The 113,501-nt window shown below is 45.0% G+C and overlaps 2 protein-coding genes across 17 annotated transcripts; both read left to right on the top strand.

Moving 5' to 3' along the window:
- The first annotated feature begins 15,320 nt into the window (after nucleotides 1-15,320).
- LOC100557981 (uncharacterized) lies at nucleotides 15,321-46,809 on the top strand. Of its 3 annotated transcripts, none has more exons than XM_062981491.1 (9): nucleotides 15,321-15,448; nucleotides 21,541-21,613; nucleotides 22,198-22,341; nucleotides 25,214-25,327; nucleotides 25,794-25,892; nucleotides 32,078-32,164; nucleotides 43,495-43,660; nucleotides 45,289-45,407; nucleotides 46,521-46,809. In XM_062981491.1, exons 2-9 carry the CDS (start codon nucleotides 21,580-21,582, stop codon nucleotides 46,577-46,579), a joined length of 822 nt encoding a protein of 273 aa, XP_062837561.1. In that variant the 5' UTR covers nucleotides 15,321-15,448; nucleotides 21,541-21,579; the 3' UTR covers nucleotides 46,580-46,809. The 3 variants fall into 3 exon arrangements, with proteins under 3 accessions (XP_062837561.1, XP_062837559.1, XP_062837560.1); XM_062981489.1 differs by having other exon boundaries at nucleotides 15,322-15,448; nucleotides 43,495-43,646; XM_062981490.1 differs by lacking the exon at nucleotides 15,321-15,448 and adding an exon at nucleotides 15,491-15,945 and having other exon boundaries at nucleotides 43,495-43,646.
- A 20,362-nt stretch (nucleotides 46,810-67,171) lies between these two features.
- Nucleotides 67,172-105,710, top strand: LOC134299367 (asialoglycoprotein receptor 1-like). Of its 14 annotated transcripts, none has more exons than XM_062982085.1 (9): nucleotides 67,172-67,253; nucleotides 68,154-68,226; nucleotides 74,480-74,734; nucleotides 76,842-76,955; nucleotides 85,857-85,955; nucleotides 98,261-98,347; nucleotides 100,153-100,304; nucleotides 103,001-103,110; nucleotides 105,393-105,708. In XM_062982085.1, the coding sequence occupies exons 2-9, from the start codon at nucleotides 68,193-68,195 to the stop codon at nucleotides 105,562-105,564; spliced, it is 1,023 nt and encodes a 340-aa protein (XP_062838155.1). In that variant the 5' UTR covers nucleotides 67,172-67,253; nucleotides 68,154-68,192; the 3' UTR covers nucleotides 105,565-105,708. The 14 variants fall into 14 exon arrangements, 12 of the variants coding, with proteins under 12 accessions (XP_062838155.1, XP_062838156.1, XP_062838150.1 ...); XM_062982086.1 differs by having other exon boundaries at nucleotides 74,477-74,734; nucleotides 103,001-103,077; XM_062982080.1 differs by having other exon boundaries at nucleotides 74,477-74,734; nucleotides 105,393-105,707.
- The last annotated feature ends 7,791 nt before the right edge of the window (nucleotides 105,711-113,501 follow it).

The raw sequence follows: 113,501 nt of genomic DNA, 5'->3' as shown, positions 1-113,501 counted from the left end.
TTTTGTTCTCTCTCTTCCTGTCTCATCCTGCCTCTTCCTGCTCTTCATCCTTTTCTTGACCATGCCATGCTGATGTTACTTCTTGTTAAGAGATATGTAGTATCCTGAACTGTATTCTTTTGGAACTAAGATGTTTTTACCTGTATGACCATCATCATACAAGTTTGTAAGTAAACATATTTCACTATTTTACTTTTGATGTCTCTGATGCTTATTTTATGCGCATGACTTTTTAAAGGGAAAGGGAGGCTGGCTATTTTGCTTTTTCTCACCTCTGCTCACATAAACCCCTAGTGTTACGAGTCAGACGCCAGCCAATATAAAAAACTCAGTTTATTGCAAAACAACACAAAAGAGCCAAGAAAGTAACCAAAAAGGGCCCAAACACATTCTCTTCAATGTGAAATAACAATGTCCAAAAAGAACTCAAAAAACCTCAACTCGGGATATAATCTGGATTATCCTGGAAAATAATCTGGATTAAAACAAACTACACCGAAATGGCTGGAAACTCACTCCACCTAGTCGTTGGAGCTTAGCAAACACAGGAAAGCAACCAGCAACAACCCGCAGCAACCAGCGGCCACACTGTGCCCCAAAACGTCCTTGTGAAGCCAATCTGTGTCGTAAAGGAGAAGTCACAGCCGCCACGTCCGGTCCGCATCGTTCGGGAGAAGTCACAGGCATCGAGTCCCAGTCCGCGTCATTAGGAAGAAGTCACAGGCATCGAGTTCCAATCCGCGTCGTTAGGGAGAAGTCCCAATCACCGAATTCCAGTCCACAAAGAGCCAAAGCGGCGGAGGCAAGCCGGCAGGTCCCAAAGCAGTCTTCCAAACACATCTTCTGAAACAGACTTCCCGAAAGCGCCCAACAAACACCTTACTGATTGCAAGGTTACATTAGCAACAAACTTACTTTTATTTACAAGTCCTCCTCTGAGCTTGAGCCAGCTAACGCCCTATCTACAGCTGAACCTTGTTGCTGCGAATCCTCATTGGAGCTGGAGTTGGCCAACGCCACACCAATCCCTCCTCCAGCTGCTACCCTTCTACGATCTCAGCCAGTCCACCTTCTATCCAAACCCATAACTTCCTAGGATCCAGCTGTATCTTCGCTGTGCCATCCCTCAAATGTACCAATGTAACACCTAGACTTCTGCATTTTTGTTACTCTGCACCAATATCTAACCATATTGGTATCATAATCCTAACAGGTTATGAATATATTCCTAATAGGTTATGTTCTCTAATACTTTCGTATAGCAGGCTAAAAGCCTTGCTAAAACTACAACTCCTAGGATTCCATAGCATTGAGCCATGACAGTTCACGCAGTGTCACACGGCATTCCTTCTATAGTGCAGATTCACTCTCAATTGTAGAGAGCAGAATGTGGTTTGGTCCGTTTAAACACACCACTGGCCAACACACATTTGGTGCCTCAAATGATAGACCTGGGTATATCTTTTTTTAAAATATGCTCTTTAAATAAGATTTATTTTATGTTACAATGATAAAATATAGAGTTAAAGAAATTAAGAAAAGAAAAGGATATGGTAAGAAGAAGATAGAAGGAAAAGAAAAAGAAAGAAAGATGTCTAGTCCATCGTGTCTAGCATGATATGAGTATATTAGATATTATTTACAGAATTTGGTTATCTTAAAAGAGATAATTACATGTTTCTAAATAATGTATTATATAGTTAAAAAAACTATAATCTTCAAGATTTTGTATGCACTTAGACTTAAAGAAAGGTACTAAAAATAGATAGTAGTGACAGAAATAATAACTAGTAGAGAAAAAAGAAGAAAAAAGTGGTTTATTTTGACTTCCTGGTATCTTCCTGAGGTCTAATTCTTTTCCATTCTTTCTATAGATCTTATTCTCTCTGGGTATATCTTGACCCACTGATTCCAGAACCCACTGAGATACAGAACAGATGCCATATATCACTCTGGTTTGCCCATAAACAAAATCAGGATATTTGAAGGTAGTTTAAATTAACAACTTTAAAGCATGAAGAAAGCATTAAAATGCAAAGAAAAATGTACAACATGAAATCTATTTATTGTCATACCAAAAAGCACAGATTTGTGATACAAACTTTCCAGCCATTTGACACAAATAATTTCTCTTTGCAAGACTTCCAAGAGTGGAATCTGCCAGGACAATCCTGCACAAGATCCCAACAATAGTAATCTGCCAACCTGTGTACACCCAACTTCCCCGATCTCTGGCTTCCATTGATTTTATGGAAATATTGGTGAAATCTTTCACCAAGGTTCTCTGGAAAGACATCTAAATGACAGTGCAGATATTGGGCTTTAACCTGCCTTTTACCACAAAGCCTGCTGCAATCAAAGGGCACATATATCCTCTACTCATTGTGTATAGTTTTCCTCTACTCATGGTGTGTAGTCTTCTCAGTGGTGGTGGTTCATCTGCGGAACTCTCTCCACAATGAAATCAGGTCACCCCGCTCCCTTCCGACCTTCAGGTAAAAACTTAAGATGTTGTTGTGGGACCAAGCATTTGAGCCGTAAGTAAAGCAGTGCAATAATGAGAATAAATTACTGTGATTGAGAAAAAGACAGGCCTTGGACTATGATTTGAATTTGCATTATTTTAATGGATGTTTTAATAATTGATGTTTTAATTGCCTGGTTTTTAATTGTAATGATTTATTTTTGGAATTGTATGTTGTTGGCATCGAATTGCTCCCTGTTGTAAGGCTGCCCTGAGTGCCCTTCGGGGTGAGAAGGATGGGATATAAATGTGGGAAATAAATAAATAAATAAATAATGAGCCCCTTTCAGGGGCCATGGAGGGCCATGGGGGCCGCAAGAGTCAGGTGGCTCAAAAGGGCATTGGGCCGGCTATGGAGGGCATAAGCAATAGGAAAAGACTCAAAGGGGAGAAAAAGAAATTTGAGGAAGCAAAAGTTGAGGATAAACATGTTTATTTAGGGGTTAGAAATCATGTAACTAACAATAAGGGGAAGACTGTTGCAAAAAGTATAAAAAAGTCTCCCGGATGCTGGTGGCTACTGCTGGAAACCCTTGTTGAAGAGGGAATGATTGTACATAGGTTTGTTTAAATGTAATTGAGTTATAGTGATGCAATGTGAGCTGGCGATTGCATCATGCACTGTCTGCTGTCCACTATGCAAGTGTGTAAAGAGTTAACTGAGTGTTGTATCATACAGCAGAGGTGTTTATATATAGCCTTCTGCTTCCTGTATTCTCTCTCTGGTTATCTGCTCTCTGCACTCTGTCTGTATGTATATCGTCTTGTGAGAGTCTTCCGTTCGTAAGTAAACCTTTTTATAGATAGCTGAAGTCTCCAGCCTCGTTACTGGTACCAGTGCTTCTACGTGGGTCTTCTGCTGTGTGTGTGCTTATCCAAACCGCGCTCTGACAGTGGTTATGGGCCCAGTCTGTCCAGTTTGACCAGTTTGCCCAGAGTCCAGAAGAACCAGGCAGAGTTCTGAAGAATCCAGACGAACCAGAAGGACCAGTGACTCCAGCTGAACCAGCGCCAGAGCCTGCTACTCCAGAACCTGTGACTGTGCCAGATCCAGACCAGTTTCCAGTGTACCCAGTATACTGTCCAGTCTGTGTGGAGCCAGAGGTCCGGGAGCTGAGTGGTGAGCTGAGCTGTGAGCTGTGTGAAGGAAGCCGTTCCGGTGAGCCGTGCTTAAGCTGCTTGAGGGGGAGAGTTTTGTCTTCGAAGGAAGCAAACTTTGTCCGTAGCAGCAGAAAAGCCGTGATTTGCAGCAGAACGTGCTGAGCTTCAGAGAGATTTACGAGGCGAAGGTGCAAAGGAAAAGCCATAAAAAGCCATAAATTCCTGTGAAGGTGAGGACTGCCGGGCTGTGCTGAGCGTGTGTGTCGTCAGCTGCTAAAGGCTTTATCTCGGGGAATCGAGGGTCCTCCAGGAAGGCAGAATGGCAAGTTCAAATCCTTTGACTGTTTTTGATAAGTTAAATGACGGAAATTATAAGGAGTGGAGCATTTATGTGAAGCATCTGTTAGTCAGAGAAGGACTACAAAATACTATTCTCGGAACGGAACAAGACGCAGTTAAAAATGAGAGAGGACTGGTGTGATGAACCATGGGCCTTGTAGTCCTGCTCAGGACATTGTAATTCCTGATGAAGATGAAAACTTGGGTTTTTTACCTTCCCAGTCTGAACTGGATTCCTCTCAGCCAGATCTTTCCCAGGCAGATCTGGGAACCTTGCACCTGCAAGAAAGTTGTGCCCCAGAAGTATGTCAAACAACCCCAGAGCCTACTTCTCCCGTGTTCTTGCGCCGGGAGTTTTGTAAACAACAGAGAAGTTTGGATTCAGCTTCGCGCAGGAGTGCGAGGATAGCAGCTAAGAATGTTGCCAATTAACACTGGTTCTCGTGAGAATCTTTAAGGAGTTTAACATCTGGTCTCAGAGTTTAGCTTTCGTTTCTGATTCCCAGAGAACCGCTTTGGTGAGAAAGTTGGACTCTATATAGGTGTTTTGCCCGCGTAGCAACTTCGCGGAGTCAATTCGTCAGCCTACGGAGCGAGTCGTGTCTGGACAGCGCGTTCCGATTCAAGCCTCGCTCATGCTCAAGCCTTGCCTTGCTATCCAGCCTTCGCCTTGCTTCCCAGCCTTGTTTACCTGCGGACCTTGCCTTGTTTCCCAGGACTAATCCTTGCCTTGTTTCACGGATTTTACCAAGTTATTCCACGGACCTTGTTCTTGTTCTTAGTTACCTTGTTCCACGTTCAAGCCTTGTTTCTAGTATCAAGTTATTTCCTAGCCACGCTCAAGTTTTATGGACTAAAGGACCTTGTCATCTCCCCTCACTTTGCTTGGCAAAGTGAGTGTTTCGGTTATTGGATTACAACTTTGGACCTTAATATTTCATATTGGACATTATTTCCTTGGACTAATTTTGACCTTTCCTGAAAGGTCTGCTTCTGGACTATCTTTTACATTTGCTTTTACTAACTTTATATATTTCCTTAATAAAGATATTAGATAGATTCTGGCTTCTGCGTATGGTTATTGGTGCTCTGTAGCCTGGGTCGTGACAGTTTGACTCCGCCACCCTAAGCACCAATTAACCTTGGCCAGAATGTCTACCGGAACCGTACCCGGTGGGCAGCCACTGAGCTACACCATCAGCAAGGACGAAGTGGATCGCATCCGCGACAGACTCAACGCCCAGGATGGTGAAATAAAGGGCTTGCGGGAGCGCGGAATCCGCCTCCCGGCCATGGCGTTGCCTACCAAGTTTACTGGAGAAGCTTCCAAGGTTCATGTTTTCCGTCGCCAATGTCAAGCTTATCTAGAGGCCCGTGATGCCGAGTTTCCCCAAGAAGACATCAAAGTGGCATGGGTTTACAGTCTTCTAGACGGGCCAGCGGCCAACTGGGCGACGGCACTGTTCGACCAAGCCTCTCCACACCTAAGATCAGCGCAACATTTCTTGGACCACCTCAAGGAGACTTGGGGAATCGAGGACAATTTGGAGGCAGCCGGCCACAAACTCCGTCGCCTTTTCCAAGGAGACAGACCTATGTCTCAGTATATAGCCGAGTTCCGAGTGCTGGCCCACAACACCGGCTGGAACGATGTAGCCCTCAGAGGACAATTCCGGGAGGGTCTCAACATTGAAATGCTGGAAGAAATCTCCAAGGTGGATCCTCCCCAGACCCTCGAGGCACTCATTGATCAATGTTTACGGGCTGAAGTCATGATTGCCAACAGGAAACAGTGGGTTCGAGGCCAGGGCAGTAGAGCCGGGGCAAAACCCCCCGCTCCCGCCAGCGTTCAGCCACGTCCAGTGTGGAGACCCCCACCGCCAACCCCATACCCCAGAGGAGGCGAGGAGGTGCCGATGCAGTTGGGCAATGTGCGTCCCAGACTAGATGCCGCCGAGAAGGCCCGTCGTCAACGCTTAAACCTCTGTTGGTACTGCGGGAACGGGGGCCACTTCGCCAGAGAGTGCCCAGCCAAAGGGAAGCCTGCCGCCCGGCTTGCGGCGGCGTCCTCCACGGAGACGAAGACGTCTGAGCCGACTGGCACACAGCCGGCGGGGGAAGCCAACGACCGGGTGTAGAGAGGCTCGCCAACCCGGTCAAAAAATCCATTCAAGAGCCGCCAACCGGGGTCCTGTTCCTTCTCGTGGTCACATTATGGTCAGCAAAAAGGGGACCCGTCATGATCCACGCCATGATAGACTCTGGAGCTACCAACAACTTCATTGATAGAGAGTATGCCGACTCTCTGGGATTACAATATCATGATTTCAAGAATGCCCGTGTGGTGCAAGCCATAGACGGCCGCCCCCTCAAGACGGGCCCCGTAAGTCAATGGTCGGAACCCACCAGGATGTGGATAAGAGAACATATGGAAGAGATTTCCTTCTTTGTTACCGAGGTTCCCCATTTCCCTGTGATTTTGGGAATTCCATGGCTGACTCTCCACGACCCTAACATCTCCTGGTCCAACAGAGAACTGCAGTTTGCTTCACCGTACTGCCAAAACCATTGCCTCGTAGCCAAGGTATGCCATGCCACAGACACCGAGCCCATCATCACCTTGCCAAAGAAGTACTCCGAGTATTGGGATGTATTCAATGAGAAAGAAGCCGAGAAATTACCCCCACATAGACCTTATGACTGTGCCATTGACTTGGTGGAGGGGGCCCCGATCCCGCGAGGGCATCTCTACTCCCTGACTGAACCAGAGCAAGAAGCTCTCAGGGAATTCCTAGAGACAAACCTTCGCAAGGGATTCATCAGACCCTCTCAATCCCCAGCCGCCTCTCCAGTGATGTTTGTGAAGAAGAAGTCAGGGGAACTACGATTGGTGGTGGACTACAGAGCATTGAACAATATCACCAAGCGGAACAGCTATCCCCTGCCCTTAATCTCGGATCTACTGGATCGGCTTCGAGGAGCCAAGGTTTACACCAAGCTGGATCTTCGGGGGGCTTACAACTTAGTTCGCATCAGGGAAGGGGACGAGTGGAAGACCGCCTTCCAGACCAAATTCGGATTATTCGAGTCCCGAGTTATGAATTTCGGTTTATGCGGAGCCCCCGCAACGTTCCAGCATTTTGTCAATGACATTTTTCAGGACTATCTGGACAGGTTCTTGATAATCTACCTGGACGATTTTTTGGTGTTTTCTAGATCACAATCAGAACATGAGAACCACGTCAAAATGGTGTTACAACGATTGCGGGATCATGGACTTTATGCCAAACTGGAAAAATGCGCCTTTGATCTACAAGAGGTAGATTTCCTTGGTTACCGCATCTCGCCTTTAGGGCTCTCCATGGATCCAGCCAAGGTTTCAGCAGTATTGGAATGGCGGGCGCCAACTAACAAGAAAGAGGTGCAGCGTTTCTTGGGGTTCGCGAATTATTACCGCAAGTTCATTCCAGATTTTGCCCACTGGTCTGACCCAATCACTAGCTGCATCCGTGGAAAACAGCCCTTCCGCTGGACTGATCAAGCAGAGAAAGGGTTCCAGCAACTAAAGAAATTATTCACGTCCCAGCCAATTCTACAGCACCCAGATCCTGGAACCCCTTTTGTTGTGCAAGCGGACGCCTCGGATGTGGCAATTGGGGCTGTACTCTTACAACCGGTGGGAGACCACCTTCATCCCTGTGCCTTTTACTCCCGTCAACTAACCACACCAGAGAAAAATTATACCATTTGGGAAAAAGAACTACTGGCCATAAAGGCAGCTTTTGAAACTTGGAGACATTGGCTAGAAGGGGCCAAATTTCCCATTGAAGTCCACACTGATCATCGTAATCTAGAACACCTAAGAACTGCCCGCAAACTAAACCAGAGGCAGCAACGTTGGGCTTTATTCTTTGAACGTTTCAACTTCCAGATCCATTATGTGACCCCAGCCCAAACCAAGCAAGCAGACGCCCTGTCACGTAAACCGGAATACGCTGCAGGACGCAAGGAGACCTTTGAATCCCAACTGCTACAACCCGAGAACTTTGCCACGCTCACGGTGGGGAACACCAAATCCATTCCCATTGGTTCAACTTCCCCTACTCCAGGACCCATCTGTGCTCAAGAAATCAGGGCTAGTCAGCAAGCAGATGCCTGGGCGCAGGACCAACTTCGCCAAGGTCTGCATTTTCCCTTTTCGCTTAAAGATGGGCTGCTCTGCTATAGAAATCATGTTTATATCCCACCCGGACCGGGCAGGGAAAAAGCGCTTCGCCTGTGTCATGACTGCAAACCAGCAGGACACTTCGGACTATTTAAAACTATGCATTTGATCCTAAGGGATTTTTGGTGGCCCAAGATCCGCAAGGATGTAGAAAAATATGTCAACACCTGCCCAGTATGCCAGCGCTCCAAGATACGAAGGGAAAAGCCCTCAGGGCTTTTACACCCCCTTCCTACCCCATCTCGCCCATGGGAAATAATTTCCGCGGATTTCATCACTGACCTACCACCTTCCTGTGGATTCACCACGATCTTAGTGGTGGTGGACCTTTTCACCAAGTTAGCCCATTTCATTCCCTGCGAAGGCCTCCCCACGGCCAAAGAAACTGCGGATCTATTTCTTCAGCATGTTTTCAGACTACATGGATTGCCCAAGAGTTTAGTCACAGACCGTGGATCTCAATTCACCTCTCGTTTTTGGAAGGCACTACAAAAACTACTGGGCATAGACTCTCGCTTATCTTCAGCTCATCATCCCCAAACAGATGGGCAAACGGAGCGCACCAATGCCACTTTGGAGCAGTATCTTCGCTGTTATGTAAACTACCAACAGGACAATTGGGCTTCTCTGTTACCACTGTCTGAGTTTGCCTACAATAATGGAGTTCAAGCTTCTACAAAAGAAACGCCGTTCTTTGCAAACTACGGCTTCCATCCACGTTTCTTTCCCCCTGTCATTGAAACTTCAGAAGTTCCCGCAGCAGAGGATTGGCTGCAGGAACTCACAGCGGTGCAACAACTTTTGCTCCAGCAACTGGACCAAGCCAAAGAGGACTATAAACGCCACGCTGACAAACACCGCCAGCCGGGCCCTGAAATCAAGGTAGGAGATCGGGTTTTTCTGTCCACTCGCTTTCTGCCCTCCCACCGCCCTTGCCGGAAGTTAGATGCCCGTTTCATCGGCCCCTATCCAGTGGTGGCGCAATTAAACCCCGTGACTTTCAAACTCCAACTTCCGCGTTCAATGCGCATCCACCCAGTGTTTCACCGTTCCCTGCTCCTTCCGGCGGATGGTGTGCGTCCTGATACAGACCAACCGGCCCCCCCTCCTGTTTTGATGAATGGGGAGGAGGAGTTCGAGGTTGAGGACATTTTGGATTCTCGCTTTCATCGCCGCCGCCTACAATATCTCATTGACTGGGTGGGTTTTGGGCCTGAGGAACGCTCTTGGGAAGACGCCTCCACAGTCCATGCTCCTGATCTAACCCGTCGCTTTCATCTGACCTATCCCACCAAACCGCGACCTCGCGCCTCGGGGAGAGGATCCCAGTTTGGGAGGGGCCCTGAGGAGGGGGATAGTGTGATGAACCATGGGCCTTGTAGTCCTGCTCAGGACATTGTAATTCCTGATGAAGATGAAAACTTGGGTTTTTTACCTTCCCAGTCTGAACTGGATTCCTCTCAGCCAGATCTTTCCCAGGCAGATCTGGGAACCTTGCACCTGCAAGAAAGTTGTGCCCCAGAAGTATGTCAAACAACCCCAGAGCCTACTTCTCCCGTGTTCTTGCGCCGGGAGTTTTGTAAACAACAGAGAAGTTTGGATTCAGCTTCGCGCAGGAGTGCGAGGATAGCAGCTAAGAATGTTGCCAATTAACACTGGTTCTCGTGAGAATCTTTAAGGAGTTTAACATCTGGTCTCAGAGTTTAGCTTTCGTTTCTGATTCCCAGAGAACCGCTTTGGTGAGAAAGTTGGACTCTATATAGGTGTTTTGCCCGCGTAGCAACTTCGCGGAGTCAATTCGTCAGCCTACGGAGCGAGTCGTGTCTGGACAGCGCGTTCCGATTCAAGCCTCGCTCATGCTCAAGCCTTGCCTTGCTATCCAGCCTTCGCCTTGCTTCCCAGCCTTGTTTACCTGCGGACCTTGCCTTGTTTCCCAGGACTAATCCTTGCCTTGTTTCACGGATTTTACCAAGTTATTCCACGGACCTTGTTCTTGTTCTTAGTTACCTTGTTCCACGTTCAAGCCTTGTTTCTAGTATCAAGTTATTTCCTAGCCACGCTCAAGTTTTATGGACTAAAGGACCTTGTCATCTCCCCTCACTTTGCTTGGCAAAGTGAGTGTTTCGGTTATTGGATTACAACTTTGGACCTTAATATTTCATATTGGACATTATTTCCTTGGACTAATTTTGACCTTTCCTGAAAGGTCTGCTTCTGGACTATCTTTTACATTTGCTTTTACTAACTTTATATATTTCCTTAATAAAGATATTAGATAGATTCTGGCTTCTGCGTATGGTTATTGGTGCTCTGTAGCCTGGGTCGTGACAACTGGCAACATTGGTTTTGAGTTTAATGCCAAGTCAGTTGGTTCATGTGCAGAATTTGCAAACTGCACAGGAGGTATGGAATGTGTTGAAGCAAGTGCATCAGAGACAGAGCACTCTTGGAAAAATGTTTTGGACTAAATGCCTTTATAGAAATACATTGGAAGAAGGAGCAGATGTGAGGCAACATGTGAAGAGAATGAAAGATTTGTTTATTGAATGCCAAAACAGTGGTGTTCAGATTGCCAAAGAGCAACAGGCTTATATTATGATGTCCAGTTTAACTGCTGATTGGGATCATCTGCTGCATTCCTTGCAAAGTGTGCCAGAAGGAGATCTGAGTCTGGATTTAGTGTGTTCCAGGATTTTGGAAGAAGCTGAGCGTCTGGAGTTTGAGAGAGGAGCCTCGTGTGGGAGAAGATGCCTGAGCGAGGGGGAGTCAACTCCAGAGACGCCGAGCCAGACAGCTTGTGCGAGTGTGAGAGCTGTAAGGAGATGTTTTATTTGCAACAGGCCAGAACATTTAGCAAGAAATTGCCAGAGCTGAGGAAGACATCAAAGAGGAAGTCAATCCAGAGGTGGACACAAGAGGAGTGGACTGAACAACAACCCTGAACCGAGAGTTTTGATGGCTGCAAATGAAGTTGGAGACAGCGAAAGAAGTAACAAATGGGTTTTGGACTCAGGGGCCACTCACCATATAACAAATGATATTTCTATGTTGAGAGATGTACAAGATTTGGAAGGAGCAAATGTAACTTTGGCTGATGGGTCATTTAAATTGTTTTATAAATTCGGAACCTGTTATATTTCATGTTTAAAATTGTATTGGGAGAAAGTATTGTATGTGCCAGAAATGAAGACAAATTTGTTAAGTGTAGCCACATTGACTGATCAACAATTTAAAGTGTTCTTTAAAGGAATTTATTGCTACATTCGTGATAGGGAAGGAAAATTGATTGGCAAAGGAGTAAAAAAAACAGAATGTATGAAATGTTTGAAAAAGTGAACAACATTGATGGAGAAAATGTAGAAGTTATGTGCGTAGGAGGTCAAATTCAACATGATTGTTGTATGCATTTATTCCACCGAGTGATGGGTCATGCTAGCATGGAAATATTAAAGAAGACACTCAATTTGTGCCCTAATTATAAAATGGAGTCATGTAACTATGATTTAGATTGTGCCATATGTAATGAAGTGAAGAAAGAGCCTGTAAAATTTTACAAGAGATCTAAAATAAGTGTGGATGGCATGTTTGAGAAGGCACATGTACATATTGAGGGACCTTTTGACAAAAGTACTGGTGGATCTAAATATATGATGCTTGTTGTTGAAAGAATGAGCAGATTTGGTTATGCATATTTCTTTGCAGACTTATCAGAAGCAACTAGAAAACTGAGTGATTGGCTAAATTTGGTAGAAAATGTGTATGAAAAGAAATTGGACACTTTAATAATTGACAAAGGTGCAGGAGTCTGTGGCAGTGAATTTAAAGCATTGTTAAGGTCAAAGAATATTAATTGGATTGAAATTGAACAAATGAAAGGTGAAGAAGGTGTTGCTGAAAAAAGAGCACAGCTATTAAATGTGATGAAATTGTGTATGTTCAAAGACAGTCGTATAGCTAACAATTATTGGCCAGAAGTGTTACACACGTGTAATTATTTGACAAACAGGCTATGGGATGAGTGTGTACAAGATATTCCTTTTCGTAAAATGTATGGTCATGTACCAAATTACAAGTTTTTGAGAATATTTGGCCAGAGAGCAAATATTGTTATCCCAGCCAGTGAGAGAGCAAATAAGAAACAAAAATACAGAGTAATGACATTCATTGGGTATAGTAAAAAGTCTTACAAATTCTTAGAGGCACCTACAAAAGTGAAATTGTCGAAGCTTGCTTATTTTGAGAGACCTAGTGATTGGAAACAGATTCATTCGAATTCGGAACAGCTACATGGTTTTCAACAGGCTAAAGTAGATGTAGAAAGTGAAGAAACATCTAAGAATGTAATTGAGTCAGAATACACAACACCAAAGAAAGTAAGTCAAGGTACACCTAAGAAACATGGAACAACAAGAAGATCTAGTAACAAAGGTGTAGACACACAGGTGAAACAAGAAGTTAAAGAAGAGGTAAATTTGAGTAGTGTTAGTACCGAGAAGAAAGAGAAGAAGAGATATGCCTTAGTGCCATATGCAAGTGATCCAACGAAGTTTCACAAAACACCTGTGGCAAAAGATTTTGTTAGTAGAGGTAGATTTGTAATTGTTGAAGAATGAGTCTATAGTTGTTGGTGATTGTGTGTAATGAGTTGTAAACTTGTGAAAGTGTTCCCCATACATGTAAGAAGATGATTGAAATGTGTTTGAGCTGTGTATATAACTATGGTGACTAAATTACATTTAAAGAGGGGGAATTGTTGAAGTGGGAATGATTGTACATAGGTTTGTTTAAATGTAATTGAGTTATAGTGATGAAATGTGAGCTGGGGATTGCATCATGCACTGTCTGCTGTCCACTATGCAAGTGTGTAAAGAGTTAACTTAGTGTTGCATCATACAGCAGAGGTGTTTATATATATAGCCTTCTGCTTCCTGTATTCTCTCTCTGGTTATCTGCTCTCTGCACTCTGTCTGTATGTATATCGTCTTGTGAGAGTCTTCCGTTCGTAAGTAAACCTTTTTATAGATAGCTGAAGTCTCCAACCTCGTTACTGGTACCAGTGCTTCTACGTGGGTCTTCTGCTGTGTGTGTGCTTATCCAAACCACGCTCTGACAACCCTTTCATACCTCCGGACGTCCACAAGCCAATCTATGGAGGATCCCCCTACACGTTGAACTCTCTGCTGTAGTACAAAAAGTATCAATTTAATCATTTGACCTGGGGGGTGGGGGGGGCAGTCAGGGCTGGCCCTAGGTAATTTTCAAGTGTAAGCAAACAGAATTTTGGCACCCCCCCCCCCCCCAAACCAATCACTGAAAAATAAAAGTGTTGGATAAGCGAAAATGTTGGATATTAAGGAGGGATTAAGGACAAGCGTAAATAAAGAAAAACACTGAAAACAGGGGGAATCCAGACAAGAAACAATCAGGGCCTCTCGGCTACTCCTTAGCTTTAGGGCACTTGGAGGCGCCTCAAGAGGTGCTTCAACTGCACCCCCCAGACGTTTGCGCCTCAAGCAACTGCTTAAATTGCCTTACGGTTGAACCGCCCCTGGGGGTGGTCCGTGCTCAAAAAGAATCATAGTCTATAAAACCCATGATTTTTACATCTACAAATTTGCATGTACTTATGTAATAAAAGAGAACAAAAGTGATGTATATATTTCAACTTTTTTCTATTTTTATACCACTATGCATTATAGGAAAGGAAGAAGAATAGTTGTGAAATACACAACTACACAAATAGTTATACACAAAAAGTGGTTAATTTTGTTAGGGTATAATGAAGACCAATACTAAGGATTTATGTGTTATAGAAAAAACCATAATGCTCATCAAAACATGACAACACCCCTGTAACCCAAACTAGCATCTGACCAATTTGGTTATTATTTATTAATTAGATTCCTTTTTTATGAATGAAACCCTGGCTACTCAGTGCTCCTAGGGCCTTCTATATACCCCCATGAACTCTTATGGACTCTTATGAACTTTCCACAAACTTTCATGAACTTTATAGGAACTTTTATAAACTCTTGCCAAACTTTATGAACTTTTATGGACTTTGGGGGGCTGACATGACTTCCCCTTAGACCCTACACGATTCTCCCTCTTCCTATGAACTCTGTGCCCCATTCCTTATTCTCTATATGTATGTTTGCCTATATGAAAAATATGAAGGAAAGCAGCCTGATTCATAAAAGCCAGCAACTCATGGCTCTTGGAGTTTCCAAACTTCCTGAGCCAGTAATTCCCTAACAAAGGGTTTTGCCAAGCCCATTTACATGGACAATAAGTAAATGGCTCTTATCATCCAGACCTCGGAGGGCTGATAGCCAGGCTATCTGAAATGATAGAGTTTATTGACATTTTGGAACCAGAGAATTTGCCACCGCCTCCCCGCTGTGTCACATCCTGATCCGAAAACCGAGCTTCATCTGCCATGACTGTAGTCTCACAATAAGGCTGGCCAGTGTGTGTCAGACTACTTGCTAAATCAATCAATGAATCCGTAGCCAGGTCAGGCTTGCAGGGCCCTGGGGCTCTCGCTAGACCATTTGACAATGGGTCAAAATCCAGCCATTAGACAAATGTTTTCTGTTGGAATTATCTGGGAGTTTTTAGTGTTTGGGGACACTAGGCTTCATCAGAGACTGTACATGCAAAGAGTTTCAATAGGGTTGTTGTCCCCACACAGCAGGATACTTAATCCCATCATCAGCCATCGCCTTCTCCATTGTATTGTACAGAGACCTGCCAGCCCCTCTTTCCAAGGCAGGCAGTGCTCTCTCATTGGCCAAGGTGTGTCAAGCTCCCACCTCTCCAGGGAGCCCCTGCCAACCACAGCAAAGCTGGGTCCAGCCAGAGGCAGTGGGAATTTTGAAAACTATATAAAAGTGCATGCTTTGCTATGTTATGGATCTCAGTCTATTTTTGGCAAACTATCGCAGGCTGGCATCACTTTCAGCTGAAATTAAATACATTTCCTCGGTGGCTTTCTGCTTCAACTTGGTGAGTTATATTCTGGAAATTATTAGCTTCTACTCTCACCAGGCCTAACCCACAGCTTGGATCTCACTATCTTATGCTGCTTTAAATTGCTCTATAACAGAGATGCGTCCTGATTGGCTGCCCAGCACAGCCAATCACAGAGAAGGATAAGGTGAATGACAATGGCTCTGGAATACCTCACAAAGAAAGGGGGTTGAAGCTCCTGAAGGAAGAGACACCAGGGGAAGAAACACGACTGTGGAGAAGAAAAGGTGACTGACTGTCTGTGGTTTCTTAATGAAATGTAGTGATGATTGGGGGAATGGCTCTTCTCTGCACCTTCTGAGTTAGCCTTCTGCATCCAAAGCTGTGGTGCCCAACTGTTGGTCTTCCAACTGTTTGAGACTTCAACTCCCCGGTGGGAATGGTGACGGGGATGCCTCGCTGAGAGAGAGCTCTCTCAGGGAGGACCTGTGTTGTAGTGGCAAGGTTGAGCTTTAGTTCCCCACCTTCAGCCGGATTGAAGGCGAAGGTGATCGCAAATCCCCTAGGCACTTTGAAGACCCCAAGAGATTCCCTCCCTCAAAGGGGGAGTCCAAGAGGGTTCAAAGCTGCCAAAAGGGGAGCGGGCTGCTCCACAGGATCGAGCTCGTCTGAGCTCGTCCAACCGCCTCCACCCCATTTTTAATAAGAATTGGAAAGAAGAACTCTCCTTTTTTTTTGGAGATAAGGGGACTGCAATCCGGAAAGAAGAAATTCCATCTTCAAGGTAAAAGAAAGGGGGAGAGGGAACCACCCCGGGACTGTGGAGGAAGGACTTTATTAAACAATCATTTGGAACAGAGAAGAAGATAGTAAAGAAGAGAAATCCAAATAAGAAATTAGAAGCTTATATATGGGGGTTTAGGATTTTACAGACATTAAAGACTAATCTATTGTAAATTATTAAAGTATAAAAAGCGAATATAATTAATTATACTAGACTGGAGCCCTTGCAATTTGCTAAAAATAATAGACCACCCTCCTGCACTATTATTTAAAATCTGAGTTTGCAAAAGAAACTTTAAAAATAACTTACTTGATAAGCAAAAGACGACCTTGGCACCATTTTTGTTTAGTCTACACTGGCCTTCTTTATAAACAATTGAAGTAAAAGACAAGAAAGGAACTGACGAAACAGAAGGCAGCAGTAGACAAACACAGGAAGAAGAGAGCAGTGCATGGTGGGAATGGTAGTTTAAAGAGTGTTAGAGAACAGAGAAGAAGGCAAGGGCGGAAGTGATGTAAAAAGCAGAAACAGTCAGGGCAGAAGGGGAAAACAAGGAAGCAGGAAGAGAATGAATATTAAGAAACTATAGAGAAATAACGGCACAGAAAATATCTACAGGACAAAGATAAGAAATAGACTAAATTGATGTGTGAAGCTGCTGGATTTCAGGAGGAGTAAGGTTGAGGATGAGAAGCAAATGAGTATTGGACAAGGAAGAGAAGCAGACGATTATTGGGCAAGGAGGAGAAGCAGACGGGCAGCAGACAAGGACGAGAAGTAGACGTGCAAAAGGACCAGGACGAGAAGCAGACGAATAAAAAGAAAATGAAAAATATTCAATTTTTATTAAAATTTAGTTGAAGTCTCCTTGGAGACAGAAACAGGAATTAATTATTCAATTAATGATTGAGGGCAACTAAGTAATTTATATTTAAATCAATATTTTTAATAAATTGGGAATAATATTTTTAATAAATTATTTAGCCATTTCAAATTGATTCACCAATAATAATTATAATAATTAATAATAATCATTAAATGAATTGAGATTTATTTAAGCATAAATAATATTATAAAAATATTGGCTGCAATTCATAAAGCATATTACAAGATATAAATTGTGAAGTTAAATTGACTGTTTTTAAATGTCAACAAAGGGGAAAGTAGATAAAGAAAAGGAAAAGGAATTACGCATCCAAGGGAGAAGAGGCTCTTTAGATACAGGAGTGAACATGGAAAATCTTTTGAAAGAAATTAAGAAACTCTCCGAAAAACAAGACACTACTAAGAAAGATATGATGGATAAACAAGAAGAATATTATAAGAAGATTGATAACGATCTTAAAGATATGAAAAAAGAAATGAAGGAAGAGTTCGGAGAGTTGAAAAAAGAAATGAATCACTTGGCAGACGAGGTGGAGGTTTTGAAAGCGGGTAAAATTAAAACAGATGAGATACGGGCGGTAATTTTAAAGAAAATTAAGAGCCTGGAGAAGCAAAACGAAAAAATGGAATTAGAACAAGAAAAACTACTACAGAAACAAATGGACTACCATTTGAGGCTAAGAAATATCCAAGAAGACTCGAAGGAAGATATAAGACCAATAGTTATAACACTCTTAGCTGCAAGTTTAGAAGTGGAAGAGGATGAGCTAGATCAAACATATCGAAATTCCTCATTTTATTCGAGGAAACATAAAACACCAAGAGACGTGATAGTCCAATTTACAAAGAAGAAAATAAGGGATGAGATATTGTGGAAGACCAATAAAGACCCGCTATATTATAAAGGAGTGAAAATTCCAGTACTTAAAGAATATCCACAGATGGCACTTAATAGAAGAAAGTATTATTTCCTTACAGACGAATTGAAAAAGAGAGGGATTAGATACAGGTGGGAAAGACATGAGGGAATAATGTTGACTTTTAATGATGAGCGATATTGGTTAACGACAGAACAGAAAGCTAAAGCCTTTTACGAAGAGTTGATGCGAGAAGTCAAGAAAGGAGAGAAGGGAGAAAAAAGTGAGAAGGGTGAAAAAGGAGAGAAGAAACAATTGACACCTGGAAATGGAAACGTAAATAAGAAGGCAAGATGTATCTCACCAGAAGAATTAGAAAGGAAACTGAAAATTTTAAAACAGGAAAAGAATCATCTTGAATTGGAATTTCAAGCTAACCAAATTAAATTTCTGAAACAACAGACATTTGAAAATGCAAATAAACCTGGAAAATGGTTAGCCAGACAAGTTCGAAAAAAACAACAATCAAGACAAATTACGAAGATTAAAGTGGGAGACAAACTCATCTCAACAGCCAAAGAGATAATGGAGGAATTTAGGAAATATTATAAAAAATTGTATTCAAAAGATAGCCTAAGTAAAGAAGACATAACGACCTATATAAATAAATTTAGATTTCAGAAAGTGGACGATGGAACAAGGGAACAATTAAATAAAGATATATCTGAGGAGGAAATAGAAAAAGCGATTCAAAAAATGGACTCAGGTAAAGCTCCTGGCCCAGATGGATATACGGCTGGGTTTTACAAAATATTTAAACAAGAATTAACACCTTTATTTAAAAAGGTACTAAATGAAGTGATGACAAAACAGAAAATTCCAGAAACATGGACAAAGGCAGAAATAGTTTTGATTCATAAAGATGGAACATGTGAAACGGAGATTAAAAATTATAGACCAATTTCATTCCTTAATACTGATTATAAGATTCTGGCGAATATCCTGGCTGAAAGAGTTAAGAATTTTTTTAAGAAGATGGATTGAAGAAGATCAAACAGGATTTTTACCAAATAGATTTATGAAGGATAACATAAGGCTAGTATTAGATTTAATAGAATATTATGAACTGAACCATCAGAAAGAATTTGCCATACTGGCTTTGGACACGGAAAAGGCATTTGATAATTTAAATTGGGAAATTTTAAAGATATTAATACAAGAATTGGATATGGGAGAAAAATTTACCAATGCAATAAAAGCGATACATGATTTACAAAAGGCTAAACGAAGAATTAATGGACAGATGACAGAGGAGTTTGACATACTTGAGGGAACTAGACAAGGATGTCCCTTGTCACCATTGATATTTATAATGTCATTAGAGCCATTAATGAAAGCAATAAGAGAAGATCAAACGATTAAGGGATCTAAAGTTGGTAAATATGAATATAAGATAAGAGCCTTTGCAGACGATGTACTTGGGATAATGGAAGACCCAAGTAAAAATATAATAAGATGGATGCAGAAAATAAAAATATGGAGCAGTTGCAGGATTTAAAGTTAATAAGTTAAAAACGAAATTACTAATGAAGAATATAGAGAAGAAAAAACAGGACATAATTAAAGAACAAACAGGCCTGGAAATAGTTAAGAAATTTAAGTATTTAGGAGTATGGATAACGACTAAAAATGGACAATTGTTAAAGAATAATTATGAAGAAACCTGGAAAAAAATACAAAAGGATTTACAAAAATTGACTTATTTGAAGTTGTCATTATTAGGCCGCATATCATTAGTTAAGATGAATATACTACCAAAATTGATGTTTCTTTTTCAAAACCTCCCGATAATTAGAAGTCAATCACTTTTTATAAAATGGAGAAAAGAAATTCTAAAATTTATATGGGCCGGAGGAAGACCAAGAATAAAATATGATAATTTGATTGTTAAATAAAATAGAAGGGGTTTGGGCCTCCCAGACTTTAATGCATACCACGATGCATGTGCTATGACATGGATAAAAGATTGGATATTATTGAATAAAGAAGACTTTTTAAATATAGAAGGGAATGACTTAAGAGTAGGATGGCATGCCTATTTATGGTATGAAAGAGAAAAAAAGGGGGGAGGGAAATGGCAATCATTTTGTGAGAGCATCCCTATTAAGAATTTGGCAAAAATATAAAAAACGACTTTATTCTAAAACACCTTTATGGATCTCCCCTATGGAAGCGCACCAAAGAAAACTTTTAGGATGGAGAAAATGGCCAACCTATAGAGATTTGTTAAATAAAAGTACAAATAATATTAAAACATATGAGGAACTAAAACAAAAATTCCCTAATATTACTTGGTTATAATATGCAAATCAAAGATCATTATAATCAAGATAAAAAATTAGGTTTTAGTTGGGAAGAGGTGACTTGGGATAGGATTTTAAAATTAGAAAAGAAAGTAATATCAACTATTTATAATATATTACTTACCTGGTGGACTGAAATGGAACAGGTTAAAAATTGTATGATAAAATGGGCCCAAAATTTAAGAAGACCAGTTCAAATGAAAGAATGGGAACAAATGTGGAACAAAAAATTAAAATATACATATGCAATGGATTTGAAAGAGAATTGGATAAAAATGTTCCACAGATGGTATACTACACCGAAACACTTAGCCAAAATGTATAATACAGTTTCTGATAAGTGCTGGAAATGTAAAGAACAAGTTGGCTCCTTCTATCACATGTGGTGGACTTGCAAAGAAGCAACAAAGTTTTGGATCAAGATTCATGAAGAATCACAAAAGATTTTAAAAAGAACATTTATAAGAAAACCAGAGTATTATCTATTAGGATTTACAGATTTAGACTTACAATTGACGGAACAAGAAGATAAACTTTTTACTTATATTACGACTTCCGCTAGAATTGTTTTCGCTAGAGAATGGAAACAGCAATCAGCCCCACCAATTGAGGAGTGGGTGGAGAAGATCAGAGAAATAAAGGACATGGACAAATTGACCTTTTTGTTGAAGAAAAATACAGGCAAGATAATGAAAAGAACAAATTGGGATGATTTTCAGGACTAGCTGGATAATTTGAGAAAATGAAGATTACGGGAGACAATTTTGCTATTTTTTTTCTTAGCAAGAAAAAATATTATTGGATAATAAGAAAATATTATCCAAGAAGATGGAATGGAAGTCTTTTTTTTGTGTGTATATTTTTGTAGATTGTAGACTTTTACCTTTCTCTCTTTTCCCTACTTTTCTATACCTTGGTTGTTCTCACTCTTTCGGTGTAATATAAAAAAATAATAAAATTCTTTTTTAAAAAAAGAGAGACTTCAACTCCCAGCAGCCTAGACGAAATATACCAAGAGTCAGGAATTCTGGGAGCTGAAGTCCAAGACACCTGGAGAACCAAACATTGGGAACCCCTGGGCGAAGGCAATGGCCATGGTCAAGAATAACATTTAGCAGATGCCCTTTTCACCCGTAGGACACAAATGGTGGGACGGAGTTCTGGTCCTCCAGGGATTTTGAAGGTCAACTTCCAGAAGCTTCCAGAAGTATAGTGTTTTATGAAGCCTTTGAACTCTAAACGATTATTTCTTGACTGATGTGCATATAGAGTCTCCTTATTTGCTACTAATATTTCATGCCTGATAATCCCATATTTCATGCCTGAAAATTTGCAGAGTATCCATGGAAAACAGCACACTCTTTATAACACCACCACTGCTCTTACTTTTGGGTCAAACATTCGACACAGAACATGCTTCACGTTCCATCTTAGCATCTGTCTGGAGATCCCTATTTGACAATATTCTCTCACCTTCACTTTGCAAACAGATCACACCATGAAAGACTAATAACAGCGAGGAGACAAGTATGGCACCCAAAAACGCTCCAGCGGCCAAGAAAGGTAAGTTACTTCTCCCTATGTGATCTCTTTGCAGGAATACAGGCATCTAATGGCCCTTTGCTTGCTGTTTGGATTCCAAAGTAATATTTCTGGATATTCAAGTGAGGTTTTAATTCATTACAATACCAGAAATTTGGGGATGGAAGTACCATTTCACTGAAGGAAAGGTCAAAAAGTGACATCTGGGAATGTTAACCTGAAATTAGAAGGGAAAGGGATAGGATAGGCCTTGAGAGTTAGGGCGGGATCTACCATAAGGGAATGGATTCTCAAGTCAAGAGGAAAAGGATGTGAATGTAGCAGATCTGGATTTCAGGAAGGCCTTGGGTAAGGTCTCCAAAGAAGCTACAACATTGTGGGCTACAGCATGCTATGCTATTGTTTAGAGGTGAATCAGCTGGCTGCTTAAGATCCAGTAATGTGGAGTCTACCGTATATCCCTTTCCTCTCCAGAATATCTTAAATATAAGGTGCCTCTTTTAGTAAAGACTTCACTAGATACGTGCTCTGTATATAAATGCATGTTATTTGTTTATCTTACATCAATTTTAGTACTGATGGGAAACCTATTCTGCTTTTTTTAGAAGCAAAGAAGCCGGACAAAGATGCAAAAGATGACAAAGCAAAAGATGCAAAAGATGACAAAGCAAAAGATGCAAAAGATGACAAAGCAAAAGATGCAAAAGATGACAAAGCAAAAGATGGAAAAGATGTAAAAGAATCAAAATGTATGGAGGAGTTATAGACATTCAAGTGGTCCACTGAACTTCTTGGAATGTACTGGAAAGGGAAATTGTCAAAGGGGCTGAAAACAGATATGGTTGGTGGGGAAGACGGGAGTGAAGGAGAAACTCTCCTTCTAAGACTGTGGTTCTCAACCGGTGGGTCCCCAGGTGTTTTGGCCTACAACTGCCAGAAATCCCAGCCAGTTTACCAGCTGTTAGCGCTTCTGGGAGTTGAAGGCCAAAACATCTGGGGACCCACAGGTTGAGAACCACTGTTCGAAGGCATTAGAACAATCTGGATGCTGGGCCAGGCTTAGGTCTTGATTGGCATCCTGGGCAAATGACAAACATATAGCTGTAACCATTCTTGGAGGGGAAGAGATTCCCAGCATCCACAAGGACAGGGGAGGGATTGCAGCTCAGGCGTTGTGTATTGCTCCTTTTGCTGTACTGAAGTTACCCAGGTCTGTTTCCCATCTGCTGAACAGCCGCCCGATAATAATCTCTAGTATCTAAGTCCCAAAATAGTCACTAGAGACAGGAGATCTCCATGATAGTGAGTTTATAGATCAGGTAAATGCACGGTGAGCTTTACAAACAAAGGCTCCAACTTCTGTTTTTATAGGCGATTTAACTTTCGTTCCCAAAAGATGTTCCCTTTCTGTGCACATGTGCCATAAAGACAGAATGTCATTTTTTATTGCTGTGAGCACGCGCCATAAAGCCATGATTTCAGTACTAACTACCGTATATACTCAAGTATAAGCCGACCCGAATATAAGCCAAGGCACCTAATTTTACCTCAAAAAACTGGGATAACTTATTGACTCAAGTACAGCTATGGGTAAATTTCAAAATAAAAATAGATACGAATAAAATTTCATTAATCGAGGCATCAAATGTTTTTGACTATTTACCGTATTTCAAAGAAAATAAACTAGCTCTATAAGTGGAAACATAGGGGCAACAAAAACAATATGGTATCAACAATAACCTAATAATAATAATAATAATAATAATAATAATAATAATAATAATAATAATAATAATAATAATAATAATGATAATGATAACAACTGCAAAAGGCCACCCTACTGGGATCTGCACGCATCATCCGAAATTACATCACACAGTCCTAGACACTTGGGAAGTGTTCGACTTGTGATTTTGTGATATGAAATCCAGCATATCTATCTTGTTTGCTGTGTCATAATAAAATAATAATAATAAACTTCATTTGGATCACACCCTATCTCCCCATGGGGACTCAGGCCGGCTTCCAACATAGTAACAGGCAAACATTCAATGCTTATATAAACAATGCAGTGCTAGATATCGATCCAGAATTATAGATACTAATTTCACATATGCATTTCCCCCTGAAACTTTTGCAAATTCCCCCCCTCTCTCTGTGCATTTCCCCTACAATATTTGCAAGCCATATATATATATATATATATATAGAGAGAGAGAGAGAGAGAGAGAGAGAGAGAGAGAGAGAGAGATTATATATATTTGTGTGTTCATTTCCCCCTGTAATATTTGCAAGCCCTATATATAGGTAGGTAAGAATATATTCATTTCTATCCAGACATCTCTCTTTATATGGATAATTGCAAACATATGAATCATAGAATCATAGAATCATAGAATAGTAGAGTTGGAAGAGACTTCACGGGCCATCCAGTCCAACCCCCTGCAAGAAGCAGGAAATCGCATTCAAAGCACCCCCGACAGATGGCCATCCAGCCTCTGCTTAAAAGCCTCCAAGGAAGGAGCCTCCGCCACAGTCTGGGGCAGAGAGTTCCACTGTCGAACAGCCCTCACAGTGAGGAAGTTCTTCCTGATGTTCAGGTGGAATCTCCTTTCCTGTATGAGAGTAAATTCATATATACAAATAATGTATATGTATGGCTTCAGATACACAGGTACATGGATCTATATGGATAAAGGATTTGCAAAGACCTGCAAACATATGAGGGGAAAATTCATATATAAAATTATTGTATATAGATAGATACAAATATAAAGGTACATAGAGATTGCAAAAGCTTGCAAGGGGTTAATGCCTATATATATATATCTGCAGGAGAGTTTAACAAATATTTCAGGGGAAAATGCTTTCATAAGATTAATGAATATATATTTTTCTTCTTCCTGACTTGCAAGGGCATCTTTCTCTTTTCAAAACATTCCCTTGATTAAGAGCGAGGGAGGCTTTGCAAAAGAAAACACATTGATAAGGGAGGAGAAGAGAGAACTAGATCACATATTGCAAGCAATAGCCTGCTGGCTCCATTACTGGCCTTGACCTTGACCCGAGAGGAGGCTTTTTCAGCTCATAAAAAGGGCTGAAAAACTTGGCTTATCTTTGAGTATATATGGTAATTAGCTTCCTTGTTTATTCCCATCGTCTATGAGAAGATTTATGGCCTTGCTGTGTCAACCAGTTTTCCCTCCCTACTACATCTCCCTGTGCTTAAGCTTTGAAGTCTTAGGCCCCGTCCACACAGCTGAATAAAATCCCACATTATCTGCTTTGAACTAGATTACATGGCAATGTGGACTCAGATAACCCCGTTCAAAGCAGACATTGTGGGATTTTCTGTCTTTATATTCTGTGTGGAAGGGCCCTTAGCAAACAACGAGTTAAGCCTGTTCTTTTGAAGTTCCTTACTGGGTCAAGCTGCCCTTTCTCAGCAGTTTTGCAATTATTAAGTACACTTGTTAAGCATTTATCATTGGCAAATATCACAGAATTTAATTATTCCAACCTATGTCTCTTCAGTACTGTTCAGACACTTTATTCAGTGTGATGTTCATGAGATTTCTGCTCCTGATTGTTCTTACTGTTTTATTTCTTCTTGTCCTGAAGTTCGACAGAAAATTCAACAAATCAAAGCATTCCTTCATAGACCCGTGGCATACTTGCTGGCTTGCATATTTGTCTTTTTCATCTATATCATCGCAATTATAATGCTTTTTTTGGGTATGTTTATTGATTTTTTGATTTTTACATTTATATACAGATTGAGCATCTCTAATTGGAAATACTTGGGACCAGGAGTGTTTGGGAATTTGAACTGCTTGGAATTTTGGTACATTTTGTAATTACATATATGCACAGATAAAGATATCTTGGAGCTGGAAGAAAGCATATCTGAAATCATGGAACTTCAGTTCCCTAAATCCTTGCCAGCTTGTTCAATGGTCAGGAATTGTGGGAGCTGTAGTCCAAAACATCTGGAAGACCAAAGGTTCATGTATTTATTTCATCTATTTTCATAACCAACCATATATCAGTACTCTCATTTCCCTTCTCTGCATATCTTTGGATTTGCTGGAATACAAGGTTTGGTGAAAGGTCCTGATAGACATTATTTGGGTAAAGTGTATAGGAATACGCAAGCAGAGACAAAGAGCAGACAGTAACAGATATTTACCTTTCCATTTAGCCTTTTATGAATGGAATAAAACAGCCAACTTACGTCGTGCAACGGAGATGGTTAGAGAATTTATGATTGCAAGAAATGCATCCTACCTTGAGATGAGTGGTAAGGAATAAATTATAATCTTCTCCACCATCCTTATGTGTTGCTCTACATAAACAGAATTTATTTCCAGGCATTTGTTTCCAGCCTGTTGGGGGTACTTTGATTGTGCTTTTCCTGCTTGGCAGAAGGGGCTTGAACTGGATATGTCACACTACAAGATCTTGTTAGCAAAAAGAAGACCACTCATAAGCAGGTTTGATTGGAGATGGCTGCAATTGCAATTATCTCTACAGAAGAAAAAGACTCTACTGGTATTTTCCCTGTCCTCCTTTCCTTGTAAAGCCCCTCACCCCCTTCATTGCAAGGTCTCCACTTCCCAAAAGTACCACAACTTGGTCTCCACCGCCATCTGCTGGTCCAGGCTGTCAATGTCAGGGAGAGAGTTTATGAGGTTATCCAGACATCAAAAACTTCAAATCCTGACAGGATACCCCATGTGGTCTCCTCCAATTCTTCTAGGAATCTACAATTTTGTAGCTGAGCTTAGGCCACATCTACACTGACTGCTCAATCTGGGGCCAGTCTAAAGCACTGTGGATCCTTGATACCTCAGAGCTGCACCATTCATTCGAGACAATAAAGGGACAAGTTATGAATAAAGAATTAAGAATTTTTATTTTAAATTGAGAAAATCAGAAATCACAGGGTACTAAGCAGGTCAAGCTAATTAGGATTGTTGTTGTGTGCCTTCATGTTGTTTCATATTTATGGCAACCCTAACTCTAAGGTATAGGGCAGGGGACATGAGGTTTGAGGACCCCTGATATAAACTAAGACTTGTTGAATTGTTACTCACTGTACCCCCTGGGAAGGTCCCAGGGCCTTACATGTCTTTATACTAATGTGCAGAGCATAGGAAATAAACAAGACAAATGCCAACTTTTATCACAAAACCACACTTATGATGTCATAGGCATCACTGAAACCTGGTGGGATGACTCCCATCACTGGAATATAGCCATTGAGGGGAGGTAAAGATGGATGGGAGTTTTTCAAAAATGAAATACTCAATGAGCAAATACAAACAGTGCCAACAACGAAAAAAACAAGACAAGTGCAAAGACGCCAGAATAGATGTCCAAAGAACTTCTAACTGGGCTAAGACTCAAAAGAGACATGCACAAGAAGTGGAAACGAGGAGAAACAACCAAAGAAGAATTCAAACGTATAGCCAACTCCTGTAGGGAAAAGGTTCGCAAGGCTAAAGTGCAAAATGAGCTCAGGCTTGCCAGAGACATGCAAACAATAAAAAAGGCTGTTTTGCTTATGTTGGTTCCAAAAGGAAGAAGGAGGATGCGATAGGGGCTCTGCCTTGAGAAGATGGGGCGATACTGGCAGGGGGTAGAGAAAAGGTAGAACTACTCAATGCCTCCTTTGCCTCAGTCTTTTCAAAAAAAGAAAATCGTCCACAACCTCAGCAACATAGAGTAGATGAAGATTAGGGGAAACCCAATCCCAAATAGGGAAACAAGTCATCCAAGAGGGCTTCTCAGCAGAGGTTGAAGAGTGCCTCGTTGGTAGCCTGCCTCTCTCCCACTTGGCAGCCAGTGGAATGGCAGTTAATGATGACAGAGGGGCTTCTCAGCAGTGGTTGGAGAGTGTCTGGTTGGTAACCTGGCTCAGTCCCACTCGAAAGATGGTGGAATGGCAGTTAATGATGGCAGGAGGGCCTCTCAACAGTGTTTGGAGAGTGCCTGGTTGGACACCTGGCTCCCTCCCACGCGACAGCCGGTGGAATGGCAGTTAATGATGGCAGGAGGGCCTCTCAGCAGTGGTTGGAGAGTACCTGGTTGGACGCCTGGCTCCCTCCCACGCGAAAGCTGGTGGAATGGCCGTTCATGATGGCAAGAGGGCCTCAGAATAGTGGTTGGGGAGTGCCTAGTTGGAAGCCTGGCTCCCTCCCACTCGACGGCCGGTGGAATGGTACTTAATGATGGCAGGAGGGCCTCTCAGCAGTGGTTGGAGAGTGCCTAGTTGGAAGCCTGGCTCCCTCCCACTCGATGGCTGGTGGAATGGCAGTTAATGAAGGCAGAAGGGCCTCTCAGCAGTGGTTAGAGAGTGCCTGGTTGGAAGCCCGACTCCCTCCCACTCGACGGCCGGTGGAATGTCAATTAATGATGGCTGGAGGGCCTCTCATCAGTAGTTGGAGAGTCCCTAGTTGGAATCTGGCTTACTCCCTCTCAACAGCCGGTGGAATGGTAGTTAATGATGGCCGGAGGGCCTCTTAGCAGTGGTTGGAGCGTGCCTGGTGGGAAGCCTGGCTGCCTCCTTCTCGACAGCTGGTGGAATGGTAGTTAATGATGGCAGGAGGAGCTCTCAGCAGTGGTTGAAGAGTGCCTGGTTGGGAGCCTGACTCCCTCCCACTCGATGGCTGATGGAATGGTAGTTAATGATGGCAGGAGGGCCTCTCAGCAGTGGTTGGAGAGTACCTGGTTGGTAGCCCGGCTCCCTCCCACTCGATGGCCGGTGGAATGGCAGTTAGTGATGGCAGGAGGGCCTCTCAGCAGTTGTTGGAGAGTGCCCAGTTGGAAGCCTGGCTCCCTCCCACTCGATGGCTGGTGGAATGGCAGTTAATGAAGGCAGAAGGGCCTCTCAGCAGTGGTTGGAGAGTGCCCAGTTGGGAGCCTGGCTCCCTCCCACTCGACGGCCGGTGGAATGGCAGTTAGTGATGGCAGGAGGGCCTCTCAGCAGTGGTTGGAGAGTGCCCAGTTGGAAGACTGGCTCCCTCCCACTTGATGGTTGGTGGAATGGCAGTTAATGAAGGCAGAAGGGCCTCTCAGCAGTGGTTGGAGAGTGCCCAGTTGAAAGCCTGGCTCCCTCCTACTCGACGGCCGGTGGAATGGCCATTCATGATGGCAGGAGGGCCCCTCAGCAGTGGTTGGAGAGTGCCTGGTTGGACGCCTGGCTCCCTCCCACTCAATGGCCAGTTCAATGGCAGGCAGGGCTGGCCGGAGATAACTTAAAATATTAAGCGGGGGTGGGGAAAAGCGCCCCCCCCCCCCGCCAACGCCGCGGGAGGCATGGCCATGTGCTGCAGGAGGCACATGGCCACGCCTCCCGCGGCGCCGACGGGGCCCGCCTCCCGCGCTGCTCGCCCTGATCCCGCCTCTCACGCAGCGGCCTGGAGGGACCTCCGCTGCAGTCTGGCCAGCTGGAAAAGGCCAGACGAGCGAGGGTGAGTAGCGTGGGAGGCGGGCCCAACGGCCGGTGGAATGGCAGTTAGGAAGGCAGGAGGGCCTCTCAGCAGTGGTTCGAAGCCTGGCTCCCTCCCACTCGATGGCTGGTGGAATGGCAGTTAATGATCGCAGGAGGACCTCTCAGTAGTTTTTGGAGAGTGCCTAGTTGGAAGCCTGGCTCTCTCTCTTTCGACGGCCGGTGCAATGGCAGTTAATGATGGCAGGAGGGCCTCCCAGCAGTGATTGGAAAGTGCCTGGTTGGACGCCTGGCTCCCTCCCACTCGACGGCCGGTGGAATGGAAGTTCATTATGCCAGGAGGACCTCTCAGCAGTGGTTGGAGAGTGCCTGGTTGGTAGCCTGGCTCCCTCCCACTCTACGGCTGGTGGAATGGCAGTTCATGATGGCAGTGGTTGGAGAGTGCCTGGTTGGACACCTGGCTCCCTCCCACTCGACGGCTCCCTCCCACTCGACTACCCGCCTCCCACGCTGCTCGCCCTGACCCCGCCTCTCACGCAGCGGCCTGGAGGGACCTCCGCTGCAGTCTGGCCAGCTGGAAAAGGCCAGACGAGCGAGGGTGAGTAGCGCGGGAGGCGGGCCCAACCCTGGCCCCGCCTCCCGTGCTACTCGCCCTGACCCCTCCTTCCATGCTGCGTGAGAGGTGGGGCCAGGGCACGCTGGGCCGGAGGCGGGCCACCGTCCTGACGGTGCCCCGCCTCCCGCCCAGTGCGCCCGGGCCTCGCTGGCCTTGCCCAGCCGGCAGCGGCCATGTGGAGCTCGCTCATTGCCGAACAGGCCTTCCTGTTCACTGGCGAGCGAGCCCATGGGTCCCCGCTGGGGCGGGGGAAGCCTGACGGCGCCCCCGGGGACCTGCGCCTGAGGCGACCGCCTCACATGGCCTCCATGGTGCGGCCGGCCCTGATGGCAGGTAAAGCAGTGCTTGGAGAGTGCCTGGTTGGAAGCCTGGCTGCCTCCCACTCGACGGCCAGTTTAATAGCAGGTAAAGATGAAAGGCTATCCAGTACTAATCAAGCTTGCTAATTGCAACAGTTACACTTGCTTTAAACAGAAAAGGGTTCTTTATCCCACCCTGGACATTCCACAGATGTATATACACTCCACTTGCCTTATTTCCAACATTCCTCTGAAAAAGCCTCTGAGGATGCTTGCCACAGATGCAGGCTAATAGCAGGAGAGAATGCTACATCGACATGGCCATACCGCCTGAAAGTCTCACAGCAATCCAGTGATTCCAGCCATGAAATCCTTCCACAGCACAGATACCATGTTATCAGCTGTCTGCTCCGCTGTTTAGGACTTTCGATTCTTCTTAGTCTGGTTCCTCCCCTGTGGCCTTGCCTCCCTGGGAACCCCTGACTCCGAGGGCTTCACCCGCAGGTTGACTGGAGCACACAAGCCCCCTCACCACCAAAAAGTGACCATCCATCGTGGGGGTGGGGTAGCAAGATTCCTTTATAGTGGTTTTGGCAAAAGTATGCAAGACATCTTTTGGCAAGTTTTTGACCAACCAAAGTAACTTGCCTTTTGAGCTTTCTCTGATATCTTCATTCTCTTTCTGAATGATGCAGACTGCTTATTTATAGGTTTTAAAAGCTCAATGAAATATTCTAGCTTTTTTTCTGAGCCAAAGGTTTCTTGTTAAGTTCATATGAGACATCTAAACACTGCAGATGACATGCTGATGTCTTACGCCACACAGTTTGGAAACTTCCGCCTTAACCTATCAGCTCTGTGGCTAGCAAGGATCTAGCAAGGAGCTATGGGCACCACCCGGGGACCAGCCATTTCCTTCATTGGAAGTTTATTGTAAACATAGCCATGTCATCAGGTTTCAGCAAACAACAGAAGAGTCAGCCAAAGTCAAGAGTCCAATGTCAGAGAAGCCAAATTCAGGAGTCCTTGGAACTCAAGTGGGAATAATAAGAAATGCAAACCACAAACAGAGAGGTGTGAAGCATATCCAAAGTCCAAATAGATGAAGTCAGAATTCCTTGAAGTTAAGCCAATGAAGCAACAGAGTCAGGTCAGGAAAAAAGGAGTCAGATAACCACGAAAGCTAAGGTCACGGTCCAGGCTCAGAAATACTGTTTGTCTGAGTCCAGAAGTCCAAAAACTAGGAGACCTTCAATATCAAGCCAAGGGCAACAGAACAGATTCCAAGACAAGAACACAGTGATGCCAATGGGGTCACTCTCCAGAAAAAAAATCCATTTATCAAAAAGGTAGCAGAGTCAGTATCAAGACAAGGGTAACAACAAAAAATACCATTTGTTAGAGTCCAGAAATTAAAAGCCAGGAGTCCTTGGAAACAAACCATGGGGCAGCAGAGCCAGATGAAATAATAATCCTTTCTCAGCTAACTTCAAAGATCAATTATACCTTCATTCCAGAGGAGGAGATATGCTTAACCCTTCATTAGCTTGCTCAAAATGCTGGAGAGGGTCTGCTTCTGCTAAAGGCAGTGGCTGAGCTGAGCCAGCCAGACTTCTGGGAGCTGCTGGCCATGACACACTGGTTGGAATGGGTGATGGCAGCAGTACCAGTTTGAACAGAGGATTCGTCTGAAACAAACCTGATCTAGCTTTCCAGGCAGACGTGAAACTCTGGAGTTTCTGGCAAACTTCGAGTTGTCCCCCAATTTTGCTCAGTGTGCAGCAAATTCAGGTTAAGGGTTGCAAACTCTGTATACTTACCCTAAGTCACATTGTATCATGAAATCTGCACGTGCCAGATTTGAGGTGTGTACCCTTGGTTTCTTGGCCTCAGAGAAAAGCTCCCAAAATGGGTGAATTAAAGCAGAACAGAAGTGAAACTATTGAACTCCCATAGTTCCATAGAATTCAGTCGTGGCAGTTAAGGTATCCATTCTATATGATAGATGCACCCAGTGTTTGGGACTAGAGTGGATGAGCTTGTTGATTTATAAAAACAAACAAATGTGTTTATCAGTCCAGGGACCATACCAACTTAAATTATTGCCAATCTTTCAGATGTTGATATACTGATAGAAGCGAATAAGTATGCAGAAATACTGGCTAATTCATCCAAGATGCTTGATGAATTCGATATTGACATAGGTAAGTTACTGAGACTGGGATGCAGGAGAGCCTAAATAGAAGGGGGATCCTTGCTGTGAGGCAATATGTGTTGACAGTCCACAATGTTTGTCCTCATTCCTTGCTGATAGACCAAGAGTTGACATCTGTGAGCCTAGAGAAGTTTTCAAAGCACTCTGCAGTAATAGCTGTTTGTCCAAATGGACCTGCAATCCTGGCTTTTTGATGGAAACATGGGAATTGTAGTCTTTAGCTTTCTCCTATAACACAGTGATAGAAATGGCTTACTTTCTTTCCCACCTAATATTGTTTCCTAATAACACCTTCATGGGTCATGTCTTTGGGCCCCCTCACATCCACTACCCACACATGTGCCCTTTTGTCCCTTCAATGACGTAGCCACAAGGATTCAATTTGTAATTCTTTCGTTCATCACATTACAACCCCTTCAAAAACCATCATTTTTTCACTTATATGGGCACACTGTATGAAAAGTTTCGATTAGCATAGGCACCCTAGTGTCTGCAAAATTTGCCCATTCAGATTCACTGCAGGCGGGGGAAGAGGATGGGGGTGTCACAATGCAGATCCAATGAGGTTGTAAATTAAGTGAGTAGTTTATTGTAGAATATATATAAACAAAGCAATAAAAATAGTAATAAAGTATCAATTCAAAAATCCAAGATAATCCATAGAATTGCAAGAAAAAGTCAAGTTCAATATGCTTCCAGATCTATAGAGCAAGGAACATGAAAAACACAAGCAACTAAAACAGCAAGAATCCTCAGGCATAACTTTAACCTGACAAGAACCAAATTGTTATCTCTTCTCTTCTTTAAACGAGCAGGGCACCTGATTTTTTGAATGTCTTGACTGTGTTTAATGAAACTCTGCTTTCTGCTCAAGGTTTCACTTTTGCCAGCACTTGGCACAGCATTCTCAGAGCAACTGTCAGACTGTTACTCTGAGAAAGGTAGTGAATGGTCTTTACCAGAAATATAACTTTGTTCAGGCCCCTCTTCCTCTGAACTTAATTCCGGCCTGGGCCCATCAATAGGAATATCACCTCCATTCCTTTTATGCACATCAGTATGAACATCATTCCCATCATGAACATCAGGCACAATCACAGGCTGGACAGGCACATCCACAATCACAGGCTGAACAAGCTGACATACAACAGGGGGAAGGTCTACTTTATTAAATATTGTTCAGTTTGGAGCCCAAATTTTCTGCCATCTCATAATGTTGGTTTCCACCTATCGTTATTGGGTGTCATCTGCTATTGTCAGGTGGAGGCTTGAACATAGTAAAATGGGAAATAGGGTGAAACTGTCTCTATGTGTTAGGTAGGTCCAGTTCTGTTGCCATCTCATTTATTAGTCATCTGACCTTGGAGGGTCCAATATTTTTGATGCCAATTTCTTGGCAGACTGTGCTTTTCAGATGTTTCAGATATTTCCTGGCTTGAGTGTAGAGCATTATTGTAGGTCATTTCTGTAAATAACAACAACTCACTTCAGTCATCATAATGAAAATTGACATAGCACCGCAAATATTGTCCCCAAACCTGATTAATTCTCTGTCTGCCCATCAGTCTGAGGGTGATAGGTAGTGCTGAGGGCTTGATTTGCTCCCAACAATCGCTTTCCAAAATCTAGGTTTTCCCTGATGTTAAGTCCAGTCATCTCTGACTCTGGAGGTTGGTGCTCATCTCCAATTCTAAAGCGAAGAGCCGGCGTTGTCTGTAGACACCTTCTTCACTTCACTTCACTTCACTTCACTTTATTTCTGAATTAGTCGCTCTCCACCAGAGTGCTCCAAGCGACTTACAATTTAAAATATCATTCCACAATATAAAAACATTCAACATAAAAACATTCAACATAAAAACATTCAACATAAAAACATTCAACATAAAAACATTCAACAGTGACTATTTGGCAAATTTGATCTGATTTACTTAAATGCACAACCAAACAGCCAAGTCTTGAGCGCTTTTACAAAAGGTTGCAACTCTGACATTGCTCTAATATATGGAGGCAATGAGTTCCACAGAATTGGAGCATAGATCGAAAAGGCTCTATGCCTTGTAGCTTCCAGGTGTACCTCCCTAGGGCCCAGTAGGTATAGGAGATTTTCCTGGGAGGATCGAGGTGACCACTGATGGAAACAAGGAATGAGGCGGTCCCTAAGATATAATGGTCCTTGGCCATTTTGAGCTCTAAATGTCAGGATCAGTATCTTGCAAGAGATCCGATGTTCTGTTGGTAGCCAATGCAGTTGTTTCAGAATCGGTGTAATATGGGATCTTATAGATGATCCCGCTAGCAGCCTGGCCGCCGTATTTTGGACCATTGGGATCTTCTGGGTTTTTGTCTTCGGAAGGCCAGCATATAAGGCATTACAATAATCCAACCTAGTGGTGATTGTTGCATAGATTACCATTGCCAATGCTTCTATCGAAAGGTAGGATGCCAATTTCCTTGCCTGGCAAAGATGAAAAAAGGCCTGCTTACTTATGGCAGTGATCTGGGCCTCCATTGTCAGCGATGAGTCCTACACAACACCAAGGCTTTTAACAGTAGCAGGTGGAACCAGAACTTCCCCATCGAAGTCAGGCAGTGACTGGATTAACTCTGGTGGCTGGCTGGGCCAGAGTATCTCAGTTTTTGCGGGATTCACTTTTAGTCTACTCGCTCGCAGCCAACTCATCACTGCTTCCAAACACAGCTTAAAGTTCTCAGGAATCGTGGTTGTCCCAGGTTCGAGATGCAAGAGTAGCTGGGTATCATCTGCATCCTGGTAGCACTCTATGCCAAAGCTCCGCACTAGTCCAGCAAGTGGTCGGACGTAGATGTTAAATAACGGGCGAAAGGATAGCACCCTGGGGAACTCCACAGCAAAAGCAGGAGCTCTCAGAGCTTTGGCCTGACCACTCCACCCTCTGTCTCCGGTCCCGGAGAAATGAATTGAACCATTGAAGAGCTAAACCTCGTACACCAGACATAGCCAATCGATGGATCAGCAAGTCATGGTCCACGGTGTCGAATGCAGCTGTAAGGTCCAAGAGTACCAATAGCGCTGATCCGCCCCGGTCTAACTGACGACGAATTTCGTCAGTAATAGCTACCAAGACAGTTTCTGTCCCATGGCCTGAACGAAAGCCTGATTGAAAGGGGTCTAAGCCCGCAGTCTCATCTAAGAATTGCTGTAGCTGTCCCGCCACTGTCCGTTCAATCACCTTGCTCAAAAATGGAAGGTTTGAAACTGGGCGGTAGTTACTAGGTATGGTGGCGTCTAGACTTGGTTTTTTCAGAAGAAGGTGAACCACTGCTGCTTTAAGGCACTCTGGGAAAATTCCTTGTTCCAAGAAGCTGTTAATGATGTCCCTTAAGGGATCTCGTAGTCCCTTCCAGCACTCCTTAACCAACTGGGAGGGGCAAGGGTCGAGGGAGCAGGTAGTTGGTCTTGCTGCAGCTAGAGTCTTTTCCAGATCTTCCATTTCTAATGGCACAAAAAGTTCTAGAAGTTTGTCACTAGATGGCCAGAAAGCTTCTAGTTCCCTCAATGTGTCCTCTGTGGGAGGTAGTCCTTCGCGAAGCAGATTGATCTTATTTATGAAGTACCTCTGAAAGGTCTCTGCTGTAATATCTTGACTGGCCATATCTTTGGCTGGATGGGTTGGATTTATGATGTTGCGAACAATTTTAAATATTTGAGCAGGTCGAGATCTGGTGGAAGCTATCAGTGAGGAATTATATTCTTTTTTGGCTTCTCTGGTGGCTGCTTCGTAGATTTTCTGATGTGTTTCAAGAGCCAACTTCGATGTTTCATCAGGTTTCTTGTGCCATCTACGTTCTAATCTCTTCCGCTCAAGTTTCATCTGACTTAATGCATCCGTGAACCATGGAGATCTATTCCAGTGGAGGCGAAAAGCCTGTTTAGGGGCAACTATATCTAAGGCAGTTGATAGATTTTTATTCCAATTTTCCACTCGTTCATGCAGAGAATCGGCTGTGTAATCCAGTTCTTTAAGGACACTCGAAAGTCTAATAGGATCCATCAGCTTCCTCGGCCGCGCGAAAATTTGTTTAATCTCCGGATGCTGTGGTGGTGAACTCTTTATTTGAGTGTTCAGGATGTAATGATCAGACCAAGGAATCTCTAAAACTGAAGATAAAGTCACTTGTATTCCGATACTAAAAATCAAGTCTACGGTGTGTCCAGCTCGATGAGTAGGACCGGTCACCATTAATGAGAAACCTATTGTTTCCATAGATTGTACTAGGTCTCTTGCTATCGAAGAAGACAGCAACCTATCTGCATGTACATTAAAGTCTCCTAATATGATGAGACTTGGGAACTTCAAGGCCCAGTCCGCCACAAGGTCTAATAACGGGGATGTTCTCGTTTGGGGCCCCAGGGGCCCGATAAACTAAGAGGATAGTCACACTTTCCCTAATAGCCAGTGTCAAACCTATACATTCGATATCCATAATATCAGGGGTAGGAATAGTTTTAATGGAGAAATGATCGCGAGCCACTATTCCCACCCACCCCCCTTTCAAGATCTTTGAAACATCTGGAAACCTGATGGTGTTAGTTCATGCAAGGAAATATTATCTCCTTCTCGTAGCCAGGCTTCTGTAATGCATACCACATCTGTCTTCTGACCAAGGTCATGTAGCCAGCATGACTGCATGGAGCGCCAAAATCTAGACACATAAATAGATCTCCGATCTGAGATGACATGGGGGAGATGCCTATAATGATTTTCAATAAATATTTGGGCTAGTTGCTGAGCATTTGGTATGGCCTTACATATAATAAAATCAGCTTGCTTCAAGGTGGAAAGTGTCCAGAGGAGGGCAACTGAAATGATAAGGGGTCTACAGAACAAGCTCTATGTGGAGCGGCTTAAAGAGCTGGGCATGTTTAGCCTGCAGAAGAGAAGGCTGAGAGGAGACATGATGAGGGCCGTGTATAAATATGTGAGGGGAAGTCCTAGGGAGGAGGGAGCAAGTTTGTTTTCTGCTGCCCTGAAGAGAGACTAGGACGCAATGGAGCAATGGCTTCAAACTACAGGAAAGAAAGGAGATTCCAATTGAACATAAGGATGAACTTCTTCACTGTGAGAGCTGTTCAGCATTGGAACTCTCTGCCCTGGAGTGTGGTGGAGGCTACTTCTTTGGAGGCTTTTAAGCAGAGGCTGGATGACCATCTGTCAGGGGTGTTTTGAATGTGATTTTCCTGCTTCTTGGCAGGGGATTGAACTGGATAGCCCATGAGGTCTCTTCCAACTCAATGATTCTATGATTGTATAATTCTAATAAATCTACAGTTATCCTAATAACTGTTTTCCCATTGTTTGGGGGAAGGTCTATGATCATGTCCATGCTTATGTGGTCAAGGGAAGTTTGGGGATCTCTAATGGGAGCAGAAATCTTGGTGGCTGGCCCACCGCCTCCTTGGACAAGGCACACACAGGACATTTTTACAAAGGCAAAATATCCTGCTGCAGGATCCCTGTTTTTCAGGCACATCTATTTTGCCACCTTTTACCAAATGTCGTGTCAGCCTGTGATTGTGTCTGATGCTCATGATGGGAATGATGTTCATGTTGATATGCATAATGGGAATAGGGATGATGTTCCTGATGATGGGCTTGGGCCAGAGTTAAATTCAGAAGAAAGGCCTGAGCATGGTCACATTTCTGGGAAAGACCTTTCACCGATTTTCTCAGAGCAGCAGCCTGAAAATGATGCTGAGTTGCTTTGCCAGGTGCAGAGAGAGAGGATAGTGAAACCTTGGACAGAAAGCAAAGCTTTAGTAAACAAAGGCAGAAGCTTCAGAAGCTCGGGCATTCTGCTTGTTTACAGCAAAGGAAAGATAACAACCCATTATCTGGTAGGAAAGTGAGAAAGAATGCTTTTCTGTCAGTTTCAGCCTTTGGAAAGCGCTTATAATGATTCTTGGGAGACAAGTGTCTCAGTCGAGTCAACGTCTTTAATTCATGCTGGTTTCGTTTTCAAGTGCTCGGTATTCCAAGTATCAAACTGTTGCCAAGTTTAAGCTTTTTGCCTGAGAGTTCCTGCTGTTTTGGTTTCTTGTTTTCATGTGCCTTGCTTCATGGATTTCTATGTACTAATGGACCTGGTCTTCTTCTAAGGTTTATGGATTATCTTGGATTTGAGTTTATGCTGTTTTACTATTTTTTTGCTTTGCTTACATATATTCTACAATAAACTGCTTGCTGATTTTACCAAGTTGTTGTGGTGTTTTAAGTCAGAGGGGTTCCTGCTCTGGAGTACGACATCCACATCCTATCCTGGTAGCTCAGCTCTCCGTTGTCTTCCCTAAACTAGTAATCAGAGACATCTCCTGTATAACAACAACAACAACAACAACAACAACAACAACAACAACAGTTTATTTATATTCTGTCCTATCTCCCATAAATGTTTTGCCTCAAGCCCTCTCCCTTGAGCCAGATCTCACTCTTGTTTCATTCTGTTCCTAATGACTTCTCTGATTCCTTATTGTTTTGAGGTAAATACTGTCCCTATCACTTCCTTCCTAGTGATGTGTTGGAAGAGCTTGGCAGACTATCTGCTAGGAAGTTTTTCCTGTCTGGGAAGGATTTGAATTCAAATTTGAATTTAAAGAAGAATTTGACTCACCTCATTTGTTTTGGGCTCCTCCTATGTGATGTTTTGAGGATTTCCAAATTCTCAGTCTGTGTATACAGTGTTCCCTCACTTATCGCGGGGGCTAGGTTCCAGGACCATTGATTTTTTTTAACTGCTTCCTTTAATGTTACTACATTTAACTCTTCCGTTTCTTTTAAGTCCTTTGTTATAATTACTCCCAAATATTTTAATTTGTTCTTGATTCTAATTCCCATATTGCTCAGTTCTATAAAGTTTTTCTTCTTTTTAGTATAATTAAATTACATCATTTCTGATTTGTTCCAGTTTACTTGTAACCCCATTGTTTTTCGAAATATCTGTAAGTGATCTTTTATCCTGTCCATCTTACCAACCATATTTTTAATAAATAACAATGTGTTGTCTGCAAATAAGCTCACTTTCTGATTTTTCTTTATTCCTACCCCTTCTAAATTCTTCTCTTTCCTCTTCTCTTTCCTAATGGCATTTGCAAATAATTCCATCACCATAGCAAACAAAATTGGCAGCCCTGTCTTGTTCCCCTTGTCACTTTTATTTCCTTTGTCACCCCATCGTTAATTGCTACTACCCCTGAATTTTTAAAATAATGTTGTTCTGTTAAACCTTTTTATTTTACTTCTCATTCCAAATTTATTCATCATCTCCCTTAATGTCAGCCAGGGAAGTTCAAGTGCTGTCGAGCTGCATTACTTCTACAATATGGATGAAACTGGAGTTATTGGAACAAACAGGCAATTCTTCTTTTTTTAAAATTCATTTTTCTTAAAATTTGTGGAGTACAATTTTTTTTAAAAAAACCAGAACAATTTTACATGTATAATTACAAATCTGCACGTGTTGTTCTTTCCATCGAAAGTGGGAGAACATAAGTGGTAAATAAAAGTAGGAAAATAGTAAGAAAATAATATAAAGAGGAGAGAGAAAAAGAAGAAAAAGGGGGGGGATTGTCAACTTCCGATCTTTTACATCGAGGTTTGTAAAAAAAAGGGTGTCCCTATATTTATATAGAAATATACATTTCTTTTCTTAAAAACAAAATACCTCCGCCCAAGTACTCTTGTTATTTTTATTGTTGGGAATCTGGATTTCTTCTTATCTTATTTAAAGTATTCTTTCAAGAAAGACCAGTCAGCTGATTTTTTTTTGGTATACCTTGGTTTTTTTAAGGTATTGTGTTAAATTATCCATATTCATAATGTCTAGTATTTTCAAGAACCAGTACTTCTTTCGATTTCCAGTTTTTAGCATAGACCATTCTAGCTGCTGTCACCAAATAATTAAATAGTATATCTTTTCTTGGGTCCATTTCAAAATCTGGCATTCCTAAAAGGAAATATTCTGGTTTCATTTGGAATTTTATTCCTAATATTTCTTGAATTTTCCCATGAATTTTTGTCCAAAACTTTTTTGCAATTTTACAAGTCCACCACATATGGTAAAAGGATCCCTCCTGAGTTTCGCACTTCCAACAGTTATTTTGTAAATTTTTATAACATCTTGCCAGTTTTTGTGGTGTAAGGTACCAGCGGTACATCATTTTATACCAGTTCTCTTTTCGTTCATATGCATATGTATATTTTAATCTTTTATTCCAGTTTCTTTCCCAGTCTTCCATTTTTATTGGATGGCCTATATTGGAGGCCCATTTAATCATACAGTCTTTTACTGTTTCTGTTACCGTTGACCATTCCAATAATACTTTATATATTTTTGCCCTTTCTTTCTTTTCTAAGTGGATTATCTTGTCCCAAATAGATTCTTTCTCCATAAAGCCTGTTAGTTTATCTTTATTAAAAAGTTCTTTTAGTTGTCTGTATTGGAACCAGGATGCGTTCTTGAATGTTTTATTTATTTCTTCTTGGTTTTTAAAAATATAATTACCGTTTGATTTTTGTAAGACATCTTTGTACGTTGGCCATTTTCCCCAGGATAGCTCTCTTCTTTGTATTGCTTCTAAAGGTGATATCCATAGTGGTGTTTTATGATAAAATCTATTTTTATACTTTTCCCACGTTTTGATGAGGGCTGACCTTATAAAGTGATTGCCAAAGTTCTTTTGAATTCTTTTCCTGTCGTACCACAGATACGAATGCCAACCCCCTCTAAGATCAAATCCCTCTAGTGTCAGAATCTTCGTCTTCTTTAAGTTAGACCAGTCCTTGATCCATAACATAGTAGAGGCTTCATAATATAATTTTAAATCGGGTAAGCCAAAGCCACCTCTTTTCTTCTCGTCTGTTAAATTTGAAAATTTTATTCTTGGCTTTTTGCCTTGCCAGATGAATTTGGCAAGGTCTTTGTTCCAATTCTTAAATATTTGTGTACTTCTTAGTATTGGGATTGTTTGAAAAAGAAATAACATTTTAGGGAGTTCAATGGAGGTCTCCCCTCCATTGGGAGGCAGCTTTGATTTGGAGGGGCTGCAAGCTCCCAATGAAGAGGTCTGGTAATCCCGAGTCATCCGGGTTGACCGAGCTGAGGTCCACCCGTTTAACTCAGACTACCGGGGTTCTACTGTAATTAAATTGCCTTATATTACATTTGTTAAATACAGTGCATCAGTTTTTCCAAATCAATATCCCTTTCTTCTTTACACTTCTGTTCACAAACCTTTCTGGCAAAACCTGTAGTCAGATCGATTTTCTTATCACCTATGTCTCTGGTCCCGGGTTTCACCGCCCATAAACCTCTCCTTCCTCAAAGAAAATAAATATGTATGAATAACTGAAGTCTTGTCTTCTTTCTCTCCTCCAACTCCCTACCCAACTCTCCTCCAGTCGTCTTCTTCAGCGTCTCCGTTCGCTATTTATGTAGATCAATTTTCAGCTTAATTAATTTGAAAATAAACGTTCCTCGCCTTCCAGGGCACTGTTTCCAGAGCTCTTTTCTCTGCGGTTTCCTTAACCCAATCAATTCTTGGTTTTAAAGGGGGGGGCGTAAATTAATGCCTCGATGCTTGAGATCTTCTCGTTAAACTTACGTTTCGTTGAGCTGTATGGCTCTTCCTTTCGTCTATTTAAAATGGGGCGCAGGCAGGCTGTTATCCTGAGATCTCCTGCCGGAGTCTCAGTTCTCGTCTCCGTGATCTGCTTGCCCTGTGGCAGCCTGTACCGGGCTCGGGGGGCTCTTCTCCCTTGGGGGGAAAGAAAAGCCCACTCAGCTGTCGGTTTGGCAGCCTGCGGGTTCTGCAAACCTTCTGGCTTTGATCCACCAACAAGGTCGGAGCTATCGCTCTTCAGGATCGCTGGAAAGGACAGGCACTCCGGGAGAAGTCAGAGTGCCCAGCCAGCCGCCATGGTCGCCACACTGGAAGTTCCACAAACAGGCAATTCTTGAAGTTCAATCAATATGGAAGAAATGCCATCGAACATTAGCATTTAAGAGATTTTCATTATATAGACAGTTCCCAACTTACGAGCAAGCTCAGTTCTGTAGGTTTGTTCTTAAGTTGAATTTAATTGTGAGTCAGAACAGGTACATTTGTTAAGTCTAGCACCAGCCAATCTATATATATAAAAGGGTAATGAAATTTCGGCCTAGGACAAAACAACAAAACTACACATCCCAGAAACACTAAACTTGGCAGCACAACCCCTCATCCATGCCTCTACGTTCATACAACAAAAAGAAAAGAAAAATAAAGTCCTAATTAGAGGGAGAGGAATAATTGTTTTTATCCAACTGCTGTCAGTTAGAAGGCTAAGGTCCGCCCACTTGGCCTCCTAGCAACCCACTCAGCCCAGGGGACAGGCAGAGTTAGGCCTCACTTAGGCCTCTTCCACACTGCCTATAAAATACAGATTATCTGATTTGAACTGGATTATATGGCAGTGTAGACTCAAGGCCCTTCCACATAACTATATTACCCATTTATAATGGACTTAATGTCAGAGGAAAACCTTTACCCTTTACTTTACCTTAACTACCACCAATTCCTCAATACTTTATTTCCCATACCACCATACTTCGCCACAGCAACGCGTGGCCGGGCACAGCTAGTATATATATATATATAAAGTGTTGGATAGTATAGGGAAGGGTGAACACCCCTGTTGTTTTCTCTCTGTGCCCCTGTTCAGAAAATTGGATTTTGGGGGGGAAATGGCTTGTTGTGGAAACAAGGATTGCAGATAAAGCTTCAATTGAGACTCCTTTCCCCATGATAATAACTCTTCCAGAAGTGACTTTCCCTTCCAAGGGGAAGATTTCTGTCACTTCCTAGTCTCACCCCCATTTGTAACTATCTATCTATCTATTTATTTATTTACATCATTTCTATCCGCCTTTCCCACCCAAGGGGACTCACGGTGTCTTACAAATCTGGCAAGATTCAATGCCAATAAACAACAATACAATACAATGAAAAATAGAGCAATTAAAAGCAGCTAGGCAATTAAAACAATATACAAAGCTTAAAATATGTAAAGTGCTTAAATCCATTCATCCAAAGGCCTTGCGCATAATCTTTATTCCAGACCATGTCAAACCATAAAAGCTCATTTGTTAAACGCTTGCACGCATAGCCATGTCTTTAATTTCTTTCTAAAGCCCAAAAGAGATGGAGCCTGCCGATGAGGAATTTGTAAGTCAGATGTTTGTAACTCGAGGACTGAGTGTATATGAAATCTGTACTGGAACCCATCTTATCTTTTGTCACAGAGGACGCCCGTTACCGATTGAACCATGACTGGGTAGCCCATAAACATAAGATGTATGTATTCAGAGATAGGCTAGTAACAATTGACCAAGCGAAAGAAATGTGTAAATTTGAGTGGGCTCCAATGGTAAAGATTGAAAGTGATGAGGAAGAGGTAAGTGGAATAGGGTAAGTTGAACAGGGTGTCCTTTTGGGCTCTGCAAAAGTAGCCATCGTGGCCATTTATCCTATGTGTTGCACCCCTACACTGCAGAGACTAGGCCCCAACCTACTAGGCCCCAACCCAGATTCATCTGATAGGTCAGGTGCAGGGACAATCACAGGCTGAACAGGCCCAACCTCAGGCTCACCCGACAGCTTAGGGGCAGGCTGGGATGCACCACTATCCCCACCCCAATTTATTTATTTATTTATTTACAGTATTTATATTCCGCCCTTCACACCCCGAAGGGAACTCAGGGCGGATTACAATGAACACATATATGGCAAACATTCAATGCCAACAGACAAACAACATTCAGTTTTAGACAGACACAGAGGCATTTTTTTAACATCTTTCCAGCTTCACAATTCCGGCCACAGGGGGAGCTGTTGCTTCACCGTCCATTGGTGGCTGTTCTTCCTCTTCTTTTCCTCGTGAGCAGTTTTTTATGGTGTTGTAGATTAGTTAAATTAGCCTCCCGCATAAAGCGTCCCTAAATTTTCCCTACTTGACAGATGCAACTGTCTTTCGGGGCTGCTAGGTCAACAGCAAGCCGGGGCTATTTTTTTTTTTTATGGTCAGAGGCTTAACCCGACTCAGGCTTCGAACTCATGACCTTTCGGTCAGTAGTGATTTATAGCAGCTGGTTACTAGCCAGCTGCACCACAGCCCGGCCCACCTCAACCCCCCTTGCCCTCCCCCGAGGCCAAGGCTTGGAAGGGTAGTTCTGACCAAATTTGGGGCGTGAACGTCTCGAGCATCCTCCCTGGAACGCTCTTCTAGTCCATACCCAGTCCAGTCAATCAAATACTGTAGACGACAACGGCGATAACGAGAGTCCAGAATGTCTTTTATTTCAACACCCCCCCCCCCCGGGCCATCTTCCAAAATTGGAGGAGGTGTTCACTGTCCCTCATCCAGACGTAAAAATGATTGGTGAAATGTAGGGTGAATCCGCATAGAGCGGGGAAGTTGAAGTTTAAAAGTCACAGGGTTTACTTGAGCCACAACTCAGTAAGGCCCCACAAACCGAGCGTCTAGTTTACGACAAGGTCATTGCGAGGGAGGATCTTTAGTGGATAACCAAACTTGGTCTCCTACCTTGATCTCTGGTCCTTCTTGTCGATGGCGGTCAGCTACCCGTTTGTAATCCATTTTAGCTTGTTCAAGTTGCACTGGAAGAACATCACGAACTGCGGATAACTCTTGGAGCCAGTCTTCCGCTGCAGGAACATCTCCAGACTCCATCACAGCTGGAAAGAACCGAGGGTGATATCCGTAGTTTGCAAAGAAGGGGGTTTCCTTGGTAGACCCCAGCACAGAATTGTTGCACGCAAACCATAGAATCATAGAATAATAGAGCTGGAAGAGACCTCTTATTCTGTGATTCTATGATTCTATGGTTTGTGTGCAACAATTCTCCACCAGCAAAATTAGGGACGCCCAATTATTTTGCAGGCAGTTCACGTAGCCCCGTAGGTATTGTTCTAGGGTGGCATTGGTCCGTTCAGTCTGTCCATCAAGACAGACTCTGAGATCAGATCAGATAACATCTCCTTCCCAGTAAAGAGTTTCCGGTTGTCCTTTTTTAAAGCAATTCATTGAAGATTACATTCGCGAGAGAGACAGCCATTACTGGCTTTCCCTCCGGTGGAAGACAGGTAACGAGTATTACTGGGATTCAGACGGAACGGACCTGCCACCAGGAACCGGGTAAGTGATTAAATATAGATTGATGGCTTGTAGTGCATAAACTTTCTGAGATATGTTCTTTTTGTTCTTTGTTCTGAGGCTTTCTAGAACCCAGCACAAAATCTGACCTTCAAATCTGAAAGAAAAACTGAGGTTTTGGGAAGAGCAGTTGCTGTCTTTCCAGAGAAAATGTGTGGTGTCATGGCCTCATGGTCTCTTCCAGCGAAATCATTCTATGAGTTGGAAGAGAACTCTGGGAGACCAGGGGATTGTCTATACTGGTAAAAAGGCAAAACATGGTCACTGCAGATGTGGCTTGCTACAGTAAACATTTAGAGTTTTTGGCCCTTAACTCATGTATACACTCTAGAAATTTTAGTTAAAAATCAATCCTAAATACTTGGATTGGCTGCTGGTGGATGGTGCTGTTCCACCCGGAGGGATGAAGCCCAAAGGTGGTTCTGGGGACACCTGCCCAAGCCTTAGCCATTGGCCACTGGAGCCCCCCAAGCCTCGATGTTGTTCCCTGTACTATTAAATATATGCACAAAGCCTAGAGCAAACTATCTCTCGAAATTATGAAGAGCGGAGAGTCTGGAGCTGTCTTGAAAGACAAGGTGCCCCAGAACCAGGCCTGGCAGAATGAATTGAGTTTGGCACGTATTTGATTTTCTTTCTCTTGTGTCAGGAGCGACTTGAGAAACTACAAGTCACTCTTGGTGTTAGAGAATTGGCCGTCTGCAAGGATGTTGCCCAGGGAACGCCCAGATGTTTTTGATGTTTTACCATCCTTGTGGGAAGCTTTTCTCATGTCCCTGCATGGGGAGCTGGAGCTGACAGAGGGAGCTCATCCGTGCTCTCCCCAGATTTGAACCTGTCGGCACAAGGGTTTAACCCATTGCACCACTGGGGACTCCACCTATTTAACTGATCTGGTTTGATGATATGTAATCTTGGGAGTTGTGGTATGGCGGAGAAGACCAATGACCTCACCGAATTACAACTACCAGGGTTACATAGCACTGAGGCATGGCAGTTCAAGTGGGGCCAAACTGCATTTATTCCGCAGGGTAGATGCATCTGTAAAAGTAGCTAAGGGTTTGGTGTGACCTATCTGTGGCATCTTCTTTTCAGCTATTGGATGGATGGCAGCACTCCATGGGGAAGCGATAGTGAGGCATGTGTTCATGTGAAAATGAAATGCGATACTCCATTACGATGTTGGGAGAAAGGAGACTGTGGTATAAAAAGAAGAACCTTTTGTAAGGTTAAGGCGAACCCAAGGTGGCTGACTTGACTGCGCATCTGAAGACAAACGTCCCTGTATTCCACGATTGTTGTGAAAGAAACGAGGACACCACTGTATCGGGACACAGAAGCCACAGCCAGCTGACCAGGATATTAAACACAAACATAAAAAAGACTTCTCTGATGTCATTATTGAAAAACACCCTTTCAGTCCAATTTCCTTGAGAATGGCTTTTGCCAGCTGACTGAGGGGCGGGGGTGGTTCCACCATGGCTCAGTACTCATGGGTCCTGGGAGTTGTAGCACCAGCTAAAGGTCTTCTCTGCCTGGCCTCTCTCAGGTGGAGCCAGGGCAGTTAAAGTGGTGCAATGTGCGTGCAGTTGGAGGGTGGTCTCTCAATCCAAGCTCCTTCTCCAGGAGACCGGAGGGGCCATTTTCTCATGCAGAGCCCGACCATTTTCTTTTGCTTGAGGGGTGCCCCCTTGGCCGCGTCTCAGCCAGATGAGATCTTACCCAATGGAATCTCTGGAGGGACGGGACGCTTTCGCTGAGAGTTGTGAGCAGTGCACCCATTTCTTCAGTGGCCTCTGGGTCAGCAGTTAGTGAAGTCAGTCCGCCAACCGAACACAAGCGGCAGCTTCAACAACACCACGAAGAACTAGGTGGCTAAATGTCCAGATGTCCTGTGGGGCGGAGGCCTACACCCAGCCCGCAACCCAGCAGTCTCCTGAACCTGCAATCCTGCAAGACTAGGCTACACCTCTCTAAGAAAAGCTAGATCTTTGTGCCCACTTAGAAATTTGTTACCAGACCCCGAGAGTGTCCTGGGGAACTCCCTGCAGCCTCTCCCACCCAGGAATTTGCTTGGCCTATGCTCATTCATAAAAAGGCAAGTTCATTAATTTCAAAAAACCAATTTAGGTGCAGGGAGGCAAACCAGTGCCATTGAGGTGATTAATGATTTTTGGGGGGGGGGGTTGTTTTGTTTTTTTAAAACTGCCTGCAAAGGACTGCTTCTTGCAGGGAATGGGAGTAAAAGCAACGGCCAATGGAATGGCAGTTCATGACGGCAGGAGGGCTTCTCTGCAGTGGTTGGAGAGCGCCTGGTTGGACGCCTGACTCCCTCCCACTCGACAGCTGGTGGAATGGCCGTTCATGATGGCAGGAGGGCTTCTCTGCAGTGGTTGGAGAGTGCCTGGTTGGACGCCTGACTCCCTCCCACTCGACAGCTGGTGGAATGGCCGTTCATGATGGCAGGAGGGCTTCTCTGCAGTGGTTGGAGAGCGCCTGGTTGGACGCCTGACTCCCTCCCACTCGACAGCTGGTGGAATGGCCGTTCATGATGGCAGGAGGGCTTCTCTGCAGTGGTTGGAGAGCGCCTGGTTGGACGCCTGACTCCCTCCCACTCGTCAGCTGGTGGAATGGCCGTTCATGATGGCAAGAGGGCTTCTCTGCAGTGGTTGGAGAGCGCCTGGTTGGTAGCTTGACTCCCTCCCACTCGATGGCTGGTGGAATGGACGTTCATGATTGCAGGAGGGCTTCTCTGCAGTGGTTGGAGAGTGCCTGGTTCGTAGCTTGACTCCCTCCCACTCGATGGCTGGTGGAATGGCCGTTCATGATGGCAGGAGGGCCTCTCAGCAGTGGTTGGAGAGTGCCTGGTTGGACGCCTGACTCCCTCCCACTCGACAGCTGGTGGAATGGCCGTTCATGATGGCAGGAGGGCCTCTCAGCAGTGGTTGGAGAGTGCCTGGTTGGACGCCTGACTCCCTCCCACTTGACAGCTGGTGGAATGGCCGTTCATGATGGCAGGAGGGCTTCTCTGCAGTGGTTGGAGAGCGCCTGGTTGGTAGTTTGACTCCCTCCCACTCGACGGCTGGTGGAATGGCCGTTCATGATGGCAGGAGGGCTTCTCAGCAGTGGTTGGAGAGCGCCTGGTTGGTAGCTTGACTCCCTCCCACTCGACGGCTGGTGGAATGGCCGTTCATGATGGCAGGAGGACCTCTCAGCAGTGGTTGGAGAGTGCCTGGTTGGACGCCTGACTCCCTCCCAATCGACGGCTGGTGGAATGGCCGTTCATGATGGCAGGAGGGCCTCTCAGCAGTGGTTGGAGAGTGTCTGGTTGGACGCCTGACTCCCTCCCACTCGATGGCTGGTGGAATGGCCGTTCATGATGGCAGGAGGGCTTCTCTGCAGTGGTTGGAGAGCGCCTGGTTGGTAGCTTGACTCCCTCCCACTCGACGGCTGGTGGAATGGCCATTCATGATGGCAGGAGGGCTTCTCTGCAGTGGTTGGAGAGCGCCTGGTTGGTAGCTTGACTCCCTCCCACTCGACGGCTGGTGGAATGGCCGTTCATGATGGCAGGAGGGCCTCTCAGCAGTGGTTGGAGAGCGCCTGGTTGGACGCCTGACTCCCTCCCACTCGACGGCTGGTGGAATGGACGTTCATGATGGCAGGAGGGCTTCTCTGCAGTGGTTGGAGAGCGCCTGGTTGGTAGCTTGACTCCCTCCCACTCGACGGCTGGTGGAATGGCCGTTCATGATGGCAGGAGGGCCTCTCTGCAGTGGTTGGAGAGCGCCTGGTTGGTAGCTTGACTCCCTCCCACTCGACGGCTGGTGGAATGGACGTTCATGATGGCAGGAGGACTTCTCTGCAGTGGTTGGAGAGCGCCTGGTTGGTAGCTTGACTCCTTCCCACTCGACGGCTGGTGGAATGGCCGTTCATGATGGCAGGAGGGCTTCTCTGCAGTGGTTGGAGAGCGCCTGGTTGGACGCCTGACTCCCTCCCACTCGACGGCTGGTGGAATGGCCGTTCATGATGGCAGGAGGGCCTCTCAGCAGTGGTTGGAGAGCGCCTAGTTGGACGCCTGACTCCCTCCCACTCGACGGCTGGTGGAATGGACGTTCATGATGACAAGAGGGCCTCTCAGCAGTGGTTGGAGAGTGCCTGGTTGGTAGCTTGACTCCCTCCCACTCGATGGCTGGTGGAATGGCCGTTCATGATGGCAGGAGGGCTTCTCTGCAGTGGTTGGAGAGCGCCTGGTTGGTAGCTTGACTCCCTCCCACTCGATGGCTGGTGGAATGGCCGTTCATGATGGCAGGAGGGCTTCTCTGCAGTGGTTGGAGAGCGCCTGGTTGGTAGCTTGACTCCCTCCCACTCGACGGCTGGTGGAATGGCCGTTCATGATGGCAGGAGGGCTTCTCTGCAGTGGTTGGAGAGCGCCTGGTTGGTAGCTTGACTCCCTCCCACTCGACGGCTGGTGGAATGGACGTTCATGATGGCAGGAGGGCTTCTCTGCAGTGGTTGGAGAGCGCCTGGTTGGTAGCTTGACTCCCTCCCACTCGACGGCTGGTGGAATGGCCGTTCATGATGGCAGGAGGGCTTCTCTGCAGTGGTTGGAGAGTGCCTGGTTGGACGCCTGACTCCCTCCCACTCGACGGCTGGTGGAATGGCCGTTCATGATGGCAGGAGGGCCTCTCAGCAGTGGTTGGAGAGCGCCTGGTTGGACGCCTGACTCCCTCCCACTCGACGGCTGGTGGAATGGCCGTTCATGATCACAGGAGGGCTTCTCTGCAGTGGTTGGAGAGCGCCTGGTTGGTAGCTTGACTCCCTCCCACTCGACGGCTGGTGGAATGGCCGTTCATGATGGCAGGAGGGCTTCTCTGCAGTGGTTGGAGAGCGCCTGGTTGGTAGCTTGACTCCCTCCCACTCGACGGCTGGTGGAATGGCCGTTCATGATGACAAGAGGGCCTCTCAGCAGTGGTTGGAGAGCGCCTGGTTGGTAGCTTGACTCCCTCCCACTCGACGGCTGGTGGAATGGACGTTCATGATGGCAGGAGGGCTTCTCTGCAGTGGTTGGAGAGCGCCTGGTTGGTAGCTTGACTCCCTCCCACTCGACGGCTGGTGGAATGGACGTTCATGATGACAAGAGGGCCTCTCAGCAGTGGTTGGAGAGCGCCTGGTTGGTAGCTTGACTCCCTCCCACTCGACGGCTGGTGGAATGGCCGTTCATGATGGCAGAAGGGCTTCTCTGCAGTGGTTGGAGAGCGCCTGGTTGGTAGCTTGACTCCCTCCCACTCGACGGCTGGTGGAATGGACGTTCATGATGGCAGGAGGGCTTCTCTGCAGTGGTTGGAGAGCGCCTGGTTGGTAGCTTGACTCCCTCCCACTCGACGGCTGGTGGAATGGCCGTTCATGATGGCAGAAGGGCTTCTCTGCAGGGGTTGGAGAGCGCCTGGTTGGTAGCTTGACTCCCTCCCACTCGACGGCTGGTGGAATGGCCGTTCATGATGGCAGGAGGGCTTCTCTGCAGTGGTTGGAGAGTGCCTGGTTGGACGCCTGACTCCCTCCCACTCGACAGCTGGTGGAATGGCCGTTCATGATGGCAGGAGGGCCTCTCAGCAGTGGTTGGAGAGCGCCTGGTTGGACGCCTGACTCCCTCCCACTCGACGGCTGGTGGAATGGACGTTCATGATGGCAGGAGGGCCTCTCAGCAGTGGTTGGAGAGCGCCTGGTTGGACGCCTGACTCCCACTCGAGGGCTGGTGGAATGGACGTTCATGATGGCAGGAGGGCTTCTCTGCAGTGGTTGGAGAGCGCCTGGTTGGTAGCTTGACTCCCTCCCACTCGACAGCTGGTGGAATGGCCGTTCATGATGGCAGGAGGGCTTCTCTGCAGTGGTTGGAGAGTGCCTGGTTGGACGCCTGACTCCCTCCCACTCGACAGCTGGTGGAATGGCCGTTCATGATGGCAGGAGGGCTTCTCTGCAGTGGTTGGAGAGTGCCTGGTTGGACCCCTGACTCCCTCCCACTCGACGGCTGATGGAATGGCCGTTCATGATGGCAGGAGGGCTTCTCTGCAGTGGTTGGAGAGCGCCTGGTTGGTAGCTTGACTCCCTCCCACTCGACGGCTGATGGAATGGCCGTTCATGATGGCAGGAGGGCTTCTCTGCAGTGGTTGGAGAGTGCCTGGTTGGACGCCTGACTCCCCCCCACTCGACGGCTGGTGGAATGGCCGTTCATGATGGCAGGAGGGCTTCTCTGCAGTGGTTGGAGAGCGCCTGGTTGGTAGCTTGACTCCCTCCCACTCGACGGCTGGTGGAATGGCCGTTCATGATGGCAGGAGGGCTTCTCTGCAGTGGTTGGAGAGTGCCTGGTTGGACGCCTGACTCCCCCCCACTCGACGGCTGGTGGAATGGCCGTTCATGATGGCAGGAGTGCTTCTCTGCAGTGGTTGGAGAGCGCCTGGTTGGTAGCTTGACTCCCTCCCACTTGACGGCTGGTGGAATGGCCGTTCATGATGGCAGGAGGGCCTCTCAGCAGTGGTTGGAGAGTGCCTGGTTGGACGCCTGACTCCCTCCCACTCGACGGCTGGTGGAATGGCCGTTCATGATGGCAGGAGGGCCTCTCAGCAGTGGTTGGAGAGTGCCTGGTTGGACGCCTGACTCCCTCCCACTCGACAGCTGGTGGAATGGCCGTTCATGATGGCAGGAGGGCCTCTCAGCAGTGGTTGGAGAGTGCCTGGTTGGTAGCTTGACTCCCTCCCACTCGACGGCTGGTGGAATGGCCGTTCATGATGGCAGGAGGGCCTCTCAGCAGTGGTTGGAGAGTGGCTGGTTGGACGCCTGACTCCCTCCCACTCGACGGCTGGTGGAATGGCCGTTCATGATGGCAGGAGGGCCTCTCAGCAGTGGTTGTAGAGTGCCTGGTTGGACGCCTGACTCCCTCCCACTCGACAGCTGGTGGAATGGCCGTTCATGATGGCAGGAGGGCCTCTCAGCAGTGGTTGGAGAGCGCCTGGTTGGTAGCTTGACTCCCTCCCACTCGACGGCTGGTGGAATGGCCGTTCATGATGGCAGGAGGGCCTCTCAGCAGTGGTTGGAGAGTGCCTGGTTGGACGCCTGACTCCCTCCCACTCGACGGCTGGTGGAATGGCCGTTCATGATGGCAGGAGGGCCTCTCAGCAGTGGTTGGAGAGTGCCTGGTTGGACGCCTGACTCCCTCCCACTCGACAGCTGGTGGAATGGCCGTTCATGATGGCAGGAGGGCCTCTCAGCAGTGGTTGGAGAGCGCCTGGTTGGTAGCTTGACTCCCTCCCACTCGACGGCTGGTGGAATGGCCGTTCATGATCACAGGAGGGCTTCTCAGCAGTGGTTGGAGAGCGCCTGGTTGGTAGCTTGACTCCCTCCCACTCGACGGCTGGTGGAATGGCAGTTAATGATGGCAGGAGGGCCTCTCAGCAGTGGTTGGAGAGCGCCTGGTTGGTAGCTTGACTCCCTCCCACTCGACGGCTGGTGGAATGGCCGTTCATGATCGCAGGAGGGCTTCTCAGCAGTGGTTGGAGAGCGCCTGGTTGGTAGCTTGACTCCCTCCCACTCGACGGCTGGTGGAATGGCCGTTCATTATGGCAGGAGGGCCTCTCAGCAGTGGTTGGAGAGCGCCTGGTTGGTAGCTTGACTCCCTCCCACTCGACGGCTGGTGGAATGGCCGTTCATGATGGCAGGAGGGCCTCTCAGCAGTGGTTGGAGAGTGCCTGGTTGGACGCCTGACTCCCTCCCACTCGACGGCTGGTGGAATGGCCGTTCATGATGGCAGGAGGGCTTCTCTGCAGTGGTTGGAGTGCGCCTGGTTGGACGCCTGACTCCCTCCCACTCGATAGCTGGTGGAATGGCCGTTCATGATGGCAGGAGGGCTTCTCTGCAGTGGTTGGAGAGCGCCTGGTTGGTAGCTTGACTCCCTCCCACTCGACGGCTGGTGGAATGGCCGTTCATGATGGCAGGAGGGCCTCTCAGCAGTGGTTGGAGAGCACCTGGTTGGTAGCTTGACTCCCTCCCACTCGACGGCTGGTGGAATGGCCGTTCATGATGGCAGGAGGGCCTCTCAGCAATGGTTGGAGAGCGCCTGGTTGGTAGCTTGACTCCCTCCCACTCGACAGCTGGTGGAATGGCCGTTCATGATGGCAGGAGGGCTTCTCAGCAGTGGTTGGAGGGCGCCTGGTTGGTAGCTTGACTCCCACTCGACAGCTGGTGGAATGGACGTTCATGATGGCAGGAGGGCTTCTCTGCAGTGGTTGGAGAGTGCCTGGTTGGTAGCTTGACTGCCTCCCACTCGACAGCTGGTGGAATGGCCGTTCATGATGGCAGGAGGGCTTGGGTCCCACTCCTCTCCGGATCCGGCCACTGGTGGTTGGCCGCCAGCCCCCCACCCCCCGCCCCAATGTTTCATGTTGCGGAATGGGGTGTGGTTTCTTCTGCTGCAATAGACGTGGGGGCTTGGATTCCACTCCCCTGGGGAGCCGCCCACCGTCAGGCGGCACCCACCCCCCGCCCCAATGTATAACGTTGCGGGGCGGGGTGTGGTTTTCTGCTGCGATAGACTTGGGTCCATTATAAACACTGGCGGGGGGGGGGAGGCCTGCAGCCATTCTACAGCCTTGGCTTCAGGACGTCTACCAGCTGGGAAATGGTGTCCCACTCTTGCTTGCTTGGCACAAGCTTGCTTGCAGGCACAAGGGGGGAAAGGGAGATGCTTTGGACCTCCTTCTGCTGCTCGACCATGCGTGCCAGCATCTTATAGGTTGAATTCCACTGGGTGGAGATGTCCTGGAGCAGCTTGTGTTGTGGGAGCCCTTCCAAGTTCTGTCTCTCTCTCTCAGCTCCCGGGCTGCCTTGATGCTCCTGTGGAAGTAGCCCGCAATCTTTCTACCGCGCTCGATCAGCAGGGCGATGTTTGCGGTGTTGGTCTTGATGACCGTCACCCCGGCTTTTAAATTAATTTGAACTCGCAGCGGAGAGTTCCGCAGATCACTCACCAAAAGGAGCGGAGCGGGACCGCAGCAGACTATTATTAAAAGATCTTTTTTTTCTTCACTTTCCCCTTCCCTGAACTATGTAACAAATCCCCCAATAAAAGTAACTTTTATTTTAACAGTAACACTCTCTATCCGGTTATTTTGTGTCATTCTCTGACTCCTTCCTTTGCATGCAATTTCTCTCTCTCTCTCTCTCACTAGCCCGTCTGATCTTTAAAACCCTGGCGGAGGCTTCTCCGCCATAGATTAATACGGCGGACGGTACAAATTGGCTCATATCTTTATCAAAATTACCCCTAGCACACTCATCTTTTAATCCTAACCCTTTCTAAGGCCCCTGACTCAAGGACCACCAGCGGAACCGAAATCGGTCCAGTTCTCGGCACCTCAACAGCTGACTGTCAAACGGGACCGACTGCTCCTTTCAAGCCAAACTGCTGCCTTATCCCGGACTTTCCTCTCCCCGCGACCCGCGGAATGGTTTTAAGAGATCCCTAGCCCCTTTCTGTGAACTGGGGATGGGGGGATCGCTCTCTCGCTGGGGAGACATAGTTCTCCAAGGACCCTCACCCTCTCTACAGCTGCCAGGGGGTGCCCGGACGGGCGCCCTCCACGTTTCATTCATACCTTCATAATTTTATGAAGGAGAAGAACACTTTTCCCCAGACCTACCCCTGGACTTATGAAATCTTATACTTCCAAAGACTGCAACCCACATGTGCCCCTTCCCCATGCTATCTCTATGAATTCCTTCCATCACAGATGAACTCTTTTTCCTCATGTATCCGTGAATTTTCATATTCTATGTACCTGGACACCCTCATGACTCACTGTTGTATGAATTTCTAATCGTTGGGCTAACTTCATGAATTGTGAAATCATGCTGCTAGAACTCCACTCCTATGACTTTCCATATTGGGTTCCCCGGATGTTGTGAACTTCGTTCTTATCAAATGTTTTCAGTTGTTTATATCATTCATGATCCCCCTTTATGCAATGTAACCCACCTTTATGGATTCTCCCTTACCTCCTTGAAATCTATCTGCCTATATGTATTTGTACTCTTTGGGATCCCCGGAAAATATGTGTTTTTCCCAGCTGGGTTTATGTTCCAACTTTATTTTAATTTTCATTCTATCTCATATAATTGTCAAATCATGAAATCAAATGGGAAATATTTTGACCCCAACATGAACCCTAGCCCCTATGACCCAGGCCTCCCTTCCCAAAAACAAAAGGATAATCTGCTACAGCTTAACCCAATCTAATTCAGATTGCATGGACAATATAAGGCTTGAGTCACCAAATTCGGAGTATAGTCCTAAAGGTGATTCAGCCCCCAGGGCAAACATTGTCATATCTCAGGAAATTCCAGGACACCTCAGGAAGGCGCCCTGTGGAGCCTGTCAATTTTGGCTCATCAACACCCATCACCACTTCCCCTCTGACACCCCAAGGCATATCTAAAATCTGTGAACGTGACAGGACCCCGGACATCCTTGATGGGTGCCATTAATTCCTTTAGAAATCGGCCGGGCAAGAATTAATCTGATATTTCCTGCCCTGTCACTTCATTGTTTCAATAGCTCCCGCCTCCTCCTCTCTGATTGGCCCGAGTGGGGACAAAAAGCGGCTCCCCATTGGGCCAGCAGAGCAAGGCGGTAAATGAAAGCCCGCCTCGTTCAACCTTCCAGCCTATCCGCGATCAGATGGGCGGGGGAGCGGGGCGGGAAATTCAAAGGGCTGTCAGACCGAAACATTGTATAAATATGGCTTTATTTGAAACATATGATACGCTAGTAGACTGAATGATCGCTACTAGTGTCCTTTTCAGCTGAATCGCTCAATAAAGACTCCTTGGCGGATTTTCCTTCAACTTTGGCGGACCTTCTTCATTTCGGCTCCAGGTTGTATCGCGGCTCATCTTCTCCTATTGGCTCCGCCAAGGTCCGTTCTCTCAGGACCGGATCAGCACTCTCCTTAAGGGGCCCGATCCCCTAGAAACGCGGTCGACAACAGTCTCCTGCTCTTCGGTGCTCTTTAAACCTTCCTTGATGGTATTGTGAAGCAAGTGGGCCATGCAGGTGACATTCGTAAAGCCAGCATTTTCCACCGCTTTGACCATATTTTTACCAGCGTCAGTCACCATGAACCCCCTCCTCATTTCTTCTGGCCTGCACCGCATCCACACCCCCATCATTTATTTATTCATTTATTTACAACATTTCTACCCCGTCCTTCTCACCCGAGGGGACTCAGGGCGGCTTACTACAACCGGCAAAATTCAATGCCAAACAGATCAATAAAACAGCAACACATTTAAAACCATTAACAACTATTCATAAAATACACACATAAAATGCATAAAATACATTAGACAGCTAAAACATATAGTTACTGAAAACCACTTTTCCACAGAACCATTGCACATAAACCTAAGTTCAGACCATGTCAATATATTGGCTATTATTAAATGCTTGCACACAAAGCCATGTCTTAACGTTCTTCCTGAAGCCCAGGAGAATTGGGGCCTGCCGGATGTTACTGGGGAGGGAGTTCCACAGCCGAGGAACCACCACCGAGAAGGCCCTGTCTCTTGTCCCCACCAGTCGCGCCTGTGAAGCAGGTGAGACCGAGAGCAGGGCCTCTCCAGACGATCTTAGTGTTCTTGATGGTTCATAGGAGGAGATACGTTCGGACAGGTAAGTTGGATCAGAACCGTTTAGGGCTTTGTAGGTCAAAACCAGCACTTTGAATTGGGCTCGGTAGTATATCAGCAGCCAGTGGAGCTGGCTTAGCAGGGAGGTGGTGTGCTCCCTGTATACTGCCCCAGTTATTAATCTGGCTGCCGCCCGTTGTACTAGTTGGAGCTTCCAGGCCATCTTCAAAGGCAGCCCCACGTAGAGCGCATTGCAGTAATCCAAACGGGGTGTAACCAGAGCTTGGACCACCATGGCCAAGTCAGACCTCCCAAGGAACGGGCGCAGCTGGCGCACAAGGCGGAGTTGTGTGAATGCTCCCCTGGCCACCGCCGAGACCTGGGGCTCCAGGCTCAGCGATGAGTCCAGGAGAACCCCCAGACTGCAAACCTGATTCTTCAGGGGGAGTGTGACCCCGTCCAACACAGGCTGTAACCCTATTCCCTGTTCAGCCTTACGACTGACCAAGAGGATCTCTGTCTTGTCTGGATTCAATTTCAATTTGTTGGCCCTCATCCAGTCCGACACAGTGGCCAGACACCGATTCAGGACCTGAACAGCCTCCTTAGTGACAGGTGAGAAGGAGTGACAGAGATGGACATCATCTGCGTACAGATGACACCTCACCCCGAAACTCCGGATGATCTCTCCCAGCAGCTTGATGTATATGTTGAACAACATGGGGGACAGTACTGAACCCTGTGGGACCCCACAAATCAATGGTTGTGGGGCCGAGCAGGTGTCCCCCAATGACACCATCTGGGAACGACCCTCCAGGAATGAGCAGAGCCACTGCAGAACAGTACCCCCACGACCCATCCCAGCAAGGCGCCCCAGAAGGATACCGTGATCAACGGTATTGAAGGCCACTGAGAGGTCCAGCAGAACCAGCAGGGACACACTCCCCCTGTCCAGTTCCCGACGTAGATCATCGATTAAAGTGACCAAGGCTGTCTCGGTACCATGCCCCGGCCTGAAACCAGACTGCGCCGGATCTAGAAAATCAGTGTCAACCAAGAATGCCTGGAGTTGTGTGGCCACCACATGTTCCACGACCTTGCCCAAAAAGGGGAAATTGGAAATAGGCTGAAAGTTCTCCAATTGAGTGGGGTCCAGTGATGACTTTTTCAACAGTGGTTGGATCACAGCCAGTTTGAGGCTTGCTGGAAATATGCCTTCCCGAAGGGAGGCATTCACCACCACCTTCATGTGGATGCATGTGGTAGCCCTCACCTCTCCAAGCACCTTGTCCACGTCCTCAGGCTGAACCAATTGAAAAGAATCCATCAAAATGGGACAAGCAGGTGCTCGTGCTACATCCTCGGAGACTGCCGTTCATATGGTGTCAAAGCCAGAGCGGATCAAAGCAACTTTGTCTGCAAAGAACCGAGGAAATGCTTCACAGTGGGCTGCCGAGATGTCAGGGATCCCGTCTTGAGGGACGGGATATAACAACCCTCTGACAACTCGGAACAGCTCCTCTGGACGGTTCTTTGCGGACGCAATATTAGCTGCAAAGAAAGAGTTCTTTGCAGCGTCTATTGCCATGGCATATGTCCTAAGATAGGAACATAGCCGTGTTTGGTTTGACTCGCTCAGCTCCGAACGCCACATGCACTCTAGTTCCCTCTTCATTCGCTTCATCGCTGCCAACTCCTCGGTGAACCAAGGAGATGGTTTAGCTCGGGTACTCGAGAGGGGACGTTCCGGAGCAATCGTGTCTATTGCCCTAGTCGCCTCCTTGTTCCAGAGGGCAACCAGAGCATCGATAGAATCACCTGGCAAGAGGGGGAGCCGCTATAGATCAATCAAGGCTTAGCCAAAGAATTTCTCACCCTCAGAATGTTGAAGAAAGAACTCCGAGTTGTTTTATTCAGTTTCAGCTGAAAAAGGATGACCCCCCGTGATTGTTCGTCAAGGAACCATAACATACATTTACAGCAACCACTTTTATAACAAAAATATGGGAGGCGTGGATTGAATTCCGCGCTACACCTTTTCCCCGCCTTCCTATGCGCTGATTGGTCCTTACAATGGTGGCGGGAACCCTCGTCCAATCAGAGGGCTCCCTATGTCTTGGGGTCCCCCACCAATCAGGGATGAGGAGGCGGGCTTATCTAGGAACAATGGACTTGCCGGGGATTATGATTGAGTCATTGAGTGAGAAATAAGGGCAAGCATGTGGTTTAAAATTGGCTAACTCTTTTGTCTGAATAAACAGGGAGTGCTTTTGTTTGTAAAACAGGGTTGTTATCTCTTGCCTCAGGCTAAAAGGTCAAACACCTTTGGTGCAGGGATTTTAGTAAAATTACAGTGGACAGTAAATATATCAGTTACCTTCTGCTATAAATATATGAAATATAAAGCCTTGATTTTTAACTATCTTTCACAAAGTCCTGGGGGGGGGGGTCGATCACAGTGCCAGTGTAGCCCAGAAGAGTGTGGTTCTCTGAGATAGGCAGTATAGCCTCATCATCAAGCTCTACTACTTCGCCTGAAACTGTTGTCTCAGGGACAGGTTCACCATCCAGCCACAGCATGTCTACAGCACCACTCCAGGCAATTGGGCATGACATGTTCAATTTTCAAAGAAAGTGGTCAGTACCATTGAGCGCATATAGGAGCCCGTGCTTTGGACACAGATGATTATGATAACCAGGGACTGCTGGTTCCCTCGCTTACACTGTTTGCGTCAATCAGGGCCTTGTAGATAATGAGCTGGGTGGTACTAAGGCAAACAGTGTCAGCTAATTAAAAACTGGGCACACAGAAGGTGTATGGTAATAATCTGTGTGTGATGACTCATGGGCCTTGTAGTCCTGCTCAGGACATTGTAATTCCTGATGAGGAGGAAAACTTGGGTTTTTTACCTTCCCAGTCAGAACTGGATTCCTCTCAGCCAGATCTTTCCCAGGCAGATCTGGGAACCTTGCACCTGCAAGAAAGTTGTCTCCCAGAAGTATGTCAAACAACCCCAGAGCCTACTTCTCCCGTGTTCTTGCGCCGGGAGTTTTGTAAACAACAGAGAAGTTTGGAATCAGCTTCGCGCAGGAGTGCGAGGATTGCAGCTAAGAATGTGGCCAATTAAGACTGCTTCTCGTGAGAATCTTTGGGGAGTCTCACATCTGGTCTCAGACTTTAGCTTTCGGTTCTGATTCCCAGAGAACTGCTTCGGCGGGAAAGTTAGACTCTATTTAGGGGTTTTACCCGCGTAGTAACTTCGCGGAGTCAATTCGTCAGCCTACGGAGCGAGTTGTGTCTGGACAGCGCGCTCCGATTCAAGCCTCGCTCCTGCTCAAGCCTTGCCTTGCTATCCAGCCTTCGCCTTGCTTCCCAGCCTTTGTTTATCTACGGACTTTGCCTTGTTTCCCAGGACCAATCCTTGCCTTGTTCCACGGATTTTACCAAGTTATTCCACGGACCTTGTTCTTGTTCTTAGTTACCTTGTTCCACGTTTTAAGCCTTGTTTCAAGTATCAAGTTATTTCCTAGCCTTGCTCAAGTTTATGGACTAAAGGACCTTGTCATCTCCCCTCACTTTGCTTGGCAAAGTGAGTGTTTCGGTTATTGGATTACAACTTTGGACCTTAATATTTCATATTGGACATTATTTCTTTGGACTAATTTTGACCTTTCCTGAAAGGTCTGCTTCTGGACTATCTTTTACATTTGCTTTTACTAACCTTATATATTCCTTCAATAAAGATATTAGTTAGATTCTGGCCTCTGTGTTTGGTTATTGGTGCCTTTGCAACCTGGGTCGTGACAGTTTGACTCCGCCACCCATAAGCACCAATTAACCAAGGCCAGAATGTCTACCGGAACCGTGCCGGGTGGGCAGCCGCTTACCTACACCATCGACAAGGATGAGGTGGATCGCATCCGCGACAGACTCAACGCCCAGGATGGAGAAATAAAGGGCTTGCGGGAGCGCGGAATCCGCCTCCCGGCCATGGCGTTGCCTACCAAGTTTACTGGAGAAGCTTCTAAGGTTCATGTTTTCCGTCGCCAATGTCAAGCTTATCTAGAGGCCCGTGATGCCGAGTTTCCCCAAGAAGACATCAAAGTGGCGTGGGTTTACAGTCTTCTAGACGGGCCAGCGGCCAATTGGGCGACGGCACTGTTCGACCAAGCCTCTCCACACCTAAGATCAGCGCAACACTTCTTGGACCACCTCAAGGAGACTTGGGGAATCGAGGACAATTTGGAGGCAGCCGGGCACAAACTCCGTCGCCTTTTCCAAGGAGACAGGCCTATGTCTCAGTATATAGCCGAGTTCCGAGTGCTGGCCCACAACACCGGCTGGAACGATGTAGCCCTCAGAGGACAATTCCGGGAGGGTCTCAACATTGAAATGCTGGAAGAAATCTCCAAGGTGGATCCTCCCCAGACCCTCGAGGCACTCATTGATCAATGTTTACGGGCTGAAGTCATGATTGCCAACAGGAAACAGTGGGTTCGAGGCCAGGGCAGTAGAGCCGGGGCAAACCCCCCCGCTCCCACCAGCGTTCAGCCACGTCCAGTGTGGAGACCCCCACCGCCAACCCCATACCCCAGAGGAGGCGAGGAGGTGCCGATGCAGTTGGGCAATGTGCGTCCCAGACTGGATGCCGCCGAGAAGGCCCGTCGTCAACGCTTAAACCTCTGTTGGTACTGCGGGAATGGGGGCCACTTCGCCAGAGAGTGCCCGGCCAAAGGGAAGCCTGCCGCCCGTCTTGCGGCGGCGTCCTCCACGGAGACGAAGGCGTCTGAGCCGACTGGCACACAGCCGGCGGGGGAAGCCAACGACCGGGTGTAGAGAGGCTCGCCAACCCGGTCAAAAAATCTATTCAAGAGCCGCCAACCGGGGTCCTGTTCCTTCTCGTGGTCACATTATGGTCAGCAAAAAGGGGACCTGTCATGATCCACGCCATGATAGACTCTGGAGCTACCAACAATTTCATTGATAGAGAGTATGCCGACTCTCTGGGATTACAATATCATGATTTCAAGAATGCCCGTGTGGTGCAAGCCATAGACGGCCGCCCCCTCAAGACGGGCCCCGTAAGTCAGTGGTCGGAACCCACCAGGATGTGGATAAGGGAACATATGGAAGAGATTTCCTTCTTTGTTACCGAGGTTCCCCATTTCCCTGTGATTTTGGGAATCCCATGGCTGACTCTCCACGACCCTAACATCTCCTGGTCCAACAGAGAACTGCAGTTTGCTTCACCGTATTGCCAAAACCATTGCCTCGTAGCCAAGGTCTGCCATGCCACAGACACCGAGCCCATCATCACCTTGCCAAAGAAGTACTCCGAGTATTGGGATGTATTCAATGAGAAAGAAGCCGAAAAATTACCCCCACATAGACCTTATGACTGTGCCATTGACTTGGTGGAGGGGGCCCCGATCCCGCGAGGGCATCTCTACTCCCTGACCGAACCAGAGCAAGAAGCTCTCAGGGAATTCATAGAGACAAACCTTCGCAAGGGATTCATCAGACCCTCTCAATCCCCAGCCGCCTCCCCAGTGATGTTTGTGAAGAAGAAGTCAGGGGAACTACGCTTGGTGGTGGACTACAGAGCATTGAACAATATCACCAAGCGGAACAGCTATCCCCTGCCCTTAATCTCGGATCTACTGGATCGGCTTCGAGGAGCCAAGGTTTACACCAAGCTGGATCTTCGGGGGGCTTACAACTTAGTTCGCATCAGGGAAGGGGACGAGTGGAAGACCGCCTTCCAGACCAAATTCGGATTATTCGAGTCCCGAGTTATGAATTTCGGTTTATGCGGAGCTCCCGCAACGTTCCAGCATTTTGTCAATGACATTTTTCAGGACTATCTAGACAGGTTCTTGATAATCTACCTGGACGATTTTTTGGTGTTTTCTAGATCACAATCAGAACATGAGAACCACGTCAAAATGGTGTTACAACGACTGCGGGATCATGGACTTTATGCCAAGCTGGAAAAATGCGCCTTTGATCTACAAGAGGTAGATTTCCTTGGTTACCGCATCTCGCCTCTAGGGCTTTCCATGGATCCAGCCAAGGTTTCAGCAGTATTGGAATGGCGGGCGCCAACTAACAAGAAAGAGGTGCAGCGTTTCTTGGGGTTCGCGAACTATTACCGCAAGTTCATTCCAGATTTTGCCCGCTGGTCCGACCCCATCACTAGCTGCATCCGTGGAAAGCAGCCTTTCCGCTGGACTGATCAAGCAGAGAAAGGGTTCCAGCAACTAAAGAAACTATTCACCTCCCAGCCAATTCTACAGCACCCAAATCCTGGAACCCCTTTTGTTGTGCAAGCGGACGCCTCTGATGTGGCAATTGGGGCTGTACTCTTACAACCGGTGGGAGATCACCTCCATCCCTGTGCCTTTTACTCTCGTCAACTAACCACACCAGAGAGGAATTACACCATTTGGGAAAAAGAACTACTGGCCATAAAGGCAGCCTTTGAAACTTGGAGACATTGGCTAGAAGGGGCCAAATTTCCCATTGAAGTCCATACTGATCATCGTAATCTAGAACATCTAAGAACTGCCCGCAAACTGAATCAGAGGCAGCAACGTTGGGCTTTATTCTTCGAACGTTTCAACTTCCAGATTCATTACGTGACCCCAGCCCAGACCAAGCAAGCAGACGCCCTGTCACGTAAACCGGAATACGCTGCAGGACGTAAGGAGACCTTTGAATCCCAACTATTACAACCCGAGAACTTTGCCACGCTCACAGTGGGGAACACCAAATCCATTTCCATTGGTTCAACTTCCTCTACTCCAGGACCCATCTGTGCTCAAGAAATCAGGGCTAGTCAGCAAGCAGATGCCTGGGCGCAGGACCAACTTCGCCAAGGTCTGCATTTTCCCTTTTCGCTTAAAGATGGGCTGCTTTGCTATAGAAATCATGTTTATATCCCACCCGGACCGGGCAGGGAAAAAGCGCTTCGTCTGTGTCATGACTGCAAACCAGCAGGACACTTCGGACTATTTAAAACCATGCATCTGATCCTAAGGGATTTTTGGTGGCCCAAGATCCGCAAGGATGTGGAAAAATATGTCAACACCTGCCCAGTATGTCAGCGCTCCAAGATAAGAAGGGAGAAGCCCTCAGGGCTTTTACACCCCCTTCCTACCCCATCTCGCCCATGGGAAATAATTTCTGCGGATTTCATCACTGACCTACCACCTTCCTGTGGATTCACCACGATCTTAGTGGTGGTGGACCTTTTCACCAAGTTAGCCCATTTCATTCCCTGCGAAGGCCTCCCCACGGCCAAAGAGACTGCGGATCTATTCCTTCAACATGTTTTCAGACTACATGGATTGCCCAAGAGTTTAGTCACAGACCGTGGATCTCAATTCACCTCTCGTTTTTGGAAGGCACTACAAAAACTATTGGGCATAGACTCTCGCTTATCTTCAGCTCATCATCCCCAAACAGATGGGCAAACGGAGCGCACCAATGCCACTTTAGAGCAGTATCTTCGCTGCTATGTAAATTACCAACAGGACAATTGGGCTTCTCTGTTACCACTGTCAGAGTTTGCCTACAACAATGGAGTTCAAGCTTCTACAAAAGAAACGCCGTTCTTTGCAAACTACGGCTTCCATCCACGTTTCTTTCCCCCTGTCATTGAAACTTCAGAAGTTCCCGCAGCAGAGGATTGGCTGCAGGAACTCACAGCGGTGCAACAACTTTTGCTCCAGCAACTGGACCAAGCCAAGGAGGACTATAAACGCCACGCTGACAAACACCGCCAGCCGGGCCCTGAAATCAAGGTAGGAGAACGGGTTTTTCTGTCCACTCGCTTTCTGCCCTCCCACCGCCCTTGCCGGAAGTTAGATGCCCGTTTCATTGGCCCCTATCCAGTGGTGGCGCAATTAAACCCCGTGACTTTCAAACTCCAACTTCCGCGTTCAATGCGCATTCACCCAGTGTTTCACCGTTCCCTGCTCCTTCCGGCGGATGGTGTGCGTCCTGATACAGACCAACCGGCCCCCCCTCCTGTTTTGATGAATGGGGAGGAGGAGTTCGAGGTTGAGGACATTTTGGATTCTCGCTTTCATCGCCGCCGCCTACAATATCTCATTGACTGGGTGGGTTTTGGCCCTGAGGAACGCTCTTGGGAAGACGCCTCCACAGTCCATGCTCCTGATCTAACCCGCCGCTTTCATCAGACCTATCCCGCCAAGCCGCGACCTCGCGCCTCGGGGAGAGGGCCCCAGTTTGGGAGGGGCCTTGAGGAGGGGGATAGTGTGATGACTCATGGGCCTTGTAGTCCTGCTCAGGACATTGTAATTCCTGATGAGGAGGAAAACTTGGGTTTTTTACCTTCCCAGTCAGAACTGGATTCCTCTCAGCCAGATCTTTCCCAGGCAGATCTGGGAACCTTGCACCTGCAAGAAAGTTGTCTCCCAGAAGTATGTCAAACAACCCCAGAGCCTACTTCTCCCGTGTTCTTGCGCCGGGAGTTTTGTAAACAACAGAGAAGTTTGGAATCAGCTTCGCGCAGGAGTGCGAGGATTGCAGCTAAGAATGTGGCCAATTAAGACTGCTTCTCGTGAGAATCTTTGGGGAGTCTCACATCTGGTCTCAGACTTTAGCTTTCGGTTCTGATTCCCAGAGAACTGCTTCGGCGGGAAAGTTAGACTCTATTTAGGGGTTTTACCCGCGTAGTAACTTCGCGGAGTCAATTCGTCAGCCTACGGAGCGAGTTGTGTCTGGACAGCGCGCTCCGATTCAAGCCTCGCTCCTGCTCAAGCCTTGCCTTGCTATCCAGCCTTCGCCTTGCTTCCCAGCCTTTGTTTATCTACGGACTTTGCCTTGTTTCCCAGGACCAATCCTTGCCTTGTTCCACGGATTTTACCAAGTTATTCCACGGACCTTGTTCTTGTTCTTAGTTACCTTGTTCCACGTTTTAAGCCTTGTTTCAAGTATCAAGTTATTTCCTAGCCTTGCTCAAGTTTATGGACTAAAGGACCTTGTCATCTCCCCTCACTTTGCTTGGCAAAGTGAGTGTTTCGGTTATTGGATTACAACTTTGGACCTTAATATTTCATATTGGACATTATTTCTTTGGACTAATTTTGACCTTTCCTGAAAGGTCTGCTTCTGGACTATCTTTTACATTTGCTTTTACTAACCTTATATATTCCTTCAATAAAGATATTAGTTAGATTCTGGCCTCTGTGTTTGGTTATTGGTGCCTTTGCAACCTGGGTCGTGACAGTGAGCTATGATGTAGAACCACCTCAAGGCATTTGACCAATTGAGCTAAACAGTGATTTAGTAATGCCTCAAAAGGGCGCCTTTCAACTGCAAATGTGGCCGCATAATTCAGGGTTCCATCTTTCTGGCAACCACAAGCTTGTGTTTTTTTTCTTTTTCTCTACCTCCTTTTTGTTTTTACTTTTCCACACTAAAACTTTTCACTCTGAGATCAAGAAATGCCTGGTTGTTGCCTGCCATGTTCTATATGAGATTGGGGTGACACCATCTTGGCCCCCAGGAGGCCATCCACTAACAGGATTTACACAAACACCTTTAGGGTGTCCTGCAAAAGGTGCAGGAGGAAAGCTATCCAGTCCCCGACATGATGGAGTTCCTACAGGATGGCATCAATGGAGGGCTTAGACCAAATCCAATGAAGAGAACAGTGCTAGTCACCTTGCCTATGTCTCTCTCCCCCCCCCCCCCCCAAAAAAAAGCAATAGCTAGGTTGAGGTAAGATGGCTGCAGCTGAAATCTGAGCTTCAGATGGTAAGGGTAAAGATGCAAGCTATAGTTGCATATATGGGTAACTCTTATACCAGTGGTTCTCAACCTGTGGGTCCCAGGTGTTTTGGCCTACAACTCCCAGAAATCCCAGCTAGTTTACCAGCTGTTAGGATTTCTGGAAGTTGAAGGCCAAAACATCTGGGGACCCACAGGCTGAGAACCACTGTCTGACACACATATACCTGCTTGCGAGACATGAGTCCTGATTGGTTGCAGGCCACATCCAATCACAGAGGCGCATAAGGTGAATAGGAAGAGTTCTGAAATACTCTACCTCACAAAGAAAGGGGGTTGAAACTGCTGGAGGGAGAAACATCAGGAGCAAGTATCATAATCCAGGAGAAGATAAAGTGATTGACTTTCTGTGGTTTCTAAAGGGATACAATGCCTATTGGGGGGTGGGGGGTTATCCCCATGCTCCTGGTCAGAGGGTGAATTATGTGCCATATCTGACCGACGATAACTCTCCATGATATTGAGCAGAGAGAGAGGTCCTTCAGTGCCCACATGGTAAAGATCCTTCAGCAAGAAGATGCCACCTGGGCAGCATCACTTCAGGTGGCCAATGCTGGGAAGAGGCAGCAAGGTGTTTGGGACACTGGAGCAATGTTATCTTTGGTTTCTGCTTTGTGCCTTCAGAGTAAGCCTTGTGCATCTAGAGCAGTGGTTCCCAATCTTTGCTGCTCCAGGTTTTGGGGTATTCAACTCCCAGAAGCCCAGGCCAACTGGACCAAATATCAGGAATTCTGGAAGCTGAAGTCCAAAACACCTGGAAGATCAAACTTTGGGGAACCACTGGGCTATGGCAATGGTCAATGATCAAACACACCATTCCATTGATTCTTTCTTCACCCATAAGACAGAAGTGGTGGTCAATGGTCAAGAATAACATTTAACTGATTCCCTTTTCACCCGTAGAACAGAAACAGTAGCATGGAACTCTGGTCCTCCAGGTATTCTGGACTTCAACTTCCAGAAGCTCCCAGAAGTATAAAATTCTATTGAATTAAGTAATTTGAACTCTAAATGGTTATTTCCTGACCGGTGTACATGTAGAGTCTCCTTATTTGCCACTAACCCCATATTTCATGCCCCACCATTTACATAATCTAGATGGAAAACAGCATCTTCTAACACCACCACTACTCTTACCTTTGGGTCAAACATTCGGCACATGTTTTAGTTCCTTCTTAGCATCTATTTGGAGATAGCCACTTGACAATATTCTCTCCCCTTCACTTTGCAAACAGAACACACCATGAAACATTACTAACAGTGAGGAGGCAAAAATGGAACCCAAAAAAACTTCAGTGGCCAAGGGAGGTAAGTTACTTCTACTTTACTAATGATTTGGATGATGGACATGGGTAGGTGTCATGATCCCCCATTTCATGCCATCTCCGAACACAGAACAGATGGCCAGCCATAAAACCGGCCAGCCATAAACCTCAATTACCCTCAGTTATGTGCCAGCCCCTGTAATGAACTGAGGCAGGGAGGAATCCTTTGTTGATCCCACCGCTGCCACCAAAATGTAAAGATGTCTGGAAGGGGGAATTGATGATGATTTTAATTATATATATATATATATATATATATATATATATATATATATATAATTAAAATCATCATCAATTCCCCCTTCCAGACATCTTTACATTTTTACATAACATTTTACATCTTTACATAACCGCTGCCACCAATTGTGGAGATGTCAGGCAGATGATAATTTATTCTTTTTAATCTTTCTTATTTCACTTTTGATGGTAACGTTGCTTAGTTTAGAATATGAGTGTGACAGAGACTTAGATGGTTTAAAGAACAAAACAAGTTTATTTCGTGCACAGAGCTTGGTTACAATAACTTCTTTAAGGCACTTAAATAACTGTTACAAATAGATGTTGAGATGTTCCAACTTCCACAATACTTTCTCCTCTTCAATCAAAACTATTAACTGATCTCTTGGATCTACTGGGATTACTTCCCCTTACTTCTCAGCCTCTACAAATAACCCTAAACAAGTCACCCAACTTGCTTAGTCTGGCACTATTAGAGGTCTGCTTCCCTGGTTTCCCTAATCTGGAACCAGTGTCTTTCCCCTGTGACTAAAAATCACAGACTGCCTAAAATAAGTCACCTTATTTTAGAATTGACTCAAATTCCCTCATTTGAGCCACCCTGATCCTCCAACTGAGAATCAGTCTTCACTGTAATTCCACCATTACAGACTGACCTGTTTTTAAAACATTCCCTCCTTTTTCCTTCAAACGCCGGTTGGCTCCGCCCCCGTTGCTATAACAACCTGCCTCAGAATGCTGAGCTGTTTACCTTCCCCCACGTATTGTTAACTCTAATACTTACCCATTTTAAACATAGCCAAACATGACTTCTAAAACACAATTAAACATGACATCTATAAACTAAAACATCACACTTCTTTACAGCCCCTATATATAAATGGGCTACAGAGAAGTTTCTGGTATTCTGTACAATAAAGCTGTTTGGATCTGCCCAGCGTGTGTCTTGGTGTTTTCTTCCAAAGAGTTAACCCACAGCACAACTGGAAGATGAGAACCTTACAGTAGGTGACACCAAACTGGGAGAGAGAGCTAAATCCCCAGAGGACAGAATCAGGACCCAAAATGATCTTCACAAATTACAGAACTGATTGGCCAAAATTAACAAAATGAATTTCAACAAAAGCAAATGTAAGATACTACACTTAAGCAGGAAAAAATGAAATGCACTGATACAGGATACGTGATACCTGGCTTGACAACAACAAAGTTACATGTGAAAAAGATCTTGGGGTCTTCTTGGACCACAAGTTGAAGATGAACCAATGGAATGCATCAGCTAAAAAAGCCAATGAGATTTTGGGCTGCATCAAAAGGAGTAAAGATCAAGGGAACTCATGGTACCCCTCTATCTGCTTTGGTCAGACTTCACCTGGAAATAAAACTGTGTCCAATTCTGGGCACCACAATTCAGGAGGGATATTGACTGTAAGCTGGAAGGTGTTCAGAGGATGGCAACTAAAAAGATCCAAGTTCTGGAAACCATGAATTCCTCCAATGAGTGGATTAAAGAACTGGGTCTGTTTAGCCTCCAAAGAGAAAGTTGAGAGAAGGGGACATGGAAGCCATGTCTCAATATCTGAAACGCTGTTATAAGGAAGAGAAAGAGGCTTCCTTTCTGCTGCCCTGAAGACTGGGATTCAATGGAGCCATGGATTTAAATTACAGGAAAGGAGATTCCACCTAAAATTAGGAAGAAGTTTCTGACTGAAAGAAGAGCTGTTCAACCTTGGAACTCTCTGCCTCAGAGTCTGGTGGAGGCTTCTTCTTTGGAGGCATTTAAACAGAGGCTGGATGGCCATCTGTTGAGGGTGCTTTGACTGTGCTTTTCTTGCTTGGCAGATAGGGATTGGATTGGAGAACCATGCTGTCTCTTCTAACTATACGATTCTATGATTCTATGCATGGCTTGATAGTTCACCTTATCTCTGCCAGCTAGCATCATCATCCCACGATCCTTCTCATCACTGGGAAGTGTGCACTTATTATCTCTCTCTGACTTGTTTGCTCAGGAGGATATGACTTTGCTTGATCTCATCATTTCCTGCTCTCTAAATGTGGGTATTTCAAGGAAGAAGCAGCTATCGATCATACACTGGCCACTATTTGTGCCAATCAAGGGTGGGGCAGAACTCTGGGCATTGTTGACAGCAATTCTGCACAAAAGTGATTAAAAAAACAAACCCCAAAGTTCTATTTCTATCTCACATTCAATGGCACACTAGATTCGACTAAATACAGTGTTTCTCAGATGGCTTCATGAATGATCCCAAACTTTGCCTGGAGGATATAGTGTTACCAAAATCAGCTATCTGGCACCAGGGAGCAGTGTAGGTCCATTGCCCAACATGCCATGTTACTTTAAAAGCCAGGAAAAACATGACCCGGTTTGAAGGCAATAACAGGCCAGATGGATGATGGAACAGTGTCATTGCCAAAAGAAGTGATATAACTCATACAGAAAGGTGCAGCAGATTTTATAAAGTTTGGCAGCTATTCAAACCTCCCACTCCCTCCCCTGGTTGGTCAGGAAATGTGCTTCCTAGAATCCACCTTCTCATTGGCTGAGACTTTCACCTGACATCACAGACCGGGGCAGAAGGGAAGAGATAACAGCTGAGATTGATGAGGTTCATTGCCCACCTTAGAGGATGTGGGCCCTATTGTTCAGAACAGAATCTGTATTTGGAATTAATTGACTTTGGAAACTTAGAATAGCGAGGCTTGGGAAACCGAAAAAGTCAATCAAGTCGGTTACCTGGTTTACCCAGTAAACAAAATCCTTGATGAGTCCTGACTCCTGGGGGTTGCTGGCAATCAGTCTCTGAGGGAGTCCACTGGAAGGATCTGTGTTGATTTTCAAGACAGTCATAAAATCAAAAGTCACATAAGCACTATATAATATATGATATTTGATAACCTTGGCTCTAATGGAGCTTGTGCTGGTCTGTTGTACAGTAGGGGTTCAGCTGTAGAAACAGAATGGTAATATATTGGATCTGGTAGTTTGGCTATGGAAAGTTTTGCAATAATGAAGACGTTAGGAAAAAAGGAAAGAGACACCCAACACACCAGGCAGAGAGCTGGGTGTGTTTTGTTAATTAAAGATATGTATGATTAAAGAAAGGTATGTAAGAAACACCTACACCTACATATACAGGTGTGTGTGTGTGTGTGTTAAGGTGCTTCTTGGGTCAACAAAGTTAAGCAAATTTTATCTTTCTATTTTTATTTCTCTTGAAACTGAGAGGGTGGGGCTTAGGAAGTGAGGGTGTAGTGTCTCAGAAACCCCCGAGTCATGACCCCGTCGCCATTACGGAGCATACCAAAGAAGAGATGGGGTTTCTGCCATTTCCGCTTGATTCCATTCCTTTCCAGGTGCCCACTGTTGACAATTCTAGCCCATAGTTCATAAGAAAGGGCCTTGGCTCTCAGCCCGGTTCTCCAGAGAATGTTAGTTTTGACCGCAGATTGTTTTGGGAGGCTTCGCGCGCGGAAAAGCAGATTTCGAGACAGAGCGCTCGTTTAGCGGAGAAAGCAAGCATTAATTAAGCTGGTTCCCTTGAGAGTTTTCAGGGAGGACTGCATCTGGCAAAGTTGTTGACTTTGGTCATTTTCCCTTGGGAAAGAGCTCAGACACCTGGCTGAGGAGGAGAGCAAAGTCCCATAAAAGTTCTGAGCACCAAATAGATTTTGCGGTGTTCAACGTGTCAGTTGAGAGATTCACATCGACTCTAGTTCTGCAGCGCGCTACTCTTGAGTAGACCGGCGTGCCTCTCGTCTCCCTGTCGAGCCTGGACAGCGATTCAGCTTTACCACGACTAACTTTGCCTTGCCTTGCATCCTAGCCTCGGATTGAGCCCTGGAACTCTGGACAGATCTTGCCTTAATCCCCACTCAAACAGCCTAAAGGTTTGAGTGTGTTTCGGTTATTGGATTTAAAACTTTGAACTCTAATACTGGACATCTCCTTTCATATTACTGGACTATATTTGACCTTTCCTGAAAGGTCTACTGCTGGACTATATACTCTGCTTATTTTTAGTTGTCTCCTTTATTTCCTTAATAAAGATATTAGACTGTTTATTGGCCTTCGTGCCTGATTCCCAGTGCTCACGCTGCCTGAGGTGTCACAGAGGTAAAGGTCTCTCTTGAGGTGCTGGGAGTCATAACAAGAAAGAGGAGAAAAGAGGGAGAGGAAGCAGATAATGGGCTGGCCCGAGGGGTTTCAACAGAATCATAAAAGGAGAGTTGATCAGATTAATGTGTTAGGGCTTCCTGGATGTTCAATTTCCCAACACTTTTTACATGAAGTTTATTTGGGTGGCCAGGAATATGTTTTTGCTTGTAACCCAGTTGTTATGTATATATGCAAGCCTTCTTCCTTCTCTGTTTACTAATAAAACATAAACCTGAATCAAGACATAGGAGAAGCTCTAAAAGGTTTTGTCAATGTAAACCTCTATAAGGGGTGTGGGGCCTTTGTCTAAGCCCTAGGGAGCATCCTGCCAAACCAGTTTAAATGATTACATTAATCCTCCCAGGAATGTTTGGGGTTGGGCTGGGGCTGAGCTTGGCTGAGACTCAGCCAAGATCTAAAAATATGCTATAAATGTATAGTTAATATTATTAGAAGAGGGAGTCAATTTTTTGATAACAATAGGTTTCAATTCTCTGTAGTGATGGCTTCACTACAGGGAATCAAAAGGGATCTCCTCCAGGCAGGGTTTTGGGATTCATTGATGGGATAACTATATTATTGTTCATCTTTTGTTGCAAAAAAGAGCCTCCTGACCATGCCCTTGTTGTCTTCATGTTCATTGCTTTTCTGTGTTAGCAGTTGGCATGAGGACCTTGCTGCCATCATTAACTCTGGTATGCATTAATGGTGCATTAAAGCACACATTGGGATCTGTTATCCTTCACATGTTTTGTAAATTTCAATCCCCATGAGTCCTAACCAGGAAGGGCAGTGTTCAGGAGGGATGATGGATGTTGTAGTCCAAGGACATTACAAGAAATCACATAGATTTCTTCATCCTGATGTGATGTGATATACAGTAGACTCTCATTTAACTGGTATCCATAGGAACAGGTAGATGCCGGATAAATGTAGTTTCTGGTTGCTTGCGAGCTGCTATTTTTAAAAGGCCCAACTAATACTATAACCCATACCATAAACTCTATATTGATGTGATATTAATATTGAAATAGAGCAATTAAATGCAATTAAAGACTAACCCACCTTAATGTAATAGTTTTATCGTCCTATAAAAGCTGCTTTGTTCTGCTAAAAATTGATCTGATTTTAATTTTTACTTAAAGTGTTTTGTTATTTTGCCTGTTTGTAGAAAGTTCTGGTTCCTTGTTTCTGGTTGAGAGTCTACTGTAGAGCCCTTTCTTCTCCAGAATAATTAAAATATAAGATTCCTCATTTAGTAAAGATGTAACTCTATGCATGCTTCCTTCAAGCACCCACGCTGGCTTCCTTCAAAAAGCTGCTTAAAACCTGGCTCTTCCGCTGCGCCTTTGGATAACCGAGCCCATAGCTATAGTAGTTGCACAGGCCATCTCTTTGACTTGAAACACTGCATTTTATTCCTCTGCCCCAAAGCATCTTAGAATATAACATTGCATTTTAGTTCTAGTGGCCCCTCCAGGCCATCCTCTCCTCCATCCCAGTGGTCTTTTTTCTTTTTTCTTTTCTGATTCATATGTTATTTGAGTAATTATATTCCTTCTGTTTATGTGATTGTTTTAGTCAATTTTTATGTTTTGTTTTTGTTTTTAATTCTTATAGCATTTTATAGTGTTTTAAGTGTTTTATTGTACAATGTTTTATGCTGATTTTATATTGGAAACCGCCCTGAGTCCCTTTCGGGAGAGAGGGCGGTATACAAATAAACTTTTACTTACTTACTTACTTTTATATAGGGGCAATTTATCTTTGCTGTTTTGACATTGACTTTAGTGCTGATGGGAAACCATTTTTTTAGCAGGAGAAAAGAAGCCGGCCAGAAGATTAACAATTTTAAAACCAAAAGAGGCAAAAGCTGACAAACCAAAAGAGGCAATAGCTGACAAACCAAAAAAGGCAAAAGCTGACAAACCACAAGAGGCAAAAGAAGACAAACCACAAGAGGCAAAAGAGGACAAACCAAAAGAGGCAAAAGACAACGAACCAAAAGACGCAACAGATGCAACAGATGCAAAAGCTGGCAAACCAAAAGATGCAATAGACAAAAAATCAAATTGTATGAAAGTGGTATATATGCCCAAGTGGTCCATTGAATTTGTTGGAATGTAGTGGAAAGGGAAAATGGCTAAAGGGCTGAAACGAAACATAATCAGTGGGGAAGTCAGGGAGAAGAACTGCAAAAATGTGATCCCAGGAGATTCAGGGTGCATCTACAAAGTAGAATGAATGCAGTTTGACACCATTGTATCTACCATGACTGCATACTATCAAATCCTGGCCAAAAACCCTAAAGTGGGTTAGATATCACTAAAGAATTATATCTGGAGACTTCAGCTCCTTAAAGACAAACCTAAATTAATGTAACAGTTTTATTGTACTATAAATATGGCTGAGTGAATGCAGTATTCCTTCATTTATTTTTTTGCTGGTTGCTTGAAAGTTTTGGTAAAAGTTTTGCCTAACTGCAGAGTTTTCCAAATTGAGTGTCAGGACATATTATTGTGTCGTGCAAATGTAACTAGCAGCCTCCGGGTCTATATGAAATAAGCAATAAATTCTCTATTTTAAAAAATATACATGAAAGATCTTCGGGAGCTATGTTGTGTTTCCATGCATTTTGTTACTACAATTTATATATGTGTTCATATCTCTTCATCATCATCACCATCATTATCATAGGCTATCACTTATGGCCGAGTATAATTGTCTTCCAAGTGTAGAGTTTTGGGTCCACAAATGAGCTGCAAAAATGTGATCCCAGGAGATTCAGGGTGCCTCTAAACTATAGAATGAATGAAGTTTGATACCACTTTAACTGCCATGGCTCAACGCTATGCAATCCTGGCCACCACCCGCCCCCCCGCCCCCCCAAATAGCCTAGAAATCAGTAACAAATGTCTACGCAGGGTAAAAAACCAAACTGAACTGCTTTAGCCCTATTTATTATTTATTTATTTGCAGCATTTAGATTCCGCCCTTCTCACCCCAAAGGGGACTCAGGGCGGATCACAGAACACGTACACAACAAACATTCAGTGCCGATTATAAGAATGACAAGACAGACAATAGATAGAGGTATCTCTATAGGCTTTCCCATCTTTTGGCATCTTAGGAGGCTGTGCTCGGTTCCGGCCACCGGGGGGTGTCGTTGCTCCGGGCTTTAGAGATTCGGGAGCCATCTTCTCTCCTGGCTATTTCTTTCACACACTGAGGTAAAACCCTGCACAAACTGCTTCCCTCAGCAGCATGGCAGAGAAAGTAGCCAATCAGATTTGCCAGTTCTTCACAGGCTCAGCCAATCAGCTACTGACACATACTCTTTCAGTTAGCCCATTACATCATGGTGCCTTTACAAACCTCAACAACCATGACCCGGGCTTCGAACTGTCAATCTTCTGGTTGGCATGATTTATTGCAACTTAGTGATTAACCTGCTGTGCAAAAGCCCTACAGCTAGGAATGCTCTAGGCAGGGATGGATGAAGCCCTTCAGAGGCTAAGCACTTAAAAGATTTTGGGTACCTTAATATATCTCTGATTCAAAATATAAACAATAACAAACCATCAGACACAATACCACAGTAGACTCTCAGTAAACCAGAAACTACAGGAAGTGATAGATGCCGGATAAATGTAGTTTCTGGTTGCTTGAGAGTTTCTATTGAAAATAGTAATCAAGCATCCAGAAACGACCTTTATTTGGCCTAACTAATGTTATACCGCATACTATTCCAAACCATAAACTCTATATTGACTTGATATTAAAATTGAAATACAGTAATTAAGAGCAAATTAAGACTAATACAGACAAACTTAATGTAACACAGTTTGACTATGTTATAAAAACAGCTTGGTGAATGCAGTGTAAATGCACCCTAAAGAAGGCATTCATTCCTTTTTAAATGACAGTACAGTGTAGAAAAATCTGGATGCGGGACCAGGCTTGAATCTTCATTTGCACCCTGAGTAAATTACAGACATATTAGCTGTAACCATTCTTAGAGCGGAAGAGATTCCCACCATCCACAAGAACAGGGGAGCAATTGCAGCTCAAGCATCATGTAGTCCATTTTTCTGTATTGTATTGACATATTATTCTAAGTGATAGTCTTGAGATGTTCATTCCTAATTGTTCATACGATTTTCTTTCTTCTTGTCCTGAAGTTCAACAACAGATCCAAAAGGTGAAAACATTTATAAAAAGCCCATCGGGGTATCGCGTGTGTGCCCTGATTACCCTCATGGTCTATATCATCTCGTTTATATTCCTCATTCTGGGTAAGTTGATTGTTTTACTGGTTTTTCATTTATATACAGGTTGAGCATCGCTTATTGCAGGCCTGAACAACAGCAGGCCCACAAGCCATATGCAGCCCGCATAAGCCTTTGGTGTGGTTTACGTTCACCACACCACCTGCCCAATGCCCCTGTTGCCACCCGCTTAGCTTCCCCACCTCCATTCACCCTGCCCACCCCACCCCTGCACACCTTGCCTGTCTTGCTGTGTGCCCCACTCCCCATGCACCTCACTCGCCCTGTCACCACATGCTATGCCCCCCATTGTGTGCCATTCTGTCACCGTACACTTTACTTGCCTTACCCCATCAACATGGTGGCCCCATTTTAGGAGGCAACCCCTGGCAGTGAGACCAGGGAGGTGCATGTTGGCAGAAACCCAGGCAAGTGATTCGACTGAGCTGCCCATTTTAGTGAGTTCCTGCTATGGTGAGCAAACAGATTAGACCCAATTGAAATTAGCCAGCAAGCAAGGAGAGAAGGTGATTTTCAGCCAATAAGATTTTATTATCTGCAAATAAGATGCTAGCTAGAGATACATTCCCAAAGTAGATAGCATACAGAATACAATTTCACAGCCCTTTTAATACACAAATTGGCAGGCTGCAGCCAAGCCTCGAAATCTGACCAATCGCAGAGAGGGGCTTGGCTCACATGCCAGCATGGGCTGGGACAAGGGATGATTAAGTGTCGATGAATAGGGTAAAGGAAAAATAACAAAGTGATTGAGGGCATTTTCTGACCCTACCCAGGAATGCTATTGTCTTATGAGATGAACATGGCATGGCCCCTTAATAGGGCTGGGCTGGCATTTCCAGACCCCAGAGAAACAAAACATCATATATTAATACAATCATGCAAAAATGACAGGTGATGGGTTTGGCTGTAGACATGCAGATTCCTTCCGATGCGAGAGGTCCCATTCATCAAAGGCGCAGGTGGTGAAATTGGTTCTTCCCCAGAGGGCAAGAAGAGGTGATTGCCCTGCCCGAGTAAGCTATTGTGTTGCAATGTCCAGGTAAAGTCCAAGAGATGGGTGAGGCTGGAAATTGATGAGGAAATTCCAGCTTGGTTTCTTTTCCCCAGGCTATGCAATTGTGTGGGATGCAAGACATCTTTGGGTTCAGGAACAAGGTTTCCCACAAAGGGAAGGAATGGGGATCTCTGGAGCATAAAACAATAGGTTAACACAACATATAGGCAAAATAGAAACACATAGGAAAAACCATGGAGCATTTAGGACAACTTATATACATGAGAGACATAGTTTTCCAAAGTACCTTTAACAAGCCAGGCTTCCCAGAGGAAAAAGGGGAAGGAAGGCAGGCAGAGTGGAAGGAAAGGAGGAAAGGGGAAAAAGTGAGGAAGAAAGAAAAAAGGAAAAGAAGGAAAAGAGGGAGGAAAGGAGAAAGAAAGGAAGGGAAGGAGGAAGAAAGGAAGGAAAAGAGGGGGAAGGAGGAATAAAAAAGAGAGAAAAGGGGAGGCTTCAGTGAGTGGGGACCTGGCCCAGGTAAACTAGACATCCCAAGGACCCAGGGCTGGTTTTATCAGGAAACAATCATGTGAGCTTGCCCCACTGCTACACACCATGCCCTTCTTAACACATGCCATGCTTGCTCCACCCCATGCACTCCTCTTACTCCTGCGTGCCATGCCACCGTCTTCATACGCTTGTTCATCGTTGTCTCCCATCCCCCCACCGCCATCACACATGGTAAAAAGGGAGGAAAAAAGCAACTTCGCTTACCCTGGGAGAAAGGAAAGGAAGAAAGATGTCACAGCTATCAAATTGGGGTTCCAAACATTCAACCCCTTCTGCAGAAGTTGTTACCAGGTGAGAGTATAGCGGAATCAGTAGCGTCCAGTTAACACCATGTGCAAAAGACTCAGACCAGGCAGAGGAATTGAAATGAACAAAGGAAACTTTACTCTTGCTTGTAGAGTTGAAATACAAAACAGTTCTGCAATCATACAATGTCCATGTAGTTGCATAAGATCAATAACTAATCAATCAGCATCAATATATACATCCAGCATAGCATAACTATTTGTTTGTTTATTTATTACATGCATTTATACCCCGCCCTTCTCCCCGAGGGGACTCAGAGCGGCTTAGAATCTGCCACGAGGGCCAGCAACAAATATACTATAAAAACAAAACAATTAAAACATGATAAAAACATGATAAAAACATGATTAAAAGTATACAAAATTAAAACGCTGCAAAGCAGCGATATTGCACCATCCCCAGTCATTCACTACTGCTACAATTACAGATTTGCGACCCGATTACAACAGCCAATGAGCTTATTCGCTGAATGCCTGGGTGCAGAGCCAAGTTTTTAATTTTCTTCTAAATCCCAGGAGGGATGGGGTTTGCCGGATATCGCTGGGGAGGGAGTTCCACAGCCGAGGAGCCACCACCGAGAAGGCAGGCCCTGTCCCTCGTCCCCACCAGCCGCGCCTGCAAGGCAGGTGGGATCGAGAGCAGGGCCTCCCCGGAAGATCTTAAGGTTCTAACGGGCTCATAGGAAGAGATATGTTCGGATAGATAGGCAGGACCAGAACCGTTTAGGGCTTTGTAGGTCAAAACCAGCACTTTGAATTGGGCTCGGTAGCATATCGGCAGCCAGTACGCTCCCTGTAAGCCGCTCCCGTTATTAACCTGGCTGCCGCCTGCTGCACCAGCTGGAGCTTCCGGGCCATCTTCAAAGGCAGCCCCACGTAGAGTGCGTTGCAGTAATCCAGCCGGGATGTGACCAGAGCATGGACCACCATGGCCAAGTCAGACCTCCCAAGGAACGGGCGCAGCTGGCGCACAAGGCACAGTTGTGAGAAGGCTCACCTGGCCACCGCCAAGACCTGGGGTTCCAGGCTCAGCGATGAGTCCAGGATCACCCCCAGACTGCGAACCTGCGTCTTTAGGGGGAGTGCGACCCCGTCCAACACAGGCTGTAACCCTATTCCCTGGTCAGCCTTGCGACTAACCAGGAGGACCTCCGTCTTGTCTGGATTCAATTTCAATTTATTGGCCCTCATCCAGTACGACACAGCGGCCAAACACCGGTTCAGGACCTGGACAGCCTCCTTAGTGATAGGTGGGAAGGAGTGACAGAGCTGGACATCATCTGCGTACAGATGACATCTTACCCCGAAACTCCGGATGATCTCTCCCAGCGGCTTCATGTAGATGTTAAACAACATGGGGGACAATATCGACCCCTGCGGGACCCCACAGGACAATGGCTGTGGAGCCGAGCAGGTGTCCCCCAGTGACACCATCTGGGATCGTCCCTCCAGGAAGGACCGGAGCCACTGCAGAACAGTGCCTCCAATGCCCAACCCGGCGAGTTGTCCCAGAAGGATACCGTGGTCAACGGTATCGAAGGCCGCTGAGAGGTCCAGCAGAACCAGCAAGGACACACTCCCCTTGTCCAGTTCCCGGCGAAGATCATCGACTAAGGCGACCAAGGCTGTCTCGGTGCCATGCCCCGGCCTGAAGCCAGACTGTGCTGGATCTAGAATATCAGCATCTACCAAGAATGCCCGGAGTTGCGCTGCCATCACCCGTTCCACGACCTTGCCCAAAAAGGGGAGATTGGAAATCGGCCGATAGTTATCCAATTGAGTGGGGTCCAGTGATGGCTTTTTCAACAGCGGTTTTATCACAGCCAATTTGAAGCTCGCTGGAAAAATGCCGTCCCTAAGGGAGGCATTCACCACCACCTTCACCCACTCGGCCAATCCCCCTCTGGCTTCTCTCACCAGCCAGGATGGGCAGGGGTCTAGGGTGCAGGTAGTGGCCCTCGCCTCTCCAAGCACCTTGTCCGCATCCTCGAGCTCAATTAATTGAAAGGAATCCATCAAAATAGGACAAGAAGGTGCTTGTGTTACATCCCCGGAGACTGCCGTTAATATGGCGTCGAAGCCAGAGCGGATCAGAGCGACTTTATCCGCGAAGAACCGAGCAAATGCTTCACAGCGAGCTGCCGAGCTGTCAGGGATCCCATCTTGAGTGGTGGGATTTAACAAACCTCTGACAACTCGAAACAGCTCCGCCAGACGGTTCTTCGCGGACGCAATATTAGTTGCAAAGAAGGCGTTCTTTGCAGCATCTATTGCCGCGGCATATGCCTTCAGAAAGAGGCACAGCCGTGTTCGGTCTGATTTGTTCCACTTCGAACGCCACACGCGCTCTAGACCCCTCTTCTTTCGCTTCATCGCTGCCAACTCCTCAGTGAACCAAAGAGATGGTTGAGCTCCGCTACTCGAGAGGGGGCGTTCTGGAGCGATCGTGTCAATTGCCCTGGTTATTTGACCATAGCAAGAGGAGCCTTTCATTTCTGTGCTCCTTTAGCAATCTCAAATCTCCAACTGTCATTTCTCAGCCACCTGCTCTCAAAACGATACATTGTTTTAGACGGGGCTTAGCTCTCTGCAAAAGCTGAGTTCCTTTCTTGCAGAGATAATAATCCAAGCAACTTTGCAAAGGATTTCTTTACACACACACATGTCAATCTGGCGTAATACCCCTCCTTGTGTAAAGAAATTTTCATAACTGAAATTCAAAAATTCCCAGGTCTTTCTGGAACTGACTATGCTTTTGGGCCCCAAGTGGCTTTGTTAAAATATCTGCTTCTCTGTTTTACCCTGGCCTGAGTAGCCATTAAAATACATGTTTGGTTGTCCTCGAAAATATTAGTTGTTCCTCCACCAGAATCAGCAGGTCTTTCAAAAGCTGCTCCAGGACACATGACTCTGTGTAAGTCTGAGACAGAGCACCAAATTTGGCTTCACTCGAACTCAGAGCCACAAAACTTTGCTTCTTAGATCTCCAGTAAATGACTGCGCCACTTAGCTTAAACAACATTCCTGTTGTTGATTTTCTATCGGGGCTGTTTCCAAAATCACTACCTACATAGCCCTCTAAAATAAAAGTATCACCAGGATTCAAAACTAAACAGAAATTCTGGGTCTCTTTCAAATATCTTAACAACCGTTTGAGACCGTTCCATGCTGCTGTGGTCGGATTACTTACATACCTGCTTAAGAAATTTACACAAAAAGCAACATCAACACGTGTGTAATTACTTATGTACAGTAACTGACCAATTACACTTTTGCATAAGTCCCCAGCAAAATAACTGACCTCTTTATCAGTCTTCGCAATAAAACATAGGTCATTTACATAAACTAATAGAACTTGAGTCTAACATGTCCAACTCTCAATTTTTCAGGAATCCTCCTAACTCTTGTGGATCTCCTGAGTTCTGTGCCTTGACTTGTGCCTTCCCCAGGATTCTCTTGGTCACTGTCTAATTGGTCCTCATTTGACTCTGATTTCTTAAATTCTCTAGTTTCTTGACCCTTCATGTGTTGAGGAGAAATAGGAGTTGCTGCACTAGCACTTTCCTCCGAGGCTTGTGTTTTCCCTAGAGTTCCCTCATTTGACATTGGGAGAAACACCTCATGGTTTGCATGCATTTTGTCCCAATTTTGTGGACAGGGAAGATTTGCAGATCTGGAAATTACTATTGATCCGTCCCTGTCTGAAAATCTCCATGCCTTTGCTCCTTGAGCATATCCCACCATGACTAGCTTCCTCGACTTCTCCTGCCCTTTTCTCCTAATTGCTTTGGGTACTAAAACCCACGCTTGTGTCCCAAATGCTCTCAAATGTCCTAAGGGTGGCTTCTTGCCATACAACAGAAAATATGGGGTATTTTGAACAGATTCAGACCATATTCTATTTAACAAATAATTTGCTGTGATCATTGCCTCGCCCCACAAATCCCTGGCAAGTCCAGAGTCTTTTAAAAGAGAGTCCTTGACCGTTTGGATTTTCCTCACAAACCTCTCTATTTTACCATTCTCAGCACTTTGGTATGGGCACGTTTCCCTATGTTTAATTCCTTGACTTTGCAAGAATCTTTGCAAACTGTGTGATGTAAATTCACCTCCCCTGTCTGTCTGCAAGGCCTGTACATCAACTCCGAACTGTCTTTTCACATAAGCAACCCAGTTCTTAAATATTTCAAAAACTTCACTCTTATTCTTTAACAAAAAGCTCCATGCAAAATTAGAATGGTCATCAAGAATACACAAACAATAAGATGCCCCTCCTTTGCTAGGATGGAATGGACCTATCAAATCTGCATGCACCAACTGAAAAGGCTTCTCTGAATTCCTCAAGCTTTTCTTATTCACTGGTGCAGACTGGGCTTTTGTCCCTTTGCAAACTGTACAATCTAGAAAAGGTTTGCAGTCTTCCAATTTCAGACCTTCACTGTACTCCTGCATCTTGTACAGCACTTTAAAACTTGGATGCCCTAACACTCTATGCAATTCATGGATGCACCTGTGATGCAATGGAGTATTCTTGCTCACTAAGTTTACATTACTTGCATCTTTTGGATCTAGCACATACATACCTTTCTGCATTGACCCTGTTCCATACAATTTAGTCCCTTTCAGGATTTTAACCTTACCTCCCGAAAATAAGACATCAAACCCCTCACTATCCAGTTTCGCCACTGATATGAGATTAAAATCAATTTCTGGAACATAATACACATTTTGCAAGGTTTCTCCCAAACCCTTTACAAAAACTTCTCCCTTTCCCTGAACTGGGTAGTGTTTCCCATCAGCAAGTGTCACACTAAAGCCATTCTGCTTACTAAATGTTCTAAATAAAGTCTTGTCATTAACAATATGTTGTGAACACCCTGAGTCAATTTGAAAGTCCCCTTTCAGGTCTGGGTTTGTGCTGGCTTGAACAACCCTTATGTGCGCAGGATCCTTCCTCTGATGAAGCTGCTCCTCCTTCGGCTTGACCCGTAGACTTGGATAGTCCTTCTTCAAGTGCTTTGGAGAATTGCAAATAAAACACCTTTTCACGGCTTCTTGCTCCGCTGTCTCCCTAGCTGGACGCCTTTGTTGGACCCGACCAGTCACTCTCGTGGTCTCCAAAAGCCGATCCTTTCTTCTTTGCCAATCCGCAAGAAGACGAGAAGAAATGTACTGCAAGTTCAGCTGCGCTTGTGGGAGTGATTCTAAAGAATTCACAATTCCATCAAAAGAATCGTCCATGGAGGATAACAAAATAAAATACTTATTTGCTTCTGTGAGCATGAAGCCTCTTTGCTCCAGCTCCACAAATAAGGTTTGCAATGTCTGCAGATGGTTTCTCAGCTCCTCTCCTCTCTGGAGACGCTTCCTGTATAGCCTCCTGGCTAGTACAGCTACATTTGCTGCAGAGTCCAAAACATGCACCTCCTTCAGCCGCTTCCAAATGTCATGTGCAGTGGGCAAACTGCTAACATGGATGAGTTGGTCATCGTCCACCCCGATGATGAGACTTGCTTTTGCCTTGTCCAAGGCCCTATGCTGTTCCGCTGATGGTTCCTGTGGTGGTGGGTTCACTACCCGTTCCCACAGAGATTCTCTTCTCAGGTAACTCTCCATGCGAATCTTCCACACGGAGTAGTTCCCGCCATTCAACCTGGTGATAGGGAATGCTGCAATGTTCACTCCTAGATCCATTCTTCTAGAGTCCAGACTCACAAAAAAGTAAAGTCCAAAAATAGATTCCTCTCCTAAAGTCTTTGCAAAAATAATGGGTTAAACTGGTTTGTACTGGGTTAAACTGGGCCCATAACCTGTTACCAGGTGAGAGTATAGCGGAATAAGGTAGCGTCCAGTTAACACCATGTGCTAAAGACTCAGACCAGGCAGAGGAATTGAAATGAACAAAGGAAACTTTACTCTTGCTTGTAGAGTTGAAATACAAAACAGTTCTGCAATCATACAATGTCCATGTAGTTGCATAAGATCAATAACTAATCAATCAGCATCAATATATACATCCAGCATAGCATAACTAATCTGCTATTTGACCATAGCAAGAGGAGCCTTTCATTTCTGTGCTCCTTTAGCAATCTCAAATCTCCAACTGTCATTTCTCAGCCACCTGCTCTCAAAACGATACATTGTTTTAGGTGTGGCTTAGCTCTCTGCAAAAGCTGAGCTCCTTTCTTGCCGAGATAATAATCCAAGCAACTTTGCAAAGGATTTCTTTACACACACACACATGTCAATCTGGCGTAATAGAAGTTGCACCCTTCGTCCAAGGAGAAAACCCCAAAACAAACTGTCTTTTAGTAAAGAAAGATTTATATGAAAATATATACAAACATAACAGTCCTTGGCTTTTATCAGCAGCTTTCAAACGGTGAAACAAAATGTTATCTTCAAGCTTTCTTCAGCTCCACTCCAACAGCAACACCATCATCGTCACCATCATCCTCATCTTCACATTCACTAACTCAAGATTTACTCAGTCTCTATTGATAGCACTCAGTCTTTAGCAGGTGTCTTGATTGCTGCTGGTCATACATGGATAGGACATGATTCTTACAAACACTTATCCATTTTCACATAAGAAATGACCTAAATAATATAAAACTGACAAAAGAAAGGGAGGAATGAAAAAGAGGGAGGAAGAAAAACAAGAAAGGGAGGAAGGAAGGAAGGAAGGGAGGGAAGGAGGGAGGGAGGAAGAGAGGGAGGGAGTGGGAGGGAAGGAGGGAGGGGAGAAAGAAATAGGTAAATAAAGAGAAGTACAAAAAGAGAGGGAAGGATGGAGGGAGCAGTGCAGAAAGAAAGAGAGAAGTAATAATAATAATTAATAATAATAACTTTATTTTTATACCCCGCCCCATCTCCCCGAAGGGACTCGGGGCGGCTTACATGGGGCCTTGCTCAATAAAACAATCAAATATCAAAAGGTGAAAGGTCCTGGTGGTCATTCTTTGGGTACAGTGTATAAGAATATGCAAGCAGAGACAAAGAGCAGACAGTAACAAATGTCTATCTTTCCATTAGCCTACATTGACTGGAAGCAATCAGCCAGTTTACGTGGTTCAATGCAGCAGATTAGAAACTTCATGATCACAAAAGATTCATCCAACCAGTTTAAAGATGGTAAGTTGTGTATTAAGATCATTCCCACCATCCTAATGAGTTGCTCCACTTAGGATCCTGCCAAGCAGAATGTATATCCAGTCTCGTAGCTTGGCTCAGGCCACTTCTACACCAACTGCTCAACCTGGGGCAGTCTAAAGCATTTTGAGTCCTTGGTACCTCAGATCTGCACCAAGCTCTCGAGACAAGAAAGAGAGAAGTTGGGAAGAAAGAATCAGGAATGTTTATTTCAAGTTGTGCAAATCAGGCATCATAGGGTGCTAAGCAAAAGCAAACAAGTCCTCCCGAACATTTTTGGCAGGAGTTTTCATACTTTCATTCTGCACTTGCATAATGTTTGGCCTTCTTTCCTTGTGAGTAAACCATTGAAAACCCCGGCTTGCATGTTTCACGGAGGAGCAAGTAACTGTTGTGAATGAGCCTTCTGGGGTCAATGATACTACTGATAGTAGCAGGAAGAGAAGAAAGGCTCCTCAGGAGCAAGACTCATTTGAGGAGTTGCAGAGGAAGAGGTTAAGAGAGATATTTGAAGGATCAACAGATGAGGATTCATTTGAGGGTTTTGAAGGGGATGAGGGGCTTGAAATGGACATTGGGGATGTGGTACGGGCAGAAGAGGATGACATGGAGTGGACATGCGCTCTAGAGGGTTGTGATGGGGAAACTGGGCTCACTGGTAGTGGGGACGCTGAGGAAACATGGGGTCCTTCAGGATCAAACCCAAGGTGGTCTAATTGTGGAGGAGTGGGGATAGTTCCACAGCTGCGGGTAGGTCTGGGTTTCGGCAGGACGGTTTCAGCTTGGATGAGGAATGGGGACAACCTGTGGGAAGGGCGGTGCCCGGCTCGGGTTCTGAAGACGAGTTGTAAATAAATTGTGGGCATTTGGCCATCGGGCCCTTGTGTGTGGCAAGGTGGTTGTTGGGCGCCATAGGGTTTCGTGTTCATGTTCCTGAAGACTAGCTTGAGACTGTGCAACCGACGTAAGGTTACTTCTACGATGGGGGCTGGAACTGTGTGGGTTTTCTTTAGACTGCATTGTGATTACTGTCTGCATTAGTTCACCTCCGTCGTTTTGGCTACTTGTGTCAACCCATTGATGAGGACTTTGCTGTGACGACTTCTCATCTTGGACTTTGGACTGGACATCGTTTTGGCATTAGTCTTCTCTCCCTATTCCAGCTTGGCTTCATTCTCAATCCTGTAACTACTTTCCGTTACCGACCACTGGCTTCGTTCCTGACCCTGAAGTAACGCTCCGCTCCCAATTCCTGTTTGACTCCTGGTTCTGCAGTTATGCTCTGTTACTGGTCATAGAATCATAGAATCATAGAATAGTAGAGTTGGAAGAGACCTCATGGGCCATCCAGTCCAACCCCCTGCCAAGAAGCAGGAAATCGCTTGGCTTCTGACCCTGCAGTAACTCTTTGCCCTTCATTGCTTTGTTTTTGGCACCGGTTTTTTGCGCTGCTTCCGGTGGCAAAGTTTGGCCCGGGTTGGGACACTGTTTGTTTTGAACCTTAAAACTCCATTTTGTAACCCAGTTGGGGTTCTGTTTATTTTGGACCCTTGGAAATTCGGTCCATAGTTTGTTTTGCCTTCTTCAAGTTGCCCTGCAATTTTGGGCTAAATCTAAGTAGTTTTGTTTTAATCCCGATTATATCTCTGGATAATCCGGATTATTCTCCGGTTTGGTTTTTCGGAGTTTTTTCAGTTTAAATGCCTTTTTCACACTGAAGTTTAAGTGTCACAAGCTCCTGTGTTTGTTTTAAGAGCTTTCTTTAGTTGTTTATACAATAAACTGTATTTCCATTCATTGGCTGGCGTCTGACCTTGACAGATTGCCATACGCCCAGTAACTGAGGTAGCCAAAACAATGGAGGATTTATTGGTTAAAGTGGACCTTTTGCAAAACCAAGTAGATGCTTTGCGAAATGCGCAACAGGTTAAGGAACAAGTTATTTTGCCTGAACGATTTGATGGGTCCCGGAAGCGTTTGTCTGTTTTTCTGGCACAGGTCGATCTTTATTTTGCTCAAATTTCCCCAATGGCTTTCCCAACCGATACAAATAAGGTGGTGTTTATGCTTAGTTTACTTTCTGGGCCAGCTGCTCGTTGGGCAGTAAATATTATTACAGGCAATAGTCCTATTCAGGACAATTTAGTTGATTTCAAAACTGCTCTTTCTGAGACTTTTGGGGACCCGTTGCAAACTGAAAATGCTGGGTGGGCTTTGTATCGGTTGATCAAAAAAGTCTGGTGTTGGTTGGCAAATACAAGGTCAAATGGGTAACTTGGTTTGGGATATAACCAGGTTACCTAGGTACAATGTTATTTTGGGAATGGATTGGTTAGCACAGGTCAACCCTCAGGTTGATTGGGCAGCTAGAATTATAAGTTTGTCTGCATCCAATTGGTTATCAATGAGCAAGGCGAATGAGGACATGGAAGGGGTGCCAGCTTGTTATGCAAGCTTTCAGGACATATTTTGCAAAAAGTAGGCTGACAAGCTGCCTCTGCACAGGCCTTACAATTGTGCTATTAGTCTGGAAGAGGGTGCTAGGTTACCTGCGGGGAGATTGTATGTGCTCACTGTTCCAGAAAGGCAGGCACTCAGGGAATTACTGGATGAAAAATCTACAATAGGGGTTTATCAGGCCATCTAGTTCACCTACGGCGGCACCTGTGTTTTTTGTGGCAAAAAAGACAGGTGATTTAAGGCTTGTATGCGATTATCGGGTCCTGAACAAACATACCATCCGGGATAGGTGTCCTTTGCCATTGATTCCTGAATTGCTGTCACGGGTTCAAGGGGCTTCTGTGTTTACCAAGTTGGATTTGAGAGGGGCTTATAACTTAGTACGTATTAGGGCTGGGGATGAGTGGAAGACGGCGTTTAACACCTGTTTTGGAGCCTTCGAATTCTTAGTAATGCCCTTCGGTTTGTGCAACGCCCCTGCAGTATTCCAACGCTTCATTAATGATGTGTTCCGCAATCTCCTCAATCAATTTGTAGTTATTTATTTCGATGACATTTTGATCTTTTCGAAAAACGCTCAGGAACATAGCAATCATTTGCGTCAGGTGTTAACTAGGCTGCGAGAGAATGGGCTGTTTGCTAAAGCTTCAAAGTGCATCTTCCATGCATCTGAAGTAGAATTTTTGGGGCATGTAATATCTGGTAGAGAATTAAAGATGGATCCACAAAAGGTGGATGTGGTAAATACTTGGCAAGAGCTTACGTCCAAGAAAGACATACAAAGATTCTTAGGATTCACCAATTTTTATAGGGAATTTATTCCTCACTTTGCACGTCTAACAATACCCTTAACGCCGCTTCTGCAAAAAAAACATCCTTTCGAGTGGACGGATGAAACTAAGGAAGCGTTTTTTCAGCTGAAACGTAATTTTCAAAATGGGAATATCTTGGCTCACCCAGATGTGAACAGACAATTTATTGTGGAAGCTGATGCGTCTAATTACGCTTTGGGAGCCGTCTTGTCTCAAAAGGACCTGTCAAGAGTCAGACGCCAATTAATGAACAAAACAGAGTTTATTCAGGAGATAAGCCAAAAAGTAAACATAAACACAGAAGATATCTTGAAACACTTCACTATCAGTGTTTCAAGAGCAGTCCGAACAAAAATATATCTCAAAAGTATGTTTTAACAAGCCAAGCTATTTATCTATGCAGGCATTCAAATAAAATTAAAAAGACGCTTCAGTTCAGCTTAGAAAACAAATTGAGTTGACTACTAAAAAATAGGCAAAATAAACAAGAACTTGAAACCTTCCAAAAGCTGCAATGAGTAGCTTAAATCCGGAACTCCAAGCAGGAAAACAAAGCTAAACAAACTCAGAACTAGTGCAAAAGGCACTTTTGGGTCCAAGCCCTTTCTGTAGCAGACAGCCGGCTCTGTGGATTTAAAGGGACAGCTCCCAAAAGAAACACCAAACTGGTCTGAAAACAAACAAACTAGAAATGCAGTAAATTGCTTCCACGGTGCAGATAAAGCCAAAAGCTCCAAGAGGAGGGTGAAGAGACGTCGTCAGGAGGATCCAAGGTCAGGTCAGGAGACAGCAACGGAGTCCGGAGGGCAAGCCAGGAGTCAAAAGCCGAGAGTAGTCGTCAATCAAAGGGCGAAGACAGAAGCAAGGTCAAATTCCAATCCAGGGTCCGAAGAGGGTGCAGTCATCAAAACCAGGTCCACGAAAAGGCACAAAGAGCCAAGCAACGATGGTAACAGCAGCTAGAAATAGTAATCAGAGTGCAGTCCAGGGAAACCCACACAGTTCCATCCCTCCGTTGCAGAGCAATCCCAGATAACTTACATCAGAAGCACAGTCCCAGTCCAGTCTTCATGAATGCACAGAAATCCCAATGGCGCTTCAGCAACACCTTGCCACACGCAAAGTGAAGTGGCCAAACATTCCCATTTTATTCCCCTTCCTCTTGGGTGTCCAAACACTCACACCCAAACACCAGGTGTCCCAGATCTTACTCAGAGTCCGAACTCCACACAGCTAGGGCTCGTGGATCAGGAGTGCCTAATAGTTCGTTGGAGTCCCAGTCATCCTGCCCATACTTAGCCCCATGAACACTTAAAGAACCATCCTCCCTTCTCCAAGCATCCCAAGTGGGATCTGCTCCTGAAGACACTCCAGGTTCAGTAGTATCCATAGGCCCCAAATCCCCAGACATCTCCGGTGGCTGTGCCCATTCAGTGCCCACTTCCCCAGCCACCACCTGTTCCCCAGCATCCATTTCTTCCCCAAACTCCCCATCTGAATCTTCCTCAGAAGATTCCCCATTGAGCTCTCTAATCCGTTTCCTGCGCAACTCCTCCAATGAGCCCTCATCGCGAGGGTTTTTCCTTCCTCTTCTAATCCCATCACCATCAACCATAATCCCCGAAGGCGCAGTCACAACAGGACCCGTCTGGAAAATTAAGGCCTTGTGGATTCTATTCTAGGCAACTTACATCCTTTGAACAGAACTATACAATTTGGGGAAAAGAATTGTTAGCCATTAAGGTGGCATTCGAGATTTGGAGACACTGGTTGGAGAGGGCTAAGCATCAGATTATTGTTCGAACAGATCATAAAAACTTGGAACATCTACAAACAGCCAGGAAGCTTAATCAGCGTCAGATTCAGTGGGCTCTGTTCTTTTCTAGGTTTGATTTCAAGGTTCATTTTGTGGAGGGTAAGAAAAATTTGAGAGCTGATGCTCTGTCTAGAAAACCAGAGTTTAAGTTATGCGAACAACCAATGACCAAGACTGTTTTACCCGTCTCTTCGTTAAATGTGGTACAGGATACAGTGGACTTACATGCGCAAGTTCTGTCCTCTCAAAAGGAGGATAGGTGGGCGCAGGAACAACTTAAGTTATTGTCTCTGGGCCTTAAGACAATTGTTCCTAATTTACAGGATGAAAATGGGGTATTATTGCGACATGGTCAAGTCTTTGTACCGCCCGGTAGGCTTTGTCTGGATGTGATACAAGCTCATCATGATGAGCCAACAGCAGGTCACTTTGATAGGTTTAAGACGGTGCAGTCTATCACTTGTAATTATTGGTGGCCTAAGATGCGTCAGGACATCCTGAAGTATTGTAACAGTGGTGCCATATATCAACAATGCAAAGATCCAGTGGGACGTCCGCAGGGCCTGTTATTACCTTTACCAATTCCTGAAAAACCTTGACAGATTATATCCATGTATTTCATTATGGATTTACCTAGGGTAGGGGGTTATACGTGTATCTGGGTGGTGGTGGATTTGTTTTCTAAAATGGCACATTTCATTCCGTGCTCCAGGGTTCCAAAGGCTCCGGTGTAAGCTAAATTGTTTGTGTGACACATTTTCCGATTACATGGTGCTCCAGAAATCATCATATCGGATAGGGCACCTCAATTTGTGTCACAATTTTGGAGACAATTCCATGCTCAGCTTGGGACCAAGCTGAATGTCTCATCGGCATTCCATCCGCAAACTGACGGTCAGTCAGAATGTGTGAATGGATTTTAAGAACAGTACTTGCGTTGTTTTTGTTTGCAGCAGTCTGGGGATTGGGTACAGGGAGTACCGGTGGCAGAGTTTGCATATAACAATGCCATGCATAGTGCCAGCTAGCATTCACCGTTTGAACTTACTTACGGTTTTCATCCACCGGGGGGGGGGGGATGGCACCGTCGCAAAATGTGGTATCGCCTGACCCTGTGTACCATTCTAGTGAGTTGAGGGCCTTGCAGGACGTTGCTCGAAAGCTTCTCTTAGAAGCTAAGGCAGAGCAGAAGGTTCAGGCCGATAGACATCGGCAGGCTGGTGAAGACCTTCAGGAGGGGGAAATGATGTGGTTATCTGTGAAGCACATTAAGTCAACTGTTGGAAAGTTTGGGGTGCAGTTTTTGGGACCTTTCCCTATTGTGAAGAAGATTTCCTCTGTAGCATTTTGGTTGCATTTGCCCTCATGTCTTAAGGTTCATCCTGTTTTTCATCGTTCCTTGCCAAAATTGGATACCTCCCATAAACGTCTGTCGGTGATTTCAGAAGTAACGAATCCAGTGTCAGTTCCGGCGGGTGGGGACTTTGTGTGGGGGGATAGTGTTGTGAATGAGCCTTCTGGGGTCAATGATACTACTGATAGTAGCAGGAAGAGAAGAAAGACTCCTTAGGAGCAAGACTCATTTGATGTTAAGATTTAACTTTATACTTGCAGAGTCTCAGCGCCTTCCAGTAGCTTACACCTGCTCAGTACTTTCAGTCTTCCAGTCTGCTTCCACAGTAGACACTTGAGCACATGCCCGGCCATTGTCAGTTTTTACTACTGTCTTTCCCCTAGTCTAGATGATATTACAGACTCACCACAGTTCGCAGTATCTTGTCCTAGTAGACAGGTTTAATTGCATATAGACTTCACAACAAAAAAGGAGGAAGGGAGAGGGAAGATACACTGAACATGGTTCTTTATATACAATACATTTACACATAGTAATCCTTGATTGGTTACCAACTAATTTACCCAACCCAAACTCAGGATTGCGTCATTGACAATCACCTGGAGTAAGCCCAAACACATTCCCCAAATGATTCCCCATATACAATCAATCGGCATTCCCAATAGAAGCCCATTAGCAGTGCATGACTCAATACATTGTAAAACCTAACATTTGAGGAGTTACAGAGGAAGAGGTTAAGAGAGATGTTTGAAGAATCAACAGATGAGGATTCATTTGAGGGTTTTGAAGGGGATGAGGGGCTTGAAATGGACATTGGGGATGTGATACAGGCAGAAGAGGATGACATGGAGTGGACACGCATTCCAGAGGGTTGTGATGGGGAAACTGGGCTCACTGGTAGTGGGGACGCTGAGGAAACATGGGGTCCTTCAGGATCGAACCCAAGGTGGTCTAATTGGAGGAGTGGGGATAGTTCCACAGCTGCGGGTAGGTCTGGGCGTTGGCAGGACGGTTTCTGCTCGGATGAAGAATGGGGACAACCTGTGGGAAGGGCGGTGCCTGGCTCGGGTTCTGAAGATAAGTTGTAAATAAATTGTGGGCATTTGGCCATTGGACCCTTGCGTGTGGCAAGGTGGTTGTTGGGCGCCATAGGGTTTCGTGTTCATGTTCCTGAAGACTGGCTTGGGACTGTGCAACCAACGTAAGTTTATTCCAGGTTACTTCTACGATGGGGACTGGAACTGTGTGGGTTTTCTTTAGACTGCATTGTGATTACTGTCTGCATTAGTTCACCTCCGTCGTTTTGGCTACTTGTGTCAACCCATTGACGAGGACTTTGCTGTGACGACTTCTCATCTTGGACCTTGGACTGGACATCGTTTTGGCATTAGTCTTTGCTCCCTATTCCAGCTTGGCTTTGTTCTCAATCCTGCAACTACTCTCCATTACTGACCACTGGCTTCGTTCCGTTTCCTTTTTGTGTGTGTCAGGAGGGCTTCTGGTGTGAGAGAATTGGCCGTCTGCAAGGATGTTACCAGCTGGGATGTTTTACCATCCTGTGGGAAGCTTTTCTCATGTTCCCACATGGGAAGCTGGAACTGACAGACAGGAGCTCGCCTCACTCCCCAGATTCAAAACCGCAGAACAGCGCATCTGCGAAAAGTGAACTGCAAAGTATTGAGTGTATTTGGCATTTTGTCTTTTCTCTCTTTTAATTGCTTTTATTATATATTCACACCACATTAAAATAAAAACAAACACAGACACTAAAACGAGAAACGAATGCCCGAGCCCATAGCTATAGTAGTTGCACAGGCCATCTCTTGGACTTGAAACACTGCACTTTATTCCTCTGCCCCAAAGCATCTTAGAATATAACATTGTATTTTAGTTCTAGTGGTCCCTCCAGGCCATCCTCTCCTCCATCCCAATGGTCTTTTTTTTTCTTTTTTCTTTGCAGATTCATATGTTATTTGAGTGATTATATTCCTTCTGCTTCTGTGATTGTTTTAGTCAATTGTTATGTTTTGGTTTTGTTTTTAATTCTTATAGCGTTTTATAGTGGTTTCAGTGTTTTATTGTACAATGTTTTATGCTGATTTTATATTGGAAACCGCCCTGAGTCCCTTTTGGGAGAGAGGGCGGTATACAAATAAACTTTTACTTACTAACTTACTCTTGCCTTTTCAAGTTCCCTCCAGCTGAACATTAACTCTTTCTTTTCCCTGTGCTCTTCTACTCTCCACCAGATTCTCTGCCATACTTTTGCTTCCACCTTCATCTGCCCCTGCGCAGTTCCCTCTGTCAGGGCAAATCCTTCATCTATATACCCTGCTTCCCCTAAAATAAGACATCCCCAGAAAATAAGACCTAGTAGAGGTTTTGCTGAATTGCTAAATATAAGGCCTCCCCCGAAAGTAAGACCTAGTAAAGCTTTTGTTTGGAAGCATGTCCAACGAACAGAACACCAGAGCATGCAGGATAGGTAAATGTGAGTACTAGGATTGTCTGATCGATGGAAAAAATGTTTCAATTCTCGTTTCTAAAGTAGGGGGTGCCGGCTCTTCGATGTAGAAATTAATTCTAAATGTTTCACCCAAAATTTTCAGATATTTCCGAAAATTCGTAATGTTTCTAAAATGTTTCTAAAATGGCGGATGCGCATGCGCAATCGCCAAAAAACAGGAAACCGGGGGGGACTTTTCTGGGGGTCTCCTCCCCTCATTTCTTGAGCTATTCTCATCAAATTTGGTACAGTGGGAGAACACATTCCACACTCTTTGCTCAACAAATTGCAGAATGTTTCCTGTCTCCTATGATTTTTGGCGAATTTTCATAACTTTTTATAATACACTATTTTTCAATATTTGAAGAAACCTGTTCCTGGTTTGAAAGTCTTATTTCCTGTTCAATTGGGTTCTTATCACTGTAAAAGTCCCTCTTCTACTTGTGTAGACTTTGGATTAGAAATGCAGCACACGCCAAGCAATGCCTTGACAGGATTGGCAACGCCCTTTGGAAACTATAAATTGCCTTTGAACCTTTTGATCAATGTTGCCACTGGCTGACCTTGTGATTGCAAAAATGAAACTCTGGCTGAGGACTTTGGATTAGAAATGCAGCACACGCCAAGCAATGCCTTGACAGGATTGGCAACGCCCTTTGGAAACTATAAATTGCTGTGGACCCTCTATTGAATCAAATCAATGTCTGACTTTGTGATTTCAGAAATAAAACTCAGCCCAAGGCTTGGAATTACAAACGGAGCGGGAGGGAAGCTCAGCGCTTACAGGGACGCAGACGTTCTTAGAAAACTATAATTTTCAAGCTCCCTCCTTTTAAGGCTTGGAAAGAAAGGCTTATGGGGTGATTGCTTTATTCCAGAAAAATTTAAAAAGGAAAGGCTAAAGGTCTCCCTCAGGAGCTCAGCGCTTACAGGGAAGCAGACGTGCTGCTTAGAAAAATATAATTTTCAAGCTCCCTCCTTTTAAGGCTTGGAAAGAAAGGCTTATGGGGTGATTGCTTTATTCCAAAAAAGGAAAAATAGAAAGGCAAAAGGTCTACCTCAGGAGAAGGAACCAACCCAAAGCTCAGCACTAGCAGGGAGGGACGCAGACTCCTTTGGAAAAAAAATTCCCAACATCCACAGCAAGGACTCTGCCCCAAGCCAATTTCCCCCCAACACAATATCTAAGCAGCAACAACCCTCTACCCCCAGTCACTTTGCCCTCTCAGCTTCACGGCGCGCGCGAAACACCCTCTCTCCTCGGTGTCCCAACCCAGAATGGCTTGGCTCCGTGCGGAGGCGATTTTTATAGCGATTCTAAACGTGGACGCGGAGGACGCTAGCCCCCACCTTTTTTAGCCATCGTGGAAGACTTTGATGGGCCAGGAGCGGGAGCCATGTTAGGCTGCGCTAGGCTCCCGTTCATGTTAGGTTGCAGAAACAATAATAATAATAATAATATTTAAAAAATATTTTTTAAAAAATTTGGAGGAAAAAAATTAACGAAAATTTTAAGACACAATTACAGAATGGGCCAACGATGGATCGTATTACATTGCCAGTAGCGCCCAGGAAAAACGTTTCAATACTCGTGTCAAAAAACGGGAACAATACAAAATAATTACGGTAGGGGAATTTTTACGACAATATGGACAACCCTAGTAAGTACAATAGAGTGTTGTACATGGAAATATTGGTAGTAACAGGAAATTCTTGATAGGATTCAGTTTGTCTGGTTATGCTGGTTTCTGATAACAACTACTGTACAGTATATAATAAATGTTCATTTTTTTTTGTTCAACAATAAATGTGAATTCTTCTTCATGGAAAAATAAGACATCCCCTAAAATAAGACTTAGTGCATCTTTGGGAGCAAAAATTAATATAAGACACTGTCTTATTTTCGGGAAAACACAGTATATAAAAATGTAATGTGCTGTTTTACTATGGAGTAAACAACAAAACCACTAAACCCAATCACACCGAATTTGGCCACAAAAGACAGCCATTCAGTCTATGTCTTTCAAACAAAAAGCCTAGAAAAATAAAGTCCAAATGAGAGGTCGAGAAAGAGCCGTTTTCCCCCTTTAGAAACAGCTCAGAACAATAGGCCCCCCTCCTTTAGGCCCCGCCCACTTCGTATCCTAGCAATTCCCTCAACCAAAATGGCATGCAGGGCACAGGCAGAGTGCACTTAGGCCTCATCCACACTGCCTATAAAATACAGATTATCTGATTTGAACTGGATTATATGGAAGTGTAGACTCAAGTCCCTCCCTTACAACTATATAACCCAGAATGCCAAGGCACATGCTTTGAACTGGGGTATCTTGAGTCCACACTGCCATATAACCCAGTTCAGTGTAGAAGGGGCCTCATATCAGTTCTAAGCAGATAATAGAAGATTATTAATATATAGTATTTACTGTGGTATAATAATACAGAACAACATAATCTCTAAAATCAGGACAGTAAATAAAGAGCAACACTCTGAAAACAGGGAAATTCCAGCCAGGAAACAATCAGGGCCAGCTAACACCTCCCAACAAAGGATTCCCCCAGGCAGGAAGTATCCAGGCTTTGAAGCTGCAAGGCCATTAAATGCTAATCAAGGTGACTAATTGCAGCATTCATACTTGCCACACCAAGACTGTTAATTGCTATTCAACCTGGGCAACCAAGGATTCCACAAGGCAGAAAGTGGCCAGGCTTTTAAGCTGCAAGACTATTCGGTGCAATTCAAGCTGGCCAAACAAGGATTCCCCTACAAAAGGAAGTAGCCAGGCTTCAAAGTGGCTCTTTGATTGAGAGTGCTACTCCAGCTCGCCAAACAAGGATTCCCCTAGGTATAACACAGCCAGGCATTGAAGCTGCAAGGCTATTCAGGGTAATTCAACAAGACCAGCAAAGGATTAACCTTGGTAGAAAGCGGCCAGGCTTTGAAGCAGCAAGGCTATTCATTGCTATTCTAGCAGCCCAAAAAAACCATTCCCCTAGAACACAAGTACCCAGCCTCCCAAGCAGCAACCCTATTCTATTGAATTCCAGCTCACCAAACAAGAAAACAGCCAGGCTTTGAGGCTGCAAGGCTATTCACTGCCAACAAATGATTCCCATAAGCCACAGCAACACATGGCCGGGCACAGCTAGTAGCATCTAAACGGATGTGGTCTTCTATATGAATAATCATCATCTAATTTCCAACATACCTAACAGGAATGCAGCTAAACTGCATTTATTCTACCATGTAGATGCGCCCTATGTTCAAGACTAGAATGGAAGAGCTTGTGATGACCAGTCCAAGGTTTATGCCAACTTAATTTATGGCTAATCTTTCAGATCCTGTCATAATTTTTGAGGCGGAAAAGTCTGTGCAAGAACTGGCCACCTTAAGCACGATGATAAATGAACTCAATGAAGCAATAGGTAAGTTACTGAGACTGAGATGTGGGGGAAGCTGAATGGAAAGGGAGAAACCTGTGCTGTTAGGCCAGTTGTGCTGAAGGTCCACATAGGTCTTCCTCGTTCCTTCCCGATGGATCAAGTCATCAGCTGTGAACTTAGAGAGGCTTTCAAAACACTTTTCGGTAATAGTTGTGTGTCCAAATGGGCCTGCAATTCTGTTTTTGTTCATGAAGGGGAGGAGTTGTGAAAGGATACTAATACAATAGAGTCTCCAACATAAATGAGCCAGAACATTGGATAAGCAAAAATGTTGGATAATAAGGAGGGATTAAGGAAAAGCCTATTAAACGTCAAATTATATTATGATTTTATAAATTAAGCACCAAAACATCATGTTTAACAACACATCGACAGAAAAAAAAGAGTTCAATACACAGTAACATTACGTAGTAATTACTGTATTTACAAATTTAACACCAAAACATCACAATGTATTGAAAACACTGACTACAAAAACACTGACTACTAAAAAGCAAACTGCATTGGATAATACAGAACGTTGGATGAGTGAAGATTGGATAAATGAGAAGCTACTGGAATGTTATCTTGAGTTTACAACTTATAATGCGCACTTTAGCTTATCTATTATTGTAACCTCACTGGTTTTAATTCTATGTTTTATTAAGTGTGTTTTTATTTCATAGGTTAATGTTCAGATTTTATAATTGGTGCATGTTTTGTCTATTGATGAATTGTATACTGTTATTGTTTTTATTTGATATTTCTGTGAGCCGCTCTGAGTCCCCTTTGGGGGAGATGGAGGCGGGATATAAATAAGCATTATTATTATTATTATTATTATTATTATTATTATTATTATTGACACAACAACGTTGTATGACACAGCAAACAAGATAGTTATGCTGGATTTTGTATCACAAAATCACAAGTCGAACACTTCCCAAGTGTCTAGGACTGTGTGATGTATTTTCGGATGATGCGTGCAGATCCCAGTAGGGTGGCCTTTTGCAGTTGGCAGATCGTAATTTTGTCAATGTCTATTGTTTCCAAATGCCAGCTGAGATCTTTTGGCACGGCACCCAGTGTGCCCATCACCACCGGGACCACGTGCACTGGTTTCTGCCATAGTCTTTGAAGTTCAATCTTGAGGTCCTGATAGCGGCTGAGTTTTTCCTGTTGTTTTTCGTCAATGCGACTGTCACCTGGGATGGCGACATCAATGATCTAAACCTTGTTCTTTTCCACAACTGTGATGTCTGGTGTGTTGTGTTCCAGAACTTTGTCAGTCTGGATTCGGAAGTTCCACAGTATCTTTGTGTGCTCATTTTCCATGACCTTTGCAGGTTTGTGATCCCACCAGTTCTTTGCTGCTGGGAGGTGGTACTTGAGGCATAAGTTCCAATGAATCATTTGGGCCATATGGTTGTGCCTCTGTTTGTAGTCTGTCTGTGCAATTTTCTTACAGCAGCTGAGGATATGATCAGTGGTTTCATCGGTTTCCTTGCACAGTCTGCACTTTGGGTCATCAGCTGATTTTTCGATCTTGGCCTTAATGGCCTTTGTCCTGATGTCTTGCTCCTGGGCTGCAAGGATCAGGCCTTCTGTCTCCTTCTTCAGGGTCCCATTCGTGAGCCAGAGCCAGGTCTTCTCCTTATCAGCTTTTCCTTCAATTTTGTCAAGGAACTTTCCATGCAGTGTTCTGTTTATTATTATTATTATTATTATTATTATTATTATTATTATTATTATTATTATTATTAAATCCAATCCTTCCCCCCCTCCCCATTCCTATTTTTTTGACAAAGAGGAAATCCGTGACCAATTGAGCCATGGCTGGGTTGCCAGTGTAGATGCCATCTATTTATTTGATCCGTTAATAGCAACCTGGTATGAAGCAAGAACATACTGTAAGAAGGAAAATGCTGAACTGGCATGGGTTGAAAGTGCAAAGGATGAGGTACGTAGAACAGGGCGAGGGTCCCTCTGCTGTCCTGTCCTTTCCAGACCTGCAAGAATAGCCACCGTAACCATTTATCCTGTTGCTTCCTCTCCCTGGACAGAAGCGAGGCTCAGAAGCAGCTTGGCAAGGACCCCCTTCCAATGTAGGGCTGTTCCAAGGCCAGTTTGCATTTAGGGGGATGGTTGTTGGTTTCCCCTGCCCTTGACCATGTGGGGAGAGCAGCCTAGAGGTAGGTGGAAGTGGTTTGGTAGGTTGGGTGCTTCTGGATGCTTACTGGCCAACCAGTTCGTGTAGAGACCCCCTGAGCAAAACCCATGCAGGAATGCAAAAGGAGCTTTTATGTTGAAGGTAAGTCCTACAGATAACAAGGGCCGTCCTGTGTGTGGTCTTTGAAGGATTGGTTAAGCAAAATGTATACAAAATGTGTGCTTCAGAGAAATGCTGGACCACTCCAGCAACTACCATGTCAGACTACACAGAGCAGCCACTGAAATCCACAAGCATGTGGAAACCATGAACCTAATCAAAAACGTGGTTATGGGACCAGGCATTTGAGCATGAGTAGCAGCAAAAATGAGATAAGAATATATGACCTACTGACAGACCCCACATGAACATGGAAAGCGCCTTAAATGTATATTTAAATGTATAATTATGTATATTTTAATGGATATTCTTAATTTTATTGTAATTTTTAATCTTGATGGAGTTTTAAATTTGACGACAACTGTTTTTAATGTGTATGTTTATATTGTAAGCCGCCCTGAGTCCCCTGATGGGTGAGAAGGGCGGGGTAAAAGTGATGTAATAAATAAATAAATAAATAAATAATCTGGCTACCAGTATTTAAAAAATTCTAAAATCAGGACAGTAAATAAAGAGCAAGACTCAAAAAGCAGGGGAATTCCAGACAAGAATCAATTAGAGCCAGTTAACACCTCCCAGCAAAGGATCCCCACAGACAGGATGCAGCCAAGCTTTGAAACTGCGGGCCATTAAAATGCTAATCAAGGTGGCCAATTGCAACATTCACACGTACCTCAAGCAGACAAGAGTTCTTTCCCCCACCCTGGATATTCCACAGATATATAAACCTCACTTACTTAGTTTCCAACAGACCCCTCTACCTCTGAGGATGCCTGCTATAAATGTGGGCGATACGTCAGGAATGAATGCTTCTGGAACATGGACACACAGCCCAGAAAACTCACAACAACCCAGTGATTCCTGCCATTAAAGCCTTCGACAAGGCAATGTGTGCTTTGCCTGTAACACTCCTTGAGAGCAGGCATTGGGCCCATCTCCACTGGACATTTCATGCAGGTCAAAGATAGATCAAGCTAAGAACTTCCATCTTCAGCTTAAGAAATCCCTTAATGCGCCCGAGTGCTCTGGGGTTTGTGTCATCACCATCCAGGCCTCAAACTGGTTCCAGGCTGCAAAGACACTTACTTCAATCCCAGTTTCAAACTGCATTAAATGGTCAGCATACATGGGGCCATTGTCTAACACAGTGATTCTCAACCTTCCCAATTAAGACAGTTCCTCATGTTGTGCTGACCCCCAACCATAAAATTATTTTCATTGCTACTTCATAACTGTCATTTGGCTATTGTTATGATTTGTAATGTAAATATCTGATATGCAGGATATATTTTCATTCACTAGACCAAATTTGGCACAAATACCTGATACACCCAAATTTGAGTACTGGTGGAGTTGGGATTGGTTTTGTCATTTGGGAGTTGTAGTTGCTGGGATTTATAGTTCACCTACAATCAAAGAGCATTCTGAACTCCACCATCCATGGAACTGAACCAAACTTGGCACACAAAACTCCCATGACCAACAGAAAATACTGGAAGGGTTGGGCAGGTATTGACGTTGAGTTTAGGAGTTGTAGTTCACCTACATCCCGAGAGCACTGCGGACTCAAAAAATAATTGATCTGGACCAGACTTGGCACGGATACTCAATATGCCCAAATGTGAACACTGGTGGAATTTGGGGAAAATAGACCCTGACATTTGGGAGTTGTAGTTGCTGGGATTTATAGTTCACCTACAATCAAAGAGCCCCTTGAACCCCAACAACAATAGAATTGGGCCAAACTTCCTACACACAACGCCCATGCCCAAAAGAAAATACTACAGTGATATGGGAGGAATTGACAGCGATTTAGGGAAGATGTAGTTCACCTACCTCTGGAGAGTACTATGAACCCAAATGACTATGGATCTGGACCAAATTTGGCACAAATACCCGATACGGCCAAATTTGAATACTGGTGGGGAATGATTTTGTTCTTTGGGAGTTGTAGTTGCTGGAATTTATAGTTAACCTACAATCAAAGAGCACCCTGAACCCTGCCCACAATTGATCTGCACCAAACTTGGCACACTACCTACATTGAATACTGGTGGGATTGGGGGGGGGCTGTTTTTGATGGCCAATCACAGCAGGAGGAGGGCTTTTGGTGGGAGGATTCACTATTTGTTTCCAATAGGAAGAGGAGGACAGGCCGAGAAATCTTTAGCCTTCTCTGCTAAAAGGGTTCCGAATATGTGTTTTCTGATGATCTTTGGAGACCCCTCTGACACCCCCCCCCGGGGTTCCGACCCCCAGGTTGAGAAATGCTGGTCTAACATGTCCTTCCCAGTAAAGAGTTTGTGATTGTGCTTTTTTTTTAATAGAGGTTTATTGAAGAGGAACTCAGGGGAAAAGACAAATCTCACTGGCTTGGAGTCCAGAATTCAGGCGCGGGCTACAGGTGGGATGTCGGAAACATTTCTGTGTCCCAATAGTGAGTCATTCAACATATATTCATGGCCTTTGGGGTGGAAATGTTCTCAGAAATGTTCTTTTACTTCTTCAGCTGGGGCTTCCTAAAATCCAGCACAAAATCAGACCTTTAAATTTGAAGCAAAAATAGAGGCTTGGGGGAGATTAGTTATATACTGAAACTATTTATGAAACTATTTACTTATTTATTTATTTATTTATTTGCAGTATTTATATTCCGCCCTTCTCACCCTGAAGGGGACTCAGGGCAGATCACAATGTACATATGCATGGCAAACATTCAATGCCATTGGACATATGATATAGAGACAGACAGGGCCGGCCCTAGGCAATTTTCAAATGTAAGCAAACCATATTTTGGCTCCCCCCCCCCCCAAATGCCGTGAGAGTGGAAGAAGAGAGCCATGGAGATTTCCCCAAAGTGCTAGGCCTTGGCCGGAGGGAGGGCGTTGCTATTTCCCAGAACTTTTGTTTGCCCGCCTCTCTCTCTCTCTCTCTCTCTCTCTCTCTCTCTCTCTCTCTCTCTCTCGGCACTGTACCAGACGTCTCAATAGCGCGCCCCTAGGGGATTGGCGCATTCCCCACTTTGCTTACTTAGACAGAGACACAGTGGCTATTGAACATTTCCCAGCCTCCGGCTTCATGAGGGTATGCTCGATTCTGCCCACAGGGGGAGCTACTACTTCATCATCCACTGTGACACCAAGCCCTTGATGGAGTACTTCCTCATTCTTCCACACACATGCCGCTGGGCCATTTTTTTATGGTGACTTTCGCACCTCAGGTTAGCTTCAGCTTGCTAAAGACACCAAGCCACACACAGAAAGTAGTCTTTTGTAGTTTATTTAGAAAATAGGCAAAAGATGGTTCATAAAAGGGTAAAAGTTCAGTTCCAAAAGATAGGTACAAAACAAGGCTGTAAGCAATAAGTCCATAGAAACATAGAGCATGAAACAAGGTCCTTTTCATAGAAGCCAAAAGTCCCAGCAAACAGAATATATCCAGATGATAATACAGGAAAGCAAACTTGGTACAGGAAAACAGACTTGCTTCTTGATCAAGCGATGGAGTTGCATTGACAGAGATCTTCCTTTCAGCAGACTGTTTTAAAAGCATGACATAAAGGCATTCCTTTGCCCTTTGACCTCCCGTTTATTAGCTATTTGAAGACTTCTGCGCAACCCTCTAAATTCCAGTCCCGTAGCCTGATCGAGAGATGTGGCCTCAGGGTCAAGGTCACTGAGATCGTTACAGTTATCAGGCAGAGGCAAAGAGCTACCCTCCCTTTCTGCTTCCTGCACTTGAAATCCGTGATCAGAAACAACATCATCATTTCTTCCTGTGGAAACAACTCCCTGCTCTTCATTTCCCACAGCAGGAACACTCTGCACCTGGATCCTATCATCCCCAGCATCAGAGTCATCTTCAAATTCATCCTGAATCTGCTGAATCCCATCATTATGCACATATAACCCAGAATCTTCATCAGAATCACACAAAGGCACATCAGAGTCACACAAAGGCAAAGGCTGAGTCACAACAGTAACGTATATTAGTTAAATTATCCTCCCGCATAAAGCGGTCCCTAAATTTTCCTACTTGACAGATGCAACTGTCTTTCGGGTTGCTTAGGTAAACAACGAGCTAGGCTATTTAATGGACGGGCACTCAGTCTGACCTGGGTTGGTTTCGAACTCATGACCTCTCTGTCAGTAGTGATTTATTGCAGCTGGCTACTAACCAGTTCTCTACTGTAATTCCTATCCTAAAAGAAGCCAGTTTTGTCTGTCCTGAGAGAACCTAATGGCTAACTGTCCCCCTGCCACAGCACTAGCGCTGTCCCCTCTCTATGGAACAGCCTCTGGCTAATATGTGGGTTGTTGGCTCCAAAACCTGCTCTTGGAGTGTACATGAGATCCACATAGATGTGAGCAAATTGGGTACTTTAAAAAGTCCTTTTTGGCTCCCACTGTTCTAGAGCTCCCGGGGTTTCTGGGTGGAACGTCCTGTCTAGATCCCTTTCAATCCACTTTCAGGCCTGGTTCTGGAAGAGAGAGAGACAGCTTTGGCCGCTGTGATGGATGCTCAGTGCTGGGAAGTTGGCAGCGAGGGAACGTGGAAGATAGAGAAGGCCAGACCTTACCAAATTACAACTCCCAGGGTTCCATAGCCCTAAGGCATGGCAGTTCAAATGGGGCAAATGTCATATATTCTGCAAGATAGATGCACCCGTAGAAATAGCTAAGGATTTGGTCTGATGTATTGCTGCCATCTTCTTTTCAGCTATTGGGCTCCATATCAACCGGCTGCAAGAACTAGTTCACGTGAAAGAGCAATATGTGTTACAGTGAGAGCCAAGTGCCAGACACACTTTCGGTGTTGGCAGACTTATTATTGTGATACATTAGCAAAAGTGTTGTGTAAAAGGAAGCCAAACCCAAAGTGGATGACTTGACTGCGCACATTAAGACAAACAGCCCCGTATTCCATGACTGTTGGAAAGAGAGAAGGATACCACTTTATTGGATACAGAAGCCACAGCCAGTTCATCAGAATATTAAACACAAACTTAAAAAAGCACAACCTCTCTGACGTCATTATTCAACTTTCTTGAGAATGTATATTGCAAGCTAACCGTGTGGTATCTACACCATAGAATGGGAGGAACAATAGAACAGAGTAGCTTTATTTGTCATTATGCTATTGCACAATGAAATTACATAATGTAATGAAATGTGCATTTTTTTAGTTTACAGATGTTATGTTAAATTGTGTATTGTGTTTTAAAAGGGTCATTATTTCAGTTATTGCATCTCTGCACTCATGAGTTGCTTGCCATGGAGAAGTGGGCGGAGCCAACTGCTGTTTTGGTGGAGAAGTGCAGCTTTAAAAAAGAAGCAGTTAGTCTGTGCCCTGATGAGGTACAGGGAAGACTGATCCTCAGTTGAAGGGATCAGGGAGACTCAATTTCTTATTTTTGAGTCAGTTTAAAATAAGTTTGGTGACTTATTTTAAGGTAGTTTGCCTCCTGATGAGGAACAGATAATCTGTGATTGTAATTCACAGGATGACTGCAGTTTAAAGCAGTAGAGAAAGAAGTGACATTTTAAGGAGTTTGAAACACCTCATTCTAACTTTGCAACTGTTAATCACGTCAGAGCGCTTCACTTCAACAAATCAAAGTGCCTCTAAAGAGAAAGTTATTGTAACCACTAAGCTCTGTGCCTGAATAAACGTGTCATTGTTCTTTCTAACATCTCAGCCTCGTCACATATATTACCATCAAGAGTAATAATAAGAAGAAAAACAAAAAAAAGATCTCCTCTCTGAGTAGCTAGTGGCTGCTTCATCCCATAGTGGTGGCAAGAGTTGATAATCCCTTTTACATTTGGTGGCAGCATTTAAAATTAAACATCTTTACACTGGTGGCAGTGGTTATATAATATATAATATATAATAAATAATAAAAACATCCTTCTCCACACATATCTTCCCCCGCACACACCACAGAACAACCCACCCATCCTTCCACACCCACACCACTACCACACAGCTCCTAATACCACATCAATGTGAAACCACAGAGTTCAACATAGCCACAGCTCTAGGATAAAAGGTGTCTCTCAGTCTGTTTGGGCTGTCTGCCTGGAAAGCGTCCAGAGGAGGGCAACTAAAATGATCAAGGGTCTGGAGAACAAGCCCTATGAGGAGCGGCTTAAAGAACTTGGACAGCAACGGCTCCTGCTGCCCTGGGGTGCAACAGCGAGACAGGTCTGAGCCTCTGTATACCTCCCCTGAAGCGCTTGTTAGAACACAGGGGTGGGATACAGATGTTTAGCCCTGTCAGGCACTTGGGAAGAGGCCCCGCCCCCTCCTCTAGCCCCACCCCCTGTGTCCTGGCAGGTGCCGCAGGACAGGGATAGAAGCTCAGCCCTGCCTCAGAGCTCGTAACTCTGCCCATCCCAGTCCTGGCCGCCCATTTGTGGCCCCGCCCACCTCCCCCTCCCACCCTGCATCTTGGACTAGGGGAGAGGCTCAGCCCCGCCCTCTTGAGCAGGAGCCACGCTCACCCCTCTAAGCCACACACCCCTTTCCAGGGGGCACTGAGTCATATTTTTTCTGGAAAGGGGGCGGCAGGCCAAATAAGTTTGGGAACCACTGGTCTACATTATCATCAGCATATTGGAGTTCTATAACAAAATGGTTGTGACCTTACTTTTGGCTTTCAGCCTGCGAAGTTTAAAGAGCTTACCATCTGTCCAAAAGGTGATTTCTGCACCGGTGGGAAGCTTCTTGTCAACAAGGTGTAGAATTATAGCAATGAAGATGGAAAATAAGGTTAGGGCAATAACACGCCCCTCTTTGACACCTGGCCCCACCTTAAATGGGTCACCTTGGCAGCCATTACTATGGGCTTTGGGCAGAAATTTGGTAGGTAAATAACATCCGGTGCACTTTTCTCCAACACAGTCTTGGGAAGAAACACAGGGTCCCCAATCAACTTCAATGCATCCTGCTCAAAAAGGCAGCAGTTTCCATTTGCTGACAATGCCAACAGCCCTAACATTCTTCTTGCTGAAGTTATGGCTACATGAAAAGCCACTTTAAATGTCAGCTTGCACAATGTCACCTCTTCTAATGATTCAAAGATTGACTCATTCAAAAAAAAACTTAATACTAGGTGTAAATCCCAAGTAGGGAACCTGTGCTGAGTTCCCTACTTGGGAATTACATCCAGTCCTATTTGTTGCACCCTTCAGAGATTTCTTTGTGCGCTGATGGCACGACAAAGGCGCCCCGTCGAATGTCGGGACAATTGACAAAGTGTTGTTGAAGGCTTTCATGGCCGGGATCACAGGGTTGTTGTATGTCTTTCGGGCTGTGTGGCCTTGTTCCAGAAGTATTCTCTCATGACAAAGATCCACCCAGAGGAAAGGTGTTCTTACCATACATCAAGGGAACCACTGACCGCATAGGCAAACTGATGAAGAAACACAACCTACAAACCATCTACAGACCCACAAAGAAAATTCAGAGCACTTGATGAACCAACCTGGACACAGTATATTATTTGAGAACACAGAAATGCTGGACAATTCCAACAACTATCATGTCAGACTACACAGAGAAGCCATTGAAATCCACAAGCATGTGGACAACTTCAACAGAAAGGAGGAAACCATGAAAATGAACAAAATCTAGCTACCAGTATTAAAAAACTCTAAAATCAAAACAGTGGATGGGAACCAACACTCTGAGGGCAGAGGGCAGCTAATGACTAACAAAGGATGCCCCCAGGCAAGAGACAAAAACCTTTCCAATGCTAATTAGGGTGATTAACTGAAACATTAATGCTGGCTTCCCAGTGACAAAGGACTCTTGCCACACCCTGGACTCTACACAAATATATATTCTTTCCTTTCCTTACTTAGTTTCTCCATACCTCACAACTTCTGAGTATGCCTGCCATAGATGTGGGCGAAACATCAGGAGAGAATGCTTCTGGAACATGGCCACACAGCCCGAAAGACATACAACAACCCAATTGACAAAGTACCTTCTCTTCTCAATGTATTAGGTCTCAGATCTTTCTTACTCCTTTTTTAAAATTACATTTTATTTTTAGATGCTGAACATTTTAAATACATTTAAATACTCAAAATATCAACCTTTTCAACACAAGAGTGCTCATAGCATGTTAACTATCTCAGTTATAATGAAATAACCTTTACACATTTTTTCTGTCTGAGCAAAAAGAGTGTGTGTGTGTGTGTGTGTGTGTGTAATGTTCGTTTTATTATGGAGTAAACAACAAAACTACTGAACCCAATCACACCAAATTTGGCCACAAAAAACATAGTCGTCCAAAATATGTCTTTCAATAAAAAAAAAACCTAGAAAAATAGTCCAAATTACAGAGGTTGAGGAAGAGCCTTTCTCCCCCTAACTGCCAGTTAGAAAGGTAGGCTCTGTTGCCTTTAGCCCCCCCCCCCCCCCCGCGCTGCCTTTAGGCCCCATCCCCTTTGTATCCTAGCAACTCCCTCAGCCAAGATGGCGCCCAGGGCACAGGCAGTTAGGCCTTTTCGACACAGCCTATAAAATACAGATTATCTGATTTGAACTGGATTATATGGCAGTGTAGACTCAAGGCACTTCCATGCAGCTATATTACCCAGAATGCCAAGGCAGGATAATCCACAGTATCTCATTTGAACTGGATTATCTTGAGTCCACACTGCCATATAATCCAGTTGTGATGTCCCATGGACCCTTGGGCCATGAACCTGACTCCATTGTGGACCACAGTGATGAGGAAATAAGTTTTGTGCCGATTCAGCAAGACTCTGCCCCATTCCAGATGTTCCCTATTGACAATTCTAGTTCAACGCTCATTAAAAAGGCCCTTGAAACGGAGCCTTCTCTTCCCAGCTCCCCTCCCTTTGATAGAAGGATGTTTGTGGAAACTAACAGGCAGGAGAAAGCTGGCCGGAGACGAAGCGCGCGATTAGCAGCAAGGGAATCTGCTGATTAACCTATTTTCCCCTGAGAATTCTAAGGGAGGATTGCATCTGGCCAAGATGTTGTTCTAGCTCTTTTCCCTTGGGAAAAGAGCATTTGAGACACCTGTTCTGAGGGAAGATTCGAAGTTCTTTAAAAGTTCTGTGCGCTGGCTAGCCAGCGCGGAGTCAACGTGTCAGTTGAAGGAGTAACTTTGTTTCCAGTCAAGTGTGGACCGCATTTGAGTTCACTACCTTCCAGCCTAGCCGTGCCTTGTCTAGCCGTGTTCCTTGCCTTGCCTTGTTGCGATTCCAGCCTTGCCTTGTCGTGTATACAGCCTTGTCTACAATTCCTTGCCTCGGACTTGTTTTTGAACTCGAAGTTCTTTAAAAGTTCTGTGCGCTGGCTAGCCAGCGCGGAGTCAACGTGTCAGTTGAAGGAGTAACTTTGTTTCCAGTCAAGTGTGGACCGCATTTGAGTTCACTACCTTCCAGCCTAGCCGTGCCTTGTCTAGCCGTGTTCCTTGCCTTGCCTTGTTGCGATTCCAGCCTTGCCTTGTCGTGTATACAGCCTTGTCTACAATTCCTTGCCTCGGACTTGTTTTTGAACTCTAGAAAAGACTTGGACTTTTCCCCACTCAAACTAATTGGAAGTTTGAGTGCGTTTCGGTTTTTGGATTACAAACTTTGAACTCTAATATCAGACATTGGACAATATATTATTGGACTATATTTGACCTCTCCCAAAAGGTCTATTGCTGAACTATATCTTCTGCTTGTTTTTGTTTCATTTCTTCATTTCCTTAATAAAGATATTAGATTGTTTATTGGCTTCGGTGTATTGGTTTCCAGTGCTCTCGCAGCCAGGGGTGTCACACCAGTTCAGTGTGGATTTTATACTGCTGTGTAGAAGGCGCCTCATATAATCCACTTCTAAGCAGATAATATAAGATTATAAATATAATATGCAATAATTACTGTGGTGTAATAATACAGAACAATATAATCTCTAAAACCAGGACAGTAAATAAAGAGCAACACTCTGAAAGCAGGGAAATTGGGAATTCCAGAAAGGAAACAATCAAGGCCAGCTAACACTTCCCAACAAAGGATTCCCCCAGGCAGGAAGCAACCAGGCTTTGAAGCTGCAAGGCCATTAAATGCTAATTAAGGTGCCTAATTGCAGCATTCATACCCGCCACACTGAGACTATTAATTGCTATTCAATCTGGCCAACCAAGGATTCCTCAAGGTAGAAAGTGGCCAGGCTTGCAAGCAGCAAGGCTATTCAGTGCAATTCAATCTGGCCAAACAATGATTCTCCTACAAAGGAAGTAGCCAGGCTTCAAAGCGGCTCTTTGATTGAGGGTGCTACTCCAACTACTCCAGAAAGCAGCCAGGCTTTGAGGCTGCAAGGCTATTCACTGCTATTCCACCTGGCCAACAAATGATTCCCATAAGCCACAGCAATGCATGGCCAGGCAAAGCTAGGATATATCTATCTATCTATCTATCTATCTATCTATCTATCTATCTATGTAACCTCACAGCATAAAAGTAAATCTCCTTCTGGGTAAGTAATTACAGTAGAGTTCTGGTTATCCGACTTAAATGGGCCGGCCGAATGTCGGATAACCAGGAATGTCGGATAATAGAGAGGCCCGTTAGCCCCGGTGCGTGCTTTCTATTTAGCAACACACACCGGGGCTTCTCTGAAGGGCTGGGCCTTTGGCGAAGGGAAGAGATGCTGGGTGCTTGCTGGAAGGGAAAGTCTGTGCCAACCACGTCTCCTCCCTCCAGCAAGCACCGTGGACCATGTGGCCTGGCCTGGCACGTCAGATAATATAGAACGTCGGATAATCGGAAGTTGGATAACCGGAACGCTACTGTAGTTCTTATTTAAAATTAAGTTAAACATGGCACAATCAAGCCAAGTAAAGCACTTCCCATTCTAGATTTTAGATTTCCAGAGCTTGATTTTAGCACTATTGAATTCTGCTTCCCGGGAAAGCATGAATACTTTTCCAGGAAACAGAGTCCAGCAGTGCCTACTTCGGCACAGGACTTTGTCCTTCATTTCAAATACCTCTTTTGTTAAACTTACTCTACACACAGAACACGACGTGTAACCTTTCATGTTTTCTTTATGGCTACCGTTAGACAAATATTATTAATGGAAACCACAAACTGATTTATCATTCCATCGAAGTGCTAGAACTAAGATTGCCATGCCTGATGTTTCTCATAATTGATCCATCAGACATGACTTCTTAACATTCATCTTAAAGCATTGATTTCTACTTTCCCAGTCACACCAAATAATCCCAGAGGGTTCTTCACCATGTCTTTCTTCAGGAGGAAATGAAACAATATGTTGGAAATTTAGATTTTATAATAGTCAGTAGGGTTGTCCATATGTTCGTAAAAATTCTCCTACCGTAATTATTTCGTATTGCTCCCGTTTTTTGACACGAGTATTGAAACGTTTTCCCTGGGCGCAACTGGCAATGTAATATGATCCATCGTTGGCCCATTCTGTAATTGTGTCTTAAAATTTTCGTTAATTTTTTTCCTCCAAATTTTTTTTAAATATTTTTTAAATATTATTATTTTATTTTATTTTGTTTCTGCAACCTAACATGAACGGGAGCCTAGCGCAGCCTAACATGGCTCCCGCTCCCTGCCAATCAGAGTCTTCCACGATGGCTAAAAAAGATGGGGGCTAAATCGCCTCCGCACGGAGCCAAGCCATTCTGGGTTGGGATACCGAGGAGAGAGGGTGGTTTGCGCGCGCCATGAAGCTGAGAGGGCAAAGTGACTGGGGGTAGAGGGTTGTTGCTGCTTAGATATTGTGTTGGGGGGAAATTGGCTTGGGGCAGAGTCCTTGCTGTGGATGTTGGGAATTTTTTTTCCAAAGGAGTCTGCGTCCCTCCCTGCTAGTGCTGAGCTTTGGGTTGGTTCCTTCTCCTGAGGTAGACCTTTTGCCTTTCTATTTTTCCTTTTTTGGAATAAAGCAATCACCCCATAAGCCTTTCTTTCCAAGCCTTAAAAGGAGGGAGCTTGAAAATTATATTTTTCTAAGCAGCACGTCTGCTTCCCTGTAAGCGCTGAGCTCCTGAGGGAGACCTTTAGCCTTTCCTTTTTAAATTTTTCTGGAATAAAGCAATCACCCCATAAGCCTTTCTTTCCAAGCCTTAAAAGGAGGGAGCTTGAAAATTATAGTTTTCTAAGCAGCACGTCTGCTTCCCTGTAAGCGCTGAACTTCCCGCCAAGGCATTGCTTCCCTCACGCTCCATTTCTATTCCCAAGCCTTGGGCTGAGTTTTATTTCTGCAATCACAAAGTCAGACATTGATTTGATTCAATAGAGGGTCCACAGCAATTTATAGTTTCCAAAGGACGTTGCCAATCCTGTCAAGGCATTGCTTGGCGTGTGCTGCATTTCTAATCCAAAGTCTACACAAGTAGAAGAGGGACTTTTACAGTGATAAGAACCCAATTGAACAGGAAATAAGACTTTCAAACCAGGAACAGGTTTCTTCAAATATTGAAAAATAGTGTATTATAAAAAGTTATGAAAATTCGCCAAAAATCATAGGAGACAGGAAACATTCTGTAATTTGTTGAGCAAAGAGTGTGGAATGTGTTCTCCCACTGTACCAAATTTGATGAGAATAGCTCAAGAAATGAGGGCGGGAGACCCCCAGAAAAGTCCCCCCCGGTTTCCTGTTTTTTGGCGATTGCACATGCGCGTCTGCTATTTTAGAAACATTTTAGAAACATTACGAATTTTCGGAAATATCCAAAAATTTTGGGTGAAACATTTAGAAATAATTTTTACATCAAAGAGCCGGCACCCCCTACTTTAGAAACGAGAATTGAAACATTTTTTCCAT

Source organism: Anolis carolinensis, chromosome 5 (assembly GCF_035594765.1).
Source record: "Anolis carolinensis isolate JA03-04 chromosome 5, rAnoCar3.1.pri, whole genome shotgun sequence".
Classification (NCBI taxonomy): Eukaryota; Metazoa; Chordata; class Lepidosauria; order Squamata; family Dactyloidae; genus Anolis; species Anolis carolinensis.
The sequence above is the reverse complement of the archived record's forward strand: the minus strand, read 5'-3'. Positions and strand labels throughout refer to the sequence as shown.

Coding starts and splice junctions, on each gene's coding strand:
- LOC100557981 (XM_062981489.1), top strand. CDS start 21,580: ATGGCACCCAAAAACGCTCCAGCGGCCAAGAAAG. Junction 32,165..43,494: donor TGAATTCGATATTGACATAG/GTAAGTTACTGA, acceptor CTTTTGTCACAG/AGGACGCCCGTTACCGATTG. Junction 45,408..46,520: donor GACCTGCCACCAGGAACCGG/GTAAGTGATTAA, acceptor TCTTCTTTTCAG/CTATTGGATGGATGGCAGCA.
- LOC134299367 (XM_062982080.1), top strand. CDS start 68,193: ATGGAACCCAAAAAAACTTCAGTGGCCAAGGGAG. Junction 85,956..98,260: donor ATCCAACCAGTTTAAAGATG/GTAAGTTGTGTA, acceptor CTAATCTTTCAG/ATCCTGTCATAATTTTTGAG. Junction 98,348..100,152: donor TGAACTCAATGAAGCAATAG/GTAAGTTACTGA, acceptor TTTTTGACAAAG/AGGAAATCCGTGACCAATTG.